The sequence below is a fragment of the Arvicola amphibius genome, chromosome 12 (genome assembly GCF_903992535.2).
Source record: "Arvicola amphibius chromosome 12, mArvAmp1.2, whole genome shotgun sequence".
NCBI classification, from domain to species: Eukaryota; Metazoa; Chordata; class Mammalia; order Rodentia; family Cricetidae; genus Arvicola; species Arvicola amphibius.
The window spans coordinates 89,140,453-89,283,728 of NC_052058.2; the positions used below are offsets into that span (position 1 = coordinate 89,140,453).

The 143,276-nt window shown below is 45.0% G+C and overlaps 4 protein-coding genes across 5 annotated transcripts; 1 reads left to right on the top strand and 3 right to left on the bottom strand.

Annotated features, from left to right (window-relative positions):
• Positions 1-16,185: 16,185 nt before the first annotated feature.
• Il24 (interleukin 24) lies at positions 16,186-20,080 on the top strand. The gene is made up of 5 exons (XM_038309510.1): positions 16,186-16,362; positions 17,258-17,320; positions 18,337-18,495; positions 18,897-18,971; positions 19,997-20,080. Exons 1-5 carry the CDS (start codon positions 16,198-16,200, stop codon positions 20,078-20,080), a joined length of 546 nt encoding a protein of 181 aa, XP_038165438.1. The 5' UTR covers positions 16,186-16,197.
• A 2,147-nt stretch (positions 20,081-22,227) lies between these two features.
• On the bottom strand, positions 22,228-36,165 carry Fcmr (Fc fragment of IgM receptor). The gene is made up of 8 exons (XM_038349850.1): positions 36,043-36,165; positions 28,341-28,673; positions 27,556-27,687; positions 26,508-26,727; positions 25,326-25,477; positions 24,894-25,052; positions 24,724-24,782; positions 22,228-22,535 (listed from the first exon to the last, which is right to left on the bottom strand). The coding sequence occupies exons 1-8, from the start codon at positions 36,101-36,103 to the stop codon at positions 22,359-22,361; spliced, it is 1,293 nt and encodes a 430-aa protein (XP_038205778.1). The 5' UTR covers positions 36,104-36,165; the 3' UTR covers positions 22,228-22,358.
• Positions 36,166-44,641: 8,476 nt separating this feature from the next.
• On the bottom strand, positions 44,642-72,940 carry Pigr (polymeric immunoglobulin receptor). Of its 2 annotated transcripts, XM_038348603.2 has the most exons (11): positions 72,782-72,940; positions 64,261-64,355; positions 55,150-55,494; positions 51,702-52,358; positions 50,180-50,512; positions 49,336-49,659; positions 48,104-48,296; positions 47,588-47,709; positions 47,090-47,221; positions 46,924-46,982; positions 44,642-45,905 (listed from the first exon to the last, which is right to left on the bottom strand). In XM_038348603.2, the coding sequence occupies exons 2-11, from the start codon at positions 64,331-64,333 to the stop codon at positions 45,810-45,812; spliced, it is 2,334 nt and encodes a 777-aa protein (XP_038204531.1). In that variant the 5' UTR covers positions 64,334-64,355; positions 72,782-72,940; the 3' UTR covers positions 44,642-45,809. The 2 variants fall into 2 exon arrangements, with proteins under 2 accessions (XP_038204531.1, XP_038204532.1); XM_038348604.2 differs by lacking the exon at positions 51,702-52,358.
• A 12,879-nt stretch (positions 72,941-85,819) lies between these two features.
• Fcamr (Fc fragment of IgA and IgM receptor) lies at positions 85,820-96,619 on the bottom strand. The gene is made up of 8 exons (XM_038348589.1): positions 96,581-96,619; positions 94,336-94,393; positions 92,940-93,080; positions 89,562-89,900; positions 88,486-88,605; positions 87,240-87,873; positions 86,558-86,670; positions 85,820-85,974 (listed from the first exon to the last, which is right to left on the bottom strand). Exons 1-8 carry the CDS (start codon positions 96,617-96,619, stop codon positions 85,820-85,822), a joined length of 1,599 nt encoding a protein of 532 aa, XP_038204517.1.
• Positions 96,620-143,276: the final 46,657 nt, after the last annotated feature.

Here is a 143,276-nt window from a genome sequence, read left to right on the forward strand (position 1 = left end):
ATTGCTAATTACCGTAATACCAAGACTTGAAATACTTGAAGATAACTTTTGAAAGAGCAGGGCTGGAGCGATGGCTCAGTGGTTAAGAATACATACTGTTCTTGCAGGGGACTAGGTTCCCTTCCCAGACTCTGAATCTGGTGGGTGGCCCACAACTGCCTGTGATTGATGCCCTCTTCTTGTCTCTTTAGGCACTGCACTCAGGGTTGTTCAAATTCATACACACACACACACACACACACACACACACACACACACAATTAAATTAAATTAAATTAAAATAGTGGGGCTAGAGATAAATCTCAGTCGTTTAGAGCTCTTACTACTCTTGTAGAAGACCCCCTAGCACCCACATGGGGGTTCACAGTCACCTGTAACCCCAGTTCCAAGGAATCTGGTGCCTTCTGGCCTACATGTGGTATGTATAGACTCACACAGGCAAACACATATGCCCATAAAATAAATAAATAAATCTTTTAAAACTTTTAAGCTTGAAGGTTCTATTTTTTCATCTTTCTATGTGTGGTACACACGTATGTGAGTATGCGTGTCTGCACGTGTGTGGGCTCATACACGTGGGGTTGTACGTGTATGCACGTGTGTGGAGACCCCAGGCTGGTGTTGGGGATCTTCCTCACTTGCTCTTCCACCTTGTTCTTTGAGGCAAGGTCTCTCAGTGAAGCTGGAACTTGCTGGTGCGGTGGCTTGTCTTGCGAGCCAGCTTGCTCTGGGGATCCCCTGTGTCCACCTTCCCAGGCTGGAATTACAGATGGAAAGCGACACCCACCAGGCATCTTGTAGGCTCTGGGGATCTGAGCTCCAGTTCTCAAGCTTTCACGGCAGACTCTCTGGCTGCTGATCTCTCTTTCAAGACCTGAGAGTTGTGCTGAAAGCTGTGAACAGTTATGGGAAGAAATGAGATGCAGAGCAGCGGAGGAGCGCTCTGCCACATTCATGAGCGAGAAGACTCTACAGCGTTAAGATGCCAGAATGGCCCAGGGTGACCTATACAGTGCTTTACAATGACAGTAAAAGTCCCGCAAGTCTCCTTTAGTTAGAATGAATAAAGTAGCCAGGCAGTGGTGGCCCTCACCTTTAATCCCAGCATTTGGGAGGCAGAGGCAGGCGGATCTCTGTGAGTTTGAGGCCAGCCTGGTCTACAGAGCAAGTTCTAGGACAGTCTGGGCTGTTACACAGAGGAACCTTGCCTGGAAACAAACAACCAAAACCAAGAAACAACAACAGAACACTTACCATGAAACAGAACAGAACAGATCATAATTGTATGAAATATTGGGACTTGAAAAATAAGAAAATGAAAGGATTAATACTATCTGACCTTAAACTTTTGCAAAATGCTAACAAACGAGACAATGTCAAACAAGTGTGAGGCTAGACGGACAGAGCACAGGACAGGCGAGAAAGTCAGGGAGAGGCCTGTATGTGGAGGGACAACTAATTTTCAGAAACAGTATGGAGGCATAGAACAGCCATCTTGAGAAATGGCCCTGTAATAATGGCAGCCGGGTCTTTAATCCCCCCATCTGAAGCAAGAGGTTAGCCAGCGCAACCCACCTGAGCTAGAGCAGGAGATCCTGCGGAAAGGAAAAAAGCAAAAGGTGGATGACTGATAGATTGTTTGTCCCAAGTGTTGAGAGGGGTGTGGAAGAGATGAACCTGTGCCGCTACGAGGGCTGGGAAGGGGACAACTGAATAACTGAATACCCATACAGAAAACAACTCCCATTTATACTTCATTCTTTAAAACTTCATCGCAATGGACTAAGTGTACATCCTACTACTGTAAGCCTCGCTAAATGGCACTTGGATGTTTTGAAAACCTTTGTGGACTTTGAATTGCTTAATGTGCTCAGACATGACACTGAAATCACAGGCCATGATTGGACTTCATCAAAGTTTTTTGTTTTGTTGTTTTGTTTCTTTTGGTTTTTGTTTTTGTTTTTGGCTGCTCATTAAGAGTCATCTTTAAAAGTCAAAAGAAAATTCATATTTGGAAGCCCCCTATCTGAAAGAACTTATGCCCTCTTTGAACGCTTCCTATCTGAAGAACTTAACATCCTAGAAGTACAGAACAGTCGGAATTTGACGATAAGAAAACAGTGCAATAAAAATTAAGCAAAAGGTTTGAACAAAACCCAAAATAGATAAAGAGGTGCCAGAAAGACGCACACAAGAGGCGCTCACCATTGCTCCCATTTGCGTAAATGTGAACTTAACGGTGAGACAGATGACACAGCATTGCCTTTAAAACAGAATTAAGACTGTCTACACTGGGCACAGTGGCAGTGGCCTGCAGTCTCTGCTTTTGAAGGCTGAGGTGAGAGGGTAGCCAGTTCAAACTGGCATGAGCTACAGTGTGAGACTCTGTTGAAGGAAGGAAGGAAGGAGGGAGGGAGGGAAGGAGGGAGGGAGGGAAGGAAGGAGGGAGGGAGGGAGGGAGGGAGGGAAGGAAGGAAGGAAGGAAGGACTATCCCAAGTTCTGTGTGGAAGAACAGAAATAACCCTACACCGCAGTGGGGGATGTGAAGCGGATGACAACGGCTTCAAGAAGTACTTTGATGTTCTGTACAGTAGGTAATGGCCATGTTTTCGGTCTTGAATGTATATTAAGTTATTAAGTTTGTAGCAAGCAAAAGTAAAAGTATAATTAACAAATAGCAGACAGAAAGAAGCAAAAGACAACCAAACACCACCCAATTCATGGCTTATAACACTCAGTAGAGGAACTGGAGTAGCCCACGTGAGGGAACCAGTGGAAAGCAGTGGGAGCTTCCAAACACCCAGTGGAACCAGGGGGAGAATTGAGAGTTCCTGTGAAGACTGCCCTGGATAGGGGGCCTCCCTGGCCTCCAGGCAATGAGCTTCCTGCTTCCATTGCTGCCCCCGCTTCACAGTGGGCATTTTATATCTGGGACAAACCTTAGTAACCCCTGCTGGCAGTGCTTTACTTTTTAGCTGTTCTCAGGAACACAGTGTTTGCACCCTAGGGCTGTTTTGCTCTTCTCTCTTCTTGTTAACAGGTGGAGGTGGCCAGCCTGACCCAAGATATCACTAAAGTTAAAGATTATGGAGTCTGTGACAAGGGGGTCCTTCTTGCTCTTGTAGTCTTTCAACGGGCTTCAACAGCATGCCATAAGTTACCAGTATAGCATACATTCCAGGCACTTTCTTAAAAGTCAAGCAAGCCTCTTCCACACACCCGATTATCCACTTTCTAGGTATTTATCCAAGAGAAAACAAAGTGCGTGTCTGTGCAAAGACTTGCACCTGATTGCTTATTTGAGCTTCATTTTAGATCACTAATTATCAGAAACAACCTACATGCGCACCCACAAAGGAATGGCTAAGCTGTGGGGTATGTGTGTGTTATCTTGATGCTGGTGAAAGTTTTGTAGGCTCTACCTATGTCAAAGCTCATCATATTATATGCTTTAAATATGTGTGGTGTACTTTATGCCAATCATAGCCCAGTAAAACTGCTGGGAACAACTCAAAGCGACAGTCTGAAGGTACTAGGGTGGTAACAGGCAGGTGTAGCTCCAGGGTCAAGATTCGGAAGAGGGAAAACCAGAGAACTGAGCCTCTCACTGGGGACCATCTTTTCCATAGAAATGTAGTTTAAATTCATAAAATACAGTTTTAGGAGACTGAGAAGCTACATAGACCTTTCTAAGAATTGACAGACCTAAGACAACAAATACACAACATACTCAGAAGAAGAACCCCAACAACCTCCTGGCTGGGCTTCAGGGGACCCTAAAGACCTAAGCCCCAGGAGTAATGATGACTCGGAAGTAGGCTAACTGCAGTAGGATGAGAAAACAAGCTCTGGAAAATCTCAGGCTGTAGAATAAGGTGACTCGTGGTTCCCCGGCTCCTGACCTTCTCCAGAGGCAAATACTAGTTTGCTGTTGAAGATCAAGCTGAGCTTAAATTTTCTTTGTGAGCCTGCAAGATGGATTAGTGGGTTAAGATGTTTGTCACCAAGCCTAAGGAACTGAGTTCGATCCCCAGAACTTGCATGGTAGAAGGAGAGAAATAATCCCACAAGCTATCCTCTGACCTCCACGTACATGCATACTCACACATACACAAACACACACACTAAATTTAAAAATGTATCTCTATTGATCTATCTATAATCTCTCTCTGTACACATATATATGCAGATACAGATACAGATATCTCTGAGATTTTCCAAATATGAAGACTGGATCTCAAATAGGATAACCAACATACTATGTGGTAAAGCAGTGGGGTTGAAAGAAGATGTCTAAACGACACGGAGATAGGGTAGTTATTAGATATATATCCTTCTGAGGAACTGTGATAAGTATATATACGGAAATAAAAGTCAAGATTATTTCATATTCTAATCCTGAAATGGAACCATAAAAGTGAAAAGATTTGAAATTCTAGAATTAGAACAATTCAAAACTTTCAAATTCAATGTATAAAACTGAACTGTAGATTAGGTATAAATAAAGAGAAAATTAATCGACAAGGACTTGGGTCAAAGAAAAATGTCTAGAAAGGAACAGAGAACAGAAAAAAAATCTTATAAAAGACTTCATCTTTGAAGATGAAGGTTGTCCTGGGCTCCTTCACGCACCACCAGCCATGTCTGTGGGTGAAGCATGTATCCCCATGAATCTGACCAACACCACATACCAGAGGTCCCTGAAGGAAAGACAAGAGAGTCTGGGAAAGAAGCGGAGTTTCTAGAGATGATGAACCAATGATTTCAAAAGCTGGCTAAAGGCATATATTAGCATTTCAATGCAAAATCCTGCTCTCCCCATAGGCTCATGCTAAATGTTTGGTCCAGCAGTTGGCTCTGTTTGGAGAGCTTGTGGGAGGCTTAGGAGGTACCTAGAGGAGGTGGGACACTGGAGTAGGTCTTCAGGCCCCACTGTGTCACCCCTCTCTGACTTACCATAGCTAGTAACTTGCAGAGCCGGGGATTCAGTCACAGTGAGCATGGTCTGCGTGTTTCCCATGCACTGGACTGTCTCCTGTATGCCTAGAGCTGGGGCTAGAAACCTAGGATTTATTCCAGGTAGTTCCTGTTTTAGGCATTTCTTATTCTACGGGTTTAGGATAGTAACTAAACCTTGCTTTGGCTTCGGAATCCAAAAAGACAGAGATAATCTGTCTAATCTATCTCACAGGGCTTCAGTGACTATCATATTGTAAGATGTATTTTGTAAAGTCTTGCATAACTGCTGGTTTATTGGAGTAGAGCAGAGAGCCCCACCCACCCTCCCAACCTTGCCAGCAAGGGAGGCAACGCTGTCATTTACTTCCACTGAGTTACAATGCAACCAAAGAACTTGAACTCTGTCACACTAGGGTTCAGACACCCACAGACATGGCTCATTGGCGTGGAGAGAGGCCAGACTGAAAGGGGCTTGGTGATAACCTTAATCTTCAAAGATGAATTACCATGAAAGGGAAACAAATTTAGCATGGTGGTCTTGATCCAGTAATAGGAATCAATGCCATGGTTACTGATGATCTTAATCACTGTCCTATTGCTGTGGGGAGAGACATCATGACAAAGGCATGAAAGGAAACCTTTAAATTGGGGACTGGCTTACAGTTTCAGAGGCTTAGTTCATTATCGTCATGGTGGGGAGCCTGGCAGCATGCATGGTGTACAGTAGTAGCTGAGAGCCTGGGAAGGCTAAAAGAGGATGTTGGAGATCCTAAAGTCAGAGTTAGATGTGGCTGTGGGATGGGTACTGGGAATTGAATTTGGGTTCCCTAGAAGAGCAGCAAGTGCTCTTAACCACTAAGCCAGTTTTCTAGTCTTCAACTCTAAGTTTAATCACAGGCTACAGAAACAGGGCCATTCAAGTTATCCTAAGCTTCACCACCACCACCACCACCACCACCACCACCACCACCACCACCACCACCACCACCACCACCACCACCACCATCATCATCATCATCATCATCGTCATCATCTTTGCTTTATTGTGGGAAAACACTCATTTGAGCAGATGAAGCAACTAGATCCAGTGTGCTGTGGAGCCATCCCCAGGGCCTGGGGCGAGGGGTGGTCACTTTTCCAGGCAGGACAGACCCAGCAGAGGAAAGCACCCTTTCTTCCTTTTCCTGGCTAATGGGGTTCTACAAGAGGACTTCCTCTGGAAGATGAAGTCTGTATAGAGAAAGCCCCATCCATGGTTGTTTCTCATCCTTTCTTTGATTTCCTGGTCACATAGCTATGGGCAAAAGCTAAAGCTCAGGAGTCAAAAGAAAATGGGAACCATACTGGCTATGAATCCACCAGAAGGCTGTATTTCAAGCCTCACACGTAAGCTTTTCAGGGCAGGATCTTTAGTTTCCTCTTATTCTGGGGCAAGAACAGACCCGCTGAGCCTTAGCCTGGTTTTATTTGTCTGTTTTAAGAGTCTCTCTCTGTTGACTGAGCTAAGCCTCTATTATCATCCAAGGCCTCTTTTAGTGTGTCCCTTTGTCCCTCTCACCATGAGTCAAAGGCTCTTCTGGGACTCAGCTCTCAGTCTTCTGCTGCCACAGCTGCAGAGCTGCTGTACCCACTGTGTGGCCCTGAGTGAACCGCGCAGGCAAGTGCTAGATCAAGTCATAGCATCACGCTGTGTGACCTCATGCTGCTGAATGCACCACCGGGCACTGTGCTCCTGGAGAAACTGGTGTCTGCCATTAAAGGAGGACTTGAGACTCTCTGACTCACATCAGTCTATGTTAATAGCACACAGAAATACAGGTTTGCCTACAACAGAGCCACGTCCCCTGTCGGAGCAGGCTATGACATTGTTTATAGCGATCTAAATTTGTTTCCCAGTGACAGAGTTGAAATTCATTTAGATGCTTTAGGAGTGTTTCTGTCCTTCTCCTTTCTGATATCCTTTCTTCAGTAGTTAGTTTAGGGCAACTTTGCAGTAGGGGCTAACCTTGTTCAGGAGCTTAGTACAACAAAATCTTGTCTTACTTTTCTTACCCCTGTGACAGATATCGGCGTGGGAGGCTGATGAGGGAGCATGGGGTACCAACTCAGTAAGAGCAGGGATGAGAGATCAGAGCATTTGTGCATTGGCTCCAGCTGGAATGGCACAGCTTTCCAGTATTTCGTTGGTATCATCATCACGCTGCCATAGCTAACGTCCATGAAATGGTGGTGTATAGTTTTTCCTGCCCATCTAAAAAGAGGAAACATGTAAACATGTGGGAATGAGTAAAATGTCCATCACACATTCATGTGGATAGGAAATCTTAAGATGCATCCTTGAAAATATCGAGTTAGTTAAGATTGGAGACATAGTTGTACTGTTTCCCAGGTTGACTGGGAACTCACCAATGGGTGATGACCAAGGGGTCTTCCCCACTGCCACTGCTGTGGTGCATCTACTGTCTCTTTGTTTTCTAGCTCACTCTACTTTACGATAACGATGAAGAGTAGGCATGAAAAGACTGTCCAACAGATCCTTCCTAGTGACCCAGATGTTGCAACCGCTGGAACAGCACAGAGGATGGCTTCCACTGATCAGAAAAGTGAGAACTTGGAGGAAAGGGTGTTTATTTTGTTTTACAGTTTAAGGGTACAATCCATCATGATGAGGAAGTCAGGATGGCAGGAGGTTGAAGCAGCTGCCCATGTCATAGCCACAATTAGGAAGCAGAGAGCAATGAATGTAACTGGGGGCTTCTCTCCTACCTGCCAGTTCCTGAAAATCCACTCTGAGGCCTAATTACAAACTGTTTAGTTTATTAGCTCAGGCTTATTATTAACTAGCTCTTACAACTTAAATTAATTCATTTCTATTATTCTAGATTTCACCACGAGGCTCATGGCTTGTTACTTCACATCTCGATTCTCTGGTTGCTGGTGGCATCTCTCTGACTCCACCCTTCTTCTCCCTGTAGCTCTGCTTGGATTTCCCACCTGGCTCTATTCTGTCTGGCTATTGGCCAAATCAGCTTCTTTATTAACCAATGGTAATAAAACATATTCACAGCATGCAGAAGGGCACCCCGCATCAAAGGAATGTTAGCACACAGCTAGCTTTCTCCTGTTTTGGTCAGTCTGGGATCCAAGGTCAGGAAATGGGGCTGACCTCTTTCAGTATGGGTTGTCCCACCTGAATTAACCCAAACAAGATACTCTCTCACAGGTGTGTCCAGAGGGTAACTCATCCCTCACAGGTGCGCCTGGAGGCTGGCCTCCTAGGTGATTAGAGGTCCTGTCAGGTAGACAGTGAACACTAACCTTCACAAGATAGGTCCCCCTGATGTGGTGGCAGGGTGTGTGTGGGGGGACCATCCTCACTTCAACTGCCAATTGCAAGTCCAGGCTACTACTCTGCTTCCGAGCAAACAACTAGAAAATTGGAGGTTCTTATTACGACCTCTGTCTTATTCTTGAATCCCCCATAGAAATCAGGAAAACAGTTTATTTACTAGATCACCGGTTCATGATTCCATAACTGCCAAGAGGAAGAAACACAAGGGGAGGAGGCATGTGCAAAGGCTCACAGAGCCTCCATAGCCTGTCTGAGCACACTGCCTTCTGGTGCCACCAGGAAATTCCCTGAACCCTGCCCCTTGGGGTTTTCATGGAAGCTTCATTGCATAGGCATGAAGTGTTGTTGTCTTGAATGGGTTTGTTTTCTCGGCCAGTTAAAGATTTAAAACGCAGGTAGCAGCAGAGACATTTTCACAAGACAAACAGGAGCAAGAGAATCAGCGACTGAAAAAAGGCATCTGTTGTGTGTTGGGGGAACACATTCATCCAACAGACACACAGAGAAGACCCTCCACAAAGCAGATGGGGGCTAGGGGGCAAAAAATGCAGCCTCTTCTCCAGGGCTGGGGTTATAAAGTCTCAGAAGCGTCTTCCTCCCCCAATTTAAAGTTGGTCAGTTTGAAGAAAGATAGGATAGCTGATAGGCTCACAACTGTTGTGTAGATGTATCTTTGTTTGTTTTTGGTTTTTTGAGACAGGGTTTCCTATGTATCCCTGGCTGTCCTGGAACTCAATCTGTAGACGAGGCTGGTCTCAAACTCACAGAGATCTGCCTGCCTCTGCCTCCTGAGTGTTGGGATTAAAGGCATGCGCCACCACCGCCCAGCTGTGTAAATGTATCCTGATTGGGCCTTGAACTTGTTGAGTCAGTCTGTTAGAAGTGGCCTATTGGTAGAAGAAAAAGCCCACAAGGCCTTTGTTTTCAACTGCCAGGCTTTTGTCTCATGTCAGGAGAGTGAGGAAGAAGCCAGCTAATTGGAAGTTTGTCACCTTTATTACCTAGCCATGGCATCTCTCTCTATCTGCCTACCTGGGAGTGTGCCTAACTCTGAGTGCCTAAGAAGGATTGAGCCATAGGCCCTCAGTGAGGAACTCAATCGTCAGCCTCTCTTCCTACCTAGAGTCATGTGCGTAGGGTAGGGGGTTGAACTTCATTTCTCTAATGACCTGGTCTTAGTAGCATAAAAAAGACAATTGTCATTTCAAGGATTTTAAGAGCTGTGTGCCAGAGAAGAGAAGGAATGATGTCACATCAGTCATATGACATTCTCTTATCCAACAGTGCTGACTAAACTCCTGTCATGTACCAGAAGGGAATTCTGCTATGGATAAAATTCAGGGATTGAAGGATGACGTTGATGACACAGAAACAGACCCTTGTCTTCATGGGAGCGCAAGACAAGGGGAAAACAATGCTTTCTGTAATTCTAACAAGTAACTTGTAGGTGGGGAGGATGGATGGGACACAAGGAAAAGGGTAGCATTTTGGGACCGACCTTAGTGACTATGAGAATGAACTACATCTTATTTCCATTGAGGCCTCCTCTTCCTCCCTCGCTCCCTCCCTCTATCCTCCTTCCCTTCATTCTTCCCTATTCTTTAGAAAAAGCAAACCTGAAGGTGATCCCTGTGGTCACCTGCTACAGCATAGGATCTGATAGCTTTAAAATGTATTTAGAGTTGAGGAATCATCACCACGCTATAACTTTAGAACAGTAACTCTCAATCGCAACCCTTTGGGGATCAAACAACCCTTCACAGCAGTCACCTAAGACCATCTGAAGATCATATTATTTATATTATGATTCAAAGCAGTAGCAAACTTACAGTTACGAAGTAGTAACCAAACAATTTTATGGCTGAAGGGTCACCATAGCGTGAAGAACTGTATTAAGGGGTCGCAGCGTTAGGAAGGCTGAGAACCACTGCCTGAGAACAGTTGATTATCTCCAACGCGAACAATGTGTGCTTTACCATTCACTCCTATTGCGCACACTCGCTCTGCCCCAACCCCAGCATGGGCAGCAGCTAGCCTGTTCTCTGCCCCTGTAGCTTTGCCTTTTCTGAGCATTTCACACAATGGTATCATATTAATTCCGGCATTTGGGAGCCTGAGGCAGAAATATCAAGAGATTAAGGCCAGTCTGGGGAACCTACTGAAACTCTATTTAGAAAGAGAGGAAAGGAGAGGAGAGGAAGAGAGGGGGAGGGCAGATTGGCCCTCTCTCACTGGTTCTGCAGCTAGGGCAAAGGACTCATGAAATGTCCAGGTGTCCCACATCATTACAGCATGGGTTTCCCCGACCATGGGGAGATAAACATCTCTTAAAATAAAGATTAAGCTCAATTCATTGGAAGAAAAGTGATGTCATAACTCTCTCCTATCTTTTGGCTTTCAAGAAATTGTAATTAACATGTTCATTGCTCCTCTCTTGCTGGGCATTTTCCCACCCCTTAGGAAGGGGCAATTCAGGTTTATTGAGCTTTCCATTTCCTCCTGAAGCAGAGAGAAAGTCAACTCCAGTGTGGCTGAGTTCCTTTAGAGGAGTTTCGAGGGGGGAAGGAATCTGAGTAAGTGTGGAATCTGGCCTTTACTGAGCGACACAGGACAGCACTGCTGATGTCTTGAATGACATGATTCTCCCTGGAGACAGCAGAGATGATCACGGCAGGAGCTCAGTCGCACTCCCAGTCCAGCCCACAGCATGTCAGTAGTGCCCACCGTTAGGACACCCAAAAGTCATGTGGGAGGGTCTTCTGTTTTGTGTTGATTGTTAATAAAGAAACTGCCTTGGCCGTTTGATAGGCCAGCCCTTAGGTGGGTGGAGTAGACAGAACAGAATGCTGGGAGGAAGAGGGAAGTGAGGCAATCGCCATGCCTCTCCTCTCTGGGTCAGACGCCATGGAGCCAGCCGCCAGGTCAGACATGCTGAATCTTTCCTGGTAAGCCACCACCTCATGGTGCTACACACATTATTAGAAATGGGTTAATCAAGATGTGAGAATTAGTCAGTAAGAGGCTAGAGCTAATGGGCCAAGCAGTGTTTAAATGAATACAATTTGTGTGTTGTTATTTAGGGTGTAAAGCTAGCCCTGCGGGAGCCGGGCGGGAAGAAAAGCAGGCCTGCTCGTCTCATCACTACACAAAAGTGTTCCCAAACATTGCCCACAGTTGCCTGGTGACAAAATCATCCACCGAGAACTCCTGTTTTAGCTCTTTCTCCTTCAACTTGGACCCCCTGGGTCCTAAATGTTTTCCGTGTGGATTTCACTGGGAGAAGCCCCTCAGGTGCTTTATGGATGCATGGCTCATCCATAAATGAGAGCCACCTTAGGCATCTCTTAAAATGAATGCTCTGATTCAGTAGCCTTGGGGAAGGCAGCTCAATCAGTTACAGATGTTAGGGCTTGCTTGCTCATGGACCACACAATGGGGCAGAACTGTGTACCACTCTGTCCCCATGGCCCACTGGGGCCTCTGTTATGAAGATGAAGACAAGGCTGAGGGAACACCTGAACAGCGTGCATAGGAAACCAGCTCTGCTACCGATGGAGCCTATAGTCAGAATCAGGGGATCTGGGCCAGGGCTTCTGTTTTCTCTTCTCATCTTCCTTTTTAGGGCAGCATGGTGAAAGGTTCACCCGAGAGCAGATGATCACAGTTACATGCTCCCTTCCTCAGACAGAGCCATGCCAGGATCATCACCTTCTGGCACTGTTCCTGCCTGCCCAGGAACCAGCCTAGCTCATCAGAAAGCCCTCAGTCTGTCAGCAGACGCTTAGAGCTGCAGCTAACCTGCGGTCCTTGCCTCTCAGCTTCCTGCCTTGGCTGCTCAGTTGCTCCCTCCTCCCCTTTGCCTCTTGCCCTACTTCTTAACCTGGTTTCTTCCAAAAGCAGAAGTAGGTTTTAGGAATGATGTAGGGATGGATGGAAAGGTAGCTACAGGCTAGCCTTAACTTCTGAGATATGTGTCCTATTACAACTAGGGCATAATTATTGAATTCTTTTGACAGGAACATGACACTCAGCATCTCCAGAAACAAGAGGACTCAAGCTGGTAAGAGCAATAGAGAGTAGGCTGCTGGTCAAGAATGCCACATAGAGCAGGGCTGTGTGTGTGGGCCACGAAGAGAAGAATGCTGCAGGAGACCATCCTCCCGCTCTGTCAACAGTCCATGCCACATCCTGTCCTTTCTTCCGTTTGAGCTAATGGCATTCCACCTCTTGTCTGTTACTTTACTGTCCATGTCTTTTGCCTGCACCTGGCCTAAGGAGATGTTTGGACCATGCAGAAGGTTATTTCTAGCAGGGTATGGTGAACTTCCACAAAGGGCCATGGAGTGGATGTTTTAAGCCTTGTGGCTCTCACGGTCTCACTCGCTGCCACGTAACCTCTGCTGCGATTCCAAAGCAGCCCCTCAAGGCGTAACTGTGACCTACTCACACATACTTGAAATCTGAATATCACTTTTTTTTCCAGCTGCCACAAATATCATTTTTCTTCTGGTTCCTCTCGCCATTAATCTAAAAAGCGCAAAGCTATTTTCAAGACGCGAGCTGCTTGTAGCTGAGCACTGACATGCTCGATCTGGCCTCAGCCTGCGGATGGCCAACCTTTGACTTCTTAGCCCACTGGTTCCCAGACTGTGTTCCTCCAGGACATGGGCAAAAACCTATAGGAAGTGTTAAACCAGTTTAATCACCGCCCCCACCTCACCCCCGCCTTCTCAGTCTGCACAGCTCTCAGGGACAGTATCAGTTCCCACGACGCACCTATATACCCCAGGCTTCTGTGGCCAACCTGTCCGTGCTTTTTCTTGCTCCTTGTGTTTTCAGTCAATCATTCTACATGCCCAAGTTCTGGGTATGCCTTTGCAGATGCATAGCCTCGGCAATGCCCTTGTTCTGAGCATGGAAGGGATACGGTCAGGGTCTCTTGCCTACGCTGGTATTCCATCATGCACCCTAGGCCTAGGCTAGCTTATCAGGGTGCTAGGGTCCCCAAATTTGTGGGCCTGTCCATTGCATATATTACTATTTTTCCCGGTGCTTAAGGAGACATATACTTAGGGCAATTGTAACCCCAGAGACTGAGTGGATGCAAATCAGGAAACTCCTAAGATGCCTGGCCCTGAGGATTAAAGGAAGGTATTTATGGGCTAGCCTTGGTCTCCGGACTATTGCTCCATCACAGATAAAGCATAATTGTTTAATGAATTTGATAGTATACAGTAAAACAGACTGATACTCTGCATAGTAATACAAAGTTTACTGTTACATGATTAACAAAAACCCAGAGACAGAAATTGGGGTTCAACCTGAAGGTCGGTAAAGCGAAGCAGCCAGCCACTGGCTCTCACCTCTACCTCAGTCCTAAATGGTGATCCTGCCTCCAGGAGTCTCAGAATGAGACTGTGTCTGAGAGCTGTCTCCTCCCGTCTTATATTCCTCTCTAGGGCTGGGATTAAAGGCATGCACTACTACCCTGGTCTGTAAAGCTGATCAGTGTGGCTGTTTTACTCCCTGAACTTTAATAAATAAATAACTTTATTTATTAAAGAACAAATGAATATCACTAGAGTTTCCATGTATAGAGAATATTCAGAGTATTTCTGTATTGCTTTTACATTTTCTCCTCATGCCTTTTCTCTGGGAAAGTAGATCAGACAGACTGGGTTTTTTTTTTTTTTTTGTTTTGCTTTGGTTTTGTTTGTTTTAATAGGAGCTCATGTACTCAGATAGGTCTTAAACTGACTATGTAGCCAAGAATGAATTTGAACTTCTGATCCTCCTGCCTCTACCTCCCAAGTGCTGGGGGTGACACACATGTAACACTGGGCATAATTTTGAATCTTTAAAAATAAAAATTTGTAGCTGTAGGAACTATAGTTCAGAGATGCTAAGAAAGTGACCGCCTTCACTCCCAGACAATGGGGAAGTGCAGAAACCAGTCCCTTAGCTGAGAGGAGACCTGGGACTCACCTCACCTGAGGGACTGATGTCTGCAATTCCCCCATTGTCTCCGAGCAAAGGGTGACTAGGTGGTGAAGTAATTCTCTGGGAAGCATGACCAATTTTCCCCTCCTCTACATTCCTCTCTGCCCCCGCCCCTGCCTGCCAGACCCCTTATATACAGTCTCCAAGCCTCGCTTGCCTGCACACAGGACTGAGACGGGAGCTTTGTTACCTACAAGATATCCTCTACCAACGAATGCTGAGGAGTTTGCCAACTTTTCCCGCCCCACAAAAAGAACCAGCTGCTTTCATCAGCAGCAGCCTCTAGCATCGCTTCAGGACCTGAGGTGAGCGGTGGGGGCTGCCCATAGCCTTTGCTCTGAAGCTTTAGGCTGTGGCCTTGTTCGGGAATGCCAGCTTAAGGGCGGATTGGCAGATATCAACCTTTTGGATGGGAGGAAGGCCAGGAGGATAAGAGATCCAGAGATGGACTTCAAGAGGAGCTGGGAAGCCTATAGCACTTAGAAAAGAATGGGAAGATTTTTGACAATGGGCTCTGGCCTTGGGCACCTGTTCCCTATCCCAGGTATTAATTCTCTGCCCTCTCTGCCCTTCTGGGGTTGGGAGAAAGTTTCTTCAGGTGTCAAGTGAGGTCATGACTAAGACAGCTCCTCTACGGTTGTAGAAAATGGGGCGGAGGAGTAAAGAGGAAAGAGAAGAGAAGCAAAGAGCAACGGAGGCACGGCAAACAGTTTTCTGTGGTAGTCATGGAGGCCTGGCGGGTGCTGACTCCCGCTTGAGGGCCTGCCACGCAGTCATTCCCAACAGGCCCTTCAGAGAAGCATTTTGAGAATGACTCACCTGGAACTCATGCCCTTCCTTCTGATGTCACTTACTGGAAAGATCAATTCTTAGAGTTAGGAGCGTGTCTGCCAACTGAGGTGGCAGACTTGAGCACATGACCCAGACTTGCCTCCTGTGCCTCACCCTGTGGGCCTCTGTTAACCCTGGGCTAGCTTGTGTTGTGGCGTGAAGGCTCCTTGACTCCTGACGGAGAAATAGATCTGTAGAAGTTGCTCTAGGAATCAAAAGCAGGTCTTAGAAACCAAAGGATGAAATGAGCTCTTTCTCCTCCTGAGTCTGGGGTCTCTTGTGCTCTTGACCAAATTCTTCTTCCTTCCTCTTGCTCCCATTTCTGTTGGTGACCAGGAGGACCAGGATAGAGAAGGCAGGAGATACAGGTGTGGAGGTGGATGAACACGGTGATGGAGGGCAGAGAGGCAGCACCGCCAGCAGCTATGAGCTGGAGGGTAGCAAGACACTTGCTCCACTCTGGGGCATCCTGCAAGGCTTGTGGTGTTCTTGCCTGGAAACCCACCTGTCTTAGGTGTTGTTCTGTTGTTCTAATGGAACATCAGACACTGCATAGTTTATAAAGAAAAGATGCTTGTCTCAGAGTTCTGACAAGTTTGTTATCAGGGGTGACATTTCCTTTGGTTGATAATCCCAAAGCACAGCCTACATACTCAGTCCCAGACAGTGTCTGGTATCATGGGACAAGAAAACACAGGCAAGGCAGAGCTGAGCTGGCTTTTACAAAACCCACTCCAATGCTATCCCATCAACCAGTAATCCACACAATCATGAATTCACCCAAGAAGGCAAAGATGTGGTAACCTCATCCTCTTAAAGGTCCTGTCTCTACGTACCTCACAGGAGGGAGTGGATCTAAATATGAGTTTTGATGGGGACGTGCAAACCACAGCATTTCTCTAGCCCCGGGCATCCCATTTGTGTGCTCCTAAGGGTGGCTGTATCACCTCATCTCCGGGAACGTTGTTTGGGAATGTGGGTTCCGAGTCAGAGGTTGGCTCAGGCTAACGCCTCCTTTCCTTCAGCAGAAGCATCTGCCCTTTCCTCGGCCCAGATGAGCTCAGCACTACAGACTTTGTCCTGCCTGAGCCTCATCCTTCTTGTCTTGAACCAAGTGCCAGGGCTCCAGGGCCATGAGTTCCGATTTGGACCTTGCCGAGTGGAAGGGGTCGTTCTCCCAGAACTGTGGGAGGCCTTCTGGGCTGTGAACAATGCTGTGGTAAGTAGAGGCTACCCCTGGATCCTTTCATGGTGCGCCCCCTATAGGGGGCATCTTTTCAGGACAGTGGATCCCTTTCCAGCTCTCAGTTTCATGCATAAGAACCCTGATGAGCCGGGCGGTGGTGGTGCACACCTTTAATCCCAGCTGTCGGGAGGCAGCTGTAGGCAGATATCTGTGAGTCTGAGGCCAGTTTAGTCTACTGAGTTCCAGGACAGCCAAGAATACACAGAGAAACCCTGTTTCAAAAACACAAAACAACAAACAAACAAACAAACAAATAGAACCCTGATGAGGTCAGGAGGCTCCATATGCCTAGTGCTATCCATGAGGAACCTGAGACCCAGTCATTGTGGCCGGCCACCAGTCAAAGAAGCAGAGTCCAAAGGGCGTAAAAGGGACCCTGAGTGATTCTACTTCATCCTGGGTGAGTCTGGCTCCAAGTTTAAGGAGCAGGATAGGTTTTGGAGAGTCCCCCAAGAGCAAGAAGCAGCTCCTAGGTGCAGCCACCTGCTCCCATCTACTTCCCATGTAAACTACGGAGATGAACCTTAACCTTTGTGGCTCCCCGGAAGGCTCAATTTCCTTGTGTCTCATAGGACTAAAGGAAGCAAAGGTTTCTTTTCAAGTTTGTGGTCAGGCTCTAAGGGGTCCCTGGGGGTCCATGTGCCCCTTTGGGATGAGTAAATTTAGTGGTTTTCTGTACACAGGACCTGTACCTCCTCCCCAGGAGCGAGCTCATTATGTCCCTTCCTGGGTCCTCCTTTGGTCCCTCTGGCCTCTGAAGCTCACAGATGGGATAGAGTTTGGAGTTGGGGGGGACGGTGTATTAGCAAGATTGGCTCCTACACACAGATCCCTAACCTGGAAACATCTTTTCTTTCTGTTCCCAAAGCAAACTCAGGATGACATCACAAGTATCCGGCTGTTGAAGCCTCAGGTTCTTCAGGATGTCTCGGTAATCGGATAGTGGGGAATGGGATAGCTCTCTAAGAAGGGCTGATGGGAACCCTTCCCTTCTGCTCAGAGGTGACCCTATACAGGACAAGGCAGGACATGGACTGGGTGGTCTCTATTTGGCATTACTGCTCTGTGGGTAGGCGGAAGGGTGGGGGTTGAGGTTGATAAGCATCATGTTCCACTGAGTCAGGCACTTGCCAGTCATCTTTCTTTTGCTTATGGAAACACAGCGGGCATCTTCTGAAGTGAGTCGGCATTTCACCTCTCCATCCTTTTCTCTCACCTGCTACTATCTTCCTACCATATGCATAGACCAGTGCTTCTCAATCTACGGGTTGTGACCTCTTTGGGAGTCAAATGGCCCTTTCACAAGGGTTGCCTAAGACCACCAGGAAACACAGATATTTAATGACAGTTCGTAAGAGCAGCAAAATTACTGTTCTGAAGTGGCAATGACAATGCTGTGGTTGGGGGTCGCCACATGAGGAACGGTGTTAAAGGGTTGCTGCATTAGGAAGGCTGAGAACCACTGCTCCAGACAGTCTAGACATGCACGGAATGCTCCCTGAGGGCACCGAGCTTCTGGAGCAGAAAGGGCCAGACAGCACTTGCTGGGTTCAAGGGCATCGGGTGTCTCACTCTTCTCCTTCCAGTCATTTTCCTTGTCTCAACCACAAAGTCCAAGTCCAAATGCTTTTTAGGATCCATCACGTTAATGAGGCCATACAGTAGAGAAGGAAGGGAATATTATCTGGGTGGTGAGCCAGGAGTCCTGGGAGCCGGGCTAGCATCTGGAATGGCTGAGTCACCTTGGGCGGGTAACTTCTTCCTGGGGTCTGGGATCCTTCTGTGAATCACTTGTTCTACAAGACTCTCACCATCCCTTCAGATCTAGCTACTGCCACTGTCGTTTCCAAGGAGACCCTATGGCATTCATCTTGCCTTGAGTGGCACATGGGTTTTCCCTTTAGGGTTAGGGTTGTCAGATGCCTCAATGATTTGGTTCTTCCCCAGGATGCTGAGAGCTGTTTCCTTGCCCACAGCCTGCTGAAGTTCTACCTGGACACTGTTTTCAAAAACTACTATAGCAAAATAGCTAAATTAAAGCTCTTGAAGGCGTTCTCCACTCTGGCCAACAACTTTATTGCCATCATATCCAAACTGCAGCCTAGTGTGAGTAGACCATGCCCGGAGCCCGGGAAGTGGTGGGCTTGAGAATCTGCCCCTCCCCCACCCAGTCCTGGCTTCCATTCCCGACATGGAGTCCTGGGTGTCACGGAAAAGGGTTATAGGTTAAGGTCTCCATCTGCTCTGATCAGAGAGGGAACTCGTTCAAGGCGCTCCACTTCTCTGGGCTTCAGCTTTGGCATCTGTGAAATGGGGATGCCGTTTCTACTGTAGAGATTTGGTGGGAAGAAAGGTACAGCCTGTCCTATGTTGGGACTCTGGCTCTGGCTTCCTTGAGAGTGTGGGACTCAGTGCAAACCTCACAGGATCTGGGATCCCCAGGAAGAGCAGGAGGGGCGAACCTACGCTCTGTGATAACCTCAGGAACATTTCTTGCTGATCCGCAGAAGGACAAGGACATGCTTCCCATCAGCGAGAGTGCGCGCCGGCGGTTTCTGCTGTTCCGCAGAGCATACAAACAGGTGAGGTTAGCAGCTGGAACCCAGCCTGCTCAACAGAAGCAGGCAAGCTCGAACGGTCACAGGGGAGTGCCCCAGAGACCTAATGCAGCCTTGAGTGCAGGTGTCTCCTCTGGGCCAGTCCCAGACCTACCTGACCTGGGAGGAAGACACGTATATTTGCAAAAATAAGCATCTACTTTGCCGAAGTGATCTCTTTTCCTGTTAGTTTTTTTAATTGATTTTTATTGAGCTCTACATTTTTCTCTGCTCCCCTCCCTGCCTCTCCCCTCTCCCCTTCATCCCTCCCCCAAGGTCCCCATGCTCCCAATTTACTCAGGAGATCTTGTCTTTTTCTATTTCCCATGTAGATTAGATCTATGTAAGTATCTCTTAGTGTCCTCTCCTGTTAGTTTTCAAACAGAAATGCTATTGTTTTTCCTTACAAGATGGTTCACTATTGAGGACTTCCCTTAAAAGAAAGTTTTACAGGTACCTAATGTCAGAATTGAGAGAGAAGGTGGATAACTGACCTTCCAACACATCTGAATCATTTCTGCAATGTTCAAACGGTCTCATTTTGAATAAAAGATATAGAGGATTACATTATATCTCTCTAGATTAACACACAAAAGAAAATCCAAATCTCAACCCTAGTATCCTCACCCTCAAAGAAAACATCCTTGGTTTTGATCACTTTATGGGAGAGCAGATATACCAGTCTAAAATCCATGGTGGGATGTAACAATGCGTGCTTATCTGCCCAGTGAGTTCACCACATCTTCCCCTAGGTGGCATCCCATGGTTCTTATGTTCAAGGTGCCATGTTCTTCTCTGCTCTTTACCCACTACTCAACATGCCCCTTTCCTCACTCTGGAAACAAAATACACATGGATGGGGTACAAGTGATGGGTGGATGCATTTATCAGAGGCCATTCCCCAGGTGATTCAGCTAATCTGGAGTCAGGTCCCTTTCAGGCAAGCCAGGCTGGAAGGAAACTATTCTCAAAATCAGTATCCCTGACCCCTAACTCTCCATTTGCTGCAGATGGACACAGAAGCAGCTTTGGTGAAAGCCTTTGGGGAAGTGGACATTCTCCTGACCTGGATGCAGAAATTCTACCAGCTCTGACTGTTTGTCAGGATGATGTCCTCGTTTGTCCTCTGTGTCATTTCAAGCCATTGTTTATACCCTTGTTGTCCTCAGACTCTTGGCCACAGACTGGCTCCATGGTTGGCTCAGGCTTCCCTTTAGACTTCCTTCTTCAGCAGTCTACATGACAGCCATGGAAGGTGCCTTTGAATCCCGTGACTGACCCACAAGGTGGATTTGCGTATTTATTACGATTTTATTTAAATCACTGTCATTGTTTCAGTGAAAACCATATTTATTTGTGAGCTTGGACGCTGCACGAAAAGAGCAGAATGTAGTGCCCCATGCTTCCACCGTATTTCCTGTGATCTGGCTACAGCATGGGAGCAGTGGATGGTTGCTCAGTAAATATTTAAACTGGATTGCTTCTATTTATTTATTTTTGTCTGTTTTGAATTGTTGGGGAACAATGAGTGGTGATGATTTAGTGCTTGGGAATCACACAGGGAGAGAGTGCTGGGGTGGAAAGGAAGGCGCTGACTTGGGATTTTATTTATCTTCATGTGTATGGGTGTTATGCTTGCCTGTATGTTGATCTCCTGGGACTAGAGTTAAAGATAGTTGTAAGCTGCCATGTGGGTACTGAGGATCCAACCCAGGTCCTCTGGAATTGCTGCCAGGGCTCTTAACCTCTGAGTCATATACCGTGGGAGAATGCTCTTGTACATTGTAAAGATTTGTTACTCGTATTGGCTCAATAAAACACTGATTGACAGTAGCCAGGCAGGAAGTATAGGCAGGGCAACCAGACTAGGAGAATTCTGGGAAGAGGAAAGGCAGAGTTGCAGTAGTCAGTGAGATGCAGAGGAAGCAAGATAAGAATGTCTCACTGAGGAAAGGTACCAAGCCACATGCCTAAACATAGATAAGAATTATGGGTTAATTTAAGTGGTAAGAGCTAGCTAATAATAAGCCTGAGCTAAGAGGCCAAACAGTTTATAATTAATATAAGCCTCTGCGTGTTTCTTTGGGACTGAACAGCTGTGGGAGCAGGTGGGACAGAAACTTCCGTCTACAGTTATCGCTCCACCAAAGGACACTAATTTGAAGACTAAATTATGAAAGCTACAATGTGGGCTAAAACAGAGCTGATTCATCCCCGAACTTCACCTTTTCCTTGATTTCCCACCCACCCCACTCCCTGATTTCCCCAAGTACCCCTCTTTGCTTATGATACCATTCTTTCCTTATCTGTTTAATATGATGTGTCAAGCTCAGAGTGACTTTGTACCTGGATGCAGGCTTCAATCTGTGATGCTATTCCTTGTGAAGAAAGGCAGCTCGACTCAGGTACCACTTCCTTCTATTTCTAGGAAAGTGTTCAGGGAGCTTGTGTTGTGTATCTGGGAAAGGCCTTCTTCTCAAATGCAAGAACTGGCATTCTCCTGCCTCATGCTATGCCTGAACTCTGCAGCTGATGTCAATTACAAATGTGCCTGACTCTACCCTTGCTCTAAGTATCAGACAAGAAGCATGAGTGAGTGGGATGTCTCTTCTTCCGAGCTGGAAGTGCTAGTGCAGAACCCTGACCTCGTGGGATCCCCCAGGGTGCTTTGCTCCCATGTCTTGCTATGAGCTGTCCGGAATTGACAAGGAAATGGCTGTATTTCTGAAAGCAGAGAGAGGTGATAGTTTGGCTAAGATCAACGTGAAGGTGCTAAGAAGAAGGTAGGAGATAGCCAAGACTTTCTGAAAGAGAGAGATGCTGGTGTCATGTTATTTATACCAAGTGATGGGGAGTTAAAGAGAATTCATGTGTGTGTGTGTGTGTGTGTGTGTGTGTGTGTGTGGTATCCCTAACACTAACAAAAACTTAGTTCTAAAAATTTAGAATAAGTCATCATATTAAATATGTTGCCCTTGACATGGGACTCAAGAAAAGTAGAAGCTCATTATGCCCTTTGGTTCAGGGCCTGGAAATATCAGCCAGGCTTATGTTCCAGTCTGATGCCACATGAACTAGGGGTAGGGCAGCAAAGACCATGTGACCAGTAGTGATGAAGCATCTTGTAGGTCCCCTAGGATGTTAGGTGGCACAGAAGGGACAGGTGCCGTCATGACAAATAAATGCTCTGTATGTCCAGAGCTCTCCTGATGAGTGCAGGGGGCGTCAATGGGGTGAAAATTATTGTAATAGGACCATTCTTAAGGCATTTAGATAATCAGGCAAGACTCAAGTTGGGGTATGGGACATGGGAGGTAACCAGGGTTCTATAACAAACTGAAAAGGTGCTGGACATCAGCAGACAGGCATGACTCATTGGCACGAAGATCTGGGCCTTGGGGGACAGCTGGGGAGATGACATGGGCCAGGAATATTGATGTAATCGTCTGAATCACTGTCTTCCACGTTGACAGCAGGTCGGTGGCCCAATGTCACGTACTCACAGCTTGTATTCAGAGGTGGGATGTGAGGCCAGGGGACTTCAAGTACCTGGGAACAACCAAAGGAGTGTCAGTAGCTCTGGCTCCTTGATTTTAGCATCTGTTTAGGTGGATAACCATTGCAGGAAATGGAACAACACGGATATGGTTGCTGGGTTCCAGATGATAATGGTGCAGAATTGGCTGAACTCCATTAAGTGGGCCAGCCCCAGGGTTGTTTTCAGGGTGCAGTCTCACCCCCAAATAACTGGAAACTACTTCATTCTAATGTGGGCAGGATATGCTTTACATGGGGTTCAGACTGAAATCATACGGTGTGAAGGAGGCCCACCTGCAGAAGTCTCCCCTTGGGGATAAAGGGATATGACTTGTAGGAAAAATATGCACCTTCTCCGGCAACTATTCAGAGGTAGGGTGAGTCATTTCTTATACCTCTGCAAGGACTTGGGGAGGCCATGACATGGCACAAGACCACATTCCAGAAAAGGGCTGGGCAGCTGAGGAAGGAAGATTGCAGGTGATGTGGGCACTAGGGTGCTTCTCTCTGCCAGGCAGAAGCTTTAGGACTCCTCCTTCATGGCAGCTAGTTCTCAGAAGACAAGGCTATGTCAAGACTCCAACAGGGTACAAGTACTGTAATAGCTACAGAAGTATGTCGTGGCAGACACTGAGATCAGTCATCTGAAGTTCTAAGAATTAGAAGAGCAATCCTTTGAATGCAGGAAGTATTCGGTATAAAGAACTTCTACATTTTATATTTTACCAAAAAAAAAAGAAAGAAAGAAAGAAAGAAAAGAAAAAAAAAGAAACAGCAGAAGCTTGCTTCAAAAACACATCTCTCATAGACAATAAATATATTCACTATGGGGCTAGAGAGATGGCTTAGAGGTTAAGAGCACTGGCTGCTCTTCCAAAGGACCTGGGTTCAATTCCCAGACACCCACATGGCAGCAGCTCTCTGCAACTCCAATTCTAGGGGATACAACACCCTCATACAGACATAAGCAGACAAAAACACCAATGCACATAAAAAAATAAATTAAAAATATATTCACTATAAAGACTGAATGAAGTCATTGAGCATATGTACTCTGTGAATTTATCCTGTCAAGATTTTTTTCATCCTAAGTGAAAGAAGGGTCTCACAGAGGGAGGCAGGGTCAGCACTGAGTGAGAGGCAGACCAGAAGAGGGTCTGTATGACCATAGGGCAGATCCACAGGAAAAGGTGACAGACTCTGCTGGGCCAGTCACCCCCCAAGCCTTGGGGACTACTGGGGAGTTTAGGTGGGTGAGAGGACCCATTCAAGAGGCTGGAGGTGACTACAGGTTTATTCCCCTTTTAGCCAGACACATGATCATTTAATCAATATATTGCCAACCAGGCATGACATTCATAACTTCCCTTCAAGACAGATGTGCCCGCAAGCAGCTAATGGGAGGTGAATGGAAGTGAGATATGAGAATTCAGGGTCATGGTCATAAACAAGCCATTTTCCCTGGGGGTAGCAATAAGGATTTGGTTTGGTGAGTGAATACTGACCATAGACATGGAAGTTTGTTGGGGTTGTTAGAGCAAATATCCCTGGATTGGTGTCATGGGTTAAGCCACTTCTTCTGGTCCCTCTGGTTTGAACCTTGACTTCAGAGGAAGACGTGGCCTCCATGTCCTGAGCTCTGCATTTTTTAGGTCTGTTGTATTTAATTAATTATCACTAATTAACACACACACAGTGCCCTTATTAAGATTTTTCTGACTACAAAACCCACTGTTTTAGATGTTGCGAATACTTAAAGAATTTTTCCTTAATTTGGAAAAACAAAAGGACACATCTGTTCTGTTTGAACATCTGCATCTCTGCCCCATCACTTCGGATAAAGACTGATGGCCACATTACCGCCTCTCATTTTAAATGAGTTTTCCAGCATGTTCTCCCTCACACTGAGTTAAAACTGTCAGGGTAGCTTCCACCCTCTCTAGCCTTCTAGAAACCTAAGTGTCCCTTTTACACTACGGTCGCTGCAGGGTTACACATCTTTTATCATTCTCTACTTGACTAAAGCCACCCAGCATCCATTTATCCCAAGAGAAATGCTTGACCAGGTAAGTAAGGGAACCAGAATTCTCCCGAGAGCTTCAACCTAGGAACCGGATACAAGCGATCGGGGTACCCGGGACTAGAGGGGCACGCTTGCGGGGCTGAGCACCGATCACTGGGTGGGGTGGGCGGAGCTTACCTGCGGCGGGGCGGGGGTTGCTGAGGCTGGGGTACTGAGGAGTGGAGCCTCTGTTGGGCCTACGGGGCAGAAGAAAGCCGTGAGGGCTGGGCCTCTCCAGGCCTGGCCGCCACCCGTCCCCTGCGCCCCTCTGGAACCCGTCTCCACGCATCACGCGTGCGTACGCTCACCTACTCGGTCAGGTATGGGCGCACGCCGCGGGCAGGCGCTGTAGACGTTGTTCTGCGAGCGCGGTCTCTGCGGGGCACTCGGGCGCTGTGCGGGGAACTGGCGGGACGCCTCCCGGCCTCGAATCCTCATCGCCACTCGGCCCACGCGCCTGGAAAAGGCTTCAGGGAGTCACCGGGAAGAGAAAAGGACATGACATCAGATGCCAGTGGCCACCTGTATATCCTCCCCCCTAATGCACATCTCTCTGGTGCCTGGAAGTGTGTGAGCTATGCATAGACGCCCAGGGTGCAGAACGCAGGAGGAAGGGCAAAGCCCTCCTAGGTTCCATCTCCCATCCACGGTCCCTGGGAGTTCAAGCTGGATCTGAATGCTCTGCTCTATTTTGCTATCTCAGCTCTTCCAACGGAAACTCAGAGACTCAAGCTGCTCACCTTTCCTTCTTTGAACGGCTCTTTTTACCATCAGTCCCAAAAGAACCAGCAAAAGAAAGCCCAGGAAGGCCGGAATCAGGATGTGAAATTCTAGGACGGGGATGTGCAGCCCTTGGTCTTCTCTCTCATACTGTGGGTTGTGGTGGAGTGTTCTTGGCCAGGGGGAAAAAAAGGGAAAGGAAAACAGAGACTGTAAATGAGGAAAAGAGACGGTGCGGACACCCTTTTTTGGAGATGACTCAGAGTTGACCCTTTGTGAACAAAACCCCCTCCATCACCCCACCAAGGAGATTTGTTTATGGGGACAGGAGTCTTGGGTTCAATTCAAGTTCCGCATTTTACTGGGTATGTAGTCTTGAGCGAGTCTTAATTTCCCTGAGCCGTATTTCCTTATAAATGGGAACCATAAAACCTGCCACAAATTTGTCAGGGCTATAAAACAAAGGAGATACAAAGAATTGAAGGTGCCTGGTCTATAGCAGTTTCGATATCAGCTCCTGTTCCCGCCACGAGAAACCTTTTCACGGCCGACTTGCATTAACCAGACCTGGAGTCTTTATCTTTTTAACATCTTAAGACACTGCATGGTGCCAGGCATGTAGTTGACATTTAGAAAATGTTTATTGCGTGGATTTTTGAAATAGGAATCAAGAGTCCTGTTTTCACTGAAACCACTTATACTTCATTGCCCCAGTTCCCTCGCTTATAGGATTCGAATGATTCTGGGAGTTCATCTTCGCTCAGACTGTAAAATACTTGTGGGTTTTCTTGCGCATTTGCTATAAGGCTGCCCCCTAGTGGTTCATTTAGGTCCGATATTTAGGACCTAAATAGGGAATTTAAAGAGTGTAAGCGGCATTAAAAAGGAAAAGAAAAAAAAGATGAGCATAATTTGAACATTTATTAATTAGTAATTAATTTTAACTACTTTAAATTAATTAAAAGTTCTCATTTAGTTATTCATTAGAACAGACCTGAATGAATTTGTATGATTGAAAGACCCAAGCCTTTCTATAAGGTCAGAAATGGCTGTTGGCAAGCGCATCTTTATAAATGAAACTAATGCATTTTCATAGCACACTCAAAAACAGCATTTCTCGGGGGACTCCTGGAGACAAAGCCAAGAAGGGGCAAGCTGACTTCAAGGCTCTTAGTACCCAGGCCCTAAACACAGACTCTTACCTTTGCCCCTGGAGTCTGGTGTGGTGGCTGTAGCTGGCTGCTAGGGGCCGGAGTGCAGGCTGAACTGAAGTCTTTGAGGCTGTGGGAGCTGGCAGGAGGGCTGGGGACCTAGCAGCTGTCATGGAAGATGTTCTGGAAACTCTGGGATGGTGGGTGACTGGAACGGTGCTGGAGGGCTGGTGAGCTGGAGGGGCCTCGGTCCAGGGAGCTGGTGTGGTCACTTCAAGAGAGAGAAGGGAAAGGTAACAGAGGTGATTGCCCGCATTCTCCAGTCTGCAGGAGTGTCTTCCTTGCTCAGTCGTTTCTCCCCTTTTGCCCATACATGCTACCTTTTTTCTTGCAGTCCTCAGGGCCTAGAATGCCTTTATAGCATGCCATCTACACAGAAAATTTTCATGCATGCTTCTTTCAAATATCATTTTCTCCAGCAAGCCTTTCCTGACTTCACAGGCAGAAGCACTTACCATGTACTGAGCTCGGGGCTGGGGATGTGGGGTGGGGCGTCTCTTGCTTTTCTATGCTCATTTATTCTCTTCTATCCCATCCTTGTGAGTCACACTGGCTGACCTATGATCTGCCCAGTTACACTGTTTCTCTTGGCCCCAGCAGGGTCTCCTCGTGTAACGATGTTCAGTTAGTGTATCTGACTTCTCTGGTATATGCTGACCTACAGTGGAAACCTTAGCCTGACAGTCATCTTTTAAGTGTCAAATAGAGTTGTTAAAACCACTAGCTGCCAGCAGGCAGAAGACAGCCCTGCAGGTAGCCAAAAGTGTAATGACCTCCTGCTGGGAACCAGCTGCCCTACCCGGACTTTGAAAAAGGAGCTGGCATTTGTGAACTGGGCACTTTGTTCCTTTGGTTTGGTGCCACCTGGTGGTGATATGCGACTCCTCCAACTAGGGCCTGGTGTCCTAGTTCTAGGATGAAGGCCCTGTCTTAAGGCAGGGACAAAGAAAGCATGGGAAACCCATTCTCGCTTTGCCAGCCACTCTTTGAACTAAAAAAAAAAATCCCTCTTCTGTAGATCTTGATTTGAAGGACTGACCTTCGGAGATGGATTCAGAAGAAGTGACATGTTCAACCTCATGGAGCCAGCTGGGAATCTGCTCCTGCGGGAATCTATGAAGCCACGGTGGAGGCTCGGGTGGAGGCTCTTCTTCCCAGAATGGCTCATATTCTATTGGAGGCAAGAGGGATACACTGGTGATCACGAGGGAGGAGATAGAACTGGAGGTTCAAGTAGACACTGACTTGGGCGAGGCTGTCAGGAGATGAGCACGGTCCCCTGAGACAAGCAGAAAAGGAACTGAACATGCCCCCGCCCCACCCCTGCCCCAAGGAGCCAGTCTTTCCCACCAGCACACCCAGCATTCCCTATAAGACCATCGGGCTATTGGGATTATAAGCTGCTGAACCAGTCGTGTGCATGTTAGGAAGTTACTGAAGAGAGGAAATGTCAGGGGTAAGAAGACATGAAGGTCCCGACCATATAGGAACAATGTGAACTGGATATGGCTTGATCAGTGAGTCTTTCTCCTTTCCATTCATCTGAGACTTTTCATGAGATAAGTACATAGAACTGCCACGGACCTTCTTCTGGCTTCCTCAGCCTAATGTCTACCTCTCCACTCATGCCCTGGGTAGGACAGGCAACACACAGCATCCATTTTATTCCATTTGTCCCCTGTGGATAGAAGGTTCTAGGCTGGGGTGTTAGTCTTAGGCTGTGTCGATCTGCATTGTCACTGGGCTGCCTAACACGGCACAGGACAGTCACAGTTAGAAATTTGCCTCTGTTTTCTCAGCTGGGAATGTTTCCTAAGCACCTACCAGGACGGACACTCAGGGTGATTCTCTGGGTCTTCCCCCGGTCTGTGTGTCCACCCACACCACAAGCGTAGACTCCATTGTCACTTTCGGTCAGCTGGGTCAACTCCACTAGGAAATGCTTTTGATCCAACCATGGCAGTAGGTCAACTCGTCCTTCATACTCCTTCCTGACGAAGCTGTTGGACACCACAGTGGCACATATCCTGGGGTCAGTCATCTCCCGGCACAGGTACATCCTCACACCTGTTTGAGGGAGTGGGCACTCGATGACAATGGATCCACCCCACTCGGCATCCAGCTGTACTTCTGGGAGGACCTTCAGCGTCCCCGATACTGTAGAGAGAAGAAATCAATGCAGAAGAAGCTCTACATCCGGATGTATCTCAACTTCAGCCACACCCTCAACCTCAGGCATCTCTCCAAACCTAGTGTCGACCCCAGACCAACCTCACATGCTTCCCTAGGTCTAGCCTATCCCTGCATTAGCCAGGCTCAGCTCTAGGATGATCTCTGCCTGTTGACTCGTGCTCAGGTTCTTCAAGGTCCTGTTCTCATTCAGGCTTACTATGTGCCCATCCCGTGTCCTCAGCATCAGCCTCATAATTAAACCTGAGACTGTAAGGGCTTAGACACAACCACAGTGCCTACTCCAAAGAGAAACAGTATGCCTGGAATGACCCCCAGTGACACACAGCCCCCAAGTAACTTCAGTATGGGGTTGAGAAAGGTGACACATTTCCCTTCCAAGATCCCCTTTTCCTCAAATCCTTTCTTCTACCCAGTCCCCCCTCCAACTCTATCAAACCATTCAGCCATTTGGATGCCTTTCATGTGCATCCTTCTGTCATACATTAATCATGTGGTAAGTCATCCCAGGAGACTGCTTCTACAGCACATGGAATAGACTCCAGGAGAGAGATAGCTCAGGACTCCCCAAAGGGAGCAAGCAGGAGCACCTGATTCAGGCTGCCAAGTGGATCGTGTCCTTAGAACAAGCTTTCAGAGAAGTGATATCCAAGCTGCACTCTGAGACAATGGGCATGAAGGGCAACAGAAAAGGTGATATTTGTCACTAGTGTAGAGAACTCACGGGAGCGAAAACAGGGTAGGCATGAGTGTGTGTGTGTGCACATGTGTGGTTATGAACATACGTGCGTCTGAGAGGGAGCACAGCGGGGAGGAGCAGAAGCTGTGGGCCACAACAAGCCAGGGGAGAAAAGGATAGTGTAATTTAACCCTCAACAGAAAAGGTTAAAGCCACAGATGACCATGTAAGTGGGGCCCAGCAAGTGCCTCCGTATACTGAGAAGAAGGCTTAGTTACTTTTCTATGGCTGTGGCAAAGGACCATGACCAAGCCAGACTATAGAAAAGAATACTTAATTTAGGGCTCATGGTTACAGAGGGTTAGAGTCTATGACCATTGTGGTGGTGGGGGCATGGGAGCAGGCATACAGGCATGGTATTGGAGCAGTAGCTGAGATCCACAAGTAAGAGGGAAGGAGAGAGAAAGAGAGAGAGAGAGAGAGAGAGAGAGAGAGAGAGAGAGAGAGAGAGAGAGAGAGAGAGAGAGAGAGAGAGAGAAAGGGAGAGCAAGCTGGAATGGTGTGGAGTTTAAACTTCAAAGCCCACTCCCAGTGACACACCTCTTCAACAAGGCCACACCTCCTAATCCTTCGCAAACAGTTCCACGAAGTGTGAACCAAGCATTCAGACATATGAACCTCTGGGGGCCATTCTTATTCTAAGCATCACAAGGACTGATAGGGTAAAGTGTGCATGTGTGTCTTTAGGTGTTCTGGAGGGCTAAGGTGGAGGTGAGACGGGCCTTTCAGAGGACAAGAGCTGCCTCTATCAGGATGGGGATGTGAGAAACAACACAGCAGGGAGACCTGCCAGCTTGCCGGCATTTACCTGCAACTGAGTGTTTGTGTGCATTCTGAAGAGCTCCAATGACTTAGTCAAACGAGAGTTAAAATAAAAAACCAGAATGTCAATGGGCTGGAGGTTTCTAGATTAGGATATTTCTGGTAGAGGGGGGCATTGAGGTGTAGGAAGGTGGGGAAAATGGGCTAGAGATGGGGTTAGGCAAGGGTGAAGGGCTGGACAATATCCACAGGAGGCGTTGAGATAGACAAGTGAAGCCAAGCTAACAAGGCAGCGAGGGGAAGAGGCAGAGAGGGTCAGCCAGAAGCATGTGGTCTGCCGGGGAACTCCGCAGAGCGTACACAAAACCCAGTAGCCTTTAAAACTGCTGCCAGCAGAGCTCTCTGGGTGGCTTCCTGCCTGGACTCAGGCAATGGAAGGTAACATAGTTGCAAAGTTCCAGTCATGAGAGGAGACCTGATCTAGGGACCACAGGAATCACAAATAAATAAAGAAATAAATGAATAAATCAAACAAAAAAACCTGGCCAGGTTCCAGGGTAAACTAGCTAGCCAGGATTACAAAAAAACAGACTTCCAAGACAGAGATAAGGCAGGCACAGCCTTGCAGTTCATAAGCTTGAGATGCTGCTGTCCACATGAGCTCGCTGGTGCCTATGAGCAGTCTCGTCCTGGGACACGGGCACTCTCTCTGTCTAGGCTGCTGCAGGGCCCACTTTTTAAATGAACATCCCAGATACAATCCTCGGCCATTTAAAAGCGTTTGGGGGGAAGAGAGGGGAGGTGGGAGAAGGTGTCTAAAGGAACCCACAGATGTGATATTAATGTTGTAGAGGCAATTCAATGGCATGGAGTCTGCCATTTAATTGGTGACTAAATTGCTGGCCATCGAAGAGAGGGAATGACGTAGTCTGAAAAGTCACCATCAGTATACAGTTGGGCGGAAACACACGTTTGAGACGTGAATGCTGCTCTGTAGCTTTCTCACAGTGCAGAGCAAGGTGAAATAAGGTCCGGCCTTGAGGGCTGAGGCCACTCCAGAGATTTTCTAGGCAGCAGTGGGATTCAACCCAATCAGGAGCAGAATGCTCAAAAGAAGGAAGACACCTGCTTGCGATTTGTGTGTTATCTAAAGGGCTATAGGTTACAAGTGTGTGTTTGTGGGGCAGGCGCTCTCTCCACCTGTACCTGTAGCTCACCCATTCACCAGCAATCCTGGGCATCCTTTTGCCTCAGCTTCCCCAGCTCTGGCTCCTAGGTGTGAGCCACTGAACCTGGCTTTTTATGTGGCTGCTGTGGCTCTGAGCTGAGGTTCTCATGCTTTCATGGCAAGTGTTTTCCCTACCTACCTGCCCTGACTGTGAAATTCTAAATTCCTTTAAAAAGGATGAGAGGGCTGGTGGGATGGCTCAGTGGGTGAAGGCACGAGCTGACAACCCTGGCAATTTTGGTTCCCAGTGCCCCCGTGATGGAGAAAGAGAGCTGACTCCTTCAGGTTGTCCCTTGACCTCCATATGCATGCTGTGGCACATGCCCCAAATATACGAATCCAAACCAAACAAATGTAATAAGACATTTAAAAGCATGAGAACTTTCCACTCAGAGTCCCATTCCCATCAACAGCAACCTGCATGTGAACAGGCCTGTCGCCTGGTTTTAGTTCTGCCACGGAAAACAGCCCTCTTTTCCTTTCCAGGGCACTCCTTCCGCTGCAATCCGAGTCTACCCTTCTCTTGTTTTAGAACATCTGTCTGCAATGATCACCCTTTCTGCTGCATCATCGGCTGAATTCTCTTCAACACCACGACAGCTCACACACAAGCCCTGATAGTGGCACCTTGAAAACCCTGCTGTTTGCTCTTTTCTGTTTTCTTTCTCAAATGTCTCATCAAATTCATATCCACTCCTTCAATTTCTCTTTGATCAAATTCGATCAAAATTTGGTCTCTAAAAGTCCACCGACACCGCTCTCATCCACGTCAAGACAACTGTCGTTGTGGCAGTCTCTGTTGGTCACTTGTTTGTCCCCATCTTACTGGTCCCCTTGGCAGCATTTGACCCACCCGAGTCTCCCTTCTACGACCTCGTTTTGTGCCCCCCCCGATGCTATTACTGCCATAGCTGTCCGCGTGCTGGCTCCTCTCTTACTTAGTCATCTCCACCTACCCTGCAATGGTGGACTCGCACACAGCTTGGTACCTGACCGATCCTTCCTGTGTCTTCCCTGCTCTTTCCGCACTAACTCATTTATTCTAGGGCCCTTTAAATACAGGTGCTGGCTCAGCACGTGTCTGCTTCTAGTCTTGTTACTACCTCTGAGATCCAAACTGGCTCTGGCCCTTGGACTCTATTGACTATTTAAGATAATATCTAACAACAGCCAGAAGAGAATTCTTCCTAGACCTGCTCGCTCATAAAAGAGTTTTCTATCTTGGCAAATAATGATACCCTCTAAGGGATGAAGACCAAACCCATCCTCATGCTAATGAATCAAGAATAAATTACTGCAGGTCCAGGGAGAGGGCTCAACTTGACAATCCAAGTTCAGTCCTTGGAACCCTTGCAAAATCTCAGATAAGCATCTGTAATCCCCTCTTTCCTATGGTGAGATAGGAGGCAGAGAGAAGAGAACTGCCTGGAAATTCACAGGCCAACTATCTTAAAGTATGTAGCATTGCAGCAGATACCATATGAGCAACACTGCCTTTACTAGGTAGAAGGTGTGAAGTGACTCTCTGAAGTCACCCTCTGAAGCCCACATACGAGCTGGGGTTTCATCACTACACCTTCTGGTTTGAGAGGTGAAATACCAAGCCCAAGTCATCTTTTCTAGTGTCCCATTGCAGAGTTGGAGGTTTCCCCTTGGGATGGGTTGATGGATTGTTTTATGTCCACTTGACACAAGCTAAAGTCATCTCAGAGGAGGGAAACCTCAATTAAGAAAATGCTTTCATGAGCTTCTGGAGTTCAGCTGAAGAGAGGGAGAAGGAATCATATGAGCTGGGGCGGGGTCAAGATCATGATGGGGAAAACCACAGAGACAGCTGACCCGAGCTAGTGGGAGCTCATGGAATACTGACGCCTGAGAGCTGGGGAACCTGCATGGGACCAAACTAGACCCTCTGAATGGGGGTGATGGTTATGTGGCTTGATCTGTTGTGGGGGGCCTGGCAGTCACACCAGGACCTATCCCAGGTGCATGAAATGGCTTTTGGAGCCCATTCCCTACGGTAAGATACCTTGCTCAGCCTTGATACCGGGAGAGGAGCTTGGTTCTGCCTCAAGTTGGTACCCCAGATCTTGTTGACTCCCCAAGGAAGTCTTTACCCCCTCTGAGGAGTGGGTTGGGGATGGGAAGGGGGAGAAAATGGGGTAGGGTGGGAGAAGGGGAGGAAGGGGAACTGGTGTTGGTATGTAAAATGAAAAGTAAATTTAAAAAAAAAAAAGTAAATGGAAGAAAAAAAGAAAATCCTTCCAAATGATTGGGCTACAGGCAAGCCTCTGGGGGCATTTTCTTAATTAGTGATTAATGGGAGGAGAGCCCAGCCCATTATGGGTGTTGCTATCCCTTGAGTGGTAGTTCTGGGATCCATAAGAAAATAAGTTGGGCAAACTTACTGGCTATGAGGAGTAAGCCAGTAAACAGCACTCCTCCATGGCCTCTGCATCAGCTCCTGCAGCCAGGTTCCTGCCCTGATGAGTTCCTGTCCTGACTTCCTTCAGTGATGAACAGCGATGTGGAAGTGTGAGCCACATAGACCCTGTCCTCCCCAACTTGCCCTTTGGTCATGGTGTTTCATTGCAACGACAGAAACCCTAACTAAGACCGCCCCTAACTGTACCAATTTCTGAACGAATCACAGTTCTTTGCTCTACTTGCATCTTTAACTGAGTTCACACTCCTTTCTTTGCCAAGTGGAGCATTTCCCACACATTTCTGTCCTTTCTCACTGTAAATCTGGGTAAACACAGCGAGCCATAACCATGCCACTGCATGAATGCTATGCCACATTTACAATCCTCCGGTCAAACAGCTTAGTCCATTTGATTTAGGAGCATTCAGCTTATGGAGGCACAAACATGATACAGCTGGATTCTTCACCATGTTATAACACAAATGGCTCCTACTCCAAGTTCTGAAGGAGTCCTTGTTTTCCTGTGTGAGAGACTCTGGTCTTATGCGCTCTCACCAGAATACCCTAATTAACTTCTGCGTACAGCGTTCTAGACCTTCTTTAACCATCCCTGTTTCAAAACGCCTCCCGAAAACGAGTTCTGAAGGCCTCTAAGCCACAGGTCAGATGTCTCAAGCAGTGGTCCCACGTCTTGGTATAAATTTCCTGGATTAGTTACTTTTCTCATTGCTGCAACCAAATACCTAACAGGAAGAAACTTCAGTAAGGAAAGGTCTGTGTGGGCTGACGGTTTGAGGGTGTAGACCAGTGGTTCTCAATCTGTGGGCTGCGACCCCATTAGAGGTTGAACGGCCCTTTCACAGGGGTCATTGAAGTGTGTCAGAAAACACAGAAAACAGATATTTACATTACAGTTCATATCAGTAGCAAATTTACAGTTATGAAATAGCACGAAAGTAATTTTATGGTTGGGGTCACCACAGCATGAGGAACTGTATTAAAGAGTCACAGCGTGAGGAGGGTTAAGAGCTGGTAGAGACTGTCATGGGATGGAAGCTACAGTAGCAGAAGCATGAAGGTGCTGGATTATATCTCGGGGTGGGATGGTGTGGGGGATCAACAAGGAACGTGAATCCCAGTGCTCAGCAGCTTCCTCTTTTTCCTGTTTTTACTCTATCCGTGAAGTCAGCCCATTGTCCAATCCACAGGCAAGGTAGAGCTTCTCCCTTCGTTAACTTTCTCTGGAAACATCCTCACCATCACATCCAAAGGTAAGCCTGACTATTACCTAAGTGTTTCTTAATCCAATCAGATCCTCAACAAAGCTTAGCTCTCACAAAGGAGATGTTATTGATGAACCAAGTAAGATAAGCACACTGAGCCAAAATATGATGTGTCTCACTGGACTCAGAAGGTGCTGAAGAACCAGAGGTAAGTAGGTTTGGGAAGAAGCAGTGAATGGTAAACTGGGAGGGATGGTGTTCCCGTAGCAGGGACAGCCAGAGTGAGGGCACGGGAGCAGGGATCTGTAGCATTTGTTCAAAGAAGAGCCTGTTTGGCTGGAAGATACAACAGAGGGTGGTGCATTTAGAATATAAGAGTTGGTGTTGGAACCATTGGATGACATTATAACATTAGAGACGGTTAGGACAGATGGGATAGCTGGTTTGTATGGCACAGTGAAGTCTCTCAGGCAAGACATCAGGCACATTGATTTCCAGATCTTGGTGACCATTTAAGTGGGGTGCTGGATAGGAGGTTGTAAACTGAGCTATGAAGTTTAGGGACTAGGTTAGGCAGTCTTCATTTGAACTCAATAGCTGCCAATTCAAGAGAGCAAAAGAAAAGAAAGATCTAAAAAAAGAGAAAATAGATGTAAGGAGAACAAACCTAGGAAATACCTATTTTCAGATCTCATACGTGAATATTTAGGATACGTGACACCTTCAGCCTTTGAAAACCTAGAGGCTGCGCTGGATGGGAGTCGGGAAGAATGCTACGTGAGTTGGGAGGGGCCAGCACTTCACAGTCTCCAAATGCCTGCTCTTGCTCGGGCTGCAACTCAATCCATGCAGAAACATTAGGGCTGGAGATGGCTGGCAGTGAATTAGCCCTGCTTAATTCAAACCTGGTAATCAGCCAGGAGTATCACCCTCCCGCCCCCCCCCCCCGCAGTACTCACCTGGCAGGGAGCAAAGTAACCAGAACCAAAGGCACATGGTTCCTTGGAGGCTGGATTCCATCCACGAGCCCCTGGAGTACCGCGGAGGCACAGCGATCGCCTGGACAGCGATCACCTGGGAGAGCCTTCTACAGTCGGGTGTTTGAAAGAGAGTCGCCCCCCTCCCCCCGAGGGGTAAGGGTTTAAAAATGAGGAAATGATAATCTGTCCTGTTTGCTAACTGGCCTTTGTCTAAAAAAAAAAAATATCAGCAAACCACAGCGGAAATCTAGTGTTGAGAAAACATGTAGTACATAAAAATGGGTGGCTAGGGTTCAAAGGGTCTCTAAGAAACTCAGGACTCTGGGCAGCTACCAGGCTTTGACAACCTTTCTCAGTGGGCCTCCCAGGATTCCTTTGCATTGATTGGTTTCTGGACTAAAGTCATTTATTGTTTCTCTGTCTTCAGGATAACACAGACTCATCTGCAATTCTCCCCCGACAACAAAGGCTTTGTGGGCCGTCAGTTAAGTCCTCGGAAGAATACTTGCGAACACCATCCTATTTGTAGTGATATTGACCACAGATTTTGAGCAATTCACTATTTTTCTCTGCACTCTATCTAGAGAATAAATGAAGGCAAGACACCAGAGTCTCGGGCACCCCAGCAGGCAGAATATCATTCCCAGGGGCGCTGGGTCTTAGCAACAGCCTGCCCAGTGCCCCAGCTGTACTTCGTCCCTCATTCTCCCACAGCGGTCTCCAAAATGGTCTTCCCTCTCACAGAGGCACACGCCACTGACCGGTAAGAGAAGGGCAATGCTAAGAGTCAGGTGTGACAAGTCACACAACAACTCCGCCTGGAGCCTCCGCAGCCTGGGAGAGCCAGTCTTCAGAACACCTAGTGACAAGGGTAAGGCCGTTGATGGAGAGAAGAGAGAAGCCCAGGCCGTGAGAGCTCATGAAAACAACTTTGGATTCAACACGGAATGCCTGAGGGTTTGTCCAGACTTGACACGTTTTAGCCTTGGGCAAGTGGATAACGTGGGGACAGTCACTGTCTTGCCTGGTGCACAGCAGAAACCGCTGGTGTGGCAACGCTATTAAAGTCCTTTAACATGGAGACGTGCAAAGCTGTAGCTTCTCAGGGGGTTCCCAGGTTTTCCTTCAGGACTGCTTCATTGGCTAACCACAGTGCCCAGGGCCCCTGGTCTAGGCTTGTCCCCACCCTATTTCAGGCTCCTTGGTGGCTGGCTGACTGCACATCGCTCCCCAGTCACACCCACACACCAGAGCTGTCACATGCTCTCCAAAACACAACGCAACCATTTCCTCAGTCCTGGAGATTGAATGTGAGCTCAGAGCAGGTGCAGAGGAAGAGGAAAGAGGAAACGCGTGGGCGTGAGCAGCCTGCCCTGCTCTGCCCTGCCCTGCCCTGGCCATCTCTCTCCAGGTCCCTTCTAGCTCAGAGCAACTGGCATGTGATAGCCTCCAGCCAGCAAGTAGGCCTGCTGTCTGAGGGCAGCCTCGGGCTTCTGGTTAGAGTGGCTAACCCAGTTCAGTTTCAGCCAGGATCAGTGTTGACACTTCCAACTTAGAGAGCTCTTCCCAGTGGCCTGCTCCTGCCAGGCAGCTAGCTGGGCTCTCCGTTGGCTGGGATTGCCTTGGAGTCCTGGGGCAGGCGAGAGGAAGGAAAGGAGAGAGGGCAGCGAGGAGGGAGAAGATGAGCGAATGTACGAAGTGTGATAGTGGGTGTGAGAGTGTGGGTGTCAGTGCATCGTGGACGTGTGAAGCCACCGTCCTGTGCAAATGAGCCGCGTGTCATATGTAAATGGGCGCTGTGTGGTATGTAGGCATGTGATGTGTGTTCTGGGGTACATGGTGTGGAATGCGAGTAGATGGTGTGGCTGTAAGTGTATATTATGTATAGTTGGTATGTAATTTCTGCGTGTCTATGAAGTTCTGGAATTTGCTGGCTGAGCCTGCCAGTCAGGACTGAAGCCGTGTGAATGAGAGCAGAGCATTTAACATGTGTAGCCTACGTAGATTCACTTTACAAACTCATATGAGGGGAAAAGCAAGAGTTAGCCTGTGTGTTGGGGGTAGTGGGTCGGCCATCTGCAAACCTTCTGATCCCCAGTGGTGACCTGCCTGCATGATAGGCTGGTATAACAGCAGCGTAAATAACGTGGGAGTAACCGACCAGTATATGATTGGAATTAAGGCCCCTTTCATGAGATGGCACCTGTACCTGACACTGCTCTGGTGGCCAAGGACCCGAGACTAGAGTGAACATGGGCCTGGGGGAAAAACAAATCCTGCCATTCTACTAATGGAACCCTGCAACTAAATGACTTCCGATGACACTCTGCTGGACATATTGGGATCAGGCTAAGCCTTCTCAGAGAAGCTTCTTCCTGCTGACGATGCCACCTAACACAGAGACCCACAGCTGTATGATGTGCAGAGAGTGAGAGACCTTGGAACACTCAGTCCTGAATGGGATGGCTCCATCAGTCCCCTTCCCTCAGGGTGCAGGGAGCTAGGCAGAAGGCAGAAAGAGTGTGAGAGCCAGAGGGGGTGGATGACTCCAAGGAGACAGTATCTTCCAGATACAAACACGACTGACTCCATATGAACTCACAGAGACTGGCAGCATGTATGAGGCCAGCACAGGACCAAACCATATAAAATAAAATAAATAAATCTTAACCAAAAGAATTACGAGTCTGATCTCTGTCTGCCAGGGAGGAATGACTAGAAAGATCCAAACTCTTAGGCCTGAATCTGGTCAAATGCAGGGCTGCCACTTCAGGCACTGCCCCCCCCCCCCACCACCACCCGTGACTCATTGTCCTTTCCACAGGGACATATAAATCAGTCAGCCAACCATTAGTACTCATTGGCTGAATCTGCAGCTCAATAGTCGAGTGATTCCCTTGAATGAATGAAGTCCTGAGTTCAATCTCCAGCACCACAAAGAGGCCACCATTGCACTCTCACTGGTAAGTGGGAATTTTATGGATAGGTGTTAAGTGCAATTCATCTATAGTGTACTTTAGCTATGGAATTTCTCTGTTAATTTCTAGTTTGGATGAAATAGCTGAAGATGAGAATGGAGTATTGAAGTGTTCTCTGTTATTACATCAGGCCCCTCTGACTTTTCGAGCTCTTTAGTGTTTGCTTTATGAAATTACAAGCCCTACATCTGGTGCGCACGCGTGCGCGCGCGCACACACATATGTATATATTATGTATATGTATAATATGTATATATTATACATATGTGTGTATATGTGTGCTTTATTCCTTCTTATGGGTTATTTGCTTTATTAACATACAGTACAGTGAGTCTCAACCTTTTTAATGCTTTGACAATGTTTTAATTTAATTAATTAATGCTTTAATACACTTCCTCATGTTGTGATGACCTGCCCAACCATAAAATTATTGTGTTGCTACTTCATAACTGTAACTTTGCTACTGTGATGAATCCTAATGTAATTATCTGATATGCAGGCTATCTGATATGTGACCCCAGATGGGTTGTGACTTGCAGGTTGAGAACCACCGAGATAGTGACATAGTGACTTTCTTTATTGCTTCCCTGGACTAGCTGGCTTGAGGCCAGCCTTAGCAGCTATCAGACCAGCTGAGGAAGTTTTCAGACAACTGTCATTTGCTTCCTGAGTTGCCTCTGATATTCTGATCTCACAGTGCATGTGTTTCTTGGCGATAACAGAAAGCTGCCCTTTGCTTTTAAATGCATACAGATAGCCTTTAAATCTTTAAAGGGGCCACGGAGGCCATTTGTGTCAAAGGCTGTTTTTGAGAGACATTTGTTAGTGCCTGTGACTTCGAGAGCTCTTCTGGTTGGTTGGGCTCTTCTATGGTTGGCTCTTTGTCTCATGTTATTGTTGGAGATTTCCTGGCTTACCGTATTGGATGGGATGGATTCTTTCCTAGCTCCCCTTGGTTCATCTATTCATTTCCTAAAAATCATTCTTTCCTTTGTTTTTGTGAATAGGATTTTCTTTTAATATGCTATTTTTAAAATATTTTTAAATATTTAGAAAATATGAATGTGTATATGTGTGTGAGAGTATATTCCATACGTGTGGAGGCCAGGAGGTGTCAGATGCCCTGGGGCTAGAGTTATAGGCAGTTGTAAGATGCTAGCAGTGTGTTGAACTTGGATCCTTTGGAAGAGCGGAACACACTTGACAGCTGGGCCATCTCGCCAGCCCCTTAAGTATTTTCTACAGTGCAGGCATAGTGGTCATGAACTGCTTTAATTTGCAAATGTCCTTATTTCTTCTTCAGTTTCAAGGGCTGGCTTTATTGGATGTAACCATCTTGATTGGCACATGTGTATTTTCAGCGCTTGCAATATCCCCATGCTTCCTAGTTTCTAGTGTTGCTAGTGATAGACCCGACAGTACTTTGTTGTGTTTGCCTCTCTAGGTGGGGCCGGTGGTACACCTGATGTTATTGTGTTGTGTCTGCCTCTGCAGGTGGGTTGGCATTTCCCCCTTAGGGTTCTAATACAGTTCCTTTGTTTTGAAGGGTTGACAGCTTGGCTATAATCCATTCTTCCTATTTGGGACTCTAAGTCCCTCTTGTGTTTGTCTATCCATTTCTTTCTAGAGGATTGGGAAATTTCCTACTGTAATTTCTTAGAAAGAACTACGCCTTTAGATTCTTACCTCAACTTTTCCTTCTTTCTTGAGGATTCTTGGGTTTAGTCTCTTGAACGTGTCCTGGGTTTTGGTCAGGCTGACCACCTTTTCTTTTGTTTATCTGAATAAATTATCATCTTCATTGTGTCCATCCCTTGATAGTCTTGATCTTTCCTTGGCGGTGTGGTTCTGTTTGTTGGTACTTTCCACTGTGGTTTTCATTTGGTTGATGGCCTCTTTGAATCCCAGCATTTCTACCTGGCTGCTTGGAATCAGGTGCTGAAGTTTCCCTATTTTTCTAAGTTTGTTATCCACATCGATCACCTGTCCATCTGTTTCATTAGCCTTCTGTTGTAGCTGATTTCTAGAATCTAGCTGATTCTCTCACGTCATGCATCTGCTTATTTGAGGCTCCTGTGTAGTTATCAATTCTTTAAAAAGCAGGACTCTGAACCATGTTTTCCAGCATTTTATCTATCGTAGCCCTTGGTTTCTTGTTTGGGGGAACTGTGGTCTTGTGGCTGTTTTCTTATATTTGCTGTTTCTTTGTTGTGTTTTGCACTTCTGTTGGTGTGACTGTGGCCCTGGTTTTTCTTTGTCACTTTCTCAACTCTCTTTTGATGTTTTGCAAGTCCCCAGGCAAGCTGTTTTTGCGGGTGCTTATGTTTCCTGGACAATTTGGAAGAGATACTGGCTACAGCAGCAGATGCAGAGAGTTGGCAGCAGTTTTGTGTGAAATTGCAGGAGTGTACACTCGGCCTTCCCCTTGTGCTCTCAGTAGGGTTCAGAGACAGTGGAACTACAGTGCTGACTTGGAAAAACATAAATAATAGGCTTTTAGAGTTGAGAAAATTAATAATTAAGAAATAAAAAGGGGGGAAATAAATAATTAAGAAGTAACAGGAAAGGGAAAGGAAAACATAGAGTTAAGTTTTTTTCAGGAGGTGTGTGTGGGTTAGAGTGATGAGAAGCAGTGGAGAACATGTTCTAGAATAGGTGCAGAGACGAAGGAAAGAAGGAAAAAAGCCATGAGAGTCTGTTTGGATGAGGCAGAAGCTGAAACAAAGCCAAATAGCTAAAGTACCAAAGCAAATATTAAAAGTTAAAATGAAAATGCACTAGCACAGGATAGTAGACATGTTTCTATGCACTAGCACGGAATAGTAGACATGTTTCTGTGCACTAGCACAGGATAGTAGACATGTTTCTGTGCACTAGCACAGGATAGTAGACATGTTTCTGTGCACTGGCATGGAATAGTAGACATGTTTCTGTGCACTAGCACAGGATAGTAGACATGTTTCTATGCACTAGCACGGAATAGTAGACATGTTTCTGTGCACTGGCATGGAATAGTAGACATGTTCTATGCACTAGCACGGAATAGTAGACATGTTTCTGTGCACTAGCACGGGATAGTAGACATGTTTCTATGCACTAGCACAAGATAGGAGACATGTTTCTATGCACTAGCACGGGATAGGAGACATGTTTCTATGCACTAGCACAGGATAGGAGACATGTTTCTGTGCACTAGCATGGGATAGGAGACATGTTTCCTGCTGGTTGGGATGAGCACAGTTTCCCTGCCCCTTGGTTGTCTTTCACTGCAGTGTTGAAGGTGGGGTAAGGACTTTAAACCAAGTCACCCAGTGTGTCTTCCCTACCGAAAGGGGACTGTATAGAAGTCTCCTTTCTTCAGCCCCTAGCCTGCCGGCTGCAGCTTCATCTCTGGTGTGCATGCAGGGCATTCTGTGACAGGCTGTGGAAGGCACACCCATACTTGTGCTCACCATTGCTGTTGGGCACTCTCTTTCCTTCTACATCCTGCTGTTTTTATTCCTCTTCTCTGATAGCTCTTGTCTAGGAATTCTTGTGTTCAGTAGTGGCAGTACGCCAGGTTAAACTCTTTTCTCATATTCCTGCCTTTTCTCTTGCCTAGGAAGTGGCAGAGGGGCATCCTCCTGTGTCCCTCTGGACCTTGCAGGGAGACTCAGCTTAAGACTCTCATGCAGTGTGTTTACCACAGTCCCCATAGTTCCACATTGCGCTGGTTATCTTTTTATTCAGAGTGTGCCTAACTCCTGATTGCAGCTCTGTAGTCTAGCCAGTCTCTCTTTGGCTAGTCAGACTTATGGCTGCTGTGTTCAGCAGGCAGCAGCGCCTCCCTGCCAGCTACCCCTGACTCCAGCCTGGCATGAGCACTGTAGAGCGGCTGTATGCCAATTGACTGCTCCGGGTTGTTTCACCATGATGATTCTGTAGATGTCACCATGGCTCGTTTATTTTTCCTGTGTCACCTATCTTTATTTTCCCACTGTCCTTTGTGTGTTTCTGATCTTCTGTCATTTAACTCAGAGGGATTCTAGTCATTTTTATCTTGATGCTTCTCTTTAACTAGGTCTCATAGAGACCTTGTCTGTCACCATACATAGAAATCTTAATTATTGTTTTTGAGACAGAGTCTTGCTATGTAATATAGGTTGCCCTGGGAACTCACAGGATTCTGGCCTCAACCTTCTTAATGCTGTGATTATAGGTGTGTGTCTTCTTAATGCTGTGATTATAGGTGTGTGTCTTCTTAATGCTGTGGTTATAGGTGTGTGTTATTGAATATAACCACCCTGGAAGAGACATCCTTGAGCTCCTTGCTTCATATGGCTGGGTGATCTTTTTCTCATTTCTGCTTTAGTTTCATGGCCAATTTTGCACCATTGACCTCAATCTTTTATCTGGTGTGCCCTTTTTCCACTTAGAAAGTATTGTTTCTGAAATAACCCTTCATTATTATCTTTTATGGTACAGGCTCCTCAGCACAGTTAAGTATTTCAGGGAAGTTTGGGTAGGACACACTACATGTTTATTTGTCTTGGGGTCCAGTGTCATAATCATCAAAATAAATGGTTTGTCTCTAACCTCATGCTAATTAATCCACGTCTAGTGTTCTTAGAAGAGTTGTCCAGTCTTGAATCTAGAAACATCTTAAATGGGTAGAGATTATTTCGTTTTACACAGTAAGCTCCACTGTTATATCAAGTGTCTTGGAACTGCTAGGTAGGCCTTATTAATGCATAGCCATACTATTATGTAACAGCTTTTCAAAAAGATAATTTTCACACACAGGGAAGGGTTCCTTGTCATCAGATATTTAAGTCACTTCCTGAATGGTTGATGGTCATTGCCGATCTGTTTATCATCATCGAGCTCACAATTGATTTTATTCTTTTGTACGGGTTGAATGCCATCCTAACAAAGTTCAGGTCCGCCTGTGACCCAGCCTCCTTCCTGTAGGAATATTCCTCAGGACAGAGTGTGTGGTGCACTTGCTGTTACCTATTGATAACACAACTCATTGCCTGTGGCTTTAGTGACTTCTCTTTGCCTTTGAGAGCAGGGACTGGGGTAGGCCATGTATTAAGCCCAGGCTTGAACGTTTGGTTATTGACAAATTAATGCAGACAGTAAATCTCAAGCTCCTGGTGCAGGCAGAGCCCTTCAGTGATACCGCAAGTGGAGTGGGGAAGTATATGGGATGAAGATATATAATGTCTGCTAACAAGGGGCACAGTTATACCTCTGCTGGGGTGACTTCCTATCATTACCAGAGAAGTACGACTGCACCCACATTACAAAAAGAAGGACCTACCATTCCTTGTCTTTTCTTCTGCCTCCTTTTGCCTGGGAAGGAGTCAAAGACTCTGATCTAAGCCAGGGCCATGGAACTAAGACCAAGTCCTGCAGCTGGTAGCCCAAGAGGAGGGCAGAGGAGGACTGCGCCCAAGGAAGAGCAGGTGGCTTAGTATCTGTTCCTGTCCCCAAGGCATATGCTCAAGACCTCTTCAGCTCAGCCTCCGTAGGGACTGAGTTCGTAGGGATACATATTCTGGGGCACCTGAAGTAGTAGCTGAGGTGTGGGGGACAAACACAGTCTGAGCCTCCTCGGTAGCAATCATAGACTTTAATTATTAATTGGCATTTCTGATTTGTTGGTTTCAGCCTGTAGGTGCTGGTTGAAGTGCAGAGAAAAACAAGTCTTTTAATTTGACTCTTAGGAGAACAGCTGCTCCCAGGCTCCATCTTCTTCCTGTCTGCTCAAAACTCTCCAAATACCAGACGGTGAGAGCATTTGTTCCTTTATCTGAGGTCCACGTGAGTGACAGGAAGGGGAAAGGTGACACCAGGGAAAGATCCATTTGCATTTCTTCTTCTCCTCTTCCTTCTTCTGCTTCCAAACAGGGTCTTCATGTACCCCAGGCTGGCCTCAAACTCCCTACGTAGCCAAGGATGACCTTGAACTTCTGATCCTATTTCTACCTCTCGAGTGCTGGGATTGCACGTCTACACCACCATGCCCATTTTACTCATTTCGTCTGACTTCCTCATACCAAAGGTCACCCTCTAATAAGAGAAGAGGTCTTAAAGGCAGATCCCAGGTCAACAGCCAGGAGTTGCCAAATCTGGTTTGACGCTAATTTATCTCACGAATGTCATAGGGCAAGTCTCTTCCATCTGAAAACCGTGGTGCCCTTATGACTTACGTGTGCCTCAGACTGCAGGGATTTCTTATGTTGCCCTAACAGGTGCCGAGGCAGGAAGTATGCCTGGTACTGATGCCATGTCTTAGTGAATAGGCGGACTCTGGGAGGAGATGTGTAGAAAGGCTGTGGTCTGGAGCTCAGCATTTAGTAGGCGCCTGAATTCTAATAAGCTCTCAGATGTGTCTTTATTGAGTGGAGAAGAGATGAAGGGAGGGATGGAGAGAGAAGAGTTACATTGACCTTCTATCATATGGTATAAGAAACTTCAAATGGCTCTCCCACCTGAGGTGAGCCCTACCTAACTCCGAACCCTCTTCTCTCAGAAATGTCTCTCAGGTTTGACTCCTTGTTTCCACCTTAATTACTCCTTTAGCTGAGAAAAGCTGCAGGTCGGAACTCCTCACACCTCCCAGACAGGCACAGCAAGGCCGGGCTTTGATAACTGAGGAAGGGACCACCACACCTCTGAGGACAGGAGGGAAAGGTCAGGAGATGAGTGAGTTCAGGCTGTGAGTGGATCAGGGTGATTCTCGGGTTGATTGTCACAGGCAGGGGTAGGCGGTCAGCCTGCCTAGACGTCCCTGGGACCATCGTGCACCTGTGCAGCTATGTTGCTGGACTGCAGCAGGAAGGCTGAGTAGGCCAGGTCAGCTTCCTCCTTGGATGACTGGGGAGCAATAAGAGAGGCGTTAGCAGCTGGCAAGAAGAGGGACATCCTTGTGAAGTTTGCCGTCTCTGCTGGAGCAATACCCACTTCTGAGACTCTGCTTTCAGTCCAGCCCCCATGCTCAGCAAGAAGAGCGACATTTTGAGAAATGGAAAGTTGCAGCCTCTAAAAATATCTCCCACTGTCTCACTACCCCCTTATGCAAAGTGGAGTGGAACACCCTCTGTCGGTGGGGACTGTCCCCAAAAGCTATGCCCTTGTAGTCCACAGGTGATGTGACCTAGGTTGTTGTCAGTCGAGGTGTCCTGTGTTTTCTCTCCCTACCACCCTAGAGAGGTAGGTTTGTTTTTTTTTTTTTTTTTTTTTTTTTTTTTTTTTTTTTTTGCACTGGCCAGAGCATGGCAGGGACTCATCTCTAGGACTAACTCCACACCCTGACCATGCTAAATGCAGGGGTCTCTGATGGTATGAGGGGGAGCAGATACAGTAAAAAGTGTCAGTACTCCATGATTAGAAAAACAAAGGGCATCATAAGGAACCTTAGGAAGACAAGAAAGGAGGATAACTTGCAACCCAACGGCAGGAGTTGCTTCTTCTGGGGTTTCTTCATACTGGTTGAGGTGGACAAGGGCTTCTAGTGATGATCAAGGTGCCCACCATGAAGAAATGTCTTCCACTCTCAGGCCAAAGGATAGTCCCAAGGAAGCTTTCAAAGGAGGCTGTGTGGCCCACGGAAAGGCACTGAGGCCTCCATAACTCAGGAAGACCGCCCACTCAGTTGTTACTGTTAACATGTGACCCTCCTGCTGTGACCACATTTTCTGCAGGTTTACAGCCTATAACCGAGTTCCCGTCCTTCTGAAGTGTCACACCCAAAGATCTGTCCCCTTCTCAGAAAGTCCTCTCAAATATGGTCTTCCCTGTTTGGGGGTTAGTCTCTGGATGGGGGTGATTTTGTCCTGATGTCCAACTGCAGTTTGAACTCCCTGCCATGCAGTGAGCTATCCTTCTCCCTTACCCGTTTTGCCTTCTTGGATTCTTCTGGCTCTGTGGCAATCTCAGTGGTAGTCACGACTTCTGCATGGAGAGAGAATGTCCTTAGCCCTAGCCATCACCTTTCCTTCCCAGATGGGGACAAGCCCAGTTCTGCTCTCCCAAGGGCTGAGTACTCTCAAAACACATACCATCTTTTCCTTCGAGGACTGTCTCGTGAATATCTGGAGAGACGCCCATGTTGTCATTGCCTCCCAAATCCCTGGAGTTCTTGAAGTCTCCCATGCTAATGTCTGTCCTGTAGCTGTTGAGTGACATCCGGTCTGTTGGGCAGAGGAGTCGGTGAGGGGTAAGGCCATGGGTAAGAAGAGCAGGGTGTGCTGCTCTTCCTGAGACCTGCCACATGCCATAGCCCAAGGGACACCAAGGAGTGGTACTTTTTGATGCTTACCTCCAAAATCAAAAGGAAAATAGTCTGACTCCCTTTCTTGTGTAGTCAAGACTCTAGGGACCCTTGCCAATCTGTGGCTCAGTTCACAGCGCTCCATTCTAGCTTGAACCAGCCCTGTGAAGGGTGGTTGCCCTGTCTCCAGGCACGAGGAAATGAAGGGATAGAATGGGCTATACCAGAGTCGCACTGACCGATTCGCTGAACTGGAGGTGGGGTGGGGAGCATCCTGGGTACTCACCTACATTCTTCCGGTGTCGGACTCTCGCCACCCACACAGCCACAGCACCCACTGCCAGCACCAGACCCAGGGGCACCAGGGTGGAAAACAGCACTTTGGAGCTCCCACTTTGTCCGTCAGTACTGCAAGAGGGATTAAGTCAGCCCACCACCGAGAGGGAGGTCCTCAGAATGTGCTGGAAGAGTTGTCCCAGCTAGAGGGTCCCCCACCCCCAGTCTATCTGCTCTGTCTTTTTGATGAAGTTCTCAACTCTCTTTTGCTAAGGACCACTCTGAGCCCCGAATCAGTAATACAAGGACCTGGCCTTCTCTATATTCCAGGCTTGAGATATTGAAGTGGCCTGCTCTGGCTGTGGGGAAGGAAGGGATCTGCAGCCTCCCCTCCCCGAGCAAGCAGAAGCCGAGGCTGTGCGAACTGACTGTCTACTAGTCTCCTTCACACTCTGCTGCTTGGTTCTAGTGGCTCAGACTTGGGGTTTGGCCTCAGCGTTGTTCTCCGAGTGGGGAATCTACTCACCTGCCAGCGTCCACCGACGCTCTGCTGTCCTGAGCTTGGTCTCCCACACTCTCTCTCCCTGTCTCCTCTGCCAGAAGTCTGGGGTTCGGAACGGCTTTGTTCTCAATCTGGCTGGCACTGAATTCAGCTCCCTCTTCTTCTGGAGCTGCGTTCGCCTGTGCGTTGGCGTCTGGGGCGCTGACTTGGCGTGACCCTGAAGCAGAGCAAAACAAAGCTGGTTATGGCTTTTCTCCTGTGTTCTTAGGCCCATGGGTTAGGGAGAAGTCGCAGGGTGAGACCTCAAAGCTGCTGGGGGGGGGCCTCTGGACTGGCACCAGACTTGGCAGTGAAGACCTGTTCTAGATCCCAGACACTATTTCTGCTCTTGCTGCCCCCACACCACGATTACCTCTGTCCAATTCTATACCCCATTCTTTCCAAGTCTATTTCCATCACCAAGGATCTAGGTAACAGATCCACCTGTGAAGCAGGCTGACAGGGGGATTTTCATAGCATCAAAGCTGTCCTAGGGCTGCCTCCAGGCAGTAGCACAGCAATGGCTTCCAGTGAGCCATTCTTGCTGAACTCAGCCTTCCTGAGATATCCAGGAACTGAAAGGCCCTCATCATACAAGACATCTTATATGACTTCTTCCTTCCTTCCTTTTTTCCTTGGGGGTTCATGGCAGGATTTTTCTGTATAACAGCTCTGACTATCCTGGAATTCTGTAGATCAGGCTGGCCTCAAACTAACAGAGATCCACCCGCCTCTGCCTCCCGAGTGCTCGGATTAAAGGCATACACCACTACCACCTGGCTTCATGACATTTTAAACAGAGGCTGGGAATACGAACTTACTAGATGAGCTTGCATTAATTGTTCCCCACTCCCTTTTGTTCTTTTGGTGTCAGGAATTGAACCGAGGGCATTGAGCATGCTGAGCACATGCCCTAACCCAAGCTAAACTCTCAGTGCTGTGCCTTAGTGTTCTCTATCAAGATGTAGGTACCTGACCATCTTTGGAGAACAGACTTACACGGATGTGACTCTGAAATTGCCTGTGAGGCACCTGTGAGGATTGTCTCGCTACTGAGATTAAACAGAAAAGCTCTTACTGTCTGCTTCCCTAATCCTTCCCTCTTACAGCAAAACCTGGGGGTTATACCTGATGGAGAAGCTTCTAGTCAGGGATGTTTGCTAAGTCCTGGCATGGGGGGCTGTGGGTGCAGGCACTGGCTGCCCTTGGAGACTCACCCGCTGACTTCCCTTCAACTGCTACGTAGATGGCTGTAGTCTCTCCATATGTCTGGCCTTGTTTCACCCCACACCAGTACCAGCCTTCATCCTCCTTCTCAACTGGATTCAGGGTCAGGGCGACAAGCTGGTTGTTCGGGTCACAACTCACAGAGGGCTGGCGGACTTGGCTAGACAGGGTGTGGCAGCCCCCGTTGTTCCACTTGCACCAATATTTGTCATGGGAGTAGAGTTTGCAGGGATAGTGGCAGTCGAGCGTGAGGGTCTGTCCTAGCACGGCTTCCACATTCTGTGGCGTCACCTCGAGGTTTGGCTTCCCTGTAGCTGGCAAACAGACACGGACATTGAGACTTGGAGATGCTACAGGAGCGTGAATGTGGCAGTTTTGGTGTGTCACGTGCATTGCCCCTGAAGACAGCACTGTGACGCACTATTCTGAATACATAGGGAGCAGAGGAAATGCTAATAGAATGACTGTTGATGCCACCGAATCAGCCCAGAGTTTGATATAGAAATACAGCTTTGCTTGCTCGTTTCTCTTGGCTTCCCTTACTTTCCTTTACTTATTTTTTCTAGGCTTAGCACCAAGAGCATGCGCAGTACCTCACTTCAGAGGACATCTGTCTCCAGCAAAGGAAGTCAATATTTGTTATCAGGAAGTGTTGCAAGTGCTGATTGAAAGAATATGGGTTGCTGGTTGTGGGTATGGAAATGGGACCTCTGGACAAGTAGGTCCTTCCTACACCAGCGTGGAAGGAGATGGCATAGCGGGAAAGGTGTCTAGGGGATGCTGCTGCTGCTGCTGGAATGGTCTCGGGCCTCCCGCCTCCACTTCATCTCTCACCTTCAGCAACCTGGAGTTCTACCGTGGTTCTCCAACGAGAGTCGCCATTAGTGAGACACCAGTAGAAGCCGGCGTCCTGGGTGGTGAGCTGGTTGAGGATGACAGTGTAGGTGCCATCGCCTGGCTGATCAAACAGTGCCAGTCGGCCCTCGTACTGTTCATTCACTTTCCCCTGGCTGTCTACGAGCACCGGGCAATGCCCGTTTCCATCTGCTTCCCAGCGGCACCAGATCTTGAGGTTGCCGCTGTCCTTGGGGTTGTAGGGACAGGCAATGGCCACGGAGCCCCCTGTGACACCCTTCACCACAGTGCGAGTAGTGGGCATTGTAGACTCTGGAAGGACAGATGGAGTGGTGTGAATGGACAGAAGCACCCAAATGACCTTGGATGCCCAAGGCAGCTTTTCTTCCCATGACATCCACCATGGAGAGGAAAGTTTAGATAAATCACTTCTGTCTCCTCAGAGAATGAAAAAAACATTGTGTTTCTGCCTGGGTCTGTAGTCAGAGTCTCGGTGCCAGACTCCAATGACTTCAGTGTGGGCATCTTGTCCCTCTCTTTCCACCTCATTCTCAGGAGGGACTGAATGACATTTAAGAGAGAATACTGGCCCCTTTCCTTTGGCTTCTTCTAAACTCTCCCTCTAGATAATCTTTAGATTTGTTTCTTAGCATACTCTAAAAAACAGCTAGATATAATGTACCTAAATTAAGAAAATTCATTTGGAATAGGTGTAGAAACCTATAGTATGTAGAAATATAGTATGATTTTAGTAAAGACTCCAAGAGTCCTCTTCAAGAATACAGAAGCTAATGCAGAGGTCCAGGGGGAGCCCTTGGTGACTGAATATGTCAGGGATGTTGATGAAGACCCAGAGTTGGGAACAGGAAAACAGTGTCAGGAACATAGTCCCCTTAAAGAAAGGCCATAAGGGCAGGTACTTTGAATGCCAAGTACTGGCTTGTTGTTTCTCATGAGGGGCAGTCTGTGCACTGTGCTCCAGGGTGAGAGGAAGCACGGATTGAATCATTCTGCCTTGTTGACAGCTCACAGAGGTATAGCTGCTGAGGCAGACTGTGCCAAATAACAAACATCCCCTTAAGCTGTGGGAGTAGAAGCATTAAGGTCATGGTACGCCAGTGTTCTCTTATCTGAGTATGAGGGGTTTGGTGCCCAACTTGCTCTGGGGTTGTGTGGGCTGGGAAGGGGACATGGGCCTACCATGGTACTGAATCCCATCTACCAGTCATGCCTCCAGCAGGGCCTCTACTTTCCTTATTCTTGTTATCCAGGGATAACCATCACCAGGCCCTTGATAATGCAGAAGAATATTTGGGAACTTGTGAAAGGCAGAGGTTGCATAGTCTAACTCTCCTGAACTGCCTCCCACTTAGTTCAAGACTTTCCAGAAAGGAGATACCATGACTGATGTGAACATCGATGAGTATATCAGATGATTAAGCTACTTTCTAATCTACCATCCCATGCTACCCCGTCTTGCTTGCCTTTTGGAGGCTCTCACCTTTATTGACAAAGACTTGCCAGGCCTGGATGGGCCAGCCTTCTTGAGGCAGGCCAGAGACACTGGCTCCACACAGGTAGTGGCCTTCATCTTCCTTCCTCAGGCCTGTGATCAACACACTGAAATGGCCATTGTCATCCTTGGGGGTTAGCAGGATCCTGCCCTCAAAGGCTGAGTCCCTCTGCCCCTTGGTGTTGATGATGACCTCACAAGTTTCCTTATTCATCCGGCACAGGTATTTGGGAAAATCTGCCACCTCACTGCCTAATGCACAGTCAAAAGTCGTGGAGGCTCTCAGATCTCTATAAACCAGCTCTGGCTCAGGCTCTAGCACCTGGAGGTCAGCGTTCTTTATGTCAGCATTAGAACCTTCCCCAGCCTGGCAGACATACAGCCCAGTATCACTGGATCTTAGTTTAGTAATGGTGACAATGAATTTTGACCCGGCGGTCCCGCCGGCCATAGTAAGGTTTACTCTGTCCTTATAGTTGAGGTTCACATTCTTATTAGAGTCAATGACAAGTTCACAGGCCTGACCTATCTTCTTACACAAGGATTTCTTCTTAGGAGAGTTCACCGATTTGAAAGGACACTCGATCTTCACAGTTCTGCCCAGGTCCTCTGTGTAGACATGAGTGCCCTCTGGGAACTCAGGAACTGAGGAATGAAGGACAGGGGTAAATTATAACTTTTGCTTTGTAACACAGGGCCATTTTCTATTGCTAGCGAGGGTTCTGGGTGGGCCAATGACCTAGAATGGCCTCCTCCCTAGAGGAATACTGTCAGAGCTTTTCTGTTGGAGTTTCTACAATGATGCCAAACAAAGGCCTCTGAAGCAAAGATTTTACTTTGATTTTCTCCTGCCCATTTGTTTTTCATGCCATGATTCAAAAAGTAAACCATAGAAACCAGAACCTCTTTTCCAGGGCAGATGATAGAAACCATAACCCCTTTATCCTAGCCACCCACAAACCCTAAACATATTACTTTAACCTCCCATTTTTCTTTGTAATGACTGAGCAGAAAGAAGCTCCTGACCTATCATTCTATATATCAAGGTCTTCACTACCCAGTCTGCCTCACACCCCCAAGGAAGCACCACAGTTGAGGGGCCAAGGAGAGTTTTAACAGATGAGCCTTGCTGGGGTTCTCACTCAGTCTACTAACAGGAGTTCACACCTGTCTTGTCCTGTCTCCTCTCTATATGGCCACCCCTGCTTCATGGAACTCAATATAAAGGTTGCATAGGAACCAGATCTTTGCATGGTCTTTGTGAAGGTTCCTATGATTGTAAAACTTCAATAAATGGGGACTGGAGAGATGGATCAGCAATTAAGAACACTGGCTGCTCTTCCAGTGGATCAGAGTTCAATTCCCAGCACCCATATTCCTAGTGACTCACAATCATTTGCAATGCCAGTCCCACAGGATCGGATACCTCTTCTGGCCTCTGAGGCACCAGGAACACATGTGGTGCACAGGAATGTATGCAGACAAAACACTCATACACATAAAATAAATAGATAAAATTTAAAAACCAACTTGGTTAAATGGAATTATGTGTTCTCTCATTACCCTATCTTTTGTAGTAGAGGTGTTGGCTATGACTCATAAGTGAAGTCAGCAATCACCCATCCAGACTCCCTCTTCCAGGGCCCTGCCTGATTTCCAACTCCTTGGGAAGGGTTTCTCTAAGCATGGACTAATTTTTCCCTTCTCTGTGTCCTCCCGGACATCTTTATCAGTCATCATATCCATTCTAGGTTCTACAGATTGGAGGGTGGTGGTGTGGGAGGTGATTCTGTCTATGTGTTGCTTTTATTGGTTAATGAATAAAGAAACTGGCTTGGCCTATAGCATGGGAGGAGGAAGGCAGAGTTAGAGAGAAGCCATGGAGCCTCCAGAGATAGATGCTGGGAACTTTACCCAGTAAGTCACAGCCATGTGGTGATATACAGATTAATAGGAACGGGTTAAATTAATATGAGTTAGCCAGCAAGAAGCTAGAGCTAATGGGCCAAGCAGTGATTTAATTAATACAGCTTCTGTGTGATTATTTCAGGTCTAAGCTAGCTGGGCGGTCAGGAACCAACAAGTGGCCTTTTCAAACAGGGTGGAGACATTTTCTTTACATTTTCCCTCTTAGCTGTGATTGATCACAACATCTGTTTCTGGTAGGTGCTAAATTAACATGTGTAGAAACAATCAGAATTGAACATGAATTGTCCAAAAATAATAGTTCAAATATTCCTAGTTGCCTTAAGGAGCAGTGTCTGTTATTGGTCATATTTATGGGAGCCTGCGTTCCCAGTCCTGTGGTAGTCTTCTGGGTATCTAGATGGGGTCTGCTGTGGATACTCCTCATCTCTTAGGGATCTGTGGTACTATGACTCTCCAGGAACAACCTTCTTATTTAGGATACAGTTAATGGCACACATAGCCCAAAGAGCAAGGCATATCCTCAGAGCCCCCGTGAATTTCCTCCCTTGAGTTTTCTCTTTTAACTCTCCTTGGACAATCAGAGGTACCCTCACTGATGGACCAACTCTTGTCGGAAAACCTTTTTCCTTCCTCTTTTCTTTCAGTTACAGTGAGTTTGTTTAGTGGCCAGTCTCTTCAGGGGCCTAGACTTCAGTTATAAAAATAATCTAATTCATCGTGATAATTCTAATGGAACTATCTACAGTCAAGTAGAAGGTTTTAATTGTGAATAGGAGGGAGAATACAGCCAGAGGCATCCGAGAGAGTCCAGAGGATGGAGAGAAAGTAGTAGACTAAACATGGCCATCAGACTAAGAGAGAAGGGGAGTATGGTAAGGGGTGGGGGTGTGAGCAAAGAAAATATGGGCCAAAGGCAGGAGCATAGTCTAGATTTCAGGGTATAAGGAGAAATGAGGAGCTGTGGTAGGGAGGCCCATGAGCTGTAGAAGTTTTGGGTAGGGGAACCTCAGGAAGAATAAATAAATAGCAGGTACTTGTGATGCTGAGGGAAGTGGGAGGCCAGCATGGGCTTTAGTATGCCAATAGGCACCTCATATAGCCAGTTGTCCCTTCTGTCAGCTGTAAGGGAAATAGCTCCTTTAGCAGAAGGGAACTGGCTTCACAAGTTCCTGAGGAATGAGAGCTTTCTTTTGTTTGTCCTCCAGAATTTGGGGAAAAGGAGTTTCCTTTGAACCTGGCATCATGTCTCAACTCTATCAAATACAACAAAAGCTGTTCTCCTGGCACCCATCTAAGCCTAAGATGTTTGTTAGAGATCCAGAAGAAAGTTTCACCCATTTCCCCAGATATGCCCCATATGTCTTGATGTTCTACTATGAAAAAAGAGGCCTTTGCCTCAGGAGGGAGGAGACTTTTGACTTCGTGTCAGGATACCCTTGGGTAAACTCTGTCATTGTACCTGAAGTGATTTAAACTATTTTCCTCCCAGGGAGCCTGGGATTCTTACCTTGGCTGACCTCCAGGCTGACATCGAAGAACAGGGGTTGGTTACTGGTGCCCAGACCACATTTGTAGCTCCCCGTGTCATCCTGGGTGAGCTGTGCAATGTTAATCACAAATGTATTATTCTCTGGGAAGTTGATGAGCTGGGCTCTGCCTGCATACTCCGAGGAGACGTAGCCGTTTGAAGAAATGAGGGTTGTGCAGAGGCCGTTGGCTCCCTTTCGGCACCAGTACTTCCGGGTGTGTCGGTTGACAGAGGTGTCTGGGTAATAGCACGTGATGGACACCGAGTTCCCTACCACACTGCTCACATCCTGGGGACCAAATACGGGGCTTCTTGTGATGACCGCTGTGGGAACAGAAGACAAGTGTTTTAAGAATGGAGAGAGGTCAAGTGGGCTGAAACGATTCACATAGCTCATCCGGAGGAATGCAATTTTCTAATTAATGTGTACTCCCTGCTTGTTTACATGATCATACAGCCACACAACATTGTATGAAATAAAATGATTGCTTAATCATAATTTGGCTTCATTTTAATTGTAATGTGATAGGTAAGTAAATTTCATTTTGTACCAGCTATCCACTTTAGGGCTGTTAGCCTCTGACCTAAATTCCCAAAAGCTCTGACCCCTTGTCTCCTCCCTTAAATTGTGTAACTATTATGAAATGATTAACAGTTTGATCTGGCTTCTGTAAACATGCTTATTGCTGTGGGATGGGGATTGGCAGTTTCTCGTGCAGCTATAAATTCTGCAGAAGTGGAGTAATTGTGGTGTTCACCTTTAAAATCCTTCCCCCATCTGTTCATGTATGGCACACTTCTGATTTGGCTTAGAGATACCTGCCCTGCTAGGAGAAATAATAATTTTGGCTAATTATTTCTGCAATTGAGTCTATGGTATTTCCCAGGAGCCTCAAACTCCATGACATTCTTGGAGGCCCCAGCGAGATCCTGAAATACTCCAGACTCAGGGCCAGGGATCCAGGATAGGCTCCAAGTGGGGGCAAGTCTGAGGTAGACTTGGAGACTCAGGTACATCAAGAGACCGTGGTTGCCACAAATTAAGTAGTCATTAGTCAAAGTCAGGCCCTAGTTGGGGGCAAGTGCCACAAGTGGGAGGTTGACATACAACCTTAGATGGGGCAAGTACTTCTGTGGACTCGGAGGTCCAGGGGTGTCCCAGACTGTGATCACTGCAAATTTGCAAATTGAAACAAAAGTAAGGGTTGCTGGGTAGTGTGTACTCAAGACAATATTGATCCGTGAACTGTTCTGGGAAGTCCCGACATCTTGGGAGACATAGAGGAGGAGATTTAATATGATTGTAGACTCAGTCTCCAGGGACAGAGGAGATGTCCTCCTGTACCCTTGGGGCTTTGGCATGTGAATGAAGGTGACCAGCGTGCGTCTGTGTCTGACTCCTCTGACTATGTAGATGTTTTGTCTTTTTACATTGTTTGCATTTGGTGAATTTGTGTTTTCAGTGTGTTTCTATGTTTTGTTACATAAAGGAGAAGTTGTGAGCACACAGCCAGGTCTCCCCTGAGCTGCATGCTGCAGTACTTCTAAGAGGTCCACGAGGCAGATATGGAGTTAAGATGTCATCTCGAGAGCTCTGCATTCTGTGTGAACTTAAATGCCCATCTTTGCATGTGGGGTGGTCAAAGGCAGGGTCCGTCAACCCCCTAACTTCCTAGAGAGTCTGTCAAAGGGTTATAGGAACCCTAGCCACCCAGACCAGTTTTCTTATATTGATTGCTGGTTCTTCCTCCTCCTTCTCAAACCCCTTCTATGGCTGGAATGTTGTGCCCTTAAACAAAGTTCTTCTGTTTTAGTTTCCAAGTCAATAAATCAAAGGCTGTGTAGAAACCTAAGTAAAATGCCTGGACTCTCTGGACTAGCCCTTGTGAAGGAGGAGAATCTTCCCCATGCATCCAGCCAGTTCAGGATCCGACTGTATCTGAGAGGGCCAGGCACAAACTGTCTCAATGATCTATCTGGACCTGCCATTCCCTTCACACACTTTGGGTGGGCTGAATTAGTCTCCATCTCAGCTAAAGACCCCAGCTGTGTTCCCTCTTAGGGAGTCACCTCCTAGTGGGTTCCAGCCCCCACTGGCACAAAGAGTTTTTGGGGAGGAGAGACCCAGACCTCCTTTAGTTTTTGTTCCTCTCTTGACCAGTCACCTGTATAACAGGAGGACTTAGAACCCTCCCTTCTCTGGGATGCCTCAGCCCCTCATTGGCCTGTTGGAATCTCTTTTCTTTACCCACCAGTCCATCTGGGATGATCGCAGGCAGCTTTAAGGTATCCTTTTTACTATAATTTACAATAACCATGACTTTGGCTAGGAAGGCTGTGATTGGTCCATAGTAACCGTGGCAAATGCCAAAGAAAGGGTTGAGTGACTATTGCCCTCAACTTTGCCAAACTGGGATCCCAACATTGACCAATGTCAAGGCAGCACTAGGCACCTATTGCCAGGCCTTAGTGAATGTACTGGAGCCCCAACTTATCTCTCAAAGGTATCTGGGGTAATTGGGGGAAATTATGAATCTCCTGGTTCCTGGAACACCTCTGAGAGGCTTACTGGGAATTTACCTGCATAGATCCAGATGCCCTAGAAAACCAGCAGGTTAGTAATATTGCTTTTGTCACCAACCATCTCCTAATATTCATAGGAAGTTACAGAAATTAGAAGGGTTTGAAGGAATGAACAGCTCACAGTGGTTAGGAATAGCTCAGAAAACTTAACAATAGAGATCCAGATGAGAAAAAAAAAAAAAAAAACCAAAGACTGGCCAGATAATAAAATGGCCATGGTAGAGAAGAGACTGATAAAAACCAGAAGCACCCCAGGTGGCCAAATCAGCTTCGATCCATGTTAGAGAAGGACCAATGTGCAATTGTAGAGAAAAGAGACATTGGGAAAAGATGAATGCCCTCATTGCAGACAGAGAGGAGGGGGCAAATCCTCAATATAACAGGATGAGATTGATGGGGTTAGGACTCCATACCATTGAGTCCTCAGGAACCCCATGATCACAGGAAGAGCATGGGGCAGAGCTCTGTGGTTCCTAGTGGATACGGGTGCAGCCCATTCAGGGCTAAACCAATCCCTAGCCCTCCACTACGAATCACCATCCAAGGGACCTACATTTGAACCACCACCTAAGAAGTGGACCTTGGGCAAGGTACTGTGACTCATCCTTTCCTTGGTAAACCAGATTTTCTGCACTTCCTGATTGGTAGAGACTTGTCGAGCAAAGTTGGTACCATCATGGTCAATGAGAATAAAGCCACTTTGGACCTCAGGAGTCCATACGCAGTATTCCTGGTGACTTGCTCATTGTCAGAAGAATATCAAACGACAGAAAAGAGTAACGAGGATCTGGGAAGAGGTGAGACACTCCTAGTAGGTTTGATGGATGCTAATATTCCCCGGAGTGTGGGCAGAAACCTGCTGCCCTGGACTGGCCTCACACTGGCCATGAGCTGCTGCTCAGCTCTTGAGCTCAGCCTTGTCTATAAGTAAAAGCAGTACCCTATTTTGAGAGACGCTAAGGCAGGCATCAGAAAGCACATCAGTTGCCTTAGAGATGCAGGGATTTCCCTGAAACTCACTTCAGAACACTGCTCTGTCATTAAGGCAGGCATCAAAGACTGTCATTCTGTTTAGATCTTAAGGGGAGACCGGAAATCATCCCCAGAGGGCACCCAATCTGTACACTTTGCTCCATCTGTTGGCTCAAGGATAAACTGTGCACACTGTCTTAGACCTGACAGGTGTCTTTTTTCTTTGCTTTCGGCACCTGTGAGCCACCTACATTTGCCTTTGAATGAAGAGACCCCGAGTCAGGGTTCAGCAGCCAGTTGCCCTGGACTAGACTATCCACAGGGGTTTAAGAACTCCCCTGCCCCTTGGTGAAGCTCTTAGCGTGGACTTGCTTGGGCACCTGCAAGGACACCTGAATGTCCTAGCCTCTTGCAGTATGCAGATGAGGTCACTGATGCACATACCCCGGAGGAGTACCAAAAAGCCGCAGAGGGACATCTCAAAACGCTTCAGCTGCTGGGTTACTACATGTCTGAAAAAAAAGGACCGGTTGCGTTCCCATAAGGTAACTTATCTGGGTAGCTTATTGCTTTGGGGGCGGCAACAGGAGAACCCTGTCCTCAACCAGGATCCAAGCTACCCTGAATAACTCAGAGCCACAGAACATGAGGCAGGTGAGAGAACTCCTGGGTACAGTTGGATACTGCAGACTGGGGACACCCAACTTTGCAGAAAGAGCACAATGGTTATGTCAGAGCCTCGGAGGAAGCAGCCCTGCGAGCTGGGAGGGCAAAGAAAAGGAGAAATTCTAAACGCTCAAGGAAGACTGGTGTCAGCCCCTACACTCGTGCTACCTGACACTGACAACCCCTTCCACTTGTGGGTGGGTGACATGGGGTGGCAAAAGGAGTACTGACTCAACCCTTGAGACCCTAGAGACGGCCTGTTGGTCTGAATGCCCAGACCCTGTGACTGCGGGATAGCCAGCTTGCATCTGGGCCACTGCTGCCCCAGTGCTATTGTTAAAGGAAATTGATGAACTAACCATGGGACAGGAAGGGGTTGGTTGTCCCCACTCCATTGAGATGCTCCTTCTTAGGATGTCAAACACACACACTTCACCCCTTATCAGGCACTCCTAAAATGCACCCAGGCTCAAATTCTCACGTCTGCTGTGCTAAACCCAGAATCCCTCCTGCTGGACCCCGAAGAACAGCCGGTCCTTGCCTGTGCCCAGGTCACTGACCACCTGCAGTGGACCCCTGAGACCAGCCCCTTGGGAAGGCAGGTGTGACCTTATTCACCAATGGGAGCAGCTATGTACAAGATAGGTTCAGGTGAGCAGGAGGGGCTTTAGTGACACTCCCCAAAGTGTCACTATCTGGGCACAATCTCTGCCCCAAAGGTCATCAGCCCAAAAGGCAGAACGGCTAGCCTTGACTCAGGCACTAAGATGGGGAAATAGCCGAGCTGTCGACATCTGTGCGGAAAGCTGATTCGCCTTTGCCACTGCACACATCCGTGGTGCCTCGTCCAGGAACACGGCCTGCTGACCTTTACCGAGACAAGATCGAAAACCAGGGGGAGATCTCTGCTCTCCTAGCAGCTTTTTGGCTGTCAGAGAAGCTTGCTGTTATCCATTGCCTGGAACACCAAACGGGATTTGGTAGAAACCTGAGGCAACAGATTTGCTAATGCCACAGCAAGAACGGGAGCCACAAAGTCAGCGGGGCCACTGCAACCATTTGCCCCCCCCCCCCATATGCATACACCTGTGAGGAAGAAAACTGGGCCAGACAGTAGGGGCCAACTGAGACAGAGGCCTGGTGGATGCTTCCAGACAGATGTTCCGTCCTACCAGAAGCCTTGAGGTTCATCCCTTCTTTCCTCTTTGGGGGGTCTACCAATGGGTGGGCCTTCACTGCCAAAGTCTTTCAGCAAGCAGTTAAAACACTAGAAATACATTGGAGATTATGTTGCCACTACAGGTCCCAGAGCTCAGGACAGGGAGAAAGAGCTAATGGGACTACTACAGAACTAGTAATTAAGTTCTGGGCAGAAACTGGCAAGAAGCTGGTGACTAGGGCTGCCTGCAGCCCTTCTCTTTAGGATCAGGTGCGCCCCCTACCGGGACAAGCTACACCATTTGAAATAATGTTTGATGGCAGCCTCAGCTTATTGCTGCAAAGGGAAGGTTACAGACCATTGAAATATCTAAAGATTCCTTCCTCAAGTCCTGACAGGCATTTCTGCAAAGCACCTGAGAACCTAGAGTCGTCCTTCACCCTTGCCGCTGATGCTGCTTCTGACTGAACAGAAACACGGGTTCCAACCTGGGCACTTGGTGTGGATTCACTGCTTGCCCAGCAGAACCCTGGAACTTTCCTGGAAAGGGCTGTACCCAGTGATCTTGACAACACCCATGGTCTTCCCGGTAGCAGGGACTGAGGTTTGGAGCCATAACTCCTACTTTAAGGTGAACATGACTAGCCAAATGAAGGCGTCAAGCGGAGAGTTAAGGGGAGATCACTAGGTCCCCCTTAAGGTGAGGTCCATCGGCATCTCGGAATCAGACTGACACACATGCCGGGAATCGTGACAAGTATCTTCTATGCTTGACCTACTGAAAATGTTAAGGTTTGGGACTGGGAGTTGTCATGAGATCCGTGCAAATTAAGCCCATGGTCAGACTGAAGAAAAATAATATGTGGTCTACAAAATGCTGCCTTCCTGCCTGTGTTTAGAGTTGATCTCTGTGACCTCTTTGCGGACTCTCTACCCAGTCTGATAAAAAGTATCGGGAGTACTCACTCCTAAGATACCATATGTTGAAGGCCAACATCATGGTCATTCCAGGATGTGATAAAAATATAATATATGAAATCCTTTTCCATATATGTCCAGCTAATGGGCCAACACACTGCCGTCAGCAAAAAGGGGATTATCATTGTACTGATCCAAACTGTGAGGCTGCGTTTGCCCAAGAAAGGGTATTAGGCACCTAGACCTGTAATCCTTTTTGAGGGAGAAATCCCTCCCCGAGGGTTCACCCACAGGAAATAAGTCTCCTCTGCTGAAAGAGCCATGACCTAGAAAGAACTGAGCACCCAGCTCTGGCTTAAGAGTCCGTCCTGGGGTTTCCAGCTTGACATCAAGGGTTGCAGTGTTCAGTGGGCTGGCATTCTCTCTATGGGAAAGGGTTAGGGTTAACACCTCTCCAAGTTAGCCCCATAGGCCCAGGTAAAAGCTAGATGCCTTAACCAAAGACTAGGGTGTGTCCTCTCCTCTTGAACCACTCCACCCATGGAAATAAACCAGCCTTCAATCTCAACTGGGAGGGGTATATGGTAATAGACTCAACCTAAGCCCGGATACAAAAATACACAAAACAACTTCATCTCCCAGATGTGACCCTGAGCTTGAGACCTTAAGGTTGCTATACCGCTTGATTAAACCAAACCCGCTCTAACCTGGGAAATGAATATTGGCTTTGCCTTGACTCTAGGCCTCCTTTTTATGTGGGGACAGGGGTCAATCTCTCTATTGTCTCGACTACTACCCAATCTGAGAATTTAAACTGCGACCCAGAGGAAGTAAGTGCTCCCTAGGAGACCTCCAAGGAGCCTCCAAATTGTTTAATCTCTTCAACGTATAGCGACTCAGCTTCCCTTTATGGCCAATCCTGTAGTACCCACGCGTATATCAATTAAGTCTGAATGTATTAGAATGCACTTTCTGGCTCCTTTAGGGACATGATGGGCCTGCACATTTGGCCTCGCTAGATGTGTGACAGCGGAACATCCAGAATTCGGGACATGGGAGGGAATCTCTGTATTCTAACCTCTATCCTTCCCAAGGAAGGTGTGTTGACTAGAGAGGAGAGTAGAGAACAATTGCTTGTGGATGGAGTACACTCCCGCCATGAGGGCCAGGGTCTAGTTAGAAGAAAAAGAATAGTAACTCAGCTACAGTTATGCCCCTCCTAGTGACAGAAGGGATCACATACATAGCTGCCTTGGGAAACGTCAGCTCTAATTCCTCAAGATCAGACTTTCAAAGCTCTAAATAATGGAGTAGACCAGGGCATACACCTCGATGATGCTGCAGGACAACTTGAAAAACAAGTAGATTCCCTAGCAGAAATGGTTTTTACAAAACTGTCGGGGATGCGATTCTTGCCGTCGGATGTGAAAAGCGCTGATTTGATGCCAACAACTAGGGAGTTCTCTCAGAAACAGAAAACGTGATCCAGGAAAAACTTAGATGCAAGAGCAGAACACGATGAGGCCTCTAATTGGTGTCCATCCGTTTTTCTCTTCCCTTGGCTTACCACCCTTGACCGCCTTAGCTGAACCTTTTACGGCTCCTTGGAGTTATGATCAGCCTTTGAATTTTAAATCGGTTGCTAACATACATTAAATAAAGAACCAATTCTATTAAAAAATTGATTCAAGCCTGGTCTACAAGAGCTAGTTCCAGGACAGGCTCCAAAGCTACAGAGAAACCCTGTCTCGAAAAACCAAAAAAAAAAAAAAAAAAAAAAAAATTGATTCAGCAAGAGTCAATGGCTTGATTCGATGATCTAAAGCCAGTGGGGAATATGGTGGCTAAGAAATCTCATTTTGTACCAGGAACCCACTTTTGTAGCTCTTCGCCTCCGACCTAAATTCCTAAAAGCTCTGACCCCTTGTTCCCTCCCCGAAGCTGTGTAACTGTTGTGCAATGATTAACAGCTTGTTCTGGCTTCTGTAAACACACTTATCACTGTGGGCATGGGGAATGACCGTCCTCATGTAGCTGTGGAGGAGGGGAGGGCAACAGTTCCTCATGTGGGGAGGTAGGGGGGAGGGGCAATCTTTACGCAGTTGTAAATTCTGCAGAAATGGAGTAATTGTAGCCTGGACTTTAAAACTCGTTCCCCCATCTGCTCAGGCGCAGCCCATTTCTGATTTGCTTAGAGATAGCTGCCCTGCCAGCAGAAACAATAAATTTGGCTAATTATAGTCTGAATTGAGTCTTTAGTCTTTCCTGGTGGTCTTGAATTCCACAACAGTAACTCATTAACAAAAATCTTTTTTTAAGGACGGTGAATGACAAACTAATGGCATCTTACACTACTTTTCAGGATATTGTGTTTTTGCATTTACTATATAATTTCCCTTGGTAGATTATTTCCTTCTTTTTTTATACATTAAGGGCTAGGAAAATTAGTTAATTTAGTTGATTTCCCCCAAATCATACAAGATGTTTGGTTTGGAGTTCAAAGTCTTTCTTATTTTTATTTTTTAGTCTCCAGAGAGGACTCTCTAATCAGATTCCTTGTCTTAAAATCGGGAATTCTCTTCCCTGTCTTTGATTTCCAGTGCTATCAAAACCCATTTTTAGACATGTCTTTTCTGCGTTGCTGTGTGTGACTGTGTCTCATAAGGATACACACCGTATGAGGGACCTCACTGGGGATGACTCCTGATGTCAGGGTCTCCATGGAGCTGGATCCTAGGAACAAGAAGTCTGGGGGGAGAGTGTGATCTGGGGAGCTGGGACAACAGACCCACCTGGGAGGACAGCGAGCAGGATGGTGAACACGAAGAGCTTCATTGCTGGTGGCTTCCAGGGGGGCTGTGCCATTCAGGTTGACGTCTATGAGATGCTGAAAGAGAACAACCAAGTGAGATGGAGTTCTTCTGTAACACCTGGTTGCTTCCCGTCTGCAGAAACCACTGCAAATTCTGCTGAATTAATGAATGAATGCATGAATGGTGCTTCCTCATTGCTAAGAACTCCCGGTTTCCCATCCCGGTCTGTGCACCTTTTCTCTCTCTCTCTCTCTCTCTCTCTCTCTCTCTCTCTCTCTCTCTCTCTCTCTCTCTGTGTGTGTGTGTGTGTGTGTGTCTCGTATCTACAATAAAAAAAACTTCCTCTTAACCAACCCATGGAGCAGCCACATTGTCAGCTTATACAAAAAAAAAAAAAATCAAAAGACAGTCTTGGACAAACAATTGGCTCTTAATTGCTCTTCAACAGTTATAAGTACCTTGGTCTTCCTACCTAAACTTGGTGTTTCTTTGGGATAACGATATTGATGACATTTCTTAGTCATCTTCCAGGACACAGTATTGGGCACACAACATGGCCCTGTCTCTCCGATATGGATGACATTTCTTTGTCATCATTTAGTACACAGTATTGGGCACACCATAACATGGCCCTTTCTCTCCGTGTCAGTTACCTTCCCTGTGTCCCTGTGAGTGGAGGAGGCTGACATGCTTTGGGTGGGTGATCAGTAAACTGCCAGGAAGAGGCAGACGAGCGATTCTGGTGTTTGTAAAGGCAGACAAAGGCTCCCGCATGCCCCGCAAGGGTTAACTGTGGGATGGACAGAGTGAGCTGGGGAAATCTGAACGCTGACTTGTCTGTGCTCTCACCCTCCCCAATGATAGTATGCTTACACTGGATGCTAGAATGCCTATTGTTTGTCAACGACTGTCTTTGCTATCATTTGTATAAACTGACAACGTGACCACTCCATGGTATGGCTAAGAAGAAGGTGTTTTTATTTGTTTGTTTGATTTTTGTTTTAATTGTTTGTTTGAGACAGGGTTTCTCTGTGTAACCCTGGCTATCCTGGAACTCACTCTTTAGACCAGGTTGGCCTCAAACTCACAGAGATCTGTCAGCTTCTGCCTCCCAAGTGCTGGGGTTAAAGGCGTGCGCCACCATTGCCTGACTAAGAAGATTTTTTTATTGTAGATATGAAGCGATAATGTGTGTGTGGGGGGGGAGGTTGCAGATAGAGGCATCTGGAAAAGTCTAGATCAGAGAGAGAAAAGAATAGACTGGACACGGCCAGCGGTCTGGACATGGTCAGGCCTATCTATGAGAGAGGGGGGAACAGCAGGGGAGGAGAACAAAAAATCATGAGAAGAGAAGCAGGAGCAGAGAGCTGCAGAAAGATAGAAAATTAAAAACATCGTAAGAATAGCAGGGTTATAAAGGAGAAAGAGGAGCTGGGGGAAGGAAGCCTGTGAGCTGGAGGGAGTTTAGGCTAGCGGGGGAAGTGAGAAGAGCTAGGGCTAGCTAGCCTGGACTTTGAAATGTGTAACAGGTACTTGTGATACTGAGGGAGCCTGGAGGCCAGCATATGCTATGACATGCTAATAGGCACCAAAGGTACCCATATATCCCTTCTGCCAGAGAGATAGAGGAGAACCAGCTTCACAAACCCCTAAGGAACGCTGGCTTTATTTAACCACTAGAAATCCTTCTGTAGTCCAGTTTGCGTTCATTCCTAGACATTTGGACTGCTTCTTGCAGTTTGGGGAACTGGAGTTTCCTTTGGACCTGGCAGTATTCGTTGGAGTTGTACAAGTAGCCTTGAAATAAGACAGAAAGGCAGACACAGCAGCAGCAGGAGAGAGAGAGCTGGGGATGATGAGCTGTGCCCAAGGTTTCCTACGGCTCCACTCTGGGGTCAGAGACAAAAACGTAGACGTTATCGTGTTTCCTACCTGGTGAGTTCCGGCAGACAAAGAGCGAGAATGCAAGCCACCATGTGGACTTCTACATGGTCCAGACCCACAGAGGACTGAGGCTTGGGCCGCGCTAGGCGGAACTATCTCAAGGACCCAAATGACAGCCTAGAGTCCAGGGCCAAGAGGAAGAGAGGAGAAAGGAGAGGGGAGTCCCCACTTTCCAACAGAATTTGAGGACTTTGTTTGGCTATAAACTTTGGAATGGATTTGAAGGAGGAAAACAATGATAATAGGCCCTACGCAATAATGAGTGCCCATAAAGATAAGAAAGCTGTAAGCAGGAGGCAGCCTGGGCACTATCTCTTCTCCCTGCTTGTCCCTAACTCCGCTTCTCAGAGACTTCCTTCACTAGCTGAGCCAAAGGCAATAGACTTGTTTATCTTGGTTATTTCTTTTTCATAGGGGAATTTCCCAGTAAGAAACCCTTTTATTTCCTTGTGGAGATAAAGGTATTCTGTTTCTCTGGTTCTTTGGAAGCGTGAGGGCAGGGGATGGGGACAGAGTAGGGTGTCAGATGGCAACTAAAGGTTTTTTGCTTTTTTTTTCTGGGGTTAATGGCCTGCGCCTTCTTACCAAGTCAATGATAAACTCCTGGAGTGGAGTCCTAGCCAAACTCAGCTTAATTTGGGTGTGATCAGGTGCCCAGGGGTCATCGGAGAGGCAAGAAGCTCCTAAGCAAGAGCAGCTGTGAGGCCTAGCTTTTCTGTAACAGTTGGGATGGGTGGTGCCAAGTCCCACGGGACCAAACACCTGCCCCTTGTGCCAGGCCTGGGTGCAGTCACAGGTGGAAAGGCCAAATGTTTTCATCTTAAGGTCTTAGTTTAAGAGCCCAAACTAGCGGTGGCTGTGTTTAATTCTCAATCTTGTCCTTGACTCTAGAAAAGCAAGCTTCTAATACTCATGAGGCAGGACCTGGTCTTCTTCTGATAGGCTCAGCTGGGGTGCTACTCTCCTCTGGACGGGCAAAGTGACCCTCCTTTTGTTACGGAGAACCAGGTGCCAGGCTTTCCGGGGTGGGGGACCTGACTTCTAACCCAGGCCACCAATCATTTTGTGATGCACTTTGGATGACTAGGTCAGTCAACTTGGAAGCTCCTGCTTCCAAGATGTGTGTATGCCTTCAACTTTGTGTATAGCTCAAAGTCTGGTGTGAGAGCATCAGACACACATATCTGGAAGGAAAAACCTGCAAGAGGGTCACCTTGGCAACCTGGGAGAGGGTCACCCTGGCAAGGAAGTCATGAGTCTACTCCCAGGGAAGATGGTGGTCAGGAGACATTTTCCAAAACAAGAATTCTTCTTTGTCTAGAGCTAAAATTTGGAGCTGTTTCTCTGGTGGCTGCTAAAAGGACCCTGTATTTAAGACATCTTCATCTCAGTCAGACTTTTTATAAAGCTCAGGGAGGTCCAATGGCAGAGTGACTAAAAATGGATTTAAGAAGGGGAAGAAAGAGTAAAGCTCTTTCCCCAGCTGCTTTGCTAGGATTCTCTTCCATGATCTCATGTATTGCTGCAGGAAACCCTGGCAGAGATACTATTACCTTATTGCCATGGATGGGAGACCTAATGGTCAGGGATTCCTGACCCCAACACCTATATCAGAATTGGACCCAGGACCGTGAGTCCAGCATCACTTCTTGCACAAGTCCAGAGATCGGTTCCATGGGGTCGTAAATCTATTAGTGACTAGCTAAAGAAAGGTCAGGTTTGCCTGACTCCTCACCTCCCCCACTTGGAAGCCACACTTGCCTGTCAATAAAGAGAAGGGTGCTTCTCTCTCCTCTTGATAAAGTGTTTCACGGCACCAAAAGACCTCTCCAGCTATGCTGAGAAAGGGTCCTGGCATGTAAAAACAGTTTGGCGCCTCATCCTTCCTAATGCTGCAACCCTTTAGCAGAGTTCCTCATGGTTTGATGACCCTCTCCCAACCACATGATTAGTTTTGATGCTATGTCAAAACTGTAATTTTGCTACTGTTATGAATCGCAATGTAAATATCTGTGTTTTCTGAGGGTCTTAGGCAACACCTGAGAAAGGGCCATTTGACCCCCCAGAGGGTCTCACCCCCCCAGGTAGAGAACTGCTGCTCTAGATGGATGCCTTGTGTGATGGTTTACAAGATCAGAGGTGACATTGTAAAGACCCGTAGCCTACACCAGGTATGATGTGATTACAGCCTTTTGACTTTAAAAACCCTACCCTCAGCTGGGTGGTGGTGACACACGCCTTTAATCCCAGCACTCAAGAGGCAGAGGCAGGCGGATCTCTGTGAGTTTGGGGCCAGCTTGGTCTACAGAGAGAGTTCCGGGACACGCTCCAAAGCTACAGAGAAACCCTTTCTTGAAAAAAACAAACAAAAAGAAAGAGGGGGGGTGAGGGAGGGAGGGAAGGAGGGAGAGAAGAAAGAGAGAAAGAAAGAAAGAAAGAAAGAAAGAAAGAAAGAAAGAAAGATCCCTACCCTCCTTTGGGTACCAAGTGTCTTTCCTCAAGCCAGGGCCTACTCTTGCTCAGTACACAGGAGGACTCACTACACTCTTAATTGGCTTAATAAAGTGAAAGCGTGGGGATCTACATCCTCTTGCATGGGTTATTCACTAGTACACTTGCACTTAATCTTGGGTTGAGCTGTTTTCCACTAATGAGGCCGAGATGTTCCACATCATTTGAGGTTTACTGTTGGTTTCCCAGTGTATTTATAACCTAAGACCCCAAGCTCATAGATTGGGTCAGAAGTATGGGCCACATGGGAGAACTGAGTTTGTTTCCTTATAAACCTAATTTACATAGTTCCCATTTGATTAAAGTGACAGCTTTTCAGTTTTGGGGACAAACCTGTCTTCATCTAACCTCTGATGTTCCTTTTCTGAGGGAGAGACAGCTGGACCCGGAGCTTAGCTTGGCTAGTAAGCTATCTATTCTTACATCCCTGAAGCAACCTAAAGCTTTCACCTCCTAGGAGAAGGTAAGGTGGGGTTCTCAAAGCTCCAGGGCCTTCAGAGGGGACGGAGAACGTGATTTAAGAAGACCAGAAGCCAAGTGACGGTTTCTGGCAACCCAGGAGCATGAACTTGACGGAGTAAGATGCTCTGGATCTGAGGACAGGAAGAGAACGGCTTAGCTACGAAGGCTTCCTTCCCATTTCTTTCTTATCCTGAGCAACAGCATCTTCTATTACAGGAGAGGCACTGCCTAAGTCCATTTGGAACTATCACGTACGTCTCTCCCAGTCCAAGCATTGAACACAGGGTAGCATGTGCCTGGAAACTGTTATGTGAAGGAGAACGTTGAGGATGGAAGAGGGTGTAGGGGTCTGCATCCCATACTATTGTGGGGTATAGGAGCATCCTATCTCTTGGATGGAATATACTGACTTAGTGCTTTCATTGATAAAATGTGTGTAAGAGTTCCCGACTCTTCTAACTTGGAAGGGGAATGCCTTGGGATGGGAGAACACGGGGAAAGATGGAAGCATAATATATATGGACACATTTTTAATGATATTAAGGGCTCTTCAACGGAAAGCAGCCACGATTGCTCTAAAGGGCAGGAGGGTTGGGTAGTGTCTGACCTTCATGGGAACTATGCACGGGGCTGAGTGGTAAAACCACTTACTCTTCCACTTGGCTTTCCACGCTCATCTAGGGGCTGTGTGGATTTTTAAGCTGAGCCCATAGGTCCCCGTCTGTAAACTGCAGGTGACTCTGCTTCATAGGAAATTCTTATACAGACCAAATGACAAAGTCCTTAGCAGAGCGATGGGGTTGGAAGTGTTAATTCGTCCACATCTCCTCTCTGAAGTCAATGCAGTCTTCTCTTTCTTTTGGTCAAGAGTGAAAGAAACTAGAAGGCTGTTGGCTGAGCATCCTATCAAGACTCAGAGAGAGCTGTGGGTTGAGCCCTGTCACTCCAGGAGCAAGCACTGTGACCTGGATTACAAGAACACATACAGAATTCTTTCCAAGACCTTTACTGATGTCAGCTTTTTACTTTGCACTGCTACCCCAGGAAGCAGGGTATAAAGCACAAACAGGTAAGAAAGCTGCCCAAGGTAGGTGCCCAAGTGAGATAGGTAGAGGAGCACAACCAGCATAGATTCTCTGGCCTCCGTGTGCACAGGCACAGGCTGTGCACTTGCACACACACATATGTTGTATATATACCACTCACATATGTATACCACACACACAAACACCACATACACGCTAAAATAGTAAAAATCATTTTTACAAACGGGCATACGAGCTTAGTCACCCTTCTGTGCTCGGTCTTGCTGTTAGAGGAATCAGCAGAAAGAGGAAGGAGTGGGAAGGCCAACTTCAGAGAGGGAGTACAATGATTCTCTACACCCCCACTTTCATAGGAAAGGCAATTCTCACGAAGAGTCACTTGGACTTAGAGGTGGTGCCAAGAGTTCTTCCTGCAAACACTAGCTGCTATTTATTTAGCATCGGGCATGGATGGGGAGTGTTACCTTTGTTTCCTGAATATGAGTGCAGCCATGCCAAAGCTCTGTTACCCCTGCCATGCTGTGTCAATGCCAGCGACCCTGGAGCCCAAACTTCCTTGTACCCAGAGTCAGAGAGAAGAGGAGAACATGGATCATGTTCCAATGCACCGATTTTATAAGTCGAGTGTCCCTTATCCAAAATGCTTAGGATCAGAAGTGGCCTCCATTTTAATTTTTGGAATATTTTCAGATTTATGGTAAGAGGTCTTGGGAAGGACCCAAGTCTAAACATATCCTGAAAGTAATTTTCTATATTTTTACTGTGCCTATGTTTTTGATTGATGCCTGCTACCTGAGGTCTGGCATGGAACTTCTGCTTGTGTCGTGTTGGCTCTTAAAATGTCTAGCTTCAAAGCATTTCAGATTTTAAAATAACAGATTTAGGAATACTCAACCTGCAATTTCATTTACTTGTTTGTTTGTTTGTTGGTTTTTTGAGGCAGCGTGTCTCTATGTAGCTGACCTCTAACTCACAATCCTTCCATCTTCCCACCATAGCCCCACAAGTGCTAGAATTACAGGTGTGTTCTAGTTGCAAACATTTTTTAAGTTGTTTGTTCTGATAGGTGATAAAATCATATCAGAAAGGATGTACTCATGTATTGTTCAGATGCGCCTGGGAACTTGACATCATTCACGTTAACTCATGAAGTCTTAGCTATCTCAACTGTAAGATGGAAGCGGGGTGTCCACCCTTCCCGGCTCCCTGGCGTTTGGGGGTGGGAATGAGGTGAAGTTATGAAGTCCCAGGGCAAGTGGACTTACTAAATGGAAGCTGAAGTGATGGGGCTTTTTGTGAATGAACCTCACAGATGCAGAAGTATGCTAAGAAGTGGGTCACGGTCATAAAGCTGGATGTTCTCCTGACTCCAGTTCATTGGCTATAACATGGCGTCCATTCTCCCCATTTAGGCAGAAGCACAACTGGAAAGTTCTGGAGCTGGCTCACAGCTGAGCCTCTCATTTCAGCCACTGAATAGATGCCTTCTATGCAAACCCCCCAAACTGGCACACCCCTAATTTATATATTAAGAAATCTCTAAGTTCCTTAGCAGCAGGGGAAAGTGTTAGCAGAAACTGTCATATGAAACGTGTGTGTCCTGTCCTGGGTGGCTCCAAGTCTGCAGGCAGTTGCACAGGTGTAGCTGGCAGAAGATGAAGCTGAGTGGTCACACTGTCCTCTGTCACTGTCTTCTGTGCTGGCTAAGGAACAGTGTCAGGATAGACAGGACTGAGGAGGCTGTCTGATTGTGGCTGGGTGTGTGTTAGGGGGTGCATCGGGGCATAGGGCTGATGCCTGTACCTAGGAGGTGGCTCTGCCCCCCCCCAGCTTATCACCCCACAAAAACATCATTCTCCCCATTTAGAGCAGCGCCAAGTGACACCATCATGCACACTTGTTTCTAGTGACACAAATATGTGGGTACAAGTCTGGACTGCGATTAGTAATGATTTCAGAACCTCGCAGAAGCCCAGAAAAAGCAGCTGAGGGTGGCCTGCTTCGAAAGGTAGCTGAGGTGCTTTACTGCTTAATCTGATTCCAGACCTGCCTGCCACTCAATTCTTTCTTGAGCAATTGAACTAAATTGAGATGTACCAAGCCATTGTTATATTGCTACATTTTGCACTTGTGTTCTCATTTGAAACCCCCTGGACCAGCAGTAATAGCTGTTAGTTTTAAATCTCCATCTTACAGATTGAGCCTGAGGTTCAGAAAGATTAGGTCCTGTATAACGGTAGGTAGTTAGTAGCACTAGGAGGATTAGGGAATTTGGAAACTAAGGGTAATGGGTGTGCTGGCAACAGACGTTGCTTCCTTCTCACCCAGGCTATTTTGCAGAAAAGGCATGCCCATACACATGTCTGCCTTTCTTCGTACCACTGGAATATGCCCCTGCAATCCCTGTGACATACAGGCACACAGTCTGCCCTGTCCACCTCACCCTCTCTGGGAGGTTGGTAGTTGAGAGTCAGTGGATCATCTGAACCACGTTCCCAAGGAGCATCCTATCCGAGGATCCCAGGCAGCATACTTACTTTTAGCCACTTCCTTCTCCTGCTGCTCCAGTTTCGGGGCACAGCCTGCCAGCCAGTGCGTACCCCTGCTTTTCTAGAAGCTTCCAGTCAGGCACTGGTTACTGCTGCCAAAACCGAAACTGTGCTCTCTGTGCTTGACCCGCACCTGGCTCTTAAAGGGCCTGCTGTCCCATTAGGCAAAGTAGCCAGTCAGAGCACGTGACTCCCACAGATTCCAGCTTCCCTGGTTGGCTCCATTTGTCCTCCCCTGTACTTGGGGAGACTATGTCACTTCTGGATCCTCCATTGATGCAGCTTCAAGATATGGGACAGATCGTCCCTTAGTGTTTGGCCTCACATCCCCAGTCCCTGTGGATTGCCCTGTTCCCACGACCCCAGCACATGGAGCCTGAAATGCAACATTTTAAGCACCATCGGCAAAGAGATCCTTCTCAGCCCAGAGTCTTCGGGATCTTTTCCACCCTAACTCTGCCTACGCTCCCTGATGCTGGGATGGACGGAGGCTGTGTTAGGGCTACACAAGGGCTCCCACCAGCTGAGCTGAGACAGCTACCTCCTTCCTCACCACAGTTAGTTAGTCCATGGAACCTTCCCAGGTCATGACCTGTTTGGCTTTCTAAGATATCCTCCAGATATCATAGACTTCCTGTGCCACACAAAGAAACCCATTGTTCGATACACCCCATACCCTCATGAACTCCCCCTCCCCTTGAAGTGCTACACACTGTACCTGTGCAGGGCTCACAGGCTCACCGGCTCTTCCTCAAGACTCCTAATGCAAATGCCAGAAGGGGAAGGGGAAACAAGGGCTACGGAAACAGGAGGCCATCTGTGCATCTGGGCTCACTTGTGTGGGCTAACCCACAACACAACCGCAGATTTTGACCACAAGAAAAGAAACTGTATTTTTATTATTATTATTATGGAACTCAACTGGAGACGGTAAATCCACAATCTGATCGATGAAAGAAAAAAAAAAACAAAACCATGGCTCTTCCAGGGAAGCTCGGTCCAATTCAGTGGTGTTTCGGATTGAGTTTCTTTCCTTTTGGTGTTCCTTTTCCTCCCCTGAATGGCAACATAACTCCTGGAACAGCGAGGGGACACCTGCGATTTTGTGGTTGGCCTGGTGTGTTGCTGGGTCGTGTCGGTCTTGTTCCTCCAAACGAAAAAGTGATTCTGTGAACCAAGATAGAAACTCGACCCACATGGTCGGTGGGACTTTTTAATCCTTGCTCATTCCAAGGGCTCTGGAGTTCATTCTGTCCTCTCTTGTTGCTACCTCTCAGTTCCTTCGGTGGGACTGCAAGGCTGCTCAGCCCTCCTTTGCCCTTCTTGTGCCTGCAGAGTGGATTGACTGAGCTGTAGCTTCCTGGGGTCTCTTGGAGAACCGTGCTCCCATAATGCCTGTGTATCCTTTCAACTCATGTACTTGGAGGGGCAATGGGTGATGGTGAGATTGTGGACCACTGTCAGTTTAGAGAGGACAGGCAGTGTTGCAGTCTCTTGACTCTGGACTTTCCAAACTCTCTAGATATCATTGTTAACCTCCCCTCTTCTACCGAAGCTCAGGCTCGGAGCCATGGTGGCAGCGGGAGGTCACAGAGACACACTAGTGACCAACTTCTTTTTCTTCCTCGTTAGCAATTTCCTCCTCCCCATTCCAGGGTGGATGGTTAATGCGAGGTGTGCTGGGAGAGGGAGATGCGTAGGGACAGAGGTGGCACAAGCCTGTTTCTGCCATCTGAGAGCTCCTTGGACAGTTTCTGCTCTATGCCTTTGTCTATTTAAACGCTATAGTCAAGATACTTGTAGGATGTGTTTGCTTCCCTCAAAGCAAGGAATAACTTGTGTCTAGTTGTCTGAGATGCAGGAGGTGCCGAGAGAGGCCCCTGAATACTAGCACAGACACTTGATGAAGGAAGATTTGAGAGGCGGGAAGGAAGTATATCAACTAAACCATTGCTTTGTTTGCTGCCTGGAGGTGGGGACTGTTCTCTTTGCCTTCTCTGTAACTCCAAGATGGTGGGTGGCTCTCTAGATCATGTACTGGTAGCACACTCTCCCGGTGGTACCCGGAAGTGTTTTAGCAGACCATATTAAATGCATGCATCCACAGAGAAACGTGTTAGGTACGTTTCCCCACATACCCACAGCCCACCTCTCCCGCTTCGGGATCTGGCTTTGGGAAAGAGGAAATGTAAAAGTAGAACCCAATGATTAATCAGGAAGTTAAATTCTTGTGGCCAGTTTTGAGTTCAGCCACATGCTGGTGGATGAGAACCCAGTGAGTGATCCCGGTGTCCAGCTCTGAGGGAGGAGGCACTGGCCTACGGCTGAAGAATGTGTCTAGTGTTCAACTTAGTGACAATGGTGACAACGATGAGTTCCAAACCTTTTTCTCTTACTCAAGCCAACCGTATCCTAATATTAAGAAAATATGACCTAGATTTCATCCAGTGTGGGAAGGATCGGAACCACTTGGCCTGAGTCGACACACCTGTATGCTAGCTTTGGCTCTGCCTCTGCCTTTGCCAAATCACTTCCTCTTTTGGTCTGTGGACTTTTCATTTATAAAATGAGAGAGCAGGGCCAACAGGTTTGCAAGGCCTTCTGGTTTGGGGCCTGTGCGTGTTGATTGAGTGCCGTGTGAGTTTGTTGTGGCAATTGTGACAGCTGACCACAATCTTAGCACCATTAAGCTACAGAAATACGCTCCTCTTCGGGTCTGAAGAACAGAAATCCAGGACCAAGGTGGCAGCAGGGCCACCCTCCTTATGGAGTCTCTAGAGGAGGATTTGATTCTTGCCTCTTCCAGTTTCTAGCTTCTGCTGCCGTTCCTTGACATTCTCTGATGCGCAGTGGAACCTCCCAGGCTCTCTGCCTCTGGTCACTCTGTGTGGAGTGGACGCTTCCAGCGCCTGCTGCTCTTATGATGACCCTTGTGGTAGCATTTAAGGGCCAGTCCCATAATCTGGCATGATTTCTCCATCTGATCTTCCTGAATCTAATCCTATCTGCCTACAAAGACACATTTCCTAACTAAGGCCATGTTTACAGGCTTCTGGGGGTTAGGACATCGATATAGCCTGGAGACTGTGTGTAGTCTACTCTGACTACGATCAGCTGGCCATCCAGAGAAACTGGAGAACTGCAGATGTGTGTGCCATTGTCTCCTCGGGGTGTATAGCCATCTCTCACGCGCAACAGCGTCCTGAACAGGCTGGGAGGAAGCAAGCATGCTGAGACGGTGCAGCTTGTGAGAGGGACAGGCTCTCTACCCAGACTGTCCTGGATTCATACCCAGGCCTTTCCATCTCCTAACAGTAAGGCTTGGACTAGAGACATAATGTCTCCGAACCTGCCTATCCTAAATCTGCAAAGGTGTTACAAAGTTACCATGTGTGATACCTGGAAGGTAGCAGATACTTGTCATTCCTGTTTGATTAAACACGGGACAGAACAGGAACTCAGAACTAAGGAATTCTGCCCCGAACACTGAAGATCCATGGGCACAGATTTGAAATGATACCCAAGTGTATTGGGAAAGGAGGTGGCAGAGACAGGCCCTATAACCAAGATCTTCCTGCGCTGGGTACCTGCCACCCCACCCCACCCCTGCCGCTCACCAAAGCGTTCACAGTGAGGATGACTACTTTGTGTTCCATTTCCATGGACAGCAGGGGTTTCCACGTCCCCCCTTGGTGGACCCAGTGGATTGCAGAAGACCAAGGCCCACACATAGCCAACCTCGGCTTGTCTCAGCTTGATGCTGTAAGACTGCAGGTTTGCTAGAGAAGGATTTCCTCACTTTGCTCTGCCCATCTGTTCCCGGCCTGGAGTTTTGTTCAGGTTCACTTTTCTCTGCCAGTTAAAGAATTAAAAGGCAGGGGAAAGTCTCAGATGCAGTGGACAGAGTTAACTAGTGAAGACAGGTTTTCATTAGGGGCGAAGAGACACACAGAGAGAAAGACACCCTGCAGAATGGAGAGGGGACTCGGCAGCCGAAGTCTCTGTTTGAGAACTCTGGGTTCTAAGGGTCTTCCTCCCCTAATTTAGGGTTGATCAGTTTGAACGAAGACAAGGCAGGCTGCGAGGCCCACAGCTTTGGGGGCAAATATATCCTAATGTAGCCTTGAACTTGGTGGGGCCGTACAAAGGCAGATGGCCCTGCTGATGGTAGAAAACACCCCACTAGGGCCTTTAGGACAGAAGTGTGAGGGAGAAGCTAGCTGTTTGCCGTCCTTGTTATCTACTGGTCCTTCTTTCTTTATGTCTGCCTCTGATGAATCTGTTTACCTTCCAATCCTCCACATCTGGCAGGGGATGGCGCCTGCGATCGTTGCTTTGCATGGTGAATGGCATAAGACTGAGCAGATGAAGTGCTGTTTACCACCAGCTCAGCTCCTAACCGTAGCTCTTTAGCCAAGTCAATGTTTAACCCTTGTCCTGGAGTCAATGTTTAATCCCAGGACGGCCAGTTGTATAATCCAGCATTCCCTATCAAGTCGAGAGTATAGTCAGCGTACCATTAATCACGGAGCGAGAGCATTGACTCTGCTGAGGCTAACTTGCATCCTCTTCACGTTTGAAAGGGGCATCAGCTGTTTGGAATCATTCCCTCCACAGTAACCCATCAGCAGATAGTGGTGCAGCTTTCTGACCCCAGCTGCTTGATTCAGTGGGAACACAGTGCTCCTTGTTCCAGTTCTGCCTGGGGCTGGTGGGAAAGAGCATGAATGGGACTGTCGCCTCTGTTTGTCCAACTGGCAACCAGAGAGCTGCTAGCTAGCAATAAACTATGTGTGCTCCTTGTTTTGAATCACACAAAGGGAGCTGGAAATGAAACAGTCCACTTGGCTAGTACTGGGAAAATTTGCTGAAGCTTGTTGAGCCTAGACTGAGGCCTATTTTTTTTCTCTCCACAGGCAAATCTTCCTTTTAAAGGGCAAGTAAAGAGAAACAAGATTGATTATAAGCATCCCCTATTTTCCTGAATATTGGGTGATATATAAACTGAGGACATGACCACTCCAGGTTTGGTTGAGGAGAAGGTTTTATTTATTTTTTATTTTATATATGAGGGAGAGTACAGTCAGAGGCATCTGGAGGAATCCAGAGCAGAGAGAGAAAGTACTGGACTGAACAGGCCCAGTAGACTGAACCGGAGCCATGGGGGGGGGGGATAAGATAGGCTGGAAGAGGAGAGAGGGAGAGGGAGAGAGAGAGAGAAAAAAGAGCGCCAAGAGAGAGAAGACGGAGAGCCAAGAGAGTGCATGGACAAAATGGCGGGGTTATATAGGAATGAGAAGTTGGAGGAGGGAAGCCCATGAGCTGGAGAGGTTTAGGGTAAGGGTCAGGCTGAGAAGAGCTGAGAGGAGCCGGGATGAGAGCATGGATCCTGTAACAAATATTTTCAATGCTGAGAGAGTCTGAAGGCCAGCAGGTGCATTGATATATACTAATATGTACCACAATTAACCGTCTGTCCCAGGTTTTGTCTGGGCCTGACAGGTAATTCTTTAGCGGCTCTGTGAGGACTTGCCTGAAGGTCTCAAGGCATGCAGTCTGCCGTCTGGCAGTATCACGCCAAGGAGGAAAACGAGGCTGGCAAGTGAAGAAGCAAGGGTTGGAGAGTTGAGGAAGGAAGAGGGATGTTGGCAGATTAGCGGCTCTCGGAAGAGTCACTTATGGGCCAAAGCTACGTTCCGGCCTTAGCATTCTCCTGCCCAGATGAACACCTGGAGTTACCTCTTTAATGACCACCTGCCTGCTGTGTCATTACCTGACATACAGTCCTTCACTGTTTGCCCAGCGTTGTTGACTCCTGACAGCCAATCAGAGAGCGGACATAACTTCTGGGGCCCCTAGGATGGCAGCATTGTGGAACCCTTAATCAGTTTGACTGAGGGAGAGATAAATGAAAAAGACTGTGGCAGAGCCCCTGAGGCAGGCTGTTGAGGGGAAGACAGGATAAAGCAAAGCTGAATGCAAGAATGCAGAAGGAGCTGGGCAGAGCTTTAATCCCAGCACTCCGAAGTCAGAGGCAGGTGAATCTCTGTGAGTTCAAGGCTATCCTTGTCTGTGGCGTGAGTTCCAGGACAGCCAGAGCTACACAGAGAAACCTTGTCTCAAATAAATAAAAAAAAAGAAAGAAAGAAAAGAAAAAGAAAAAAAGAAGAAAGAAAGAACAAAGAAAGAAACAAAGAAAGAAACAAAGAAAGAAACAAAGAAAAAGAAAGAAAGAAAGAAGAAAGAAAGAAAGAAAGAAAGAAAGAAAGAAAGAAAGAAAGAAAGAAAGGGAAAGTTGGCTGTGACCCAGCAAGATCTCAAGATCTCAGTTTCCCTTTAGGGATCTCCCAGCCTCTGAGGAGTTTTGAGTCTATTATTCCAGTTGTCAGGGACAGACGAACAAGTTTTTTTCTGAGGTTACAAAACCACTCTCCTTCCCCCTCACCTCTACACTTGGCTAGGGAGAAAGAGGAAGAAGTTTTGAGTAGACATCCAAAGTCAACAGGTGAGTGCCAGGTGACAGGGCCCAGCCCCTCTCATAAGCAACTGGGGTCCCCGTGAAGATTTGCTGTTTCCTTGTTCCTGGTCTGGGACGTCCTTGTAGCCCAAGGTGTGCCAGGTAGGCAGACGCTGGAAAATTAGTCTCTGTAATACTCTGCAGTCTCTGTAATACCCTGCAGCCTGGGTGATATCCTGCAGCCAGTGTACCCTGCAGCCTGTGTGATACCCTGAAGCCTCTGTAATACCCTGCAGTCTCTGTAATACCCTGTAGCCTCTATAATACCCTGCAGCCTCTGTAATACCCTGCAGCCTGGGTGATATCCTGCAGCCTGTGTACCCTACAGCCTGTGGGATACCCTGCAGCCTCTGTAATACTCTGCAGTCTCTGTAATACCTGCAGTCTCTGTAATACCTTGCAGCTTGTGGGATACCCTGCAGCCTGTGTAATACCCTGCAGCCTGTATGATATCTTGCAGCCTGTGTGATATTCTGAAGCCTGTATGATATCCTGCAGCCTGTGGGATACTCTGCAGCCTGTGTAATACCCTGCAGCCTGTATGATATCTTGCAGCCTGTGGGATATTCTGAAGCCCATATGATATCCTGCAGCCTGTGGGATACTCTGCAGCCTGTGTTCATCTTAGTTGCAGGGCTCCCAGCTATAAAAGGAGAGTCTTTCTGGTGTTGAATATTTTCAGTTGTCTACGCTACTCTGTCGTGGTTGGGAGCTGGTTGCATATTCTAACCAATCTTCCTTTCTTGTGCCACCCTCTAAAGGAGCAATTTTTTCATTTTTTGCCTGCTGTTTTGTTTTTATTGTTTTTATATCTTTTGAGGCAGGGTGTTACTGTGTAGCCCAGAGTTTTCTCTATGACACAAACTAACTTTGAACTTGCTCCAACTCTGCAGCCTCTGCCTCCTGGGATTATGTCCATCCACCTTTGTCCGAACTCTTACCAAATTGAATTGCCACATCTTCCCCAAAGTGTCTGGGCAAGTGTTCAGTACCTCAGGGCCTAGTCTCCTGACTCTCCCCTCCTCTCTAAAATACTCTGAGTTGGGTGGCAGGAATTTGCACCTTGGAGAAAGAAGTGACCCTAATTGACAAGTGTGTGTTGCGACTTCAGAATTACAATTCTCAAGAGCCTCTGGGGTGTGCTGAGGCGTCCTCTTGTGGCTGCCACCTCTCTGGCTGGGTTTCAGCAGAAGGCTCCCCTTCAAGTGGGCAGTTGAGTTGGGCCTACTTTCCTGCTGACAGTGAGGGGAGCAGGAGACCAGTGCCCGAAGCCAAGCTGCGGCACTTATGAAGAACAGAGAGAACGGTGCTCCTGGGTGCTCCACACAGGGATTACAGAGTCCACTTCCAGTGCTGAGTGTCCAGAGCATGACTGTCAAGCCGCCAGCAGCTACTAAATGGATTCAGTATTTCTCAGAGCCTCCTGTCTGAGGCAAAGAAACAGCCTCTCTCGTGTGAGCAGTGGTCCAGTCTAGGGGTCTTGTGATCATACCGTCTAAGCGTCCCGATCAGGTTGGCTTTTATCTGCCAGTTACGGAACTAAAAAGCAGGAAAAACCTTGGACGCAAACAGGCAGCCGCAGAGAAACCTCGAGCACCACAGACAAAAATTGACAGTTGGAAAAAGGCGTTTATTGGTGGTGAGGAAACACACGCGTGCAGCAAACACCCAGAAAAGGACCCTCGGCAAAGCCGAGGGGGATATGGGAAAGCTGACAGCTCCAATCTCTTCTGAGGGATTGGGATTTAAAACCCTGTCAAGATTTTTCCTCCCTTAATTTAGGGTTTGACAAAAGCAAGGACTGTTGATTGGCCCAGAACTATGACATGTCCTGAGAAGGCCAGTCTGCCAGCAAGGGGCCTGCTGGTGGGAGACAAAAGCTCACAAAGCCTTTGTTTGAAGTCATCAGGCTTTTGTCTCAAGTCAGGTGTGTGAGGAAGAAGTGAGGAAGAAGCTTGGAGATTTGCCACCTTTATTACTCAGTCATGGCTGCTCTCCCTTTCTGCCTGCCTGCCCGCCAGAGAGTGTTTTACTCCTAGTCTCTCAGTAGGGTGCGGCGAGAAGCGTTTATACCTGGTGACCCAGGATACATGTACCTACACTCTTACACACCTTACACGCTTACACTTTGGCATCTGAGCTCCATTTGTCTAAATGCCAGCAAGTACCTCAGGGCTGAAGTTTCAGCTCTCAGTCTGGCTTCGTGAACTCCCCCACCCCACATCCCACTAAGCTTAGACAAAAATAAACCAGTTAGTGATTAAAGAGAACCAGTGACTGGAAGTGATTATGTAACTTACCACACAAGAGTCTCAAGGAGAGAAACAAGCAACCCCCTGAAACTCTAAGTAGGGAAAGGCCTGACCAGAAGACAAGGTTATTGTCAGGTAAAGGAAACTCCTATTCCCCAAACCCCAAAGGGTAGTGCAGGTGTTCAGAAATGACGATCTTGGTGCAGCTAAGGGATTCTGTCAGAATTCCTCAGGAACCCCTGAGAGGGTTTCAGTCAACCAGAAAGAGGTACATCCCTATCTATCTCCCTTTCCACTGGTAGATGAGGCGTCTGGCTTCCTACTGACACATGCCTATGGTGCACCCCAAAGCCCAAGCGGACTCTTCATTTCAAAGTCTGTGCTAGCCTCCTGGCCCTTCTCACTTCCCCCACTCCTCCTCCACTATGCTAGCCCAAGGCTGTGTGTTCACAAACTTCCCTCCTCCCCATACCGGTTTGCCCTGTATATAATGGCAAAGATTTCCCCTCTCTGACCCTAAGTGTGCTCTAGTCACCATTCTCCGTCACTCTTCTCTGCTGTTCCTGCTTCCCTAGCCTGCGCATGTTCTGTCTGCTTCTTTCTGCTCTGGAGCCTTCCAGGTGCCTCAGGACATTCTCTCTCTCTCTCTCTCTCTCTCTCTCTCTCTCTCTCTCTCTCTCTCTCTCTCTCTCTCTCTCTCTCATCACAATAAAAACCTTGCCCCTAATCATGAAGCACTCATTTTAGTGGTTTCTTTACGGCGTCATCGATTTACAGCTATTAATAAATATAATCAAGATGGGGGACAAAATAGTAATGATCAAGGACAGAGACTGCTGGTGGGCCACATGTCGCAGCTTACTTTCCCCTTGGAAGTATGAGATGTTTCCTCTGAATGTCGGTTTTCCTCATCCATAAAATGAGAACGGCCATAATTACCTTTCAGAAATATTGCATCTAGCGCACACAGAATGAGCTGTGTGGTGACATGGGAATGAGAAGTTAACTACATTAATTAATAAGTAGGAAGAGAAAGAGCATTCGAGGACTGTGCCCCGCTGTTTCACTTTGTAAAAATCAGTGGACGTGCCTCTGATTCTAGCACAGTAAGGAAGTGCTGCCTGACCTCACTTCAGCGGCAGGAGCATGGTGCTGGTGGAGCTGGCCTGCTCTGTGTGGTTTGTCTCTGGCCCTTTAAGCACAGCCTGCCCCATTTGTGGAATCCGTTGGGCCATAAAGGAGAGCTATAAACGAGGCTATCCCACTTCCTTCTCTGAGGCTTCTGCCCAGGTCTTCTCCCTCCTTTCTCCTCTCTCTAGGGCCCAGCCTGACTCCGGCAGCTCCTCCGGGTGGATCTCAGGTTCCTCTGGAACACCAGTACTCCTGGAAGCTTCCCCAGCCGCAGCACCTGACTGTAGGGGCTCCTTCCCTCTCATTCTCTGTCTTCTACTAAGATGGGTACCATAGCTACCCAGTTCAGGACAAAAAGAATCAGAGCAGTTCAGAGGAAAGAGAAGGCCTAGCAAGGGGTGGCAGGAAGCTCCTGAGAAGATAGAACTGATCATTCAGGTCAGATATGTATCTAAAAGTCTAGTGTAGTCTTATGACTTAATGCAGGCACTGAAAATTATTTGATACGGTTAAAAGCCAAATGCAGCTTCCTGTTTCTCTGAGAGTTTTGCTGGCACAAAGGCTAGCCAGTGGTTTGTGTACCATTTGTGGCTACAGAGGTAGAGCTGAGTGACTGCCTCAGAGGCTGCTGGAGTTGCCAAATCTAAGGTGTTTGCTATGAGGCCTTTGGAGGAGAAGTTGGCCATGTCTGGGTTTGATATATTGGCTTCCATAATGAATGACCTAAGGAGACCCAGTTCAATGAGATTGCTTGGCCAAACACAATAGTCCAGGCCCGTGACATGCCCACTCTCGGTTATTCACCATGTTCCTTTGCATAGTTAAGGCTCTGAGAAGTCCTGCATATAAGAATCTGTTGATTAGCCTAGCATTTCCCAAACTACTTTGAGCTACAACTTAATTCCCTCTGATTGCCTCTTAACATCCCAAGAAGCAGATGGCCTGTGGCTGTTCCTGGCAAAGGCTGGCGGGTTAGACAGACCAGACAGCCTGCATTCTTGATGCATCGCAGCCATCAATAAACTGGGTGGTCTTGTCTCAGCTGTGTGCCTGTGAAGACCTGCTTGCTCACTGGGGTGAGACAGTAGTGACTTTTCTGCCTCTCTTTTTTTTTTTTTTTTTTTTTTTTTTTTGGTTTTTCGAGACAGGGTTTCTCTGCAGCTTTAGAGCCTGTCCTGGAACTAGCTCTTGTAGACCAGGCTGGTCTCGAACTCACAGAGATCCGCCTGCCTCTGCCTCCCGAGTGCTGGGATTAAAGGCGTGCGCCACCACCGCCCGGCTTTCTGCCTCTCTCACTGGTTTCTCAGACAGGCGGAGAGAGCAGGCAGAAAACAGTCCTCAGTGATGGTTGCATTGGTTTCTGGAAAGTTCTTAGTTAACACGAAAGAGGTGAAGTGCAAAAACACTAGGCCAGGGCCACGCACTCTCTAATCTTTGTTCTGATTTTACTAGCTTGGTTACCTGGTGACTTGGTGACTTCGAACAAGTGACTTCTTTCACTGAGCCTCAGATTCCCTCTAGATCAGTGGTTCTTAACCTTCCTGATGTTTGTGAACCTGTAATATAGTTAATCGTGTTGTGGTGACCCCCCCCCCAACTATAAAATTATTATCGCTGCTACTTCATAACTATAATTTTGCTACTGTTATGAATCATGATGTAGATAGCTAAGATGTAGGGTATCTGATATGCAACTCCTATGGAAGGGTCGTTCCACCCTCAAAGGGGTCGTGACCCCCAGGTTGAGAACTGCTGCTCTAGATTATGTCTCTGTAACTCTGAAGTTCTGTGTTTCTAATTGGCTAGCTGTATTAGACCTGCCCCCTTAGCTAAGACAAGTCTCTCCTAAGCCCTGAGGGTATCTCTTTGGGCTTTCTTGGTTCAGTGGTCATGACCAGCTATGAAGAGGTATTTCTGGAGGACTTCGATGTCACTGACAGCTTAGAAAACAAGGCCGAACCTTCTGGAAATGTCAACGTCACAGCTCTTAAACTGGTGTTGGCACTTTCTTTCCCCAAAGCTTCTGTTGCTCAATGCTTGTTCTGCCCAAATACAGAATACAGACCCCTGCTAACACACCCAGCAAAGAAAGAGAGCAGATATGATTCCTGAAAAGATGATGGGGTCAGTAGTCACCAAAAGTTCCCCGACAGATATGGTTAGAAGGCAGAATCCACATAAAATTCCTCTCATCTGTCCCTCTGTCTTCTTTTCCAAATCATTTCCAGATTTGCCCACAGCCTTTGATAGCAACGATTCATAAACAGTGCAACAAGAGGGGATTGATAATGAGGGTAAAAACCTATTGAAAAGTACCCTCTTCTCCCATCGCTTAGGAAAATCCCGGAAAATCTTGACCTGACCAAAGATGGACAGCGTGACGAGGACAGTGTCAAACGGGGAGATGCGGTGTGACAAACAGGTGTCCTTTCCTCCCGTCTCACCTAGAAACCACCCACTGGCGTGGTCATCCAAATCACTCCCAATCAAAAGTGATAGAGGCCGTTGGGGATTCATACCTCTTACCCAAGTAGTTCCCCAGGGTCCACCAAACCCACGCCATCCCCGGCCAAACAGGCACGGGCCTTTAACTGGCTAGGGTCCCACCGAGTGGCAAGCTCTCTGGAGATGTAGTGAAATTGATAAGATAAAATCACTGTCCTTAAGGAGCGATGGCTGTGCTTGCTCAGGGCAGCCTGGCATATGAGAATGCTGTTGAGTGTGAGCGGCAGGCTTAGTGCTAACAGGCATAGGGAAAGAAGGGCACCTAGAGAGGTGGCAGCAACAGAATGGAGCTCCTTTTCCACACTGCCAGGAATGAAGAGATTCTATATACATGCATCCCCTCTGCCTCCCTCTTTCTCTGGAAAAAAAAAAAAGGCAGTTGGAAAACAGCCAGACCACAAAGCCCTTTCTTGAAGCCTTCTTTGAGTCAATGTACTGTCTGTCACCTTTGACTGCCGAGAGTGCCTGACCCTCTGAGGCCCGAGCTGGCATCCTCGGTGGAGGCTGAGCTTAGTTAGCTAGTATTCGTGTGGCTGAAGGTGAGAAAGGGGTGAAGAAGCGGTGGAGATAGCTGGTCTTGGTTCTCCTTCCGTGGTGACTGAGCTGTTTATCTTTCCGTCCTCAGGTTCCTGAGTCCTTCTTGAGGACAGTCAGGCTGGCTTGGGCAGGAGGAGGGTCACCCTGTTGCAAGCTCTTTCCCACATCGGAGAGCTTGTCTGGTAGGAAATGTGTCATCTGAATCAGAGTGATCCTTGGTGACCTTTCTGTCTTCTGAGCTGTAGAGACACAAGAGAAGGCTGTGAGTGTCCTGGGGCACAGAGACAGATTTGCCTTCCTAAGAGTGGGAGGCACGGTTCTAAGAATTTCCCAAGACAGAAGTCTGGTAGCTGGGCCCCATTACAACAATGATTGGTCCAGATGATTTGATTTCTGGCCCTGGGAGCCTCAGCCTCTCTCACTGCCCTTCTCGCGCCCCCCCTCCCCGAAAGCCTCAATCTCTTTTGACCAAGATGTGCACTGTGGAGCACTCACATTAGCAGTCTGCATCTCTGGGTTGGTACTAGGAGAGTAATTAGCACAGGCTGAACAGAAAGTTTGCCAGTGTGGCTCCACACCTATGGCTAATAGTTCTTATCATCCTCCACATGTCTCCTTAAGCCGAGGAATGACGCTGAGGCCCAAGCGGAGAAGGGATTTGATGAAGCCACGACCAAGCAGAGTTCAATGATTCAGAGTAGAACCTACCTTTTCTACATCCAAATGTCGGGACACTCAGTCTAACCTAACCCAGCCCTGAGGGTACCAGGTGGAAAGGGCCGTTCGTCTCCCTAGTTTTGAGGCTACGTAAGCTCAACTCACAGGTCCTCCAGAGTCTCCGTTTCAAGAGGACCAGAGCCGCAAGCAGAACCAGGGCCAGCACACTGGAGACTGGAGTCAGGATCCAAGAGTTGCTTTCTCCTTCTGTAAAAACGCTGCAGGAGGGAGGAGTCACGGTGAGGGTGAGAGGAGCCCTGAGCAGAGCCTGCGTCTCTCATTTCACAGGTGGACATGATGAGCTCCCGGCTAATTGGGCACCCTTGTCCCTGTAACTGGCTCCCAGCAGAGCTGCTCTCTTCAGCTCCTCAAGCCCCAACCCTTTGTGTCACTCCACCCTCCCGTGCATGGGCCACAATGTGCCGTACTGAGGAAGAGGATGAGTGAGAGTCAGGGGGTTGGCTTTGGCACTTGGCTCTCTCACGAGTTTCCCTTTTGCCTTCAGCAAGCTGTTTCCCTTCCCTGGAGTGCTGGCCCTCACATTAAATAGAGTTTCAAGGGTTTCAGCCTAAAAATCATTTCATCATATCTTTGAGATTTTCGCTCACAAACCACCAGAAAGCATTCAGACAGCCTTATCACTGCAGGGGCCCTGAAGTGTGGAGGGTGGTAGCTGATGCTTACGTACCCTGTCCCACTCTTTACTGATCTGTAAATACAAGGGGAAGGAGGTCCGCAGGAGGAAAGGCTGGCCAGGAAGCAAGGCCGACAGGGACCCAAGGCTTACCTCTTCATTGATGATCTCTTGCCAGGGGTCCACATCGGGCCCCCGGATGAAAGTCTGCTTGGTGTTGGGGGGCTACTTTCTCCACCCTTGTTTTCTAGGCTCCTACCAATGCTTCCAGATGCCACTTGCATGTGTGTAGCATTCAACGTCCATGTACTTGGAGCTGGAGATGGCTCTTCTGCAGAGTAAAACATTCGTCGCTTAGACAAATTGTCCTCTGTTGCTTCTTGGAGAGTTTCCCAAGTCACAGGCTCTGAGATGAGGACTGATGGCCGGATGGTTCCTGTGGTCTTTCTGGGTGCTCCTGGAGATGCGCTGACTTCTGTTCCTCCCTGTGGTCCATCAGCCTCTGGAACTGTACCTGTCCTCCCGCCCTTGCTGGTGCTGGCGCTAGTTGTTACTGAGTTTCTAGCACCCAATATCCAAGCACCCTGTGTTGTACTGAACATGCTTTTTGGTTTTGAAGCTGGACTCTCTGGAGTGGGCACTGTTGCCTTGATAGAGCCCTCCTCTCCGCTGCTTCTCCCTGGAACTGTTGTCCTGGCTATTCTTGGGGTTGATCTTCCATTGGCTGAAACTGTAGTTTTGCTTATTCTTGTAGTTGGAGCTGTTCTGTCCCATGCTGATCCTCGACCTTTTAGAATACGAATGGCTCCTGGGGTCTGTCTGTTGATTGTAGTTGGGGTTGTTCTGTCCCATTCTGAGCTTTGGCCTTCTAGAATCTGGGTGACTCCTGGGGTTTTTCTGTTGGCTGTAGTTGGGGCTGTTCTGTCCCTTTCTGAGCCTTGGCTTTCTAGAATCTGGGTGACCTCTGGGGTCCATCTGTTGACTGTAGTTGGGGCTGTTCTGTCCCTTTCTGAGCCTTGGCCTTCTAGAATCTGGTTGACCCCTGGAGTTTTTCTGTTGACTGTAGTTGGGGCTGTTCTGTCCCATTCTGAGCCTTGGCCTTCTAGACTCTGGGTGACCCCTGGAGTTTTTCTGTTGGCTGTTCTGTCCCATTCTGAGCCTTGGCCTTCTAGAATCTGGGTGACCCCTGGGGTTTTTCTGTTGACTGTGGTTGGGGCTGTTCTGTCCAATTCTGAGCCTTGGCCTTCTAGAATCTGGGTGACCCCTGGGGTCCATCTGTTGACTATAGTTGGGGCTGTTCTGTCCCATTCTGAGCCTTGGCCTTCTAGAATCTGGGTGACCCCTGGAGTTTTTCTGTTGGTTGTGGTTGGGGTTGTTCTGTCCATTTCTGAGCTTTGGCCTTCTAGAATCTGGGTGACTCCTGGGGTCCTTCTGTTGACTGCTGTAGATCCTATCCCAGAAGATGCTGTGATGAGCTCACCAGAAGCTGGAACTGCTGCATAGGTGGTGTTGGAAGGACCTGTGGGGACACATCCAGAGAAAGGCCATGAGGGAATGCTCTCTAGGCTACCTACTAGATTCAGCAAAAGACATTTGATCAAAATGCTTATTAAGTAGGATGCAACTCACTAAGAGATGAAATCCTCTGCAATAAGTGAGATAAATTAGAAGGTGACAATCTCAATATGCTTCTATGGTTTTGCAGATATTCACATTTTACATTTCTACTTCCGTCCCTCAGGCCTGCATATTCCCTATCTAGATACCATGGAGCCTGTGCTGCTATTCAACAAGGGAGTAAATAAGCCTTCAGTTGCAGCAGGCAGATGGACTCCAGAGTTCAAGGGAGTTTATATGGTCACTTCTGATTAGGTGTTCTGCAGAGCAATCTTTTTGGGGTATGCACACATGTACACATAGACATGCACGCGTGCACATACACACACACACACACACACACACACACACACACACACACACCCTGCTTTAGACCTCTATGTCTGAATCTGAAACCAGCTTTTGGAACAGAGCTTTGGAGCTACAGATGTCTGCAGAGGGACTCAGCAAGGCGCTACTATAGGAAAGCCTAGCCTCAAACCTTCTGTCCTCCCGTGTAGGCTGCGCAAGCACTACCTCTTCTTTGCACATCTGAACACCAAGTTTTCTGGAATCAGAGAAGTCTACCTCACAGAGTTTTTGAAATGTAGTTCAAACATTCCTTCTGCAGTATTCAGGAAAGAAAGAACCAGGTGGACGACCTTGTATGTCCTCCACTGGGCACTCTTCCCGAGTATTTGCCGTCTCAAATGACGTCTATCTAAACCAAAAGCACACCTCTCAGAGCCTTTCTCCCACTCCCCGTTCTACTGTGAAAGGCTCAAGTCATCCTTGGGCTTTGGAGCCTTCTCTTGTGCCCATTTCTTCTCAACCTCAGCCTTACAAAAGCTGGCCCATCAGCCGTAAATCGGCTCTTACCTGGAGACACAATCAGATTCATCCTGAAGAACAGCTTGTCGTTTCGGTCCCCTATACCGCAGCGGTAAAGTCCCGTGTCATTCGGGGACAGTCGGAACAGCTTTACCACGAACAGAGCACTCTGTGGAAAGTCAGTGAGAGCCACACGCCCCCTGTAGTCACGATGGGTGTAGTGGTTGGTGGACACGACGGTGTAGCAGGTCCACAACGGAGGCGCCAGGCGGCACCAGTATTTTCTTTGATGCCTGTTGACTGAGGAGGAGGCATAATGGCAACGGATGGTGACAGCTCCTCCAGGCTCCCCGGATACCAGCCGTGGGCCTCTCAGTGCATTTGCACCTGCAGGCAGAGAAATTGTCAAAGGAAGGGATAGTGAGCATCACCACCATTAGGGAGGTAGCTATGAACTCTGCTCATCAGAAAATAGCAGCTGTGAAGGTGGCGTAGAACGGAAGAGCTCAGCCACTGAGGAAGCAGACCTTGCCCAAAGTACGGAAGGGAGCCGGACTCCAGGCCTCATCTGAAAGACTCTTACCCAGCATTTGGCTAGCACTTGTGTGCTAGGTGTTCTCCTGCAAATCTGTCCAGAGCCTGCATTCCAGCCACTAAATTCCACCTACATGCTTGTAAGGCAAGCCCAGGCAGACGGCTCCGGTTTGCAGAGCCAGTAAAAGAGAAGTGTTACTAGTGTGGACGTATCAGTGTGCTTTCCTCTGAAGAGAAGCCCATTCTGCTCTGCTGGGCTGGTATGTCCTCCAGATCAATGGCTGGCATTTTCCCACACTAACCCCTTCTCTATAGAACAGACCACTACACACATGTGGCACACAGTTGCTACAAGCAAGCTACAGGCAAGAAGTATCACGAATACACCTGCTTTAGCAATATTAGCTGAGCTGGGTATATATAAGCCAGCATGTAGGAAGCCTTTAATTTTATTAGGTGTTAGCAAGAACAAGGTTTATTCTTTCACTGACTTTTCCCACCATCTCTGGACTCTCTGCTCCTTCATGAGATACCCGGCATAATCTGTGTACAGTAGATTCGCTGCCTCTTCTGGCACACAGAGTCTAGTCTAGCCTAAAATTCTACATCCAGACCAATGTGAAAGCAGACAGAAACTCAACTGTCTCATCTAGCTGAAGGTTTTGTCTTTGTTCCCACTAGGCTCAGAGACTGCCAGGGAAGACATGGATGGGTTGGGTCTCTTGCTTTGCTTTCTTTGGCTACTCAGAGATGAGATCTGGGGACCTTCTAGAACGACCACAGAGAAAGGAGTAGTGTTGCATAAGACAGCATTTCTGCATCTGGCTAGTGTCCAAAGTAGTCTCTATCTCATTTGCTGCCCAGATAACTCTTTGGTGGCTCCAGTCTCTAGTTTTCTCATTGCAAGAATGGCTTCTCATTTTGCTGGCCTTCTATGGATATCAATAACAGCCCTATGACTTCTGGCTATTTGTACCTCTTTTGTGGTCACAATCCCCCATGACTGGTTCTCCTTGTTGAGGACCCTAAACTGGGTCAAAGGAAGCACACTTTGTCCTTCTGTCAGAAAAAAAACCTGAAGTATAGTGGCAAATTTATTTGGTCTCTCTCTAGACATTCTTTCCCTCAGATTAGAGCGAGAGGAAGTGGCCCATCTCTGTCCAAAGCAGTTCTTACTTGGAGCTCCTCAGCCCTCCTAGGGTTCTTTGCCCTTCCTTAGGAGCCAGGATGGCTGCCAGTTGGGCTATTGTTGAAATCAGCTTCATAATTTCTTCCTACAGAAAAGCCACCAAACATTTAGACTTGGGACATGAGTACCTGGTAGTTTGTAGTGTCTTTAGGGCTTCTGACCCCAAGAAACTTCTGACCAGTATTCCCGTACTGGGAACAGTTAATGAACTTGTGGATCCTGGCACAAGGGAAAAATGTGAGACTCCTTGTCTGAATTATCGCGATTCAAGTTGAGGATGCGTATGACAGTGCATGCTACAATCTCATCAAGAAACAGGAGCAGGAAAAGCTTTGAATTTAGTGCCAGCCAAAGCTACAGAATGAGGCCTGCCTCAAAAACAACACTACCCAGCTCTTGAGGATGCCAACAGATACATCTGGAAATCAGCCCCTGGATGAACCGAGCTACCTCGGCAGAGGCCTTGGAAACCACCAGAGAAGCGATTTCCTCACACACCCCCCAGCTAGCAACAGCCGAGTGAATAAGAACTGGCTGTTTAATTGGGCAAAAGAAGTTGGCTAAGGTCCCTGTGAACCTTTACATTTTCAAGAAATTTTGAAAGGGATGCCAATATCCTGGCCCCAATGGAATCACAGGCCCTGGCCCCAATGGAATCACAGGCGGATTCTCCCAGCCCTTCAGAGAATTAACACCAGTGCTTCCCAAACCATACCATGGTATAGGAAAGCAAGGCGCACCACTAAACTCTCTGCTCTGCTAAACCAGTGTTATCAGATATCAAAACCAGATGGAGACCCAACAGAAAGGACAACTCTAAGCCAGTCTTCCTGATGAACACAGACACTAAAAAAAAAAAAAAATAGACTAAGAAGACAAAGACAAACCAGTAATAGCAACAAAAGATTTTACGATAGCAACAGCAGAGCATAAAGTCAGCCACCTCCTGAGTACAGATGGATTTGTAAGTGGCTTGTCTCTTAATGTGTGACCTAAGGTCTAATTACAGGGGAGTAGCAATGATGACCGCTTTGGTTGTAGCAATACCACTGAAGGCTTAACTTAACAACATGCTCCAAACCACACCACTCATGATCAAGGTTACTGGTATTACTGGCATTACTGGTATTTTATATTTAAAAAACAAGAATATTATTCTGCATTAAAATTACTAAAATTATTATTATTGCAGTGTTCACACCCTAGACTCTAGGGGTTCTTGTGTTCTAGCGTTGGCACATTTAAAGGAGCACTGTACCATTAGCTGGGGATGAGGCAGTCTCTCTCTGCTGATTGAGAATCTTTGATTGACTCCTGTACACATAACTTCTCATTATTACCAGAATTAAGAACCAGTACCTCACATACTCAAGTGCTGAGTAACTAACCAGTAGTTTCTGGCCTCCATAACAATGAAAGGATTTGAATTCTGTACTAGTCAATTGTGAGAATTAAAGACTGGGCTGACATTTGGGATCAAGGCACCTGGAGACCCTGTTGCTAATTCTCTGCTTCCTGGTGGATATGGGGCACCCGGGGCCCCACTCATCTCTATCATTACCAAACAGTAGTGTGTTGCTACGACTTCCCCTGAGGGTAGGGATGGGGGTGACGCTTGCAGTGGAGACAGACCTTACACAGGGCCAGGACTTGGTTTGACAAAGGAGATCTTTGGCCAGACCGAGGGAGAGGAGGGGCTGTACCTGTAAGGGAGTTTTTCCAGCAGCAAGGGGTTGTTAAAGCCCTGTGTGCTTCTGTAGTGCAGAGAGGGGTCCTGGAAGGGGAAAAACCAGCCTGCAGCTCTCCAGAATGGGGTCGTCTGTGTGGAGGGGTCATCGATGAACCTGGGCAAAGGGAGAAGCCAAGCCATCAGAGGCCATCAAATGCCTACAAAGCCATTCTCAGGAAGTAAATGTGGAGTCAGCTCTAATTCCTGCTCCGCATCCCATGGACTAAGAGTATCACACTGCCCCTGCCGACTCTCATCCTGCTGGGTGTCAAATGGCAAAGCAGAGGCGGGGGCAGCCAGAGACTACACATTCCCTATGGGTGAGTTTTAAAGTACTGACCAAAATAGTTAACGGAATACTTAGAAGAATTGAGCTTAGAGTACATGAAACATAAAGAGGACTGTTACCTCTATGTGAACAGAGAGTTCTGTGCCTTCCTGAGGGGCAGTGAGAGATTAAGAGTTCTACATCACACACTGGACAACACTGACTGTTGGTTCACTCTGATTTGTTGATTAGCTACACACGGTTAATCCATTTTTAGTGTTATCGTAATATTTTCACTCATTAATGAATTCAATAATGATTTGTAAAACACTTCCCTGGACTAGAGTCTAAGTAATACACACACACACACACACACACACACACACACACACACACACTCTACATGCTTCAGTGACTCTCACCATTACACAGCACCGCATGGGGAAAGAAAGGCTCATTCACTCCCTTGCTGGTCTGTTCCAGCACTGTTAGGACTGGATTCTATCTCTCATCTCATTATCCTCCACTCCTGGCACACTAAGCCCTTCATAAACACGCCTTGAGTAAGTGGCTAAATGCATTTGAACTGCTTAGCATATAATTTCTTTGCATACTGACTTCTTTATGTGTTTAGCATAACGTCTCCATTTTTATATAGCTAATGCTGGGTCTGGCACGGAAGCGTCTGTAAAACGGACAGAAGCGAAGGCTGTAACATTTGTGTTTTGCATGCCTTGGGACCTTGGCACACCTTGTACACAAACAGCTAATTTTCAAGTCATCCATTTAAATGGAAGAGAGCAGGTGTGGATGGGGGTAGAGGGATGGAGGTGGGGGCCTAGGTAGTGTGTGTGTGTGTGTGTGTGTGTGTGTGTTGGGGTGGCTGTCCAAACAATGGCCATTTTAGATGTCATTAATTGAGCCAGGCATATGCAATCTCTGGTGATCTCTCACATCTGTCATTCCCTGGTGCCCATAGGCACAGCAATTCAGTATTGAATCCCAGAAGAGAAGACAACCATCTGCCTGGCTGGGCTGAATTCCACTGCCAGGTCCCCAGCAGCCTCTGAAGCCTGACGCTGGGCTGTGTTTGTGGACTCACCATGGAGCAGGCAGAGGATGAGTAGGAGTATTTTCCACCTTGTTCTTTGGCTGGAGACCTGCAACCCAAGACAAGAGGCCCGAGGGAGACATATGAGAAGCTAGAAGCGATGGTGGGGGTGGGGGGGCCAGGGCTGGGCACTCTTACTGTGGAATCTCGGTTTGCTCCAGTAGTTGCGGGGGGGGGGGGGAGGGGGGGTAGGGTCTACCTGAAGGGCGGAGTCAGAGAGCTGCCTGTGCTGGGAAGTGGGGCTCTGCAGAGCAGCACAAAGCAGGAAGAACTCATCCAACCCTGGAGCACTGGTAGAATCGTGATGGTTGGAAAGGGCATTCTCAGGGACCTGGCTCCTCCCTGAGTCATTGAGGGATACTATGTATGGGGTACTACATTCTTGGGATGCAGGGCATCCCTCCTCTTTCTCTTTTCATTCTTTCTTCTGGCAGAGAGGAGTTGTTTCTTCAGCAGGGAGCCTTGTGCTTCCCTGTACAAGTACAGTTGAGTTAAAACTAAACCTTCACCCTGCGGGCACTAGGGCACCATTCTGTTTCTCCTCATAGTCTCTAGAAAACTCCCTTGAGACTGCCTCATCTCCATCCAACCTTTGGTTTTGCATCCTTTTGCTGGCCTTGGGGACTCACCGGAAGCAGAGCCTTGTGTCACAGCCTTTCCCTTTTAGGCTTCAAAACTAGACTGAGCATAGTGTGAGCCCCATGGGCAGCTACTGGGAGCAGGAGCCCAGTACTCTGTCAGGGAACCCCAAAGGGTCACTTCTCAGTGATTAAAGAACTGAGATGGTGCCTCATTCCCATTGTCTGTGTTCTCTGAGGATTTTCATCGTGTTTGACTGTGGTTTTCTGGACCCTCAGGTGTCATTGTTTTTTCTTTCAATGTGAACGTGCATTTTGCCACTCTTAAGAATGACCAGCGCTTCAACTTTAAGTCAGTGGTACAGCACACAGGCAAGGCACCCTCTTGACTCCCAGCTATACCCAGTGGTGCGGGGTTGGATCAAAGGAGGAGAAAAGGGAATGGGAGTGGAAAGAGAAAGCAGGAGAAAAAGAGAGTAAAAGGGGAATAGGAGAGAAACGGAGAAGGGAAGAGAGAGGAGGAAGGGAAAAGACAAACACTCGACTAGACTAGGTTCCTAGCAGATACTTGTCACCTTGTTTGGTTCTACTCAGTCAAGTCTTATAGAGCCTTCGGCTGCCCTACTGACTAGGGACCCAGAGCAGCTAGTTTGAAAAGACCTAAATTTCTTTCGTCTTCCAGCTCCGTCCACCCCACCATTTAGTGAGTCCCCTCTCTTGGGCGCTCTCAAGGGCAATCTCTGCCCTTCCCTGCCTTACCCCATCCTCTCCAGGTTTTCCCAGGGTGTGGCTGCACCTAGTTCCTAGTTTGATTAATATTCACCACATCCAGGCTCCTTTCATGCCTGATACTCTGACTGCCCCAGGCTACCGTTTCCAAAGTGCCAAGTCCTAATACAGTTCACATAAAGGCCGGTATCACCATGCCGCTGAGTTCTTCTGAAGCTCAATGGTGTGACAGCTTCATGAGCAAAGCTGCCTCCGCGGGGCAATGAGGAAGCACAGTACGTGATAAAATAAAATGTTCCTAGCTACTTATCAGTCTTGATTGGGGGCTGAAAGGATATCATTCAATGGAATGTGTCCAGTCACCTTCCCTGGCAATGACCTTCAGGAATCCTTTCTGCAGGAGACTGGGAGTCCCACTGCACCACAATTAGAGTTGAAGAGTCCTGTGCCCCCTGAGTCCTGCTGGCAACATGGCCACCCCATTTTCACTACAGGCCAGTGTGTAACTTCCCTGCCCTTCCTTAGTCCATCTGAATGCCACTTTTCTTCTACCTTCATCCCTATTCTGTGGGACGATCTGGCATGTGCAGAGGGAAGAGCACAGTGTCACCAGGCTTGGCTTTGCTGGAGGCTGATGCTTATTCTCCTCCACTGCAAAGGAAGAACCTTGTCTGGGCAGCTATGTGCTCTGCATCTAATATGTGCTGGCTCTGCCTTCCCAGGGTTTCAGACTCAGAATACTTGGCTGGGACTGAGTAGAGGGTACAAAGGAGAAATGCTGGGGCCTGAACTCCTGAGTCTTCTCCGGCCTCTGGAGAGAGCCCATCTGCTCTGAGGCGAGACCCCTACAGCACAAGTCGCGGTGGCTGCTGCAGACTGCTTCCCACTCTTAGAGTAAGAACCAGACCACCAAGAGAAAGTCATGTTACCTTTTGTTCTCTGGGCTTAGCAGGGGAATCTTGATCCATCTTGGTCCAGAGCAAAATCAAGTTGGACTTTTTCTTTTATCCAAGGAGATGCTGGTGTTTCGGTGCTGGCCAGCTGCTTTCTCTAAATGTGGAGACTGAGACGTCAGGACAGCATAGGGATGGTAACAGGAGCTGGAACTGGAAGACCGGGGCTAAGGGGGGAGCCCTGCCACTCACCTCATGCCGTTTGTTCCAGGGTCCCTTCTCTTGATTTTACTGCTGAGAGAAAGTCAGTTCTGCTCTCTGGTCCTCACAGTCACTTGCTTCTTTGGAATCTTTTCCAGGGCTGGTGACAGTAGCTTCGGGGAAGCATATCGGTCCCTACCTTCTCTTCTCTTATACCCTGTTGGAGGCCCCGACTTTTAGGAGCCCTCCTCCCCCATCTCAGAAGCCTTCCTGGGAACCTCCAGAACCAGTGATACAATGACCTGAGCAGGAGACGAGGGGATTTCAGGGTTCAGGAGAGGAATTTCCCGAAAGCTGGCCATCATCTGCTGCCCCACTGCTGACTTGCACTCCTGTGAAGAAGGCATTTGAGGGGTTTGCTTCAGTGACTTTAGTTTACACGCATGATCTTGTGCTCACCAACTTGCGAACTGAACAAAGGACAATAAACTTAGTGAGATGGTCTTCAGAGAAAGAGCGTGGACAAGGCTGGCCTAAGCAGATGATGCGCTTGAAAACACCACAGGAATTCCCCTTGGAAAACTGTCTATAGAGGCTCTTTTCCTTGGGAAAGATACCGTGTTCCTACTCGGTCTCTTGGTATGGAACTGATACAACCTAAGCACTCAAAACAAAGGTGCCCAAAGGAAGAAGGATGCTGTAGCCTATGAGGACCATTTCCAACACCCCTCATGGATAATGGCACCCTTGGGTCAAATCAAAAGGCCCTTCTTCCTTAGAATGAATTCAGTTGGTGCTCTGAGCAACCATGGGCAGCTGTGAATATTATCCAGTGCTTGCCCAGGCATGAAATAGAAGTGGGATTCTTGGAGTATGGCTAAGACTCTCTCGTTTCTCTCTCTCGTTTCTCTCTCTCTCTCTCTCTTCTTCTTCTTCTTCTCCTCCTCCTCCTCCTCCTCCTCCTCCCTCTTCTTCCCTCCCCTTGTGTGTGTGCGCACACGTGAGTGTGTGTACATGTGTTCTGGTGACTGTGACAATCACATCTACTGCTACACCAGTACTCAGCCAGCATAAGTTCCCACTTGGTTCCCATTGTAGAGTTCCTGGTCTTCACCTCCTCCCCCGCCATAGCCTCTTGGATAATTTAGAATGCACCTGCATCGTGAGAGGTATTCTCTTAGAAGTGGTACTCTTGAGTAGTGAGGAACTGCATGAGGCGCTGCCCTCAGAGGCTCATTCCCTGAACTAATCCCTCTCATGCATTCTCATGCAGGTCACAGAGAGGTAGTTAAGACCTGGTATTCCCCTCTCCACTCCTTAGGACACAATATCACACTGGGTTGAATCACATAGGCTCTGAAGCCAGGCTTCCCATCCCTTCAAGTTTTTGAGGCGAAAATAATATGGACCAGATTATTTATTGTCTTTAGATCTTGTTTTCCTAACATTTAGGAAACCCTGTTTTCTTATGTTAATCAAGAAACAGCAGCTCTTGCTTTTAATCATAAAGGTAGTATGTAGAATAAAGGCAAAAAAAGTTGCAATAAATTCCTAGGAAACATGAGTCAGGGATGATATCCTTTCCTTAGGTCACAGCAAGAGGAAGCAGGTGTCTTATACTAACCAAATGCTAAAACAAAATCCCTTGCAAGTTTTCATCTGTCCATGAAATTCTCCCTTGATTCCTTCCTTCCCCCTCCCTCCCTCCCCTTCCCCCCTCTCATTTTGGTATTTAAAAGACTAAAATTAAAGCGGTTTCAGGATGATAGTGAAGTAAATTCATGTCGTAAAGTCAGCACCACACTTTCACCTTATAAATCGTGCATATTAAAGTGTGCCTTCAGAATGTAATTAACTTAGCAACGGTTTGAAGACTTTGAAGCCGCTGCAGACACATATAGTTGCATAACCCTGGGCTACTTCCCAAAGCACAGCCCCAGAGCCAAGATGTTCTGGCTCTGACATTTTATGGAGAGAAAACTTTGTCCTGGTTCCTACTGTACTGGCTCCTGCCCGAATGAGGGTGTAACTGGATTTCCTTGCCCAGAACAAAGTCTGGGCTGGCTCTTTTACATTGGCTTTTGCCGTGTCATATACTGTGGTCCCCTGAGTTCAGAATCAGGCTAGATAATCCTGTGGCCTCTTTCTACTTGCGCCTGCATCCCTTAAGCTCCCAGACCTAGGTTCAGTAAATGGCTGTGTTTGCTGAACATGTCCACAAACTAAAAACAGCAAGCAGTGACCTCAACTCCGAAACCCATAGTGGCGAGCAATGAGTGGAGGTGCTTTGGGCAGAACTTTTCTCTTCCTTACCAGTCAAAACTTCTACTCGTGCTGAGCCATTGCAGTTTTTCTACCTCTGATACTTGGTGCTTTGAAGGGCTCTCCCCTCCCTTGTTATCTGCTGGAAAGATACCCTTTCCCTTCTGGTCAGCATATCAAGGACTGGAAAAATACCAACCCCATCACTACATGTCCTGATCACTCACTCAAACTCGTAAGAGAGGTTGAACTATGAGACTTGTCACTGCTCCAAATAACAATGAAGAAAACTGTTTGGATAGTGCAAGTAATCATTTTATAATGGCATTTGGCAGATTTTTACAACTGCAACCATCATTTAGCTGATAGTAGAGCCTGTGATCCAGCAGTGTCCAACCCTGAAACGCATACAGCATGCTAAAGGCAGTTAGGAGACAGAGGTGGAGCAAAAGATCCTAGGAGGGCCGTTCAGAAGGAGAAGCAAGTTGCTTGAGACCTTCCTCTGTGGTTCACACAAGAATGTTTGGTGTGGATTCCTGTGAGAAACAGGCCACAGCTCTTAAGTGTCCTCTTTCCAGAGGGACTCGAATCTGGGAAGTGAGAGTGATGTACATACTGGTTGGGAGAATTTGGTTAAGAGCACCGATTTTGCCCTGTGGTATAGAACCATCATCCTGGCAATATGGAAGGGGCTCTAAGCAGTTGATGTGCTATTGAAGAAGCTGATGGCTTCATGGAGGAACGGAGTTGTACTGTCGATTTGATGTTCAGTTCTGTTGAGGGCAGACATTTGATAGCAAAGTAAATACTATAGGACTGGGCTTGCAATAGGTGTTCAAGCAATTGCCTAACATGCACAAGGCCCTGTCCCATTCTCAGTACTCACAAACTGACGAACAAACAGCAGCAAAAACTGTAACTCACTCAGCTTACCTTAGTTGAGCCGTTTGCTAGGACCATGCACAGACGCCAACAGAGGGCGCTATCCCCCGTGCCAAGGCCAAGTTGTTAGTAGCTTAAGATGGCTGATGTCATATGGCCTAGTCCCTGTGTCTACTTGGGGGATCATTGTGTCTTTCTCTGTGGGTTCTATGCTGTTGGCACTGGCCTGCACATATTTAGCCTACTCCCTATACACGTGCATGCCTCCACCTCGTTTCCCACTCTATGCATGTAGGCTCCCGTACATTTCTTAATATGAAGCAGTAGCCAGAAGAGGACACCGGATCCTCCAGAATGGGAGTTACCGTCAGTTGTGAGCCACCTGGTGGAATAGCCTAGAACTAAACCCAGTCCTCTCCAAATCAGCTGAGTATTCTTAACTGCAAAGCCATCTCTCTAGTTCTTCTCAGGCTATCCTTTGTTTCACGTAAAAATAGATAACTATCTAGAGCTTGAACCATTGGACAGACTTTCTCTGCCATTGTCTTCGAAGCCTACTTGCATATGTCTACTGTTCCCTTTCATCTTGACCCTAGATAACAAACTGGCTCATCTATCAAGCCTAGGACCTCTGTCTCTTCTATCATCTTTGTTAAAAATGTGTGCTCCAGATGTGTTAGGAAAATAGAGAGGAGGAACACTGGGGGTGGAAAAGTTGAAGTGGAGAGTGACGGTTGAAAGATTGTTGTGGAATATTCCTTTACACAGTATGAAGATGTGTCATTGTGATTGGTTAAATCAAGAGCTGAATGGTCACTAGCTAGGCAGGAAGATCTTAGGTGGTACTTCTGGAGACAGAGAAGTAAAGGAAGAGTTGCTAGCCAGATGGAAGCAGAATGGGTGATACAGAGTAAACGTAACCAAGTCACGTTAAAGAACATAAATTAAAAGATATAGGTTAATTTAGGTTATAAAAGCAAATAGGACAAGCCTAAGATAAGGCCAAGCTTTCATAATTAATAATAAGTCCCCATGTCATATTTTATGAGCTGGTAGCCCAAAGAAAAATCCATCTACAGAAGATGGAGAAGAAAAGAATGTAGAGAGAGGAGTGGAGATGATTAGTCAAGACTAAGGATGGATGAAAAAATCATATGAAAATCTACTTGTCTGTAAGGTAATTAAACTACATGATGATAAGGAGGAGTTTGAATGGAGGTGTTCTGAGTGGGTGAAAAATGTGGCTCCAAGAAGTCACAGGTTATTATGATATGAAGATAATATATCAGGTTATATATATGAAAATATTAGTGCCAGGTGAGATATTTCCCTATGCACTTTTGGTCAGGGAGATTCCAGGGTACTCTCTTCACACCCCCATTCAGGTTATTTGCCATTGCTCTTGGTTGCATAACAGAAATAGATGACAGGACTGTTACTGAACACACTACCTGCTTTGGTCATAGCTTATAAAGCAAACAAGTAGCAAATGAACTGGATTTTCCTCCCTGATAGCTAGCTTTGATGATGCCAGAAGATGCTATGCAGGCTGCTGGAGGAGAAAAGTCATCAATGGCCATACCTAGCAGTGGCCCCTGTATGCTACAATATTGACCTGTCAGGCAGGATGTGCCTACTGGTGCATTAGTGACACAAGTGTTAGGGGAGTTACCAACTACTTTCAGTTTGGATTTAAGGCTGATTCCATAGTAATTCATGTCTGGTATCGTAAATCTGGTCAAAAGACTATGGTTTTGGGGGTGAGTGGGTGGATCTTAGGCCCTAGAGATGGTAACTACTAATGTCGTTTTGCTAAATGGATATACTGCTAGTCTGCTTTCTAAATATTTATATTTATGCCTAAAGATTAGTGCTACTCTCAATCTTAGTCAGAGAACCTTTTCTGCATTGTGCAGTGGTTAATACGTAGACTTGTAACTGGTCAAAGTGCTGAGAATGAGTGACTGTTGAGAGTTCTTAAACAGGACATCTGTATCGCTCCCTCCAAGCCTGAGAGAACATTGTAGAAGAGAGGACAAAATGAAGAAGAGTGCTGCGGAGCATTGTCTTCTGGATATGGTATGGAAAAACACTTGTTGGAAAGAAAAAAGGGGTGCAGTAGAAGTGGGAAGAGGATGAAAGTCCAACAACACACATACACCCTTTCCCAACCTTATGTGGCTTATTCTTATATTGCTTTGCTCTTCCTTAAAAATATATTACTTAAATTTTAAACTATTATTTTTTCTATGACTGCCTATACACACTTTATTTTCTTTCTTCAACACCTAAACACATTGTCAAGCATACTGTACTTCTTCAGAGATTTTCTTGGCCTGGACTGGCGTTTTGTGAGGTTCTCTGACTGTATGAGCTAAGTCTTAAAGGGCCAAGCTACCTGCCAAGACCAACCTGACAGGAAGGGACAGTGGCATGCAGTAAGTATACAAGCCCACCAGGGAAACTATGGCATTTGCACACTGGAAAAATGTTGCAAAAATGATGTAAAGTCCTTCTGTGTGTCTGCAGGGGTTTTTTTTGGGGCTCTGCTTAACACACATGGCATTGTTGGCTGTCTTTGCCCTACTCATGTCCATGAGAGATGAGCCTTATACTGTGTTTTCCTTCCCCAGCTCTGGGAATATACTGGGCTGAGCAGTGGCATCAGCAGGATTTGTGGAGCTGGATGGTGTGACCTCTCTATCCATGTGGTGGTGTCATGCATTGGAACACCAAACATTATTATCTATGTTGTTCTATAAAGACTCAGGAGTCAGATGTTATGATGAAAACCTGCTAGATCAGAGAAGTCAAGAAGCAACCAGCTAACCTTCCTTTTTGGTCAGAGACCCAGCAAGAGACTATCCACTCAACACAAACCAAAAAAGACAAAGAAATTCTAAGTCCCTTCCTACTCCTTCTTGTGTATCTCTCTATTTGTATTCCTGGGTCCTCTGTAATCTCTACAGCTAATTCTTATCAACTAGTTGCTGGTTTCACTCCCCAATCCAAACTTGATTTTATTAACACAGGCTCCGGGTTTCACAGTGTGATAAAATACCCTGCAATAGTGTATGTTTGTGTGTGTGACAAAATGACCAAAATACATTTTATATGTATGCAACTCTCAAACATTAATAAAAATAGAAATAATGTAAAAGAAAAGAAAAACGGAAGACAGAAAGAAAAGATATAAAAATAGAAAATGTATGTTTATTTGGGTTGATGGCATAAGGAATGGCTATGGTATCTCTCGTGGGGGGCTATCAACTCAGATTATTTGTCCTCCCAGGCTTTCATGTTTAGTCCCAAAATGTACCACTTAATGCTTATGATGAGTAGCTGCTGGACTTGCTTGACCTTGTGTTTTAGCAGATGCAACACCTCTCAGCTAATGAGTGGCTTGCTCAGATTCAAATTCATTTGGTGTTTTGTGTTCAGGCATCATATCTTTGCCAAGGGTCAGTATCACACTAGGATCCAACTTCAAAATGTATGTGATTCTCCACTGTAGAAGAGCTTCTTTTCAAAAGAACCACAGAGGAATGTGTGATTAGTTCACAGTTCTCCCACTGGATTTACCATGCGTGCCAGATAACATTCTTGACTACCACCTGTATACTTAGGTTGGTAAGCTGCAAGGCTGGACCTGTGCCATAGAGTTCTCCTGCCCTGGGCCACATTCAGTGGGCCTCATTTTATGTCACTTGTTGTGTGCACCCCTGAATAGCACTCTTCAGTGTGGAAGGTGTTGTTTCTTGAGCTAACAATATGCAGCAGGCTTGTTGCTTTATTATTTGTAGTAGAGGGTATAAGATAGATGTTTTTAAAATTGTACTTTGGTAGAGAATTCCTGGCAGACAGACTCATTGGATCCCTGAAAATTCTCCTGATCTAGCTGGTTTGCTATGGGGAGTCCACCCGACATGACCACTCAGACACAGTTTATAGCCAACTTAAGGTCTATTCCAGCTGTCTGGGAGTACACTCAGGAAACTGTAATGATATTTCTTTGTACTCTAATAAATAAATCTTGCCTGAAGATCAGAGAGTAAAACTGTTGCCCTGGTCAGCCTTACAGACCATGCAGTGGTGACATTCACCTTTAATCCCAGTAGCCACACTATTTTGCCACAGAAACCAGGTAGTAGTGGTACATGCCTTTAATACCAGCACTAGAGAGGAATATAAGATGAGAGGAGCTAGCTCTTAGGCACAATCTCGTTCTGAGGATTCCTGGAGGCAGGACTGCCAGTTTGAACTGAGTAGAGGTAAGAGCCAGTGGCTGGCTATTTGCTTTTCTGACCATCAGGTTGAATCCCAATATCTGTCTCTGGGTTTTTATTAGTAATGCTACATTTGGCACCCAACACTTGAGGTGTGAATTCATGAAAAAACCATTTGCTGAGGCTTTTTAGCCACTAACATAGGTCAAAGCTGGACCCAAACATAGCTACCTGGGTTCGGGAGAAAAACTAGTGCCCCCAACTCTCATCTACCTGGTTTACCTTCCTCTCCTGTCCTGCTTGTTCACCTGTAGCTTCCCAAAGCACCCATAGATTACTGCCACCCCATGTAGCACCCACACAGCTTCCCGTGCCTCCCCTGCAGCTTCATGTGGCTCCCACTGTGCCTGTGGCTTGCATCCAACCCCACGTGTGGCTCCCATGGTTCTCATGGCTTGTGTCCACCCACTGCATGGTTGCTCTGATAGGTGGTTTTTTTTTTTTTAACAAAAATCTATTCAGTTTTGTTTTGAGTTCTGCTTAGGAAATCCAGAGGTTAGCTACATTGGAACAAGTAAGCTAAGGTTCTTGGACATCAAGGTAGAGTTAGGTTTTGAGGCCTCCCAAGATCAAATTCTTGGTGAGGGCCATTATGCTGATATGGATAGTCAAGCTATATACAATGAACATTCCTTGTCCCTATGTCATACAGCAGCCTTGACTACTTGGGACAAGATTCAAGAACTAGGAAATATAATTGAATCATATACTAAGATTATACTAGGCTCAAGAAGAACATTTAGTGACTTTTTGCAAAGATTAATGAAAGCCGTACAAATAGGGGTAGCAGATACAGAAGCTAGAGGAGTACTCATTGAATCTCTGACTTTTGAAAATGCTAATTTAGAATGCATAAAGATACATGGGCTCTTAAAGATGAGATCGTCACCAGTGGTTGAATGGATCCTACAGAGTCTATGTTGAGTCTTTTAACTATATCACTGGGGCTTGTGTAGAAGGAGTGATTTACAAAGTATGATGATATATCAAAATACTAAATGTTTTTATTGTGGTAGAATAAGCCATCTGACAAGGGGTTGTAGACAGGGTATTCCTAGAAACAATGTTTCTTTTGGGAATGACCCAAATAGAAGGCCCCAAACTTTTGGATTATGCAGAAGATGTGGCAAAGGCTGACATAGGAACAATGAATATAGATCAAAAAGAAACAAACAAGGTAACCTACTACTATTGGGAAACTCCTTGGGGGACCTCTCACAGGTTACTGTGGAGGACACGCCTCCCCAGGAAGATTAGAAAATCCAGTGCCTGGTGTAAAATACCATAATACTCTGAATGATAGAATAACCATGGAGATTGAATCAAAAATTCCAATAGAAAATAGAAAATTTATATTTTGGCAGACTACTATTAATGATCAAAGACAAAAACTGAGAGTATGAATAAATAATGTTATAACTGAAGGATTATTAGACACAGGTGCAGATGGGATTATTATTACTCCAGAATCTTGGCATACCAATTAAACTCTACAGGAGGCAGGTATTCAATTCCTAGGTATTGTAACCCTATCTCAGTTAAAATAAGGCAAGAAATGGGTTGAATGCATAGGGTCAGAAGAACAGAAAGGAAGGCTGAGGCCATATGTGGTTAATAAGCATGAAATCTATGGGATCATGATCTGATGTAACAATGGAAAACCCAGATTAACATTCCTGCAATTCAAGAAACAGACCGTAAAACACTCATGTTTCTGGAAATGATATTATAAGAGTTGTTAATAAGGTGGTTTAGCCAATAAACTCTCAACAATCTGGAATTCCTTTGCCTTCTCTATTACCTAAATGATGTCCTCTCTTAGTTATTGATTTAAAAGATTGTTTTTTTCACTATACCTTTATAAAAAAAAAGACAGAGAAAAATTTGTCTTCCCAGTACCTACTTATAATAATTCTCAGCCTGCTAAAAGATATCAATGGAAGATTCTCCCACAGGGAATGTTAAATAGCCCTATTCTATGCCAATATTTTCTAAATCAGCCATTGGAAATTATATGTAATTTTCTGAATCCATAGTTACATGGATTAAATAGGTGGCATTTTACTATCTGATTCTAATGTAGATACTTCATATAGAATGTTTGAAGAAGTAAAGGAAATTTTGCCTTGTTGCTAAAGGACACTTAAAAGAAATCCCACACTAGCTCAGAAATGAGTATAATAGAGGGCTATTTATTTAGAGGTAAACTCACAGGTCACAATCCTCTGCTGGAACGGGGAACAGCAACCAAATCCCACAGTTGGAAAAGAGGCCGGACACGTGTTTTACATCAGCATATATAGTATAAGAGGCCATGCCCAAGTGGGTGGGTGACTTAAAAGCTACTGGCAGTAGAAATTCCTATAGCACTTCCCCTTTTGCTTAAATGAGAAATTTCTAAGCCTAATACAAAGTTATATACAATAAGTACAAATATCAGGTATAAAAATTGGAATTACAACCAGCATAAAAAATATCAAGCAAGAAACATGTAATAAATATTTCAATAAGTAGCCTCTCCTAATGAGTTCAAGTCTTATATAATAAATAACTTGACAAAGTCATGAGAGGAAAGTAAGTACAACTATCTAGTCTTCAACCCCATTGAAGATCTGAGAAGGGAAATAATATTACTTGATTGCAGGAAATGCAATCAAGTAACTTCTAAAATGTGCAACAAATGACAGAGATAAATAACTGGCTACCTGGGCAATCACCCAAAGTCTCATTTGCAATGTTGGAGCAACCACCTTTGGCTAAGGCTTAGAGTAACTGACAGACAGTTTTAGAGGTAGGAAAAAAATTCAAAACTGTCTTACCCTGTCTTGGCAAGATTTGACAATCTTTTTTCTTGAATCCTGCTTGTTCTGTCCAAACATTGTGCATTTTGTCAGTGGTTGATGGATGGACAGTTCCTTGCCCAGTTTTGCCAAGAAGAAAAGAAGCTCCAAGTAGAGTGTCTTCAGTGCTCAACATTCTCTTGGGAATAGAACAGTGTTGCCAGGGGCAATCATGTCTCACATCAACAGAACCCTAAGTTATTTAAATGCCATATTCTACAGTTCTTTGAAATGGTTGAAGACTACCTATCTATGCAGAATACAATCTCTATATATGTAAAGAACCTGATTAGTCTAACTATAAGTATGACAAACTTAGATGACTATTGACCTATGAATCTTAATACCTATATAACTCAAAGACTAAGACTTCATATTAGAATATTAAACAATCTTTAAACAACTATGCAACAAATGAGGACAATGATCACAAAATGTAAATGATGTATAAGTATCTTGATTAGAGGTAGAAATTCATAGTGCAATATGATAAATATACCCTAAAATTGTATCAATATACAAAATGTTTTAAGCATGCATTCATACAATGACAAAATAACTTTGCCTAGGTATTCAAATAATGTGGATGAAAATAGAAACATATTCAATATAATTTAAGCTTGTATCACTATACAAGAATCTATACCAATGTCAATTGCCTATAAATAATAGCTAACAAGTATTCACTCTATTACTTACTATTATTATTAGTGTGAGTAAGCGCACACTAATCTATTATCTCATCCAATTTCTTCTTTTTATTTTCAAAGAGATCCCTGAGCCTACATAATTTCTCCCAACCCCCAACATTATACCAATTATAATCAACCCCTAAATGATGTCCCTAACTCTGAGGACAAACTGTTTTGGGAGAGGGGATATCATCTAGAATTACTTCCAGCTGTCACCGTGGTGATGTTCTTTCTATGGGATCCTAAAAAGTAAAATGATGGTTAAGTTCCAAGATTACTGTTTGGTATAAATGCAAATAGTCTCTGAGTATTTTGGTAGGGTGTTTCTGAGGTTCCTATTTGGAATTATGGCCAGAATGTCGTAAAAAAGTGCACCATGCACCATTTTAGCTAACCAAGTTGGAACCATCTTGAGCAGCTGGTACCAAAAACAGGTCTTATAATAGCACTATCAGCATCATGATGTCATATTAACCAGGTGGAGTTGTTGTTGTTGTGGGGCTCCATCTTTTTCCTGGAAACTTCAAAGATTACTGCAGGAAAATTCATTGCTCATTGTGGAAAACTTTAACATTATTTATATAGACATATACAGACATATATATTCAATGAAAGGTATGATAGAGACAAAAATAGGTATGGAGAAAAGTAAAATTTTTTTCTAAATTTGTTTTTCTTTCTGTCCCATATCAGACAGCTCTTGACATGAGACAGAAACTCTAAATATTTCTTTTAACAACATGCTTGGATTTAGAGAAAGACAGAGCTGTTGTTCAGCTCTAAAGGCAGCTCTATATACTCATATATGTTTTTATCACCTGTCCTTACAAGCTATATTCCTTTTTCTTGATGATCCTTATTAGATAGTTATTTTCCTCCTGTCAGCATCCAAACATTCTGGGTCTCTTGAATTTTTGAAGATGTATATTTTTCTAAAGACAAGAGAAGAATTCTGCCCCAACCCTATATGGTTTCCTTACCACCTGTTTGGCTGTCACCTCTGTGAATGAACCATCATTTCTCTTTCTCAAGAGATTTATTTTCAAACCAAATCTTTATTAATTCTGAGGTATCCATAATTTTTCTTCTCCTGTGGGAACAAGAGCAAAGCTCCTTCCCCACACACATCTACTGGCTTCCATTGTGAGGTCAACACATCCTTGAAATACACAGGCTGATTTGATTCAGAAGACTTTTCTAATATCTAATATTTCTCTGCTGCTGTTGTCTCTTTCTCATTAGCATTAAGAAAATTCAAGGTTAATAATGCATTATGTGATCTATTTTTGGGGTTATTTTCCATCCTTTTTGTTTGTTTAACATATCCTTTATAGTTCGGTTTGATCTTTCTATAACAGCTGTAGGATTGTGTGGTATACCTGTAATATGCTTTATATTAATAAGCAAAAAACTGTTCCATTTTCTTAGAGACATATGCTGGACCATTATTTGTCTTTATCTGTGCAGGTATGCACAAGATGGCCATAACTTCTAATAAATGTGTGATTGCTTAATCAGCTTTTTCTGAGCTTAAAGCAGTTGCCCACTGAAAACCTGAATAAGTATCAATGATGTGGTGTACATATTTAAATTTTCCAAATTCTGTAAAGTGGAACACATCCATCTGCCAGATCTCATTCCTCTGAGTACCCTTTGGGTTAGTCCCTGCAGGTAGCAGTGTTTGGTTATAAGAAGAGAAAGTAGGACATCTCTTTATAATTTTCTTAGCTTGTTGCCATGTAATAGAAAACTCTTTCTTTAAACATTTGCTATTGACATGATGTTTCTTATGGAATTCTAAGGCCTTCAACACACCTTTAATCAGTAATCAATCAATTTCTGTATTACCTTGTGCTAGAGGACCTGGTTGACCCATATGGGATCAGATGTGTGTTATGTATGTGGGGCAAAGCCTATTCCTGATTTATCTTGAACTTGTATGAATAATGAAGTTAATTCTGTATCATCTGGTATAAATTCAGTGGTTTCAATATGCAAAACAACTCTTTCTGCATATTGTAAATCAGTAACTATATTAATAGTTTCTTTAAAATCCCTTAGCACCATGAGAATAACATATAATTCTGCCTTTTGGACAATATTATAAGGGCTTTGTTCCACCTTACTTAAATTGTCTGATTTGTAACCTGCCTTCCCTGATTTATTTGCATCAGTATAAAATGTATAGGCTCTCCAGGACAGGCTCCAAAGCTACAGAGAAACCCTGTCTCAAAAAACAAAAAAAGTACAGGCTCCAGTTATTGGAGCATAATGTACATTCAGGGGAGAATCCAAGAAGTTCTCTCTATAAGGTTAAGTCTATTGCTTTTGGGATAATTACTATTATCTCCCAAAAAAATAACACAAGCTCTTTGCCATGGTTCATTGTCTTTCCATAACTTTTTTTATTTCATCAGTAGTAAAAAGCACTATAATCTCTGCTGGGTTTATACCTGCTAGTTGACAAAGTCTCAGTTTTCCTTTTATAATTAATTCAGAGACTTTTTCCACATAATTTTTAATTTTTTACTTGGTTTATGTGATTAAAAGATCCATTCTATGATAATATTGTCCCTCTGCATTAAAATTCCTATAGGAGAAATTCTGCAAGGCAATATGACTAGAATACCCACATGTGCCTCCTGAAATTTCTCCTCAACAATTGTTAATTCCTTTTCTGTTTCAGCTGTTAATTCTCTGGGAATATTCAAGTCTTTATCACCATCTAAGGTTTTATTTAAATAAATTATTAGATCAGGTATTTTGCCAACAGCTGGTTGTAGATTGGAAATGTCTCCTAACAATCTTTGAAAGTCATTAAGAGTCCGTATCCAGTCTCTCCTAATTTGTGCCTTTTGTGTTCTAATTTTCTATAAACCTATTCTATAACCTAGGTAATTGACAGAATATCCTCTCTGTATTTCTTTAGGAGCAATTTGTAATCCCCATTTAAGCAAAACTTTCTTTATTTCTTCAAACATTCTTTCTAAAGTATCTATGTTTGAATCAGATAGCAAAATTTCATCCATGCAATGGTAAATTATAGATTTAGGAAATTTTTTATATATTATTTCCAATGGCTGACTTACAAAATATTGCCATAGGGTGGGTTATTGAGCATTTCCTGTGGAAGGATGGTCCACTGGTATCTCCTAGTAGGTTGAGAATTATTATAAGTAGGCACTGTGATGGCAAATTTTTCTCTTCCCTTTTCTTTTTTTTTTTTTTTCTCATGGTTTATTTTTTTTTATATTTAAAAATTTCCATCTCCTTCCCTCCTCCTCCCCCCTCCCTCCCCTCCTTCTCCCCTTTCTCTCCCCTCCTTCTCCCCCTTCCCTCCCCTCCCCTCCACCCATACCTCCCCTCCCTCCCTCTCAAGGCCAAGGAGCCATCAGGGTTCCCCACTCTATGCTAAGACCAAGGTCCTCCCAACTCCCCCCAGGTCCAGGAAGGTGATCGACCAAGCTGAGAAGGCTCCCACAGAGCCCGTCCATGAAGAACAATCAGAGCCCAGAGCCATTGTCCTTTGCTTCTCAGTCAGCCCCCGCTGTTGGCCACACTCAGAGAGACGGGTTTGGTCGCATGATCCATCAGTCCCATTCCAACTGGAGTTGGTGATCTCCCATTAGTTCTGTCCCACCGTCTCCATGAGTGAACGCACCCCTCTCGTTCCTGACTTTCTCCCTCATGTTCTCGCTCCTTCTGCTCCTCATCGGGACCTTGGGAGCTCAGTCCAGTGCTCCAATGTGGGGCTCAGTCACCTTCCCCATCTGTCACCAGCTGGAGGTTCCCTCACGGTCCTGACTTTCTTTCTCATGTTCTCTCTCCTTCTGCTCCTCATCAGGACCTTGGGAGCTCAGTCCGGTGCTCCAAGGTGGGGCTCTGTCATTTTCTTCATCTATCGTCAGGTGGAGGTTCTTCTTATTATCTTCTCAAGGATCCCAAACTTATAGGCTCGATGTCCTTTAATCATGGCTAGAAACCGAATATGAGTGAGTACATCCCATGTTCATCTTTATGGGTCTGGGTTACCTCACTCAGAATAGTGTTTTCTATTTCCATCCATTTGCCTGCAAAATTCAAGATGTCATTGTTTTTTACCGCTGAGTAGTATTCTAGCATGTATATATTCCACAGTTTCTTCATCCATTCTTCCACTGAAGGGCATCTAGGCTGTCTCCAGGATCTGGCTATTACAAATAATGCTGCTATGAACATAGATGAGCATATGCTTTTGTTGTATGATTGGGCATCTCTTGGGTAGATTCCCAATAGTGGAATTGCTGGGTCCTGGGGTAGGTTGATCCTGAATTTCCTGAGAAACCGCCACACTGCTTTCCAAAGTGGTTGCACAAGTTTGCATTCCCACCAGCAATGGATGAGTGTGCCCCTTACCCCACAACCTCTCCAGCAAAGGTTATTATTGGTGTTTTGGATTTTAGCCAATCTGACAGGTGTAAGGTGATATCTCAAAGTTGTTTTGATTTGCATTTCCCTGATAGCTAGGGAGGTTGAGCATGACCTTAAGTGTCTTTTGGCCATTCGAACTTCTTCTGTTGAGAATTCTCTGTTCAGTTCATCGCCCCATTTTTTAATTGGGTTAATTGGCATTTTACCGTCTAGTCTCTTGAGTTCCTTATATATTTTAGAGATCAGACCTTTGTCAGTTGCAGGGTTGGTGAAGATCTTTTCCCAGTCAGTAGGCTGCCTTTGTGTCTTAGTGACAATGTCCTTTGCTTTACAGAAGCTGCTCAACTTCAGGAGGTCCCATTTATTCAATGTTGCCCTTAAAGTCTGTGCAGCTGGGGTTATGCATAGGAAACGGTTCCCTGTGCCCATTTGTTGTAGAGTACTTCCCACTTTCTCCTCTATCAATCTCAATGTGTTCAAATTAATATTGAGGTCTTTAATCCATTTGGACTTGAGTTTTGTGCATGGTGATAGATATGGATCTACTTTCATTCTTCTACAGGTTGACATCCAGTTATGCCAGCACCATTTGTTGAAGATGCCCTCTTTTTTCCATTGTGTACTTTTGGCTCCTTTATCAAAAATCAGGTGTTCATAGGTTTGTGGTTTAAGATCCGGGTCTTCTATACGATTCCATTGGTCAACTTCTCTGTTCTTATGCCAATACCAAGCCGTTTTCAATACTGTAGCTCTGTAATAGAGTTTGAAGTCAGGGATGGTAATGCCTCCAGAAGTACCTTTATTGTATAAGATTTTTTTGGCTATCCTGGGTTTCTTGTTTTTCCATATAAAGTTGATTATTGTCCTCTCAATCTCTGTGAAGAATTTTAATGGGACCTTGATTGGGATTGCATTGAATCTATAGATTGCTTTTGGTAGAATTGCCATTTTTACTATGTTGATCCTCCCAATCCACGAGCAGGGGAGATCCTTCCATTTTCTGGTATCCTCTTCAATTTCTTTCTTCAAAGACTTAAAGTTCTTGTCAAATAAATCCTTCACTTCCTTGGTTAGCGATACTCCCAGATATCTTATGCTATTTGTGGCTATTGTGAAAGGTGATACTTCTCTGATTTCCCTCTCTGCTTCCTTATCCTTTGTGTATAGGAGGGCGACTGATTTTTTGGAGTTGATCTTGTATCCTGCCACGTTACTGAAGGAGTTTATCAGCTGTAGGAGTTCTTTGGTGGAGTTTTTGGGGTCGCTTATGTATACTATCATATCATCTGCAAATAATGAAAGTTTAACTTCTTCCTTTCCAAATTGAATCCCCTTGATTCCCTTATGTTGTCTTATTGCTATTGCTAGAACTTCAAGCACTATATTGAAGAGATAAGGAGAGAGTGGACAGCCTTGTCGTGTTCCTGAATTTAGTGGGATAGCCTTGAGTTTCTCTCCGTTTAATTTGATGTTAGCTGTCGGCTTGCTGTAAATAGCTTTTATTATATTTAGGAATGACCCTTGTATCCCTAATCTCTCCAAGACCTTTATCATAAAAGGGTGCTGAATTTTGTCAAATGCTTTTTCAGCATCTAATGAGATGACCATATGGTTTTTTTCCTTCAGTTTGTTTATATGATGGATTACATTAATAGATTTTCGTATGTTGAACCAGCCCTGCATCTCTGGGATGAAGCCTACTTGATCGTAATGGATAATCTTCCCTTTTCTTGTATAGGTATAGTGAAGAAACAATATTTTAAATCAATAACTCTAAGAGGCCATTCTTTTGATAATAGAGAAGGCAGAGGAATTCCAGATTGTAGAGGGCACATAGGTTGAATTAATTTATTGACAGTTCTTAGATCTGTCACCATTCTTTACTTACCAGATTTCTTATTAACAACAAATACAGGAGAAATTCCAAGGGCTGGTTGATTCTTCAATATGGTGAGCATCTAGTTGCTCCTGTACCAGCTATTCTGAAGCCTACAGTTTATCTTCTGTTAACAGTCACTGTTTAACCCATATCAGTTTCTCAGTTAACCATTTTAAAGATAGGGATGTTGGTAAAGGCTTGCTAGTTGCTTTGTGTTCTTGTACAGCCTGAATGGCTAGTGACCGTTTTTAAAATAACATTTTATAATATCCTTCCAACAAACATGAGTTTCTGGGACTGCAAGAATGTTAATCTGGGTATTTCATTGCTGCAGCAGGTCATGACCTTGTAAATTCATTGCCATATTAGTCACATATGGCCTCAGCTTTCCTCTCTGTCCTTTTGTCCCTATGCAGTCAACCCATATCATGCTTTGTTTCACTTGAGATAGGATTCTAATTGCTAGTAATTGAACATCTTGAAGAGGCCAATTTCAATGCCAAGATTCTGGAGTAAGGACACTCATATATGCACCCATGTCAATCAAGACCACAATTACAATGCCATTTTTACATATGCTTAGCTTTGGTCTTTGATCATTTATATAAGTCTGCCAGAATATACATTTTCTATTTCCTATTGGAATTTTGATTTATCCTCCACGTTTATTCCATCATCTAGAACAGTATGTTTTTTTTTTTTTTTTATAGAAGGCTCTAGATTTTTAAAATTTCCTGTTGAGACATGTCTTTCACAGTGACTGGGAATGACTGAAACACTTTTGACTTGGTGTTTCAAGAGGCCCCCAAGGAGTTTTCCAATGGTATTGGGTTGCCTTGTCTGTCTTTTGTTGATCTGCATTCATTGGTCCAATATCAGCCTTTGCCACACCTTCTACATATACCTGAAGGCTGAGTCTTCCTATTCTTGCCATTCCCAGAGGAGACATTATTCCTAGGAATTCCTTGTCTATAATCCCTTCTCAGATGTGATGTCCTCTTCTACCACAATTAAAACATTTGGCATTTTGATGTCTCCTCATACCTTTGGAAATTGCTTCTGCTACCCAAGATTCAGTATTATAGTCAAATGTCTCAATGTTCATTGTATGAAGGATCCATTCATCCATAGGTGCTAATTTAACCTTTAAAGACCCAAGTGTCTTTTTGCATTTTAAGTTGTCATTTTCAAAAGCCAGAGATTCAATAAGTATGCATCTAGCATCTGGGTCTGTTATTCCTATTTGTACTGCCTTAGTTAATTTTTGTAAAAAGTCACTAAAGGATTCTCTCTGACCCTGTTTAGCCCTGGATATGATTCAATTCATTTACCTAGCTCTTGAATCCTGTCCCAAGCATTTAAGGATGCTTTGTGGCATAAGGACAAAATTTATTAATCATAAAAATCTTGAGGCTGTGGATCAGCATAAGTGCCCTCACCAAGAATTTGATCTTAGAAAGTCTCAAGTCCTTTTGCTTTCCCCTGTTGTAAAATTTAGCCTCTTACCTGAAATAGCATTTAAACATCAGTTGAGGCCTATCATCCAGGACTGCTGAAACTAACTGAAGCCGGTTGTGTGGTGTGACTTTAATGCTAAAAGCCCATGTCTTTACCATCTCTCTAACAAATATGGACTGCAAGCCATAGGTTACAACAGCTTGCTTATTTTGTTTTAGATCATTCATTCCTATACGTATCCATCTACCTTCTTTGGATCCTTTTGGGCCTTTAGAACTTAATGCTTTGTCAGAGTAGATTACAGGGTAGGAAGCTAAAACCTTAAGTAAACCATCTCTGACAGCTACTGGTGATGTTGAATCCCATCCTGTGCCTTATTTCCTTTCTCAAAAGCTCCAATAATTTCCTCAATCATTTCAAATCTTTTTGCTACTGTCTTTTGTAAAGTGTGAATCTCCTGGCCTGTATATATTTCTAGTGATTTCATTGGGGTACCTAGCTTCTGGTCCTCATTCTGCACATGTGATTCCAAGGTCTGAAGTTTTTCCTTTAAAGATAACATGTCATCCTTGGATGCTATTTGGATAGCATGCAGATTGCCTTCCTGGAGAGATACTCTATCTGCTAACCTATCATAACTTAATCATAACAGATTTTGATTATCAAATTCAACAGAATGAATTCTTTCCATTAATTTCTCAGTACCCTTTGACATGGATTCAATTTTGTCTGTCAAATTAACGTTACCCTTTCCATAGTATTAATTTTTTCAGGTAACTTTTGACTTTTGATGGTATTAATTCCGTTAGCTAGCTGTTTATTATTAGTCTGTAAAGACTGTATCACTTCTAAAAATGACTCATTCTTGGTTTTGTTATCAAACCATTTTCTTAAGGATATAATATGAAGAAAAATGAGTCCCAATATCCAATAAATGGATATATTACAATAACCATATAAGTCTTGCAGAATACAAATTCTTAGTATTAGCAAAAAAGTTACCAAAAGTTTCAATAGTAATGTTGTCCACAATTATATAACTTTCAAGTTTATTTATTTATTTATTTATTTTTAATTTCTTTTTTTTTCATTCTCATGGTTTATTTTTTTTGATATTTAAAAATTTCCATCTCCTTCCCTCCTCCTCCCCCTCCCTCCGCTCCTCCTCCCCCTTCCCGCCCCTCCTTCTCCCCCTTCCCTCCCCTTCCCTCCACCCATACCTCCCCTCCCTCCCTCTCAAGGCCAAGGAGCCATCAGGGTTCCCCACTCTATGCTAAGTCCAAGGTCCTCCCAACTCCCCCCAGGTCCAGGAAGGTGATCGACCAAGCTGAGAAGGCTCCGGTATGAGGTCGGGTAAATTGTTTTAGGTGTAATAACCTTTATTGTCCAGCAGGTGTCATGGTTGCTGAGTCACAACTCAACCTGGTGCCATGAATAGTCCTGAGCCTTTTTGGCTTTCTCACCTTGGTGCTGGTTAAATACTGAGAAGTATGTTTTACTTGACAAATTAAAAGCAATTAAATCAATTCCATACATGGAGCAGAAAGCCCAGAACTCAAGGGCAGGGAGCACAAACTAGAAGCTGTGCAAGTCACCAGGCAGCAGGGAACCGTGCCAGGGAAAGCAGCTGTGGGGGTAGGAGGCATGTGTGCACTTGGGAAATTTCCAAGTCGCTTCTGCATGCAGTTAGCTTTCCTGTGGCAGGGGTTCTACAAAAAAAAACCACTTAGGTAAAAGCAAGCCAAGCAGGTGGGGATGGGAGTCTTTTGGGGCTGTGGACCTAGGCCTTTAAGGTGGTCCACCCAGGTAGGTGTGGAGTTCATATCCACATGGGCGCCATATAAAGAAGGATGCTTAAAAGAAATCCCATACTAGCTCAGAGTTGAGTATAATAGAGGGCTATTTATTTTGGAGTAGACTCACAGATCACAATCTTCTGTTGGAACGAGGAACAGCAACCGAATCCTGTAGCCGGAAAAGAGGCCAAACACATGCTTTACATCGGCATATATAGTATAAAAGGCCACATAAAGGTAACATAAAGGCTACTGGAGGTAGGAATTCCCACAACATGTTGCAGATTACAAATCGTTCCTGAAAAAATAAAAGGAGGATATTCTACTATTAGTTAGGTTATAAAATGGATTTACAAAAAATTAGACCATAGTAGGTATGAATTAAGCAAGATTAATTTCAGACTCTTAATGACTTCCAAAGATTGTTAGGAGATTTTTCCCATCTGCAGCCCACTATTGGGATAGGTTCTGATGACCTGATTAATTTAAACAAAATCTTAGATGGTGACAAGGACTTAAATAGTCCCAGGGAATTATCAGCTAAAGCTGAGAGAGAATTGTATTTGATTGAAAAGAAATTATGGAATGCACATGTGGATTATGTAAATCCAAATCTTAACTACATTCTGGTCATATTTCCCTCCAAACATTCTCCTACAGGAATTTTAATGCAGAGGGAAGATATTATTTTAGAATGGATCTTAGCACACAAACTCAGTAAAAAATTAAAAACTTATGTGGAAAAGGTCTCTGAGTTAATTATAAAAGGAAAAATGAGACTTTATCAATTGTCAGGAATAGACCCAGTAGAAATTATAGTATCTTTTAATAATGATGAAATCGCCAAATTATAGGAAGAAAGTGAACCCTGGCAAAGAGCTTGTAGTAATTTTTTTTTGGAGAGTTTAACAACAACTATTCCAAAAGCTAGAAATTTCAGCTTATAAAGAGAACTAATTAAGTCCTTCCTCACACTATAAGGGACACACCAATAATTGGAGCCCCATCATTCTATTCTGATGCAAATAAATCCAGAAAGGCAGGTTACAAATTAGAAAAATTTAAGTAAAAGTAGAACAAAGCCCTTATAATTATTTCCAAAAGTCAGAATTATACACTATTCTCATGGTACTAAGGGATTTTAAAGAACCTCTCAACAGAGTTACCAATTTGCAATATGCAGAAAGAGTTGTCTTGTATATTGCAAATGCTGATTTATACCAGACGATTGTTGATGGATCCTATAAAGTAGTTCCACACTAGCTCAGAAATGAGTATAATAAAAGGCTCTTTACTTAGGGGTAGACTCACAGATCACAGTCCTCTGCAGGAGTGGGGAGAACAGGAACCCAATGCAGAAGCTGAGAGAGAGAGAAAGAGGGAGAGAGAGAGAGAGGGAGAGAGAGAGAGAGAGAGAGCATTTCTAGTACCCAAGGCCTGGTCCAGTATCTCAAAGGCCATTGGCTGAAAGAGTTTCCCCAGAACCTCCCCCTTTTGTCTAAATAAGAGAGTTTCAAATCCAATACAAAACTATATACAATAAGAACAGATATCAAGTATAAAAATTATAATTAAAATTAGCATAATCAATATTAAGAAAGGAACATTCTAAATGTTTTAATAATTACTCTATCCTCAGGAGTCTAAGTCTTGTATTATAAATGGCTTGACTAAGTCATGAAAGGAAGATAACTATGACTATCTAGTCCTTAACCCTATCAAAGACCTGAGAAGGTAAATAATATTACTTGAGTAGACAGGAAGTACAAACTTCCAAAAGGTGCAATAAGTGACAGAGACAACTGGCTACCTGGGCAATCACCCAAAATCTCATTTGCAACAATGGAGCAACCAACTTTGGATAAAGCCTAGAGTAACTGATAGACCATTTTTAGAGGTAGAAAATTTTCAAAACTGTCTTACCCTGTATTGGCACTGTTTGGCAGTGCTTGTTCAGTCTGGACATTTTGTTAGAGGTCGAGGCATGGACAGTTCCTTGCCCAAAGGCCAGTTTTGCCAAGAAGAAAACAAGTTCCAACTGGAGTGTCTTTGGTGCCCAACATTCTCTTGGGAACAGATTGGTGCCGCCAGGAGAAATCATGTCTCACCTCAACAGAACCCTAAGATTTAAATCCCATATTCTACAGTTCTTTGTAGTAGTTGAAGATTACCAATCTATGCAGAATAAATCTCTACGTATCTAAGATTAGTCTACCTATAAGTATGACAAATATAGATGAATATTGACTTACATAATACCTATGTAGCTTTAAAGACTAAGACTTCATAATAGAATATTAAACAATCTTTAAACAACTGTGTGGCAAATGAGTGACCTCAGAATGTAAACAATGTATAAGCATCTTGATCAGAGGTAGAAATCTATATGCAATATGATAAATATATCCTAAAATTGTATAAATATATAAAATGTCTTAAGCAGAGGTAGAAGCATACATGTATACAATATGACAAAATACCTTTGTATAGGTGTACAAATAGTCACCAAATGTAGATGGATGCTATAAAGTAGTCACATACTATCTCAGAATTGCATATAATGAAGGGTTCTTTATTTAGGGGTAGACTCACAGATCACAGTCGCCACATGAGTGGGGAACAGGAACTGAATCCACTAGCTGAGAGAGAGTGAGCGTGTGAGCACACACATTTCTATTATCCAAGGCCATGCCCAACCTGGTCCAGCATCTCAAAGTCCATTAGCTGAAGGATTTTCCCCAGGAGGTGATAAAGAATTGACTTTATTATTTATTAAGATTGAAGATATAATCAGGAATAGAGATCACCCCATATATCTAACACACATTGATCTTACACAGGTCTGCCAGGTCCTCTAGCACAAGGTAATGCAGAAACCAATCAATTTTGATAGGAAATGTGCTGAAGGTCTCAGAATTTCATAAGCAAAGAATTTCAATAGCAAAAATTTAACAAAGGACTTTTCCATTACATGGAAACAAGCCAAGGAGATTATAAGGAGACTTTCTACTTTTTCTTTATACAACCAAACACTGCTACCTGCAAGAAGTAACTCAAAGGATACTCAAAGGAATAAAATCTGGCAGATGGATGTGTTCCATTTTGTAGAATTTGGAAAATTAAAATATGTACACCACACCATGGATATCTATTTAGGTTTTCAATGGGCAACTACTTTGAGTTCAGAAAAGACTGATTCAGTAATCTCACATTTACTAGAAGTTATGACCATCATGGGCATACCTGCACAAATAAAAGCAGACAATGCTCCAGAATATGTCTCTAAGAAAATAAAACAGTTTCTTGCTTATTATAACATAAAGCCTATTACTTGTATAGTACACAATCCTACAGGTCAGGCAGTTATAGAAAGATCAAATCAAACAGTAAAGGATATGTTAAATAAACAGAAAGGGAATATAAATACACCCAGAAATAGATGTTATAATGCTTTATTAACCTTGAATTTTCTTAATCCCGATGAGAAAGGAACAACAGCTGCAGAGAGATGTTGGGCAATAGAAAAAACTTCTGAATTAAATCAGTCTGTGTACTTCAAGAATGTGTTGACCTCAGAACGAAAACCAGGAAATGTGCTATGGTGGGGAAGGGGTGTTGCTCTTATTTCCACAAGAGAAGAAAATCTATGGATACCATCAAAATTAATTAAGATTAGGTTTGAAAAGGAGAAATCTCTGGATAACTAGAAATGACAGGTCATCCACAGAGGTGACAATCCTACAAGTTGTAAGGAAACCTCACAAGGGTTGGGGCAGGGTTCTTGTCATTGCAGGAAAATAGAAAATATCATCTTTGAAAATCCCAGAGATCTTGGACATCTAGGTGTCTAAAAAATAAAAGATATCTGTCCAGAAAGAATCACCAAGCCTAAAAAAATCTGTCTTATGATATCAATATTCTCTGCAAGGTAAAATCCCACTATCTAAACATACATATTTCCCTACTCTCAATATAATGGTAGTCCCAACTCACTTAACAATCAAAACTGGCTTTCGAGTTGGACTGTGACTCTCTCCTCTAAATCCAAGCGTATTGTTAAAAGTAAAATTCAGAGATTGTGTCTCATATCAGGAAAGCCTCCTGGTGTGTGACAGAAGGAAAATAAAAAATCTAGGGGCTAAGTTTATCAAAACTTTGCTTTCAAAAACTCTACTTCTCCCCATTCCCATTTTTGTGTCTCCGGTACCTTCTTTTGAATATATGTCTATCAAAATTCAAACTTTCCATTTTGATATGAATAATGTTTAAGTTTTCCACAGAGAACAAAAATTTTCCAACAGCAATCTCTGAAGTCTCCAGGACGAAGATGGGAACCAAAACCAACAATTTCACCTGGTTCATATGATACCATTCAGCTGATACCACTTAAATATCGACTATAGAGAACAAACTGATCAGAACAATTTTGAGGTGGCTAGCTGAGATGATCCAACCTAATGAATACTCTGGCCAGAACTTGAGACAAGCCCTGCACTTTCCCATTACTCATAGACTGTACAGAAAATGATACCGTTACCTCTCCCAGGACTTGAAAATTAATTCAATTTTTTCTTTTGATGGTCACCTAAAGATACTGGGAAGGAAGAAAAATTAAGTAGGAAGTAAATTTAAGAATATGACACCCATATTCCAAAAAGGTGGGGTGAGTGGTTTGGGGTAAGTTCAGTAGATTATGGATATTTGCAATCATTTAGGGGTGTTGGTTACAAGTTATTATTGAGAATGGTCAGGAAAAAAGCTAAACAAAGGAAATCAGATTCAAGGTTCTTGTTTTGAAAAGACATAAGGGGGTATAGATATAATAGGATAAAAGGGTAGATTATTGAATCTACTCTGAAAAGAAAAAAAGGGAGGATATAGACATGATAAGATAAAAAGGTAGATTATTGAATCTACTTTTAGAAAGAAACTTCTAGTTTTAAATGTTTTACATTTGATTGGACTTTTGTATATTGTATACAAATTTTATATATTGATATAAATTTGAGATTAACTTTGTTAGAACATACTATACATATATTTCTACTATACAACTCATTTAACAATATAATGCAAATTTCTAGTCTTTGAAATTTTTATTACCAACTATTTAGGACAATAAGGAAATGCAGGTTAGCAATTAGTCACCTATTATAATTGAACTTGTAGTAATATTAGATTTGTTTTTAAGGTCAAACAATATATAATATATATATTTTTTCCATTCAAAAAATTATACTTCCTCCCCTCCTCCTAATCCCCTCCCACTCCCCTACTCTTCTTCCTCCTCCTTCCCCCTCCCTGCTCGAGAGAGGGCAGGGAACCTTGCCCTGTGGGAAGTCCAAGGCCCTTCCCACTACATCCAGGCCTAGGAAGCTGTGCATCCATATAGACTAGGGTCCCAAAAAGCCAGAACATGCCATAAAAACAAGTCCCAGTGCCTTTATCAATGGCTTCTCAGTCAGCCCCCATTGTCAGCCACAATCAGAGAGTCCAGTTTGATCACATGCTCATTCAGGCCCGGTCCAGCTGGATTTGGTGAGCTCCCATTAGAACAGGCTCACTGCCTCAGTTGGTGGACCAATCCCTCGCATTCCTGACTTCAAACTCTATTACATAGCTACAGTAACGAAAACAGCTTGGTATTGGTATAAAAACAGAGAAGTCGACCAATGGAATGGAATCAAAAACCCACAAACCTATGAACGCCTGATTTTCAACAAAGGAGCTAAAAGTATACAATGGAAGAAAGAAAGCATCTTCAACAAATGGTGCTGGCATAACTGGGTGTCAACCTGTAGAAGAATGGAAATAAATCATATCTATTACCATGCACAAAACTCAAGTCCAAATGGATTAAAGACCTCAATATAAATCCGACCACATTGAACCTGATAGAACAGAAAGTGGGAAGTAGACTGCAGCACATGGGCACAGGTTATATGAGGGCTTCCTTCATATAACCCCAGTAGCACAGATAATAAGAGCAACATTGAATAAATGGGACCTCCTAAAACTGAGAAGCTTCTGTAAAGCAAAGGACACTGTCATTAAGATAAAAAGGCATCCTACTGAATGGGAGAAGATCTTCACCAACCCCGCATCAAACAAAGGTCTGATCTCCAAAATATATAAAGAACTCAAGAAACTAGACTTTAAAATGTTAATTAACCCAATTAAAAAATGGGGTACTGAACTGAACAGAGAATTCTCAACAGAAGAATTTCAAATGGCCAAAGGACACTTAAGGTTATGTTCAACTTCCTTAGCTATCAGGGAAATGCAAATCAAAACAACTTTGAGATACCATCTTACACCTGTCAGAATGGCTAAAATAAAAAACACCAATGATAACCTATGCTGGAGAGGATGTGGAGTAAAGGGAACACTCATCCATTGATAGTGGGGATGCAAACTTGTAACCACTTTGGAAATCAGTGTGGTGGTTTCTTAGGAAACTGGAAATCAATCTACCTCAGGATCCAGCAATACCACTCTTGGGAATATATCCAAGAGATGCCCAATCATACTACAAAAGCATTTGTTCAACTATGTTCATAGCAGCATTATTTGTAATAGGAAACAACCTAGATGCCCCTCAATGGAAGAATGGATAAAGAAAGCGTGGCATATATACACATTAGAGTACTACTCAGCGGTAAAAAAACAATGACATCTTGAATTTTGAATGCAAATGGATGGAAATAGAAAACACTATCCTGAGTGAGATAACCCAGACCCAAAAAGATGAATATCATATGTACTCACTCATTAGTGGACTCTAGCCATAAACCAAGGACATTAAGCCTATAGTTCACAAGCCTAGAGAAGCCAAATAACAAGGTGAACCCAAAGAAAAACATATATAGATCCTCCTGAAAATTGGAAGCAAACAAGATTGCTGGGCAAAAGTTGGGAGCATGGGGATGGGAGTAGGGGTGGGAGTAAGGTTGGGGGAAGGGGAGAGGGGAGAGGGAAGGGAAAAGGGAAAGACTGGAGAGAGCTTGGGGGAATGGGAGGGTGGAGATGGAGGAAGGGTGGATATAGGAGCAGGGAAGAAGATATCTACATTAAGGGAACCATTTTAGGGTTGGCAAGAGACTTGGCTCTAGAGGGGATCCCAGGTGTCCATGGGGATGTCCCTAGCTAGGTCCTTGGGCAACAGAGGAGAGGGTGCTTGAACTGTCCTTGCCCCACTATCAAACTGATGATTATCTCGAATATCACTATAAAATCTTCATCTGGTGATGGATGGAGATAGAGACAGAGACCCTCATCAGAGAAACAGACTGAGCTCCCAAGGTTCAATTGAAGAGCAGGAGGGAGAAGATGAGCAAAAATATATTTTAGATATACAGATAAACTTCAAATAATTCAGAGATCTACAGAAAATGGCATTTAAGATGGTTTAATAACATTGATTCTTTTTTATGATAATGAGGCATGTCTGCTCCTGGCAGCACTATTCTACTTCAGAGATGATAACAGTCATTAAAAGAAGTCCACATGGAGTTTACTTTCTTTGTGGCAAAAGTAAGCCACTAAGCAAGAAAATGTCCCTGCCTTGACTGCTGACAGTATGCTGTCCAAACTGGATAAGCGAGACATAAAAGAAAATGACTCAAACATTGTCAAGACAAGGAGGGAGAGTCCTTTAAAATACTCTGTTTCACAGAAAAGTTTGTCAGATATGCTAAGCCTGTAGGTCGAAGATAGATGTCCCAACATGACAGAAGTACTTTGGGTAACTATCCAGGAATTCAGATGTTTCTGTCATTTCTCATGTTTTTTGGATATCACTTGCTTGTACTCACTGCTTACTCAATATTCTTTCCTTCTTGGGACTCTGAGGGAGTTGAAGACTAGTTGGTTATAGCTATAGTTTTCCTTGTTTACCAGATGCAGAAAGCAAGTTATGATAGAAAGTAAATTAGGTACAATATTTTGGATTCACCAAGATAGGATAGATATGGAGTATTTTCTCTTAATTTGTCAAAAGCAAATGAACTAGACATTGTTGATGTATTTATTGCCTGTATATATTATATATAGTCATTGTACTTATTGTATATAGTTTTTCTTATATTAGTTATAGCCTTCTTTTTATTTTAGACAAAAAGGGAAAATGTTGTTGAGGACCATTGTCCTAAAAAAAGATAGCAGGGGTCATTGCCCTAAGGATGTTTGAGGAGAACCCACCTCACATCCCAACTATCTTGAGAACTATTTGTTTATGGAACCTGCCCCATATTCCAACTATCTTGGAAAATGTTAGTGGAATCACATGTTTCGGCTTACACCAGGGGTGCTGACTGATGACCTTCACTACCCCGGCAAAGTTCCTTCCTACCCCTACCTTCACCCTATGTCAAGTTCCTCTTTCAAGGGCCATATAAGATGTAACCTTCACCCTAATAAACGAGACCTTGACAAATAAAATATTGCTTGCTCTCCTTTCTCTCTCCAGCCCATGTCTTTCAGGTAGCGCCTCTTCAGAGGACCCTGAATAGCTGACCCGCCAAGCGGGGTTACAAAATGTAGTGATATTTCATTTGTATTTTACTAAATAATGCTTACCTGAAGATCAGAAAGCAAAACAGCTGCCCTGATCAGCCTTACAGACCAGGCAGTAGTGACACACATCTTTAATCCCAGTAGTCACACTAGTTTACTATAGAAATTGGGTAATAGTGGTATATGCCTTTAATCCCAGCACTAGAGAGGAAGATAAGACTAAAGGAGACAACTCTCCAGTGTAGCCTCATTCTGAGGATTACTGGAAGCGGGATTGTCACTTCAGACTAAGGTAGAGGTAAGAGCCAGTGGCTGGCTGATTTGCTTTTCTGACCATCACGTTGAACCCCAATATCTATCTCTGGGTTTTTTATTAGTTGTGCTACAGGAAACCAAGTTTCCTAACTCAGTTCTTTAAAATTATATGAATAGTGTATTTCTTGGGCCTTACTTTGGAAAACAATCAGCTGGTAGGTCTTATGAGCTGAAGTTCCCAGAAACAAACAGACAGACAGACAAACAAACCCAAAACATCATGATAAACATTTTTCAAAACTAATTGATTAGAATTTTTAAATAATGGAGTATTGAAAAGTTACAGATACAGAGTCAAATTATATGTTGAATCAAACAATATATATTAATAATAATAATAATTTATATATAATATATACTAACCCCTTTAATAGTCATTCATTGCCCACTCCTGTGTCTTCTCTAATGTTCTTGTAACTATTGTGTAAAATCTCTGGGATACATTAACAGATGATTTGTTCCTACCAATTCACATGCCAAGAATGTAATCAAACCTATGGGAGAGATCTCCTTGGTTTACTGTAGTTTCCAACCTGATTTTGCACCAAGATGTTTGAAAAAAATTATTTGATTTATGGCTTTTGTTCTATAATTGTAAAATCATTTCCACATTAAAGCATTTATTTGGAGCATCCAAAACCCATGCTTCTGGACCATGGTCACTCATGCAGCTTGAAGTGAGAACTGTGCTTTGGGTGGACAGTCTTCTAGCTTTATGATAATATACCAACTCTTGCTGCTCATGTCCCTAATCATTTTCTTTGCTTCTTCTGGTCCCTGCTGGATTGTACTGGCATTTCAACTCCATCTAATTTGGCTCCTTACTTACCCTTCTAGGAGAAATATGGATCATCATGTTACATCATCTTCTAGGTTCTTGCCAAGATCATCAACCTTGGCTCTACGGGCAATGCTGTCAAATCAGTAAATTTCCCCTGTCCTATTTTGTGATCTAGACTCCCCAAGATCCATCCCCATACAATTTCATCCTGCTCTGCTTGATTCTGGTAGTTAGGGCTGGCTGCTTACTTGGTGTAGAAAGTATATTTTTTTTCCTTTCAGACATGACAAGTACCCTATTGGGTTATGCAACTATTTAATCTTAGCTCCAAACAGCACAATAGTAGGAGAAGTCACTGTATTGTCTTCAAACAGTGTAGAAGTAGAAGTATTGGGAATGGAGAGAGCTGTTAACTCTTCCATAGACCCAGATTTGTAGGACTTAGGCATTCAAAATTTGAGATCTTCCTTCCCAGATGTTCCTGAAAAATTATGGCATTCAATTTCTCACTAACGTTTCCATTTTCCTTGGACTTCAGCCTGTGTAGTCCGTGGACAAGAAAGGACAAAGTCAACTGTCCTATACAGGTATCCTAACTTGCTTTTCGGTGCTGCAGTAAGACACTGACAAGAACCAACCTGAGGAAAGAAAGGGCCTGTTTGGCTTTATAGTTCCAAGTCACAGTTTATCCCTGAGGGGAGTAAGAGCAGGATCTCAGGCATGAGCCTTACCGGAAGCAAGACCATGGATGAATGTTTTTTTTAATATTTTATTTATTTATTATGGATGAATGTTTTTATTGGTTTGCTCAGCTAACTTTCTTATAATTTCCACACTCCAAGGCCTACCTTCCCAGTGATAGCACCACCCACAGTGAGTTGGACTCTCCTACATCAGTTAGCAATCAAGAAAATGCTTTAATAACCAGAGACAGAGGGCAAAACCAAACACTACTGGACTAAAATAAATAAATAAATAAATTCCTAATGATAGTCTGCTATACTCATAGATCAGTACCTTATGTCAGTCATCATCAGAGAAGGTTTTCCCAGCAGCAGATGGGAACAGATGCAGAGACCCACAGCCAGACATATGTAGAGAGAGAGTCTAAATGGGTTGTCTCCATCAAATTCCTCCCCTCAGAGGTCAGAAGAGGGGACAGAAAGAGTGTAAGAGCCAGAGAGAGTGGAGGACACCAGAAAAACAAGTCTCCTGAATCGACCAAACAAGGTTCATAGGAATTTAGAAATGAAAGCAGCAAGCGCAGGGCCTACAGGGATATGCACCAGGTCCTCTGCATATACATACATACATACATACATACATATGTATGTATATGCAGAGGAGTTTTAGCTTGACATTTTTATGGGCTTCCTGGATGTGTAAATGAGTGGGTCTCTGATGCTGTGCCTGCTCTTAGGTATCTTTTCAATCTGTTGGATTGCCTTGTTCAGGCTTGATGTGATTTTTTTTGTTGCTTAATCTCATTATATTTTCTTTTGTCATGTTTGGTTGTTACCTCTTAGAAGCTTGTTATTTTCTAATTAGAGACCAAAAGGGAGTGAATCTGGAGAGGAGGGGAGGTGAGGAAGAACTGGTAGGAGTAGAGAGGAGGATATCATATGAGAAAAGAACCTATTTTCAGTAAAAGGGAAAATAGGAAGAAGGAGGAGGAGGAGAGGAGAAAACCTCAAAAACATACTCACAGGCAAATCTAATGGAAGAAATTCCTCAATTGAGGATCACTCTTCCCAGGTGTGTCAAGTCAGCAATCAAAACTATCCATCACAGGGAGGTTGTTAAAGATTTGCTACTTGTCTGAAATCCCACTCACTTGGAACAATAGTTAAGTTAAATGATATCAAACACTATTCCTCTACCAATACCAAAACAAGCAAATGTAGCTTGTCTCCAGTTTTGTTGCAATGGGTCGGCCTCCACAGTGATGGGGAATTTCATTCTTTTTTAAATTTTAAACAATGATCATTGCTCTCATATTACCTTTGTCAATTAGGGTTATTATTTGCTGTGAAGAGACACCATGACCACAGCAACTCTTACAAAGTATTTAATTGGGGTGGCTTGCTTACAGTTTCAGAGATTCAGTTCATTCTCATTGTGGCAGGAAGCATGGTGGCAAGCAGGCAGATGTGGTGCTGGCTACATCTTGGTCAGAAGCAACAGGAAGTCAACTGGATAGTATCCCAAGAATAGGGAACCTCAAAGCCCACCCTCACAGTGACACACTTCCTCCAACAAGGCCATACCCACTCCAACAAAGTCACACCTCCTAATAGTGCTTCTGCCTATGAGATTATGGGGGCTAATTACATTCAAACTACCACATTCCACTCCCTGGCCCTCATAATCTTGTAACAATATCATAATGCAAACTGCATTCAGTCCAACTTCAAAAGCCCCACTGTCTATCACAGTCTCGACAACATTTAAAAGTTCAAAGTCTCTTCTGAGATTTATGTAATTTCTTAACGCAATCCCCTATAAAATCAAAATAAAAAAGCAGATCGCATACTTCTAATGTATAATGGCACTATTCCAAAAACAGGCAAGAGAGCACAGGGAGGAAATACTGTTCCAAAATAAGACTGAACACCATCTGGGCAAACTCCAAAGTCTATATCTTCATGTCTGATGTCAAAGCACTCTTCAGATCGCCAACTCTGTTCAACTTCATTGACTGCAACACATTTTTTCCTCTTGGACTGTTTCCACTCCCTGTTAGCAGCTCTTCTTGGCAGATATCCCATGACTCTGTCATCTCTAACATCTTGGGTTCTCCAAGGCAATCCAGGCTTCAACTTCACAGCTTCATACAATGGCCTCTCTATTAACCCTCCATTCAGGGACACCCTGACACATGCCCCCTCAGTGGCTTTCTTTAGGTGAAAAGGCAAATTCTATAACCTGTTTCTTCTATCCTTAACCATAATGCCAGAACCATGTGACTGAAGTTGCCAAGTTTTGTTGCTTATTGGGACTAGAACATACTCCCCTTGTTCAATCATAGCTTCCCCAGTTTTCCATCCTTTCCTGCCTAAATTTGGCTGTCTTCAAAACTAGATCTCTAGACCAGGTTGGCCTCAAACTCAGAGAACTGTTTGCTTCTGCCTTCCCAGTGCTGGGATTAAAGGTGTGCCCCACCACACCCAGCTCTATGCTTTTCTTTAGTTCCTTTTCACAAGTTGGAACTGAGCTGGGTGGGATCTTACCCTGAGGTCACCACTCCCTATTTTCTATTTCTTAATCTATTTATCTCCTTGGACAGAATTTGGCTCCATTCTACTTCCTGGTACTCTTTTTCTCCTCAAAATATATATTTTGTAATTTGCCCTCCTCAGCTTGCTACTTTTTGTTATAATTCTTTATAAGCATGAACCCTAGTAACCGTATAACAGTTTATGTTAGGCTGGTTTGGGATTTCTTCTGCTAATGGAATTAATCCAAAATTCTTTACTTCAGCCTCAGGCAGACTTTTCAGACAAGGACCAAAAACAAAAACAAAAAACAAAAACAAACAAACAAACAAACAAACAAAAAACCAACCACTTTCTTCAACAAAATATTACAAGAATGATCTCTAGGCTACATACTAAAATTCTTCTCTGTAACTTCTTGACCCTGTCCCGTTTTTATGGCTGTGAAGAGACACCAAGACCATGGCAACTCTTATAAAGAAAACATTTAATTGGGGTGACTCACTTGCAGTTTCAGATATTTAGTCTATTATAATCATGACAAGGAACATGGGAGCAAGCAGGCAGATGTGGTACTGGACTAGCTGAGATTCCTATCTCTTACAGGCAACAGGAAGCCAACTGAGACACTGGACGGTATCCTGAGCATAGGAAACCTTAAAGCCCAACCCCACAGTGACAGACTTCTTCTAACAAAGCCATACCTACTCCAACAAAGCCACACCTCCTAATCATGCCATGAGATCTCATTCCTATGAGATTATGGGGGCCAATTATATTCAAACTACCACAACCTTCAAGATCTCCATTTACAAAATCACTTAACCCAAGAAGGCAAATTACTATTATAGATTGCTACTGTTAAGTCTTCATTTAACCATGTTTTTCTTTCTCATTTTAACCACCTAATCATAAGATGGTTATGAAAACAGATAGTTTACTTCAAGCATTTGTACATTCATTAAAAGAAAAAAAAAAAGGACTTCTGAAGGATGAGAAAAATGTAATGGTCCAGAGTGGTTAGGAAAGAATTTTCAATGACTGACAGATTGTTAAAGAATTTTATAGGAATCCTTAGTTTACTTAAAGCACAATATATTTAAAGATTTATCTTTTAAAAAAAGGGCAACTTTAGTTTGATTATCTCCAGTGACTGGGGAACTAAAAACCAATTTTATTTTTATGAACAAGGTTTTAAGAAATCCTAGTTGGGAAACATTTACTTCATTTTAATTACTGCCTGTTGATACTACTTGTGTCTTTTGGAATGAGAAACATAGTATTAATTCTTTTCACTCTACCCCAACCCCAGTAGCCTTTAAAATAATTCCTAAGAGTTTCCTGTTTGTCTTCCCTAACATTCTCATTCCTCTGGATGAAAAATCTTAAGTATTATTGATGCGCGTAGCCATGTTGATTTCCCGTCTGCCAAATGTCTGCTCATACTGTCCGTATCTAATTTTAGCCTTGCAGGAGTCATAAATCATTATTGCTGCCCCTACTACAGATACAAACCCTGAAGCTTCAGTCCCTCACCATCATCTGAGTTATTCCTTTCTAGATGAATCGGTTTGACAATATATCTGAAAAACATTTGGGAATTGACATTGTGAAGTGGTTCTTAAGAAGGGCAGTTGACAGTAGACACACACATTAGAAGAAAAACATTCAAAGCCGGGCGGTGGTAGCGCATGCCTTTAATCCCAGCACTCGGGAGGCAGAGGCAGGCGGATCTCTGAGTTCGAGGCCAGCCTGGTCTACAAGAGCTAGTTCCAGGACAGGCTCTAGAAAAGAAAAGAAAAACATTCGAAAAATAAAACCTGTTAGAAAGCTGTGGCAATAATCAGAGATGATAAGTTGGGACAGTTAACTCATAATTAGGATGATATCCTCTTGGTTTGGGAGAAGAAAGGAGATCTAGGAAGAAGGGGTGAGAAGAGACTTGAGGGGGAGCATGAGGTCTTAAGTATTTGTCAAGAATGGCTGTGTACCATGCTGAGTGCTGAGAATGTGTAGTTATCAGGATAGATGCATCCATCCTATGATGAGGCCCATGGTCTGGTGGGGAGATGAATACAACCAGCACAGAAGCTGGGGTGCACAAATGGTTCTGGATATTATTAAGAAGGGAAAGAGCAAGCACCTAGGAAAGCATCCTGCGACAGGTCTGAAACAAAAGAGCATTCTCTGTGACCCTAGGAATGGCTGGCTGTTCTAATCATGAGAAACCCAACTCCTTGGTCCAGGTTCTACGCTCCATGCAATAATCTCACAGCTTTACCATGCTGCTGTGTGGAGTAGAAGGGAAACCAGAGTTTGGATGGCCCAGTCATGTAAAGGAAAGAAAGTTGGTGGCTTGAAAAGAGGAGATGGAAGTGGGGGGATGTTGGGGGAGTAGACAGCACAGTTATTTTCTTAGACCAAAGACTTGTGCTGACAGTATTTGGAATGCTTACGGTGAGACCTCTTGGGTGACCCAGAATGCATACTGACTGTCCAGCTAGCTCCACAGTAGCCTGGAGCTCTCCCATTGCTCTATACGATTTAATTCATTTTCTTCTCACAAAAACTAAATAGAAAGTTACCAGAGAACTTTGTTTTACAGGTATGGACACTGAGGTACTGAGGATGGTTTAACTACAGTTACGCAGTTCACAAGTGGCCAAGAACAGAAACTACAGTCCTGCCACCATCCAAACACACCAACAGATCTCTGTGCTCCTGTGTAATCTCAGTGTGACTAGTATGTGAATGGTTCAGATATTTTCCTATTAAAATATACATATATGTATATATTTTATTATATATTATAAATGTATTACACACACACACACACATATGTATTTGGATTTTCAAGACAGAATTTCTCTGTAGTTTTTGGTGCCTGTCTTGGAACTAGCTCTTGTAGACCAGGCTGGCCTCGAACTCACAGAGATCCGCCTGCCTCTGCCTCCTGAGTGCTGGGATTAAAGGCATGTGCCATCACTGCCCAGCTATTTATATAATTTATAAAATTTTATATATTACATATTACAGTCCTCCTCCCAGCCACTCCATCCCTTAGAAATTTTGCTCTTGGTGTGAACACAGGGTCTCCCTAGTTCATCCCCACTGTAATTTTCCTTCTAGCCCATTTCTATTTCTTTGTAACTCCTGCTTACCCACAGAAACACTCCCCACAAGGAACCCTCAGTTGCCACCATTGGCTGGCACCCAAGCAGGAGACTTTTATCCTCTTTCATATTTTCCATTCTGGTACCAGACTCACCCTTAGTCCTGTGGCAGTTTGCTCCTTGGGATTTGGCATCTTGGGGCAGACCCAAGGTCTCCTTAGTTCTTCCCCACTATCCCTTTCAGCCTTTCCTTTTATTCCACACCCTTTTCTTTGTAACTTCCCACCAACCCACAGAACAGATCTCTACCAGGCACCCCACATGTGACTGGGACTCAGGAACCCCATAGCTGCAACACATAGCTGGGACTCAGAGTAGGGCAATAGCAACCAAAGAATGAAACACCCACCTAACAAAGATGAGATCAGATATCTACACAAAGAATCACTTCAAGAATCATAACTGCAGATGCCCATATCCTAGTGCAAAAACATAAACATGAATAGTTATACATAACCATATGCCTCTTTGAGAAGTCAGAAACACTACTGTGATGGGCCCCAAGAAAAACAGTTTAGCTGAAGCACAAGACAAGGACTTTAAAATAACAATTATGAGTATGTTTAAGAACCTTAAAGAGAATCAGGCAGTGGTGGCACACTCTTTTAATCCTAGCACTTGGGAGGCAGAAGCAAGTGGATCTCTTGAAATTGAGGCCAAATCGGCCTACAGAGTGAGTTCCAAGACAGTCAAGGATACACAAAGAAACCATGTATCTGAAAACAAAAACAAACAAACAAAAACTACAAACCAAACCAACAACAAAACGAACCTTAAAGAGAGCTGGGCCAGGGGCTGGAAGGATGGCTCAGAGCATAAGTGTACTGGCTGCTCTTCCAGATGTCCTGAGTTCAAGTCCCAGCAACTTCATGGTGACTGACAACCTTCTATAATGAGATCTGGTGTCTTCTTCTGATGTGCCAGCATACATGCAGGCAGAACATGTCATACATAATAAATACACAATCTTTAAAATATATAAAATAAATAAATGAATAAAAATAAACTTTACGTAGAGAGAGAGAGAGAGAGAGAGAGAGAGAGAGAGAGAGAGAGAGCCAGATGGCGATGGTACATACCTTTAGTCCCAACACTCAGGATGCAGAGACAGGCAAATTTCTGTGAGTTTGAGACCAGCCTGGTCTACAGACTGAGTTCTAGGACAGACACCAAAGCTACAGAGAAACCCTGTCTCAAAATATGAAAGAGAAAGAGAGAGAGAGAGAGAGAGAGAGAGAGAGGGAGGGAGGGAAGAGAAAGAGAGAGAGGGAGGGAGGGAGAGGGAGGGAGGGAGGGAGGGAGGGAGAGAGAGAGAGAGAGAGAGAGAGAGAGAGAGAGAGAGAGAGAGAGACTATGAACAAATGCTTTAATGAAGACCAGGAAAAAAGATGCATGAAAACAATTCAAGACATAAGGTAGAATTTAAGAAAGAAATAGCATCACTAAAGAAAGCCTAAACTGAAATAATCCTGGAAATGAAAAACTCAGGCTACCAAACAAAAACCCTCAGAGAAACATTTCACCAACATATTAAAAGGCATAGAAGAAAGAAGGTCAGGTCTTAAAGACAGGCTGAAGAAATTGAAATCAAGTCCAAAAATAATTAAATCTAAAAAAATATTCAGGCATAAAACATCAAGGAAGTCTTGGACACCATGAAAAGACCAAAAAAGAATAATAGGTGTTAGATCTCAAAGGCTGTCTGTATATTCAGAAATGAGTTTAAATTGGGTTATAGGAGGGTTTTGGGCCATTAGGAAAAACAAAACAAAACAGCCTTCCTCGGAAACTTGTGAAACTGGTTCCAATATGCCAAAAGAAGTAATTTCCCTTACCTCTGACAAAAGGGACATATGACTCTCTGTTGGCAGGTACTGTGGTTGCATATCAAAACCCATGTCAGTCTCTAGGATCCCTACCCAAAAGTAATTATTATACATTTCAAAGTCCATGCTATTCTTCCAAAGCCCTTATCATCGCTATCCTCACTATATTATACCCCCCCCTCTCTCTCTCCCTCTCTCTCTCTCTCTTTCTCTTCCTATCTATCTAGCATATCTCCCTATCTCCATATCTATCTCCCTATTTCCCTATCTATCTATATTTCTTTCTTTCTTTCTTTCTTTCTTTCTTTCTTTCTTTCTTTCTTTCTTTCTTTCTTTCTTTCTTTCTATCTATCATCTATCTATCTATCTATCTATCATCTATCATCTTTCTATCTTTCTATCTATTTATCTATCATCTATCTATCTATCTATCTATCTATCTATCTATCTATCTATCTCTTGTTGTCCTCTGATGGAGGACTCTCATTCATTAATAAACTGTCTTGGCTTTTTGATAGGGAAGGGTTTAGATAGGTGGAGTAGACAGAACAGAATGCTGGGAAGAAGGGAAGTTAGTCAGATGCTTCAGGCAATTGCCCTGCCTCTCCTCTCTGGGACAGATGCAATGGAGCCAGCTGCCAGGTTAGACGTGCTGAATCTTTCCCGGTAAGACACCACTTGTGGTGCTACACAGATTATTAGAAATGGGTTAAGCAAGATGTGAGAATTAGATAATAAGAGGCTGAAACTAATGGGCCAAGCAGTGTTTAAATGAATACAGTTTGTGTGTTATTTCGGGGCATAAGCTAGCCAGGTGGCCGAGATCCAGGCGGAAGGAACGCAGCCCGCAGCCCCTCACTACAGTCCTCTTGCTCTCCACTATGTGCTATTCTCTCTTCTCTCGAAGATATCCCAGGCCATGTCCATGACCAGGCCATGTTCAGTCTGGTTTTTTTTCTCTACATTCTGAATTCCTTCAGATGGCTCTGGGTATTTTCTTTCTCTTATGCACAATAAAAACCTTCCCCCTAACCATACCATGGAGTGATCATGGTGGCAGATTCTTTACTACACTCCTTTGTATACAATAGATACAAAAGTAGAAGAAACCCAGGTCAAAACACATAGAATATTTCAAACAAAACCACTATATAAAATCCCACCAATCTAAAAAAGGAGACACCTATCAAGGTCTAAGAGGCATACAGACCAAATAGACAGGTCCAGAAAAGAAACTTCATATGATACAAAATAATCAAAATACTAAAAATACAGAACAAAGAAGGGATAGTAAAATCTGCAAGGAAAAAAAGGCCAAGTCACATATAAAGGCAGGCCCATTAGAGCAACACCCGACTTGGTGATGGGGACTCTGAAAGCCAGACGGACCTGGATGGATGTTCTACAAGCTATGAGAGACCACAGATGCCAGCCCAGACTCAACTACACATAAAAACTACCAATAACAATTGACAGAGAAAGGAAAATATTTCATAATAAAAACAAATTTAAACAAATTCTGTCTACCAATACAGCTCTGTAGAAGGCATTAGAAAGAGAAATTCAGTCTAAAGAGGTTAATTAATCCAAGAGGACAAAAGGAATAATTTAAAACAGCTAATCAAAAGAGGAGGAAAAAACCCCACATCATCGCAACAAAATAATAATAATCAACAAACACTGCTCATTAATAACTCTTAATATTAATGGTCTCAATTCCTCAGGAAAAAGACCCAAGGCTAGCAGATTGGATTAGAAAGCACAAATAATCTTTCTACTACATCCAGGAAACACACCTCACTATAAATGCCAAAGACCACCTAAGCATAAAAGAATGAAAAAAGGCATCCCAACTAAATGGATCCAAGAAGTAAGCAGGCACAGCTCTTTCAATATTTGACAAAATAGACTTCAAACAAAAACTAATCCTAAGAGATAACTAAGGACACTACATTCTCATTAAAGGAAAACCCACCAAGAGAATATTATAATTCTAAATATTTGTGCACCAAGCATAAGGATACCTAAGAGCAAGAAAGACTAATGTGACAGGGCAATATAGCGCAGTGGTTCCTCCATCTTGTGTTCTTGCTGAGGCCATTTGAGGTTTAACTAGAATTTGATCTCCTTGATGGAGAAACCTGTGGAAAATTACCCAACTCTATGCTAGGAAACCAAGGTCAAGATACCCTACCTAACTTAGCCTCTGTTAAACTTCCTGCTTGTGCAGAGCCTCTCCCACCAGCTAACTGCTATCTTAGCTTCTGTTAAACTGCTTACTTGCACAAAACCTTCCCTGCAGCGGCAGAGCAAAGTATCAGGATGTGGTTTTTGCCTCCAAAAATCTCTTACTCTAAATGCTTGATGCTACACTTGGGTCTCAAATACCCAAGGGTATTCCCAACTGGTTGGAGTAAAGACTTTCAATTGGCTGTAAACCGTGTCTGAGTGGTCATCTTTGGTGGACTCCTCATAACACTGCTACCACTAAAAATCCCATGTTGACCCTAACACAGTGACGCAGTGACAGTTGGTTACTTCATTATGCTATTCTCATCAAGAGACAGGTCACCCAAACAAAACAGACGTGCTGTAGTTGGATAATGACATAAATCCAATGGACCTAACAGACATCCACAAAGCATTCCACCCATACTTTAAAGAATATGCTTTCTTCTGTGCAGCCTATTAAATCTTTTCCAAAATTGACCATGTTTAGGACACAAAGAAAGCCTCCACATATATAAGAAAAATTGAAGCAACACCCTCTGTCTTATCTGACTACCATAGATTAAAGTTGGATATCAGTAACAATAGAAATATCATAAAGTCTACAAATTCACAGAAGTTGAATAATACACTATTGAATAAAATTGGGTCAAGACAGAGATAAAGAAGGAAATTAGAAACTGATAGAGTTGGATGAATATGGGAACACAACACACTCAAGCCTATGGGACATAGTGAAGGAAAGTTCACAGCACTAGGAGCCTACATCAGAAAGCTGGGGGCTGTCATATTAATAATGTAACGATGGACTTGGAAGCTCTGAAAAAACAAGAATAAATGATTCCCCTCAAAAGCAGATGGGACTAAATAATAAAACCCAGGACTGAAATCAATGAAATAGAAACAAACCAACAAACAAAAAAAGCAATATAAAGAATCAACTAAATAAAGAGTTATTTCTCAACTAAATAGTTGCGAAAAAGCAGGATTGACAACTCTTTTGCTAAATTAGTCAGAAGCTACACATAGAAGATCAAAATTAATAAAATTAGAGATGAAAAAGTATTTAATACAATAGGCATTGGTGAAATTCAGAGAATCATAAAGACATACTTTAAAAATAATGTATTCCACCAAACTCAGTGAGTTGCAAAACAAGACAGGAATGTGAAAAACATTTGTGGGGACAAGAAGAGGTAGATGGGGTAGCAGGGAGTTTTAAAAGGTGGAATATGAGAGTAATAACCATGCCTTGCATGCATAAATGAAATTGTCAAAGAACACATTTAATTAATAGAAAGGAAAAGAAACACTAATGGAAACCGGAAACATCTTTATACACACACACACACACACACACACACACTCACATATATGTGCATATATATATATGTGTGTGTGTGTGTGTGTGTGTGTGTGTAAGTGTGTGTGTGTGTATATATATATGTATGTATAAAACCTAAACTTAGTTCTGAATGATTTCTATATAAAACACGTCTTGTTTTTCTTTGCACAAAGTGGAACAGATTATCAGTCTATTCCTGTTTAGGGAAGGAAAATGCTGCCTTCTGTAAGGGCAGTTTTACTATGATGTACATTTTGGGGGGGTCAGAAAATTCATTTTCAGATTTTTTTATACTGTGATATTGTTACTGTTCTGCTGTTAAATAATCCCCAGTCCTCTACAATATATAACGTTGTTACATGATGGATATTGGAAATGTAAAAATCCCTGTTCTATCGTGTTTAGCTATGTGGAACATAAAAGGGAGGAACTAATGCTTTGCAATAAAAGTTCAAAAGACACCAGAAAAAGCAAGAAAGTTCTCTCCTCTGCCTGCAGCCTAAAGCCTTTTCCTACAGGAGTTTGGAGTAAGGTTTCTGAACCGTTTTGAATTGATTTTTGTGTAGCGGAGACAAGGGTGGCTCAGCTTTCCTTTACAGCCACATTTGCCTAAAGGCTGATAAAGAAACCAAAACAAAGCAACAGATCAATCAAGTCTGCTTCTGATAAGGCCAAGCAAGGCAGGAGACAAAAACAAGGTTGACGCAATCCAGGCGAAGATTGTGAGAGTGTGAGAGAAGGGGGGGAGGGCGGAGGAGGAGGGAGAGAGTACAGGTGTGTGCATGCGTGTGTTTGTGTTTGTGTTTGTGTTTGTGGTGTGTGTGTGTGTGTGTGTGTGGTGTGGTGTGGTGTGTGTGTGGTGTGTGTGTGGTGTGGTGTGTGGTGTGGTGTGTGTGTGGTGTGGTGTGTGTGTGTGTGTGTGTGTGGTGTGGTGTGGTGTGTGTGTGGTGTTGTGTGTGGTGTGTGTGTGGTGTGGTGTGGTGTGTGTGTGGTGTGGTGTGTGTGTGTGGTGTGTGTGTGGTATGGTGTGTGTGTGGTGTGTGTCTGTTTGTGGTGTGTGTGTGTGGTGTGGTGTGTGTGTGTGTGGTGTGTGTGTGGTGTGGTGTGTGTGTGGTGTGTGTGTGGTATGGTGTGTGTGTGGTGTGTGTATGTTTGTGGTGTGTGTGTGTGGTGTGGTGTGTGTGTGTGTGGTGTGTGTGTGTGTGGTGTGGTGTGTGTGTGTGGTGTGTGTGGTGTGTGTGTGGTGTGGTGTGTGTGTGTGGTGTGGTGTGTGTGTTTGTGGTGTGTGTGTGGTGTGTGTGTGTGGTGTGTGTGTGGTCTGGTGTGTGTGGTGTGTGTGTGTGGTATGGTGTGTATGTGTGGTGTGTGTGTGTGGTGTGTGTTTGTGGTATGGTGTGTGTGTGGTGTGTGTGTGTTTGTGGTGTGTGTGTGTGTGTGTGTGTGTGTGTAAGCATGCCCACACTGATGTGGGGTGGAAGTTGGCAGGGATCAGGTGGGGTGTTGGCAGGGGCTGTCTCCCAATCTTCCATCCAGCTTTCCATCAGGGACCTAGCTCCTCCATTTCCCATTACAGTCCTCTCAATACTTTCCCTAGCAGATCTTGCAAAAGGTCCACAAGGTGCTTGCAGTGCTTGAACTGTGGGCGGCTGCTGCCTCCTTGTGCCAGAACTCTCCATGGCCAGGAGACTGTGGTGTCACAGATATGAGCAAGCCTGAGCTCGCTCTACATTGGGAGCATGCAATCATTGTATTGGGGTAGCAGGTATAACTCAGAACTATCCCAGGGAATCCTCCAAGAACAATGAAAGAAGAGGCTTTGTTGCTGAATATTTGTTTACATTGTGAAGATGTGTCTTTGCCAAGGCGTCTTCTGACTGGCTTAATAAAGAACTAGCCAACAGCTAGACAGGAAGAGCTTAGGTAGGACTTCCAGAGAAAGAAAGGATTCTGGGAAGAGGAAAGGTAAGACCCTAGCCACACGTGAATGAAGCAGTATGAGCAGTACAGAAAGATGAGGTGAAAAGCCACACAACAAAATGTAGATAAGCCGGGAGGTGGTGGCGCACGCCTTTAACCCCAGCACTTGGGAGGCAGAGAGGTTGGTGGATCTCTGTGACTTCGAAGCCAGCCTGGTCTAAAAGAGCTAGTTCCAGAACAGGCTCCAAAGCCACAGGGAAACCCTGTCTTGAAAAACAAAACAAAACAAAAAACAAACAAACAAAAAAGGATGAGTACTTATATTATTTTCTGCTTTCATAGCACTTATATTGATCTGCTCCCATGTCCTGCAGCATCGGAGGCCAAGCTGTGGGAGACACACTGCTTGTTTAAACTCTATCCTAGCCCAGCAATCGAGGTGTCAAGTACCCGCTGTCCTCACATACTGGGCTCATGTGCTCCATCTCACGCGGATTCTTCTCTATGGAACATCTGGCCTGAGGGTGTCTTCCATTGCTTCTGGCATGTATTCTTCTTCCTTACTCCTTGATTCTTCCCACAGGGTCAGGGTTCTAGATCCCAGGAAGATCTCTGGAGCACAGACATAACCTGTATTTTCTTTACCTTCTGTTACCCTAGCCATAAGAGACTCCATCCTCTCCTCTGTCTGACTTACCTTCTAGGTTAGAGGCTCATTGGAGGATGCTAGTCACATCTCCTTTTCCCATTGTCTTTCCTCTTTGCAGTTCAGCTTCAGCTGCGCATCTTACCATACACAGCAGTGGCTTTGTAACTACTGTCAACACTTGTCCTCTATGTGGTACTCTCAGGGACTGTAACACTTGCTTTAAACCTTCACCATTCTCAGGGCATCTCTATGCTCATGTAACAGACCCCACTCAGCAAGCCGACATAACACACCATACCGCAGACGAAGATGGCCAACCTGTGATCTCTCCATGGACACTCCACTTCTCAAAGGTTCAGCTTTAGTTATAGATCTCAGGATCCATGGCAAGACTCATGCAGCCACTGCCACAGTAAAAAACACACTAGTGCACACCAGATAGGGAAAGATGATCATACCGGGATTCTCCCCACAGACGTCCCACCCTCAGTTACGTGCCTTGCTACCTGTTGGGAACCGTGCAGCCTAGTCTGTCCAACAGGTTTCCTCGGGACAAGGGCACCTGCGGAAACAGCATAGGAATTTGCAGAATTCATACAGCTTGCAGGTTCTTTTCTCTCATTATATTGTGGATTCTTTGGGTGGTTTTTAGTTTTACTTTGTCAGTTGCACATGCAACAGCTGTAATTTTCCCTGGAAATTCTGGTTTTTTTCTCAAATATTTTCCCCTAAGATTCAGTAGGGGAATAATGCTTCTCAGTATCTTATCTGGCATTACTAACGACAACTCCTAATCCTGAGAACTCTGCTGACTCAATAGAGACAATTAGGCACATATGAGAAAAATAGCACTTGGAACGTCCACCATGACTCATAGTTCTGGAAAGGAGAGTAAAGCATGCATACAAAGAATAGGGAAAAGGTTTCAGGAATACGCATAGTGCCAACTGTTGAGAGTAAGTTCCCTGGAAACCAAGTATGTAGAATCAATGACAGAATCTAGTATGATCCAATGGGGGATAATGCATTGTAAAATGTCGGGTGGGCCAGCAACTGATGGAAGCAGATGCAGAGATCCATAGCTAAGCACCAGTCTGAGCTTCCGGAGACCAGTCAAGAGAGGGAGGAGCGATAATATGAGCAAAGGGGTCAAGACCATGATGGGGATATCCACAGAAACAACTGACTTGAGCTAGTGGGAACTCACTGGCTCTGGGCTAATAGTGGAGGAATCTGCTTAGGATCAAACCAGGCCCTCTGAATGTGGGTGACAGTTGTGTGGCTTGGGAGGTCTGTGGGGCCACTGGCAGTGGGACCAGGATTTATCCCCAGTATTTGAACTGGCTTTCTGGAGCCCTTCTTTTTGGAGGGATACCTTGTTCAGCCTATATATAGGGAGAAGGTCCTTGGTCCTGCTTCAAAGTGAAGTGTCAGACTTTGTTGACTACCCATGGGAAGCCTTACCCTCTCAGAGAAGGGATTGAGGGGGATATAAGGGGAAGGTGGAGAGAGTGGGAGGAGGGGAGGGAGTGGGAACTGGGATAGGTATGTAAAATGAGAAAAGATTGTTTTAAAAAATAAATAAAAATAAATTTAAAATATGGCATGGAGAGATCCGTATTTACCATACACAGGAGCTTATTTTGGTGGAAGATGTATGGTATAGTGGAATGGGGAAAGAGTGTCTTCTCAGAGTCTGCCTTTTACAGAGAGATGGAGACACGGGACCCTTTTGTGGAAAAGGGAACTGTATAAAAGCATGCCTTGCAGACATGAAAGAATTGTTTGGGTTTGACTACTGTTGTCCTTAAACATTATGCCCATGTCCATTACTTTTTAATTTCATAACTGCGGGTAGCAAACGGCCAGCTGATGCAAGTGCTGCAAAAGCAGGATGTGTCTGGCTCGATATTTAGCTCAGTCTGCAAAAATGCGGAATTCTAGGTCTAGAATAAGGTTTTTTAGGGGGTGGGAAAGTGTGTTTGAGGAAGCATAAAGGGAAACAATGGGGGCTTTCATAACGATTATGGTATATTTCTTAAAAGATGATATATTTTCTAAA

Coding starts and splice junctions, on each gene's coding strand:
- Il24 (XM_038309510.1), top strand. CDS start 16,198: ATGAGCTCAGCACTACAGACTTTGTCCTGCCTGAGCCTCATCCTTCTT. Junction 17,321..18,336: donor AGGTTCTTCAGGATGTCTCG/GTAATCGGATAG, acceptor GTTCTTCCCCAG/GATGCTGAGAGCTGTTTCCT. Junction 18,496..18,896: donor TATCCAAACTGCAGCCTAGT/GTGAGTAGACCA, acceptor GCTGATCCGCAG/AAGGACAAGGACATGCTTCC.
- Pigr (XM_038348603.2), bottom strand. CDS start 64,333: ATGGCACAGCCCCCCTGGAAGCCACCAGCAATGAAGCTCTTCGTGTTC. Junction 52,359..55,149: donor CAGCCTGGAGGTCAGCCAAG/GTAAGAATCCCA, acceptor TTCATTCCTCAG/TTCCTGAGTTCCCAGAGGGC. Junction 46,983..47,089: donor AGTCCTCGAAGGAAAAGATG/GTATGTGTTTTG, acceptor CTCTCCATGCAG/AAGTCGTGACTACCACTGAG.
- Fcmr (XM_038349850.1), bottom strand. CDS start 36,103: ATGGAATCCAGCCTCCAAGGAACCATGTGCCTTTGGTTCTGGTTACTT. Junction 25,478..26,507: donor ACCAGACTCCAGGGGCAAAG/GTAAGAGTCTGT, acceptor CCCCTGGCCAAG/AACACTCCACCACAACCCAC. Junction 22,536..24,723: donor CAACCCCCGCCCCGCCGCAG/GTAAGCTCCGCC, acceptor GGTTGTTCCCAG/GTACTTGAAGTCCCCTGGCC.
- Fcamr (XM_038348589.1), bottom strand. CDS start 96,619: ATGGATCAAGATTCCCCTGCTAAGCCCAGAGAACAAAAG. Junction 87,874..88,485: donor AGTCACCCAGATTCTAGAAG/GCCAAAGCTCAG, acceptor GTATTCTAAAAG/GTCGAGGATCAGCATGGGAC. Junction 85,975..86,557: donor ACGGAGACTCTGGAGGACCT/GTGAGTTGAGCT, acceptor GTGTCTCTACAG/CTCAGAAGACAGAAAGGTCA.